Genomic DNA, 144,179 nt, shown 5'->3' on the forward strand with positions numbered 1-144,179 from the left:
CAAAGTGGATGACCTTTGCTGAATTTTCAATTCTCCCCATGGTCAGCGCACCATCCGGATTACAGGGGTATTAATGTTTGGGCTGAAACAGGTGTTTTAAAGGTGATGGAAATATCTTTGTGGGCTAACGCTCCGGAGCTCACCTAAAGTGCGGCCATCTTCTCCAAGCGCCGGCTCCGCCCCCCTTGATTTTTTATTTTTATAACCATATGGTATTTGTTGATATGTATATTTATTTAACAAAGTTTTAAATATTATCCATTTATCCTCTGTATTTTTATTAAAGAATACATTGTCCCAAGTTATATTATTTAACCCCTTAACGACCAACGACTTATGGGGTACGCCCTGCAAAAAAATGCAGTTAATGACCAAGAACGTACCCCATACGTTGTTGGTCTTTGAAAGCAGTGGAAGCGATCCTGAGAGCTTCCAGCTGCTTTCATGTTATTGCAGTGATGCCACAATATTGAGGCATCCTGCAATAACTGTTTTTAGCCATCCGATGCAGAGAGAGCCACTCTGTGGCCCTCTCTGCATCGGCTATCGATGGCCGTTATCGTTGGTGGGTGGGAGCTCATCCAGGGAGGCGGGTGGGCAGTCATTGGTGGAGGAGGGATCTTGTGCGGGTGCATGCGCGTGCACGGACGCGCGCGTGCACGAAAGCCGTGCACGCGCTTGCACGGACGCGCGCGTGCTTGAGAGATCTGTTTCAGCATCAATATGCTGTAGATCTGGAGGGTGGGAGAGAGGACTGGGGAGGGTGGGATTTTAACATCAAGGCATCTGGGAGAGGGTGGGGGGCAGCTACACTACAGAAATAAAGAACATATTTAATAAAATAAAAAAATTAAAATGCATTATTATTTTTCAAACTGGGTACTGGCAGACAGCTGCCAGTACCCAATATGCTGCACAATAAAGGCAGAGGGGGGGGGGGGGGGGGTTAATGAGCTGTTTGGGGGGGGATCAGGGAGGTTGGGGGCTAAGGGGGGTCCTACACAGCAGAAGAATTTTTTTTTTTTTTTTTAAACCTAAAACCCCCCAAAAAACTTTTATTTTAGTACTGGCAGACTTTCTGCCAGTACTTAAGATGGCGGGGACAATTGTCGGGTGGGGGAGGGAAGGGAGCTGTTTGGGAGGGATCAGGGGGTGGGATGTGTCTAGTGGGAGGCTGATCTCTACACTAAAGCTAAAATTAACCCTGCAAGCTCCCTACAAGCTACCTAATTAACTCCTTCACTGCTAGACATCATATACGTGTGATGCGCAGCGGCATTTAGCGACCTTCTAACTACCAAAAAGCAACGTCAAAGCCATATATGTCTGCTATTTCTGAACAAAGGGGATCCCAGAGAAGCATTTACAACAATTTGTGCCATAATTGCACAAGCTGTTTATAAATAATTTCAGTGAGAAACCTAAAATTGTGAAATATTTAAAGTTTTTTTTAATTTGATCGCATTTGGCGGTGAAATGGTGGCTTGAAATATACCAAAATGGGCCTAGATCAATACTTGGGGTTGTTTACTACACTACACTAAAGCTAAAATTAACCCTACAAGCTCCCTACATGCTCCCTAATTAACCCCTTCACTGCTGCGCATAATACACGTGTGGTGCGCAGTGGCATTTAGCGGCCTTCGAATTACCAAAAAGCAACGTAAAAGCCATATATGTCTGCTATTTCTGAACAATGGGGATCCCAGAGAAGCATTTAAAACCATTTGTGCAATAATTGCACAAGCTGTTTGTAAATAATTTCAGTGAGAAACCTAAAGTTTGTGAAAAAATTTGTGAAAAAGTGAAATTTTTTTTTTATTTGATCGCATTTGGCGGTGAAATGGTGGCATAAAATATACCAAAATGGGCCTAGATCAATACTTTGGGATGTCTTCTAAAAAAATATATATATATATACATGTCAAGGGATATTCAGGGATTCCTGAAAGATATCAGTGTCCCAATGTAACTAGCGCTAATTTTGAAAAAAAGTGGTTTGGAAATAGCAAAGTGCTACTTTTATTTAGTGCCCTATAACTTACAAAAAAAGCAAAGAACATGTAAACATTGGGTATTTCTAAACTCAGGACAAAATTTAGAAACTATTTAGCATGGGTGTTTTTTGGTGGTTGCAGATGTGCAACAGATTTTGGGGGTCAAAGTTTGAAAACATTTTTTTTTCCATTTTTTCCTCTTATTTTATAATTTTTTTAATAGTAAATTATAAGATATGATGAAAATAATGGTATCTTTAGAAAGTCCATTTAATGGCGAGAAAAACGGTATATAATATGTGTGGGTACAGTAAATGAGTAAGAGGAAAATTACAGCTAAACACAAACACCGCAGAAATGTAAAAATAGCCTTGGTCCCAAACGGTCAACAAATGGAAAAGTGCTCTGGTCACTAAGGGGTTAATGATTTCCTTAAATCGTTGAATTTTGCTTTCTTAAAATAAAAGTCTTAGTTAAACCTTTACGACAATGCTTATGAAAAGAGATTTCAAATGTGACCATGTTATGATCACTGTTACCCAAATGTTCTTTGACTTCTATGTTTGATATTATATCTGTATTGTTTAATAGCACTAAATCTAATATAGCGTTACTCCTAGTTAGCTCCTCTATTAATTGTGACAAGAAGTTATCCCTGAGAACATTTAAAAATCTATCCCCCTTAGCTGAATTACTAGTTTCATTGGCCCAGTTTATATCAGGGTAGTTAAAATATCCCATAATAACAGCACTGCTATTAGCAGCCTTGCCTATTTGGATTAGTAGGTGAGTTTCCTCCAGGTCACTAATGTTGGGGGGCTTGTAGCATGTTCCTAGTAATATTTTTTTAGGATTTTTCCCCCCACTCTTTATTTCAACCCACAGGGTCTCTACATTGTCACTTATCAAATATCTTCCCTTATTGTAGGTTTAAGATTAGGTTTAATAAACAAAATAAATAATGTATATGACTGCGCCTGGATAAAGTAACCATGCTCACTAAAAGGGAACTTCCTAACAAAAAGCCCAAGAAGACAGAGAATGAAAAGAACAAATTAGGAGCGCCAAGGGTTTAAGTTTACTAATCAAGATGGAACCAATGTCTGTGCTCAGGAAGATGATTCCCTTATTCACTCCAGTTACATCGATACCTGATATTATTATTATCGGTTATTTGTAGAGCTCCAACAGATTGCGCAGCGCTAATATCTCTCAGTGCTCTGGCCGTGTCCAGCAGCAGCTGCACAGGAAGTAAATGGGAGGGGAACCAAAGTAGTCTAGCTGTAGACTGGAGCTCCACTCTAGACAGGAAACATGTGACCTCCCCTGACTCTAGACAAGAAACGTGACCCCAAGGTGATGTTTCCTGTCTAGAGTCAGTGGAGGTCACATGAGCACATGAGAACAGAGCACTGAGAGATATTAGCGCTGCGCAATCTGTTGGAGCTCTACAAATAACCGATAATAATAATAATATCAGGTATTGATGTAACTGGAGTGAATAAGGGAATCATCTTCCTGAGCACAGACATTGGAGCCTTTTATCAGCATGAACTCATATGTTTTAGGTTGGGCAAGTTTAGGCTTACTGATCCTATGAGACCCACCCCTACAGGACGGCACCGTAGCACCACTTAGGACACTCTTAAGGATACAGACCCCATTCAGGACTTCACACCTTGTCTATTTGGATGTTTTGGATTATCCATCCCCTTTTTTCACTTTCACTTTTTTCGCCTCAGGAGCGGCGCTTATTTATAAGCACAGGCTTTATTGTTGCTACCCGGGTATTATCGTCATTTTTTGTACCATAATTATATCACATGTGAATATTTGTCACTTTAACTGTGTCACATACTGTATACTTTGCAGTTAGGTGTATACCCCTTGTAATTTTATTTTATTTTTATTATTATTACTTTTATTATTATTTTTAATTTTTTTTGTATGCATTTATATTCTGTCTATGTATGGTCAGATTGGCCATAATTGAACCTTTGTTTTCATTTTCTGGATATTAATTAAATCTTTGTTTTACTTTTCTGGTAATTGGTTGTAATTATGTAATCTCCTTTGTAATTAACCCCTTAATGACAACAACACTTTTCCATTTTCTGTCCGTGTGGGACAAAGGCTATTTTTACATTTTTGCGGTGTTTGTGTTTAGCTGTAATTTTCCTCTTACTCATTTACTGTACCCACACATATTATATACCGTTTTTCTCGCCATTAAATGGACTTTCTAAAGATACCATTATTTTCATCATATCTTATAATTTACTATAATTTTTTTTATAAAATATGAGGAAAAAATTGAAAAAAACACCTTTTCTAAATTTTAGCCCCAAAATATGTTACACATCTGCAACCACCAAAAAACACCCATGCTAAATACTTTCTAAATTTTGTCCTGAGTTTAGAAATACCCAATGTTTACATGTTCTTTGCTTTTTGTGCAAGTTATAGGGCAATAAGTACAAGTAGCACTTTGCTATTTCCAAACCACTTTTTTTCAAAAATAGCGCTAGTTAAATTGGGACACTGATATCTTTCAGGAATCCCTGAATATCCCTTGACATGTATATATTTTTTTTTAGAAGATATCCCAAAGTATTGATCTAGGCCCATTTTGGTATATTTCATGCCACCATTTCACCGCCAAATGCGATCAAATACAAAAAATCATTCACTTTTTTCAAATTTTTTCACAAACTTTCGATTTCTCACTGAAATTATTTACAAACAGCTTGTGCAATTATGGCATAAATGGTTGTAAATGCTTATCTGGGGTCCCTTTTGTTCAGAAATAGCAGACATATATGGCTTTGGCGTTGCTTTTTGGTAATTAGAAGGCCGCTAAATGCCACTGCGCACATACGTGTATTATGCCCAGCAGTGAGGGGGTTAATTAGGGAGCATGTAGGGAGCTTTTTGGGGTAAGTTTAGCTTTATTGTAGTGTAGTAAACAACCCAAAATATTGATCTAGGCCAATTTTGCTATATTTCATGCCACCATTTCACCGCCAAATACGTTCAAATAAAAAAAAACTTTACATTTTTCACAATTTTAGGTTTCTTACTGAAATCATTTACAAACAGCTTGTGCAATTATGGCACAACTGGTTGTAAATGCTTCTCTGGGATCCCCTTTGTTCAGAAATAGCAGACATATATGGCTTTGGCATTGCTTTTTGGTAATTAGAAGGCTGCTAAATGCCACTGCGCACCACACGTGTATTATGCCCAGCAGTGCAGGGGTTAATTAGGGAGCTTGTAGGGAACGTGTAGGGTAAATTTTAGCTTTAGTGTAGTGTAGTAGATAACCCAAAGTATTGATCTAGGCCCATTTTGGTATATTTCATGCCACCATATCACCGCCAAATGCGATCAAATAAAAATAAATTGTTTCCTTTTTCACAAACTTTAGGTTTCTCACTGAAATTATTTACAAACAGTTTGTGCAATTATGGTACAAATGGTTGCAAATGCTTCTCTGGGATGCCCTTTGTTCAGAAATAGCAGACATATATGGCTTTGGTGTTGCTTTTTGATAATTAGAAGGCCGCTAAATGCCGCTGCGCACATACGTGTATTATGCCCAGCAGTGAGGGGGTTAATTAGGGAGCATGTAGGGAGCTTTTTGGGGTAAGTTTAGCTTTATTGTAGTGTAGTAAACAACCCAAAATATTGATCTAGGCCAATTTTGCTATATTTCATGCCACCATTTCACCGCCAAATACGTTCAAATAAAAAAAAACTTTACATTTTTCACAATTTTAGGTTTCTTACTGAAATCATTTACAAACAGCTTGTGCAATTATGGCACAACTGGTTGTAAATGCTTCTCTGGGATCCCCTTTGTTCAGAAATAGCAGACATATATGGCTTTGGCATTGCTTTTTGGTAATTAGAAGGCTGCTAAATGCCACTGCGCACCACACGTGTATTATGCCCAGCAGTGCAGGGGTTAATTAGGGAGCTTGTAGGGAACGTGTAGGGTAAATTTTAGCTTTAGTGTAGTGTAGTAGATAACCCAAAGTATTGATCTAGGCCCATTTTGGTATATTTCATGCCACCATATCACCGCCAAATGCGATCAAATAAAAATAAATTGTTTCCTTTTTCACAAACTTTAGGTTTCTCACTGAAATTATTTACAAACAGTTTGTGCAATTATGGTACAAATGGTTGCAAATGCTTCTCTGGGATGCCCTTTGTTCAGAAATAGCAGACATATATGGCTTTGGTGTTGCTTTTTGATAATTAGAAGGCCGCTAAATGCCGCTGCGCATCACACGTGTATTATGGCTAGCAGTAAAGGGGCTTAATTAGGGAGCTTGTAGGGAGTTTGCAGGGTTAATTTTAGCTTTAGTGTAGAGATCAGCCTCCCACCTGAAACATCAGACCCCCTGATTCCTCCCAAACAGCTCTCTTCCCTCCCCCACCCCACAATTGTTCCCGCCATCTTAAGTACTGGCAGAAAGTTTGCCAGTACTAAAATAAGAGGTATATTTGTTTTGTGTGTTTTTAGCATATTTACATATGCTGCTGTGTAGAATCCCCCCTTAGCCCCCAATCTCACGGATCCCCCATCAAACAGTTCTCTAACCCTCCCCCTCTAGCCTAATGGGCGCCATCTTGGGTACTGGCAGCTGTCTGCCACTACCCAGTTTAGTAAAAAAAAATTATGCTTTAATTTTTTGCCCTTTTCTGTAGTGTAGCTACCCTCCCACACCCCCCCCTCCCAGAACCCTTCGATTGCTTCATAAATTAAAATTCTCCCCCTTTTCTCCCAATTTATTATTTAATGTTGCTGTAGTGTAGCAGTTCCCACCCGCTCCCGCCCCGTGCACGCGCCCGCCCGCCACCCCCCGTGCACGTGCACGCGTCGGTGCGCGCCCCCGGGCACTCCCGCCTCCGATCCCGCCCCCTCCACATGATCACAGGCCCATTGCAGGCCGCCCACCCGCCTCCCTGCTTCGCTCCCACCCACCAACGACGCTCCGGTGCAGAGAGGGCCACAGAGTGGCTCTCTCTGCATCAGAGGCTTGTAAAGGGATATTGCAGGATGCCTCCATATTGAGGCATCACTGCAATACCCTCAGAGCTGCTGGAAGCGATCGCAATCGCTTCCAGCACTCTGTTAGACAACTGACGTACCAGGTACGTCTATTGTCATTAACTGCTTGTTAATGCATGACGTACCTGGTACGTCAGTTGTCATTAAGGGGTTAAGGTTCCATCTTTATTAGTAACCTTAAGCCCTTGGCGCTCCTAATTTGTTCTTTTCATTCTAGGTTTAATATAGATTCCTCCACCCCTTTTATTATTCCTGTCCCTCCTAAATAAAGTATACCCCTCTAAGTTAACTGCCCAGTCATGTGAATCATCCCACCAAGTTTCAGTTATACTGATAACATCATAGTCCTCTTCTGCAACTAAGAGCTCCAGCTCCCCCATTTTACCTGTCATGCTTCTTGCATTTGCTATCATACATTTACTTTTAAAGGGCTTTCTGCTGCTACTTGGTGTACTTTCCTCTATACTTTCTAATGTGACATTTCTCAAGTTATCCCTTCCTTGAGATATTAAGGGAGTGACATATTCACAGACTGATCTCTCTGTTCTATTGTGTTCTAACTGACCCTCCCCCCCTTTTGCCTAGTTTAAAAGATTCTCTAAACGTGCTACCATCCTTTTCCCTAACACACCTGCACCCATGTCATTCAGGTGCAATCCATCCTTATTGTACAAACTGTACTCAAGTGAAAAGTCAGCCCTGTGCTCTAAAAAGTCAAACCCCTCATTTTTACACCATGTTTTTAACCATGAATTAACTGACCTTGGCCCCTATTTATCAACCAGTCAACTTACTTGCATTCGCCGGCACCAATACGCTCCCTAAGATCTCCTAACATCGCTGCCGCGGACCTGAATACGTTCTCCAAAGTTACCAAAAAAGCTGTCAAAAAGTACAGGGCGATGAGCAGCGGACTGTTGTTAACTAACACTCATCAATCTTGCTGCTCTTCGGCTTTTTCCCAGCTTTATTGGTATACTGTCACTAAACTCCTACACTATACTAAACTGTTTAACCCCTATACCGCCGCTCCCGGACCCCGCCGCAACTAAATAAAGTTATTAACCCCTAAACCGCCGCTCCCGGAGCCCACCGCCACCTACATTATACTTATTAACCCCTAATCTGCTGCCCCCTACACCGCCACCACCTACATTATGTTATTAACCCCTAATCTGCCCCCCCCTACACCGCCGCCACCTACATAACACTTATTAACACCTAATCTGCCGTCCCCAACGTCGCCGCCACTATTTTAAATGTTTTAACCCCTAAACCTAAGTCAAACCCTAACACTCCCTAACTTAAATCTAATTTTAATAAATATAAATAAAATTACTATCATTAACTAAATTATTCCTATTTAAAACTAAATACCTATAAAATAAACCCTAAGATAGCTACAATATAACTAATAGTTACATTGTATCTAGCTTAGGGTTTATTTTTTTTTACAGGCAAGCTTATATTTATTTTAACTGGGTAGAATAGTTAGTAAATAGTTATTAACTATTTAATAACTACCTAGCTAAAATAAATACACAAGTACCTGTAAAATGAAACCTAACCTAAGTTACAATTACACCTAACACTACACTACAATTAAATACAATTAAATAAATGACATACAATTAACTAAATTATATACAATTATCTAAAGTACAAAAAAACAGCACTAAATTACAGAAAATAATAAACAAATTACAGAAATTTAAACTAATTACACCTAATCTAATAAAAAATACAAACAACCCCCCCAACAGTAAAACCCACCACCCATACAACCAACCCCCCCAAAAAAATACTAACTAAAAAAACCTAAGCTCCCCATTGCCCTGAAAAGGGCATTTGGATGGACATTGCACTTAAAAGGGCAGTTAGCTCTTTTGCAGGCCCAAAGCCCTAACCTAAAAAATAAACCCACCCAATACACCCTTAAAAAAACCTAACACTAACCCTCTGAAGATCGACTTACCGGGAGACGTCTTCATCGAAGCCGGGCAGAAGTGGTCCTCCAGACGGGCAGAAGTCTTCATCCAGATGGCATCTTCTATCTTCATCCATCCGGCGCGGAGCGGGTCCATTTTCAAAACATCCGACGCGGAGCATCCTCTTCGGCCAACGACTACCCGACGAATGAAGGTTCCTTTAAGTGATGTCATCCAGGATGGCGTCCCTTAGATTCCGAATGGCTGATAGAATCAGCCAATCGGAATTAAGGTAGAAAACATCCTATTGGCTGATGCAATCAGCCAATAGGATTGAACTTCAATCCTATTGGCTGATTGGAACAGCCAATAGGATTGAGCTTGCATTCTATTGGCTGTTCCAATAAGCCAATAGGATTGAAGTTCAATCCTATTGGCTGATTGCATCAGCCAATAGGATTTTTTCTACCTTAATTCCGATTGGCTGATAGAATTCTATCAGCCAATCGGAATCTAAGGGACGCCATCTTGGATGAAGTCACTTAAAGGGTTTTTTATTTTGGGGGCCTTTTTTTTATTTTGATAGGGCTATTAGATTAGGTGTAATTAGTTTAAATTTCTGTAATTTGTTTATTATTTTCTGTAATTTAGTGTTTGTTTTTTTGTACTTTAGATAATTGTATATAATTTAGTTAATTGTATGTAATTTATTTAATTGTATTTAATTGTAGTGTAGTGTTCGGTGTAATTGTAACTTAGGTTAGGTTTTATTTTACAGGTACTTTTGTATTTATTTTAGCTAGGTAGTTATTAAATAGTTAATAACTATTTACTAACTATTCTACCTAGTTAAAATAAATACAAACTTGCCTATCAAATAAAAATAAACCCTAAGCTAGATACAATGTAACTATTAGTTATATTGTAGCTATCTTAGGGTTTATTTTATAGGTATTTAGTTTTAAATAGGAATAATGTAGTTAATGATAGTAATTTTATTTATATTTATTTAAATTAGATTTAAGTTAGGGGGTGTTAGGGTTCGACTTAGGTTTAGGGGTTAATACATTTAATATAGTGGCGGCAACGTTGAGGACGGCAGATTAGGGATTAATAACATAATGTAGGTGGCGGCGGTGTGGGGAGGCAGATTAGGGGTTAATAACATAATGTAGGTGGTGGCGGTGGCGGTGTTGGGGGTGGCAGATTAGGGGTTAATAACATAATGTAGGTGGTGGCGGTGTGGGGGGCAGATTAGGGGTTAATAACATAATGTAGTTGGTGGCGGTGTAGGGGGGCAGATTAGGGGTTAATAACGTAATGTAGGTGGCGGCGAAATTGGGGACGGCAGATTAGGGGTTAATAACATAATGCAGGTGGCGGTGTTAGGGGTGGCAGATTAGGGGTTAATAACATAATGTAGGTGGCAGCGGTGTCAGGGGCAGCAGATTAGGGGTGTTTAGACTCAGGGGTTATGTTAGGGTGTTAGGTGTAAACATAACTTTATTCTTCCATAGGAATCAATGGGATATCGGGCAGCAGCGAACATGAGCTTTCGCTGCTTTCAGACTCCCATTGATTCCTATGGCATTCGCCGCCTCCAGGGCGGCGGATTAAAAACCAGGTACGCTGGGCCGGAATAGTGCCGAGCGTACCTGGTAGAAATTTGTTAACTTACAAAAGTAGTCAGATAGTGCCGAATTTGCATTCAGAACATCTGTAGTGACGTAAGCATCGATCTGTGTCGGACTTTGACCGGCGGATCGTATGTTACATCACAAAATTCTACTTTTGCCGGTCTGTAGGCTTTGATAAATAAGGGGAATCAGGCTCTCCACAATTACGCTGCGGAATTCCAGCCTTCCTAATAATAGAGTCTCCTACCACCAACATCTGCCTCAGGCCCTGACTTTTATGCCCCTCTTCCATGACTGAAGGACTGTTAAAGGGCAACTAAACCCAAAATCTTTCTTTCATGATTCAGATAGAGAATACAAATTTAAACAACATTACAATTTACTTCTATTATTTATTTTGCTTAATTTTTTAGATATCCTTATTTGAAGAAAAAGCAATGCACATGGGTGAGCCAATCACATGAGGCTTCTATGTGCAGCAACCAATCAGCAGCTACTGAGCATATCTAGATATGCTTTTCAGCAACGAATATCAAGAGAATAAAACAAATTAGATAATAGAAGTAAATTAGAAAGATGTTTAAAATTGCATTCTCTTTCTAAATCATGAAAGAAAAAATGTGGGTTTCAAGTCCCTTTAACTATAGTATGCCCCTCTACCCTGTCTGAAGGACTGCCCACCATAGTATGCTCCTCTTCCACGACTGTTCACTATACTAGGCAAAACAGCCCTCTCTGACACTGCCACCCCTGAACTGATATCCCCAACATCTTCACTTAATCTGGCAAATCTGTTGGGGTGTCCCAGCTCAGAACTGACCTGTCTCTTCCGCTTTCCTTTACTTCGCCCTCTAACTGTGACCCAGCTACATCCTGGAGTCTCCTCATCTGAATCCTCCAATCCACTCCCCATTAACAACCAGCTCAGTCCCATCCATTTCCCTTTCAAGTGTCTGAATTTCATGTAGTGTTGCAATTCGTTCCTCCAAAACTCCAATATGAGTTTCTAAAGAGACAATATGCTCACACTTGCCACAAACATATAATCCCTGAAGTGGCTGCTCCAGTGATGCAAACATGTGGCAAGCTGTACACTGAATGAGATTCTCACACATACTTACTAAAAAGTTTAACTTAAGGTATTTTTATATTTTTTGGGGTGGGTTTTTTCAGATTAGGGATTTGGGCAAAGTGTAAAAGAGGTCAGTGCCCTTAAAAGGGCAATGCCCATACAAATGCCCCTTTAGGGGCAATGGGTAGCTTAGGTTTTTTTAGAGTTAGGTTTTTTTTTAATTTTGGGGGGTTGGTTGGGTGGTGGGTTTTACTGTTGGGGGGACTTTGTATTTTTTACAGGTAAAAGAGCAATTCCCTACAAACGCCCTTTTAAGGGCTATTGGTAGTTTATTGTAGGTTAGGGGGTGTTTTTATTTTGGGGGGCTTTTTTATTTTTTATAGGGTTATTAGATTAGGTGTAATTGTTGTTATTTTTGATAATTTCATTTATTATTTTTGTAATCTTAGTGTTTTTTATTTTTCATAATTTAGTGTTTATATTATTATTTTTTGTAATTTTAGATTTTTTTTTTTTTAGTAGCGTTAGGTTTTTTAAATATGTAATTTAGATTTTTTAATTGGAAGTTTTTATATTTTATTATAATAGTAAAGTTAGGTTAATTTATAGTTTTTAACCGTTTTTATTTATTTTAAAATAGTTAAATTGCAATTTTAATTTAAAGTTAGGGGTGTGTTAGGTTTAGGGGTTATTGTTTTGCGATGTGGGGGGCCGGCGGTTTAGGGGTTAATAGGTTTATTTAGTGTTGGCGATGTGGGGGAGTGGCGGTTTAGGGGTTAATATATTTAAATAGTGTTGGCGATGTGGTTGGGCGGCAGATTAGGGGTTAATAACTTTATTTATTAGTCGTGAATCGCGATGTGGGTGGGCAGCAGATTAGGGGTTAATAGGTTTAATATAGTGTTTGCGATGCGGGAGGGCGGCGGTTTAGGGGTTAAAGGGACACTCAGGTTAAATTAAAATTTCATGATTCAGATACAGCATGTAATTTTAAACAACTTTCCAATTTACTTCCATTAAAAAAAATGTGCACAGTCTTTTATATTTACAATTTTGAGTCACCAGATCCTACTGAGCATGTGAAAGAATTCACAGACTATACGTATATGCATTTGTGATTGGCTGATTGCTATCACATGGTACAAGGGGAGTGGAAATATACATAACTTTGAAATTTGTTAGAAAAAAATCTACTACTCATTTGAAGTTCAGACTAAGTGCTATTGCATTGTCTTGTTATCTTGCATTTGTTGATTATGCAAATCTAATGTGTTGACTGGCCTTTAATAGGTAGTTTATGGGTGTTAGTCTACTTTGTAAAAGTTTAGTTATGATTTTCGTGAAATATCTTTGTTTTGCAAAATCCATAACTACTGCTCTCAAATGGCGGTATGAATCGTGTCAGTATAGGCTGTAACACAAGCATTTTAGCCGGAACGCACAACCTGTAATACGGGCGCTATGAAAATCCCACACTCAAAAGTCATTTTTTTGAGTGCAGAATGGACGTTGCATTATAGGCTAAAATGCTTGCGGTATAGCTATTCCGCCGCAACTCGTAATATGCATTACTGGCCATTCCAGCGTATTGGCCATTTTTTTCAGAGTTAAAAGCCGTACCGCAAAACTCGTAATCTAGCCAAATGTTCCTCAAAAGGAAGAGAGAGAAACACATCATAGCATAATACTGTATAAATCTTCACTAACCAGACGGAAGGCAGACCCAGAATACTTTCATTAGTTAGAGCTTCAACAGCACAAGATAATTAGCTCTATAATAATACACCCTGCTGTATACAGACAATGACAAATGCTTATATCAAATGTACAATTTATTAAAAACAAAAGACAAAGTTCTTGTAGATCACTAAGGGTATAAAGGCAGCCCTGGATGAATGGATAAGAAGAAGGGGCTTTTGACCCCAGGGCAGACCAGAGAAGATAGGGGTGGAGGTTTCTTTAGGTAGGGGGAGGTGCTGTAAGAGAAGTATATAGGGGGAGACAGGAAGTGTAGGTGTCCTCTTCCTCTCCGGACCAGTTGGTGAGAAGAAGCTCCCACCCTCCCTCCCTGTTTTTTCGAATGGCTGGGAAGAAGGTTTGGTGGTGTGCTTTTTGTTTGAGAAGTTGCAGAAGCAATGTGGGTACCTCGTGTGGGTTCAGGAGAAGTTAGCAATATGTTTACTTAATAGAGTTTTAAGAGTTATTGAGCTCCTATGGGGCAAGCACTAATGTGGGTTACATTGTAGCCAATGTTTTCATGTGGTTTGTAAGTTATTTTATTGTTTACGATCCTGTTAAATTCCTGCAAAAAACACAGTCATACCTCAAATCATCCCTGATATCCTGGGAAACCAAAATTAAAAAAAAGTCTAAAAAACTTCCGTAATGATTAAAAGCAGTCTTTATTGAAATGTTAAAAAGATGCATAAGAAACATAAAAAGCTGACTTGTCTTACGCGTTTCGACAGAAGCCCTAATCATAGACCTCCTCACCTGTGCCCTAGGTAACTAAACCCCTAGTGGCTGCCTCAATCTGCTGATTGAAGATCCTAACCATTGGTATCATTCTAGAGGCAAAATTCAACAAGCCTTTCCTGACTCCAAAATGGACTGAATCGCAGCAACAACCTTCTGAGCAGGCAACTTATTCTCCTTAGTCAAGGGGTCAATTCTGATACCTAGAAATACCAAACAGGTGCAAGGACCTTCTGTCTTTTCACTAGCTAAAGGCACCCCTAGACATGCAGCCAGCTTTTGTAAAGCCGTTAGGTGGGTGCCAAAATGGGATGGTGGAACTGGGTCAGGTAAGAATATTTTTGTGTTCTTTATTCATTTTTAGTGTTGCTGATGCACTGCCATCAGCTTTTTTTTATTTCTACTAGACCGCATGGCACATGACACTGGCTGCTGGCATGTCTTGTTTCCTACTCAACTGCAAAGTGCCTGCCTTAGTCTGCCTCCTCTTACAGTCCTGCATTGTTAGTTTTCTAATCTGTAGAAAATACTGTATTTGGATAGAATGGTTTTAATTTTCAGTGGGGTTTTTAGTGCATAGTTTAATTTTATTTTTTTTAAAAATGCACTTATAACAACTGGTCAGACTAGCCTCTGTTTAGAGGAAATGTTTTTTATAATCTTTTAAAAGATGTAAATGTATTTATGATTGAGGATCATGTAATATGTATTTTCATATCAGTAGTATGTATAGAAACAATATGTGTATGTATTTACAGACATCCCAACTCTGCATTGAAAAAGCTGCTCCATGACACCCACAAATTAAATACAATATCCAGGAAAGAGCGGTGCCAGAGAAAAAAAATTTGTGCCTGCACTTTTCATTTCTACCTGTAGGAGTTGGCACACAGTGAGGTACTATAGTGAGGTGGTACAGTGGGGTACTATTGTGAGGTTGTCACATACAGTGAGGTATTATAGTGAGGTTGGCACAGAGTGAGGTACTATAATAATGTGGTACAGTGAGGTACTTTAGTGAGGTTGGCACACAGTGAGGTACTATATTGAGGTGGTACAGTGAGGTACTATAGTGAGGTTGGCACATACAGTGAGGTATTATAGTGAGGTAGTACAGTGAGGTACTACAGTGAGGTTGGCACACAGTGAGGTAGTATAGTGAGGGGCGCGGGCACCTCCCTGAAAATAGTTTTTGCAGGTTGGGATGTCTGTGTATATATGTAGGAGCTGATAAAAAGCCAAATAATCAACACAGTTTTTAGGTTTAGAATTAGTTTATATATTTATAAGAGTTTTTTCCACAACCGTAATCAATTAAAATTATTTGAATCAATGATTTAACACATTAAAGGCTTTCGTAAAAAGTTACTGTATGTTAGTGGTGTTTGAGACAATTTTGTGAGACCAACTAAAACTTCATAGGTGAAATAAATTATGCTTAAAACCATCTATGTGTCAGTAGCTTTGTAGAAGCGAGAATACATTAAATCAAATTGTATTAAGCAGGTAAAAGATCTGTACTCTTGAAAAAATTAACATGTTCAGGTCTTTAATCCTGTGCAAACTATTTAGTATGCTTCTTGTAAGGTATTATGCTTTTACTGATATTAAATTAAAATTGTATTCTGTGTTTGTGTGTTTATCTATGTTTATAAATATCTATTTATACCTGTATCGGGACAGTGAGAGGGCAGGACAGAGGTGGGGGGGGGGGGGCAAAAATAAAATCCTGCACCAGGGCCCTCTTTAGGTCCACTACTTTAGGTCTTTAGGTCCACTACTGCATATCACCTTTAGAAGTGGATACATTTCTGGCGAGCAGGCGCTTGCGTAAACTGGCCATTATCTACATGTAGCCAGGCCTTCTAGATATCCTCTTACTTGCAGGGGTTAATTCCTTTCTCTGCCTATTATTTTTTAATCTCACAACACGCTGCTTATTCCTAACAGTACTCTTTCTTAATCCAGGCCCCTTTTTTCTACCACCATACTGCTCTTTATTAAACCCCTGGTGATTACTTACCAGTGAGTGTGCTATAGCCACATTCTTCCTCAATTGAGCCCCACATCTTTTTCTGTTCAGCTGCCGCCACTCCGACTCCCCTCACAGGCCCCAGCTGCTCCCTGGATCACCAGCGATTCCTCCTGCCCTGATTGAGGATTCAACCCCTCCCCAGAGGTTATTCACTGACCGTGAGTGAGCGGGGGGGGGGGGGGGGGGGCGGTCCCTGTCGAGCTGTATGACTCCTCTAACAGGAGTGGGGAAATAGTCCTCAGAGGAACCCGCAACCCCAGATGACTGTAGAGGTGGATTAATGGGCAAGGGAACTTGAGGAGGACAGAGAGATCTAAAGGAGCAGGGATATGGATAACTGAGTAATAGCTCAAAAGAGTAGAAAAATAAAAGAAAAAGAAGGGACTGAGGAGTGAGAGGACAAAATGGGGGCAGTAGAAGAAGCTGCAGAAAAAGAAATGGGATGAGCAGGGATAAAAGAGGAAGAACTTGCTGCAGATGCAGCCAGGAGAGAGCAAAAGGAATGAGCAGAGAGAGGAGGAGGAACATCACCTATTGTTTTAACAGGTATCTTCTTCTTCCTCACAGGAGCCTCTTGCTCATCTGTGAAGCACTTTGGAACCTTGGTCGCAAGTCTAGACCTCTCCATTGTTACAACCTGCAAGACAAAAACAGGTTAGTGTCCTTACTTCTGCAGTCACTAATAAAGCCTCTGACACTTCTCCCCCTAGCTGCCACACCGGTTATTCCACCCTACACCACACCTTGCTGCTCCGGCCAAAAGTTAACCCTTAAGTTGCTGCATGTGTGCTTAGTCAGCCCTCCACTTTCTTTTTGTCTGTCACTGTGAGCAAGTGTGTGTGGTCTAAAGGGTTACTTGTGGCTCTTTTATGCATTTGTATTATGACCCTGGGGGGTCTCCCAGACATGGACTCCTTGCTCAGTGTGCTTAGAGGAATGTGGCTGCACCTCACTGACGAGGCCCACAGAAAGCCGAAACGATTGTCTGGGCTTGTCATGTTCCTTGTTCAGAGGAGAATTGTGTGGTATTTTTTGGGGCGGGATCAGACTGATATAACTCAGGAAAGTTTTCTTCTGTGAAAAGCACAACTGGGCTAAAAGAGGCTGCTCCCAGGTGGTAACTCGCAATAGAACAAGCTACTGAGCTGTTATTCATTCATGGTAGAGCGCTGCTTATCTTTGTATGGCTCTGGGTTAGTGTCCGGAAAGATGGACACAATTATTTTTTGTGTTACCCACATTAATTGGGTAGAAATGAATTATATGTGTCACTGCCTTCAAGGGGTTTGAATCTGTTATAGCCATCAAGGGGATAAAAATAACTATTTGAAGACACCAGAATGGTTACATTTGTGGTCTTGGTGTAGGGGGAATTAAAAAAAACTGTTCTCATTCAGCCAGATTATGAGTTTTGAGCACTATAGTGAAATTAATGACCGCAACATTTTTGGCGGTTTTTTCACCTCCCTATAGGGCAGCTATTACAGGTTTTAAAAAAAGCAGGCTTGTGCGGGCGATATGGTGGAGTTGAGCTCCATACCGCACTGAAATCCAGCGCTGCTTTGACGTGCTCGTGCACGATTTCCCCATAGACATCAATGGGGAGAGCCAGCAAAAAAAGCCTAACACCTGCAATTGCGGAAACAAAAGCTCCGTAACGCAGTCGCATTGATGTCTATCGGGAAAGAAAAAGTTACGTTTATACCTAATACCCTAACATAAACCCCACGTCTAAACACCCCTAATCTGCTGCCCCTAACATCGCCCCCACTTACATTACAGTTATTAACCCCTAATCTGCTGCCCCTAACATCACCGCCACCTACCTAAATTTATTAACCCCTAATCTGCCGTCCCCAATGTCGCCGCCACTATACTAGTTATTAAGCCCTAAACCTAACCCTAATGTAACCCTAAGCATAACCCTAACCGTAACATAACCCTAAGCCTAACACCCCCTAACTTAAATATAATTAATATAAATCTAAATAAACCTTACAATTATTAACTAAATAATTCCTATTTAAAACTAAAAACTAAGTTAGCTACAAAACTAAAAACTAAGGCCTAGATTTGGAGTTTGGCGGTAGCCGTGAAAACCAGCGTTAGAGGCTCCTAACGCTGGTTTTAGGCTACCGCCGGTATTTGGAGTCAGTCAAAAAAGGGTCTAACGCTCACTTTTCAGCCGCGACGTCAATTGTGTATCCTATCTTTTCAATGGGATCTTCCTAACTCCGGTATTCAGAGTAGTGGCTGAAGTGAGCGTTAGAAATCTAACGACAAAACTCCAGCCGCAGAAAAAAGTCAGTAGTTAAGAGCTTTCTGGGCTAACGCCGGTTCATAAAGCTCTTAACTACTGTGCCCTAAAGTACACTAACACCCATAAACTACCTATGTACCCCTAAACCGAGGCCCCCCCCACATCGCCGACACTCGATTAATTTTTTTTAACCCCTAATCTGCCGACCGCCACCTACGTTATCCTTATGTACCCCTAATCTGCTGCCCCTAACACCGCCGACCCCTATATTATATTTATTAATCCCTAATCTGCCCCCCACAACGTTGCCGCCAGCTACCTACACTTATTAACCCCTAATCTGCCGTCCGCACGCCGCCGCCAGCTACATTATAGCTATGTACCCCTAATCTGCTGCCCTAACATCGCCGACCCCTATATTATATTTATTAACCCCTAACCTGCCCCCCACAACGTCGCCGCCACCTACCTACAATAATTAACCCCTAATCTGCTGACCGCAAAGAGCCGCCACCTACATTATAGCTATGTACCCCTAATCTGCTGCCCCTAACACCGCCGACCCCTATATTATATTTATTAACCCCTAATCTGCCCTCCCTAACATCGCTGACACCTAACTTCAATTATTAACCCCTAATCTGCAGACCGAATCTCGCCGCTATTCTAATAAATGTATTAACCCCTAAAGCTAAGTCTAACCCTAACACTAACACCCCCCTAACTTAAATATAATTTAAATCTAATGAAATTAATTAACTCTTATTAAATAAATTATTCCTATTTAAAACTAAATACTTACCTGTAAAATAAACCCTAATATAGCTACAATATAAATCATAATTATATTATAGCTATTTTAGGATTTATATTTATTTTACAGGTAACTTTGTATTTATTTTAACCAGGTACAATAGCTATTAAAAAGAACTATTTAATAGCTAAAATAGTTCAAATAATTTCAAAATTACCTGTAAAATAAATCCTAACCTAAGTTACAATTAAACCTAACACTACACTATCAATAAATTAATTAAATACAATACCTACAATTACCTACAATTAAACCTAACACTACACTATCAATAAATTAATTAAATACAATACCTACAAATAACTACAATGAAATAAACTAACTAAAGTACAAAAAATGAAAAAGAACTAAGTTACAAAAAATAAAAAAATATTTACAAGCATAAGAAAAATATTACAACAATTTTAAACTAATTACACCTACTCTAAGCCCCCTAATAAAATAACAAAGCCCCCCAAAATAAAAAAATGCCCTACCCTATTCTAAATTACAAAAGTTCAAAGCTCTTTTACCTTACCAGCCCTGAACAGGGCCCTTTGCGGGGCATGCCCCAAAGAATTCAGCTCTTTTGCCTGTAAAAAAAAACATACACTACCCCCCCAACATTACAACCCACCACCCACATACCCCTAATCTAACCCAAACCCCCCTTAAATAAACCTAACACTAAGCCCCTGAAGATCTTCCTACCTTATCTTCACCTCACCGGGTATCACCAATCGGTCCTGGCTCCAAAATCTTCATCTAAGCCCAAGCGGGGGCTAGACATCCATCATCAGACGGCTGAAGAAGTCCAGAAGAGGGTCCAAAGTCTTCATCCTATCTGGGAAGAAGAGTAGATCCGGACCGGCAACCATCATCTTCCAAGCGGCATCTTCTATCTTCATCCAATGAGGACCGGCTCCATCTTGAAGACCTCCATCGCGGATCCATCCTTCTTCTCCGACGACTAGACGAATGACGGTTCCTTTAAATGACGTCATCCAAGATGGCGTCCCTCAAATTCCGATTGGCTGATAGGATTCTATCAGCCAATCGGAATTAAGTTAGGAATATTCTGATTGGCTGATGGAATCAGCCAATCAGAATCAAGTTCAATCCGATTGGCTAATTCAATCAGCCAATCAGATTGAGCTCGCATTCTATTGGCTGTTCCGATCAGCCAATAGAATGCGAGCTCAATCTGATTGGCTGATCGGATCAGCCAATCGGATTGAACTTGATTCTGATTGGCTGATTCCATCAGCCAATCAGAATATTCCTACCTTAATTCCGATTGGCTGATAGCATCTTATCAGCCAATCGGAATTCGAGGGACGCCATCTTAGATGACGTCATTTAAAGGAACCGTCATTCGTCGTCTAGTCGTCGGAGAAGAAGGATGGATCCGTGATGGAGGTCTTCAAGATGGAGCCGGTCCTCATCTGATGAAGATAGAAGATGCCGCTTGGAAGATGATGGTTGCCGGTCCGGATCTACTCTTCTTCCCGGATAGGATGAAGACTTTGGACCCTCTTCTGGACTTCTTCAGCCGTCGGATGATGGATGTCTAGCCCCCGCTTGGGCTTGGATGAAGATTTTGGAGCCAGGACGGATCGGTGATACCTGGTGAGGTGAAGATAAGGTAGGAAGATCTTCAGGGGCTTAGTGTTAGGTTTATTTAAGGGGTGTTTGGGTTAGATTAGGGGTATGTGGGTGGTGGGTTGTAATGTTGGGGGGGGGTATTGTATGTGTTTTTTTACAGGCAAAAGAGCTGAATTTCTTGGGGCATGCCCCGCAAAGGGCCCTGTTCAGGGCTGGTAAGGTAAAAGAGCTTTGAACTTTTGTAATTTAGAATAGGGTAGGGCATTTTTTTTTATTTTGGGGGGCTTTGTTATTTTATTAGGGGGCTTAGAGTAGGTGTAATTAGTTTAAAATTGTTGTAATATTTTTCTAATGTTTGTAGATATTTATTTATTTTTTGTAACTTAGTTCTTTTTTATTTTTTGTACTTTAGTTAGTTTATTTAATTGTATTTATTTGTAGATATTGTATTTAATTCATTTATTGATAGTGTAGTGTTAGGTTTAATTGTAACTTAGGTTAGGATTTATTTTACAGGTAAATTTGTAATTATTTAACTATTTTAGCTATTAAATAGTTCTCAACTATTTAATAGCTATTGTACCTGGTTAAAATAAATACAAAGTTACCTGTAAAATAAATATAAATCCTAAAATAGCTATAATATAATTATAATTTATATTGTAGCTATATTCGGATTTATTTTACAGGTAAGTATTTAGCTTTAAATAGGAATAATTTATTTAATAAGAGTTAATTAATTTCGTTAGATTAAAATTATATTTAACTTAGGGGGGTGTTAGTGTTAGGGTTAGACTTAGCTTTAGGGGTTAATACATTTATTAGAATAGCGGTGAGCTTCAGTCTGTAGATTAGGGGTTAATGTTTGAAGTTAGGTGTCAGCGATGTTAGGGAGGGCAGATTAGGGGTTAATACTATTTATGATAGGGTTAGTGAGGCGGATTAGGGGTTAATAACTTTATTATAATAGCGGTGCGGTCCGGTCGGCAGATTAGGGGTTAATAAGTGTAGGCAGGTGGAGGCGACGTTGTGGGCGGCAGATTAGGGGTTAATAAATATAATATAGGGGTCGGCGGTGTTAGGGACAGCAGATTAGGGGTACATAGGGATAATGTAAGTAGCGGCGGTTTACGGAGCGGAAGATTAGGGGTTAATAATAATATGCAGGGGTCAGCGATAGCGGGGGCGGCAGAATAGGGGTTAATAAGTGTAAGGTTAGGGGTGTTTAGACTCAGGGATCATGTTAGGGTGTTAGGTGCAGACGTAGGAAGTGTTTCCCCATAGCAAACAATGGGGCTGCGTTAGGAGCTGAACGCGGCTTTTTTGCAGGTGTTAGGTTTTTTTTCAGCTCAAACAGCCCCATTGTTTCCTATGGGGGAATCGTGCACAAGCACGTTTTTGAAGCTGGCCGCTTCCGTAAGCAACTCTGGTATCGAGAGTTGCAGTGGCATTAAATATGCTCTACGCTCCTTTTTTGGAGCCTAACGCAGCCATTCTGTGGACTCTCAATACCAGAGTTATTTTAAAGGTGCGGCCAGAAAAAAGCCAGCGTTAGCTACGCGGGTCGTTACCGACAAAACTCTAAATCTAGCCGTAAGCTAGCTACAAAATAACTAATAGTTATATTGTAGCTATCTTAGGTTTTATTTTTATTTCACAGGTAACTTTGTATTTATTTTAACAAGGTAGACTAGTTAGTAAATAGTTATTAACTATTTACTAGCTACCTAGTTAAAATAAATACAAAGTTACCTGTAAAATAAAACCTAACATTACAACAAAATGAAATAAATTAATAAAATACAATTTACTGGGGGGGCGGAGCCAGCTATCAAGAGAGCAGGACGTGCTCTGCTGCAGCTCCTGACTTTATTTACTTTATAACTACTTTTATCCTTATAAATCACCACAAAACGCATAATGATGGTATCCCTGGAAGGACTAATAACAACCTTTGAGCTAAAGAATGTTTAGGAGACTGGAATCCTAAAAGGAGATCTTTACCAAGAGGCAATAGAGCAGCATTATCCCTCATGGACTTGAGTCTCAGTAGCGTGGATCATATGGGGCTATAGAATTGTCAGTAAGCTCCCATACTGCAAAATATAATAATAGCGAGAGGATCTATGTTCGCTGCTACTCTGTTTGCTCCTACAACACTAAAATATTCAGGCTGGTGAATGTAGCGTCGCCCCTAACTTCAATAACTCTTGCAGCACCTCTCATTCTTTATGAAAAATGGCGACTCACGGCGCCATATTGGAAGCAATCGGCTCACTGCTGCGGGAACACCGTCTCGCCTTTTTGGGGCACATACAAGAGGCATTTACACCCTCAAGACCCGTCACTACCGGAATATGTGGTGGAGGTGACAGGGTGGTAGGATCCCCACCGCTGCTGCCTGCCGCCCCTGCAGTTATTAGTCTGCCGACAAAAGGAAATACAACCACGAGGGAGTATCAGTTTGTCTCAGACTCAGTTTTTTTTAAGAGGCCGTCTTCTCCTGAACTGCAGGCTCAGGTTCCCAATAGGCATACCGACCTCTGTACTGATCAGCCGTCTACCCCATGTGTCAACGGCTGGTTGCCGGATAAGAAGTCCGCCCTGTCGGTTCATGCTGCTGGAGAGCTGCAGACACTCCTGGAACAAGCACACAGAGGACGGTCAAAGAACATACAGCTGGCCCTCTCCTTCATCGAATCCCGGCCTCCCAAAGTAACTCTTACTGGGCTACAGATATTCTGCTCTTCATTCGCCCTCTTGTCATACTGTATCCATTATCAGAACCGGCTACATTTTCAGTGGGACCCTGGAGGCTTACAGCCGTAGCTTCACTAGGAGACTAGTTCTGGAGCAGGTTACATTTAATTTGCCCACGAGGTTGCCCTACTAACTAACCCCCTGCATAGTTTTGACTCCCAAGGCCACTACATTTGGAGTTGCTCCCATGGTTTTGTCGCTGGACACTGAGCAACAGGGTTTCCTATAGCTAATGAGAGACAGCTCCTCCATTTACTCTGGGTATCTTACTGCTGACACTCAAACTGTAAAGATGTATTCTCACCGCAAACCTACTTAGTTTGTGCCCAATCTATAGCTTAAATTTGCTTATGTATTGCATCTCTGTCAGCTAGAACTTGAGGCTCTAACTCCCATACATCTGTGTACATATTAGGTTATATTGCACTAATATATATAGAATTGAAATTATTGTTATATTTGTACAGATACTCCTGTCATGCCTGTATTTTTACTACTCAATGTTAGACTGGTTATCTGACTAGTGCATCGCTAATCATTATTAGACATAATATACATATTGGTGTGTACTTGGAGCCATATTTAATAGTGTACTGAAGGTGTACCTCTCCCTCTTTTATAATTATGCCCTTAGGAGCTTTCACACTTAGGTTCACAGGTTATTGAGTTTGTGCTTGGTTTTACACTCATAGTATAAGGGGATGGAAGATGCCTAGTTTAATGTATATGATGCAATTTAGGATATCCTTATCTAGATAACGTTAGACTGCAGCCATGGTCTCACTTAAAATCTACCAACCTTTCCTAATTTATAGTTTAGTGAGCATACACTTGAGGTGCAACACTTTTTATTATACCACTAAAAGACTGACACTAAAAATTCCGAAGAGTGCATACCTAACACCTTACTGCTACATCTTGTCTTGGGTTCTTACTGGGTATAGGGCCCATGCCCAGGAGACGGGACTTAAGGCAATTGATTTACAGAAATGCAGCTCTTTTTAGTCCAGCAGATTGGACGCGCTTGCACCCAGGACTCTGGTTCAGTCAGTCTTAAAAATAAAAATATATGTGGCACTCTCTAACCCCTACCTATAGTATTATCTGTATACTATTCTACTACCCTATACATTTATTATAGACCTGTATCCATAGATATATATTTATAAAAGGGTAAGACACATATAGGACTATTTTATATCTTGTTACATTGCATAGCATCACCATGTCAGTCTCCATAGGTTTTAATCTTCTACCCTACTTCTACTATTAAGAACTTTGAGGAGCTCACTCTACATGTGGAATCCTAGCAGTTAAGTGTTGTTTACATAGTAGCCATTGATCTCATAGTTGCCAACATATAACGTATACCCTTGAGGGATTTATAGAGTTATTGTTTTTGTATATGCTGAATGAATGTTCTCTGTTATCACTGTTATACCACTTTAAAGTATTATGCTTGCAGCCATTTATTACCCTATCACAACACAACATCGACAACTCTATGATTTAGGCTTCACACTAATCTCTACCCACATATGCCTGCTGCTTTATAATTACAAGCTCCCCTCTGTTTCAGATATGTTTTAACCACTATATTTGCAAATTGCTAAGCAGTCACGGCAATTAAGTGACACCTACATATTGTCCATATTTATGCTTAATAAGTTGGCATTTGACACATCTCTGTATTTCTGGCTTCTTGCATGTTGGACTTGGCTGGCACCTGCTGAGGTCCTTGATTCACATAGTTAAGCCCAACTTGTTTCGTCAGGCTTTAGTTATATTCCCCTGCTACAAGTAGTCTCCTTTGCCTTATTTTGACACATAAAGTTAGCTTTACCTTACAGCTTGGGATATTTGTCTAGTGTAGGCTGGTCCTGCACACTTGTGGTTCATGCCGCCTGCCATGTTTACACATAACCTCCTCCCCCCGCACCCCATAATGTACCTCCTAGTTCAGGAGTGCTAACTATGCGGCTTATCTACCCTATGCCGCACCTCTATTAATCCTAATACTACCCACAAATAGAGTTAAAGTTTTTGCTTCTATCAATCCTAATACTACCTACAAATAGAGTTAAAGTTTGTGCTTCTATCAATCCTAATTCTACCTACAAATAGAGTTAAAGTTTGTGCTCCTATCAATCCTAATACTACCTACAAATAGAGTTAAAGTTTTTGGACGCAAACTTATTGTTCCTTACTACACTATATTCTCCTAAATGCAACATACCCACATATTATATTATAATATCTATCTATAATACTTATAACTCTACCTATAACCAATATAAAAAATGAAAAATGAGGCTGGTTTGAGGCCCAAAAGTGGTCTCTCTTATTTTATATTAGCCTTCGGAAGTTGTTTTATCTTGCTTATGCTTGAGGTCCTGGAGAGGCCTCTGGAGTTCATTAGAAGGTTTACGTTTAAATTGGCAAATCACATCTGTAATCTAGCGTTGGTCACTAATGCTTGTTCTCCCTCCTAGATTGTTTGTATACACTCAACATTGTAATGTATTTGGCATGCTTTGTAATGACAACCTGTGCATACTGTATTCTCTTCTTTTATTGTGATTTGCGCTTTGAAACCTCAATAAAAAAATATTTAAAAAAAAAAAAAAAAAAATACAATTTACTAACTAAGTGGATCGTCGGGGGTTAGTCTTAGGTTTTTTTAAGGTTTTTTTTGTGTGTTTTTTTTTTAGGTTAGGGTTTTGGGCAATTCGTAAAAGAGCTAAATGCCCTTTTAAGGGCAATGCCCATCCAAATGCCCTTTTTAGGGCAATGTTTAGCTTAAGTTTATTTAGATTTTTATTTGGGGGGGTTGGTTGGGTGGGTGGTGGGTTGTTTGTATTTTTTTATTGCAATGAAAAAGAGCCAATTTCGGGGGGGGCGTGTCCGGGCTATGGTCCAAGATGGCCGCTAAATTAGGAGCTCTCTAAACCAGGATTGCAATCCACCTGTAATCTGGACTTCAAAAAGCCATCCAGCAGGAATTTGCATCTTAAAACATAGGGGACACTTTACTGACTGGAACTCTATAAAAAATTTTGTTTGTAAAGCAAGAGGACTTCCTAAACTGGACCGCTGAGACTCACTGGTGGCCTCTACGGAGAGAGAGCTCAGCACCCCCCCCCCCCCCCGGGAAACCGGGTTAACAGAGAATATAGACATTCTCTGTCCAACTTCAATATTGAACATGGGGGATTTTTATGTGTCCCTACAAAAGCTGATGCTCGCCTTTGAAAGCACAATGTGTGACAGATTAGACCGGCTTTTGGTCTGCATGGAGTCCACCCCCCTCGTGGGAAACGGCATCCTTTCGGGAAGACAGATCTATTGCAGAGCTGGATGATGTGGGTATGGACATACAGTGGAGTATATCTGAACCGCTTAAGAGGGGAGATAAGGACGGCACGCAAGCAAGCAAGTGCGAGAAATCTCTGCCCTCTAATGTGTCCCAGGAGGGAGCGGCCGGCCCTCTGGGGAATGACGAGGAGAGTGGAGCACATGAGCTGGGCCATAAGGCTGGATAGTCCCCTGCCCCTATAAAAGGGATAACAAGCTATTTGGTGTCCCCCACAACCTTGCCAAATTTGTTGGGTATGATAGAGGCAAGCGGAGTCTACTTTGCTAGAAATGGATCCATGCCGCAGTGCCATGGATCTGGGGAGCGCCGGGTTACTTACGGCATACAGGCCATCGTACAGCTCAGTCTCCTGATCGGTCTGACTCATCTGGAGCGAACACAGTGCAGAATTCGTGAAGAAAATGTGCGCTCTGCTGGGATTACCTTTCCGAGGGGTCTGGTTCTCTGCAGATCCTTCAGGGACGGTGTTGGTTAGCGAAGGAGGCTTGCCATTCTAGTTGGCGGGCTAAGTGACAGACACACATCTAAGCATACTGTCGCCATTAAATAAGTACTCACTCCCAGCTCATGGCTTGGTCTGTTTTCCTTTTTTGAGCGCCTATTTGTATGTATACCTCTGTTGGCACGCATGTCTTATCATTTTTTGTTTTTGCAGCTAAGCTTTGTTCTCTTGGGTATGCTCATAAAATACATCCAAACTATAAGATATGCCCCTGCCTATGACAAGGACTAGACTCAGTCACAGTTATTAATTTAATTTGGTGCTATGTTATTAGATAGGGTCTCAGTTAACGGCTCAGATAGGTGCTATAACTCTAAAAATGTCTAATGATCTCTGTTATGGATACACCTTAATAATGTGCATATTTATCTGCAGGCTCTAATAATTGAGTGTATATGGCAGCAATAATCTTTATTAGTTCGTTTTTTAGGGGACAAGAATGTTTTATCCTAAGCTGGTCAGGTGCATTTGGCTTGGCATATCTATGTAGGGCAATCCATATCAATTATATAGGTCTGCTCCCTTTATGTATATTCTTGGCACACTTGATACCATTATATAGTGCCTTAAATATCCCAGAGTTAAAAGGATGGAGTCTTAGACCTACAGCTATATCCCCACCTCCAATATCAAGTGATCCCCTTTTATAGAGAGAATGTTAGTTATAAAATAGGTTGTTTTCTTACCCTTATACCCGATGCTACCTATGTATACTAATATGACGTTTGTACTGTGGATACCTAAAGACCTAGCTCTTTCTTCCAGATTTCCTACAAAAAGGATAGGTCTCATAATTTATTATTATAGAGAAATTTTTCCCACGTTATAATGTTAAACTTATGCATAAAATTTTAGGAAGGTTTTGAGATAAGGCGTATAGAACTTATATTATTACATTTTTTGTTAAACTGTTTTATGTCTTGATGTGAATATTATGGACACTTAAAGGCCTACCTCTTCTTATCTGGAACCTTTGTATGGAAGTTAGGCAGTATTATTATTATCATCTGCTAACTTATCTTCTGCTGTCCAAACTAAATTGTATGTATTACAAGTTTTGTTGAATACATCAAGGACAAGTACAAGCCTGCATATGTTACGAATTGGTCATTGAAATTAGGCTTATACTGGGCTGGTTGTTTTAATCTGTGTTATTTGTCCTTTTGAAAATGCACTTAGGTAAAATGAGGTAATATACACGGCTAGAAAATGTACCTTTGGGTAAGGATATACTTAGATTATACAGATGCAAAGACATGTTTGTTTAATACACCATGTAAATTCTGATGTATGTCAAATGGGCATGTTGCCGTGATGTTTCTCTTTGAAATTGTATTTTTGTTTGCTATAGTACCTCAATAAAAAACTATTTAAAAAAAAAAAAAAAAAAAGAGCCGATTTCTTTGGGGCAATTCCCCCGCAAAAGGGCCTTTTATGGGCCATTGGCAGTTTAGTTTAGGCTAGGGGTTTTTTTATTTTGGGGGGGGGGCTTTTTTATTTTGATAGGGCTATTAGATTAGGAGTAATTCTTTTTTATTTTTGATAATTTCGTTTTTTATTTTTTGTAATTTAGTGTTTATTTTTTTGTAATTTAGTGTTTATTTTTTTGTAAGTTAGTAAATTGTATTTTATTAATTTAATTTATTTTATTTTATTGTAATGTTAGGTTTTAGTGTAAGGCAGGTTAGCTTTTATTTTACAGGTAACTTTGTATTTATTTTAACTAGGTAGCTAGTAAATAGTTAATAACTATTTACTAACTAGTCTACCTTGTTAAAATAAATACAAACTTACCAAGCTGTGAAATAAAAATAAAACATAAGATAGCTACAATATAACTATTAGTTATTTTGTAGCTAGCTTAGTTTTTTGTTACAGGTACTGTATTTAGTTTTAAATAGGAATTATTTAGTTAATAATTGTAAGGTTTATTTAGATTTAATTATCTTTAAGTTAGGGGGTGTTAGACTTAGGTTTACGTTAGGGTTAGACTTAGGGTTACGTTAGGGTTACGTAGGGTTAGTATTAGGGGTTAATATATTTATGTAGAGTTAGTGATGTGGGAGGTCAGAGGTTTAGGCGTTAATTTATTTTAGTATATTTCATTGTGGGGGGCTTGCGGTTTAGTGGTTAATATGTTTATTAAAGCGGCAGTGTGGACGGACGGCAGATTAGGGGTTAATAATATTTAAATAGAGTTTGCGATGCAGGAGGGCAGGGGTTAATAGGTTTATTATAGTGGTGACGATGTCGGGGAGTAGCGGAATAGGGGTTAATAAATTTTAATTGTGGATGCGAGGTCTGGAGCGGCAGATTAGGGGTTAATAAATGTATTCGTGTATGCAATGCGGGAGGGCCTCGGTTTTGGGGTTAATAGGTAGTTTATGGGTGTTAGTGTACTTTTTAACACTTTAGTTATGAGTTTTATGCTACAGATTTGTAACGTAAAACCCATAACTACTTACTTTAGATGGCGGTACGGATCTTGGCAGTATAGGGTGTACAGCTCACTTTTTGGCCTCCCAGGTAAACTCGTAATACCGGCACTATGGGAGTCCTATTGAAAAATGACTTTTTTTAAAAAGTGCGGTACTGACGTTGCGTGACGGCCAAAGGGTGCACCTATACCTACAAGACTTGTAATAGCAGTGTTAGGGTATAAGCAGCGTTATGAAGCATAACGCTGATTTTTCACTCATAACGCAAAACTCGTAATCTAGGTGATAGTTACAATTTAACTATTACTGGCATAAGCTATCTATCAAATGTTCTGGTTCTTGCATCAATGAGGTTTAAAATCACTGATTATTGTGTTAATTACATCAAGGAGCATATTTATGAAAGGCCTGTCGGACATGATCCAACATTGCGGATCATGTCCAACAGACCTCGCTGAATGCAGAGAGCAATTCGCTCTCTGCATTCAGCATTGCACCAGCAGTTCTTGTGAACTGCTGGTGCAACGCCACCCCCTGCAGATTCGCGGCCAATCGGCCGTAAGCAGGGGGGTGTCAATAAGCCTGATCGTATTCGATCGGGTTGAATTGCGGCGATGTCTGTCCGCTTCCTCAGAGCAAACGGACAAGTTATGGAGCAGCGGTCTTTAGACCACTACTTCATAACTGGTGTTTCTGGTGAGCCGAAAGGCTCGCCAGAAACACAGGCCTTCAAGCTCCATACGGGTTACAGGTGTACATGATCTCACTTATACATTGTGCATATGTCTGGTATGAAGAGATATTCAGGTGCCTCTGATCTGAGCTCTAATTTGAGCATATAGCTGACATCATGGGTCCACAGAGACTATATATCAGATTTCAGGTGTCACTGGACACACAACTGGCATAAAGCGACCTACAAATAACAGCATATTGCTGCAATAAAGGAATCTACCTAGACCATTCTTCTTTTCAAAGGTCTAATTTTGTCATATTGCTGGCATGAGAGGGCTGTGGGCCCATGTATCTGACCTGATATCTCATTTTGGCATATATATTTTGTATAAATAGAGCTACAGAGGCATGAAAAGTGATGTAAGGGCATTTGTCTTATCTAAGATAAGTTTCCATGTGTTGTTTATTTGATCTATAGGCTTTGTAGGGGTTATGCAGTTGATCTACATCTGCTACACTGGTTTTGCATGCGTTATTCAGTTGATCTATACCTGCAATGCAGGGTTTGTATATATTATTCAGCTAATCACTATGTTCAGGGCCGGCTCTTGCATATAGGCAGACTAAGCAGCTGCCTTAGCGCGTTTCTGTAGGGGGGCGTAAATTTACAATATGAGGAAAAAACATTTTTTTTTTTTTTATTCACTTGCTGCTTATGGCATGAGCATCCTCGCACAGTAATTATGCAGCACCAATTGCCTCTGTAGCGGCGAGCGCTCCTGTCCTTTACCAACTTCCCTCTGCTCTGCTGCCCTCCCGTATCGGGAATCTGCTAACCCGATTGGAGGATATGGGTCACATGCTCAGAGGGATACGTTGGCGGCACTGACACAGTTGATGGACGAGAATGCCTGGAGCTCAAACCACCGCCCACAGAACTTGTCCCACTTTTTGAAATTGAGGCTGAGCCACGCACCCCACAAGTGAAGGACCGAACGCCTTCCCATGGTCCCACCCAGATGGCCAGAGAGACCGGTGCCGCGGTACTACTGGACACTCTGAGAGAGGTAGGTGGTTGGCGTTTTGGTGCATCATTTATTATTAAAGATTTATTTATAAGAATTCCTGGGTGGCTCTTGTGTCCTGGGCCTGGCTGTATTATTTCAGAGTAGACACTGGCCTCTATTTATCAAGGTCTGACGGACCTGATCCGACAGTGCGGATCAGGTCCGACGGACCTCGCTGAATACGGGGAGCAATATGCTCGCCGTATTTAGCATTGCACCAGCAGCTCACAAGAGCTGCTGGAGCAATGCCGCCCCCTGCAGACTCGCAGCCAATCGGCTGCTAGCAGGGGGTGTCAATCAACCCGATCGTACTCGATCGGGTTGATTTCCGGCGATGTCTGTCCGCCTGCTCAGAGCAGGCGGACAGGTTATGGAGCAGCATTCGGAGCTTGATAAATATGCCCCACAGTCTGAAGTATTGAACAGATCATGTCTGACTCTGACTGTGCAAGTGTGCAACAGTGCCTAGCTCTATAGGACTCAGACTAATCATCATTTATTCATAAGAATTCCTGGATGACTCTTGGCTGTATTATTTTTTTTAATTTTTTTATTTTTATTTTAATATTGAAAGAACACAACAATAATACAAACAATTCGAATAGGATACTCACATGTATCCAGTTACATTATATATCCAAAAGGGGGAAGGAAAGATGGGTCAGTTATACCCATCGAGTCAGCCTAGGAATCCATTATCTTATATAGTGATATACTAAAATATTCATACATCAAGAGAGTCCAAAAAGAAAAAAATAATATAATCTCCTCCCTCCAGACCTTTAAATATGAATTGAACAGATCATGTCTGACTCTGACTGTGCAAGTGTGCAACAGTGCCTAGCTCTATAGGACTCAGACTAATCATCATTTATTCATAAGAATTCCTGGATGACTCTTGGCTGTATTATTATTTAATTCTAAACCCACAAAGCTAATGCTATATAACAGTGTCACAGACCAGTGAGACCACAGTTTCCTTTTTTATATATATTTTTTTCATATAAATCTAATGGCACCACGTGTAGTGCTGTGTGCTAGTGCTGTTGAAAGAAAAGAAAATGGTGCCATTAGATTTATATGAAAAAATATATATAATAAAGGAAACTGTGGGCTCACTGGTCTGTGACACTGACTGTTATATAGCATTAGCTTTGTTGGTTTACAATTAAATAATAATACAGCCAAGAGTCATCCAGGAATTCTTATTAATAAATGATGATTAGTCTGAGTCCTATAGAGCTATGCACGCCAGTGGTATAGAGATTAAGAGGCTACACCTATAGGAACATCTGTAACAACTGTAGTACATTGTTAGACATTGTTTATGGCAGAATATGTTTGTGTGTGTATGTGTGTGTGTGTTTGTATATGTGTGTGCGTGTTTGTATGTGTGTGTGTGTGTTTCTGTGTATGTGTGTGTGTGTGTATTTGTGTGTGTATGTTTCTGTGTATGTGTGTGTGTGTGTTTGTATATGTGTGTGTGTGTGTGTTTGTATACGTGTGTGCGTGTTTGATTATATGTCTGTGTGTGTCTGTGTCATTGTGTATGTATGCATGTTTGTGTGTGTATATATATATATGTGTGTGTATGTATATGTGTATAAATGTGTATGTGGTTGTGTGTGTGCAAATATGTGTGCATAAATATGTGTAAATATGTATTGTGTGGGTGTAAATGTGTATGTGTGTATAAATAAAGGTTTAAATATGTGTGCATGTATGTATAAATGTGTGTGTGTATGAGTGTGTCTGTATGTGTGTAAATGTGTGTGTGTATGAGTGTGTCTGTATGTGTGTAAATGTGTGTGTGTATGAGTGTGTCTGTATGTGTATAAATGTGTGTGTGTATGAGTGTGTCTGTATGTGTGTAAATGTGTATGTGTGAAACTATGTATGTGTATGAGTATGTATGTACTGTATGTGTGTAGGTAAATTTTGTTATCTGGTATGTTGTGCAGAGCCACCACTTTAGGACATTGCCATGCAGAAATTAACCATTATAGCTATTACACATTACTAGAACATTAATGAAATATATATCATTTTTAAATTGTGTGTGTGTGTGTGGGGGGGGGGGGGTTTGCAGTGCTGGGGACTATAACTTCTAAAGTGTTATTCCTGGATTCCATGTTTTAAGAATATTATTTAAATATACCTGTTTGGGAATCGTAACACTCGTGGTAAACCCTTTTTTTATGGTGGTATAGATTAGGGTAATGTGTAGCACATAGTGTTAAAATAAATTAGCCTACAAATTGCCAGAGGTAACTAGTGTGATGCATTGATATTTATGCTCCTCAGCGTCGCAGACTTAAATAAACCTAGGTTTGTACATTGTGTAAGGCAGGACCACATTGTGTAAAATGTAGGTTAAGAAATCTGTGAGGCTGAACATATACATGTTATTTTAATTACTGTCATACTCAGTAGCAGTAAAAACTGCAGAGAATACCTGAGACTTACTCATGATTATAGATATATGTACAGCAACTAGTAGCCCCCACCTGCAAACAGCTTGCAGCCTAGTAACCATGTAGAATAGGTACTGGCAACCTTTCTGCTGTGCCAAAATACTGCTGTAAAGGGACCAGCCATGACAGTCTCATTGTTTAAAATTTTAAAAATCAAATTTGACCTTTCATAAAAAAACACAAAGAAAAAACCCATAACCCAACTATTAAACTGATTAGACCCCTGGTCCTGCAACCCATTTGCCAGCCCTATACTCACATCAAAACAGTCCTTTGGCCCTGCAGCCTTTTGACCAGCTTTATACACTAGCTAGATATTTTATCACAACGCAGCGGCTCTGCCTACTACATACCCACAACAGATCTCAGGCTCCTGAAGTTTCTCTTTTAGCTTCATATCCATTTTCCCCATATGAGGGTGCGCTGTCTTTTAAGCACCAGGTGTGAATCCTGTATATGGGGTGTAAAAAGGAGGAGAGAACTGGGCAAGGGTGCAGACATTACCTGACAGCCAGGCAGAAATAGAAGGGTATCACGGTTGGCAAATGCTACGTACGTCTATAGTGCGTTAAATGTGTATATATAAAGTGCTATGTGTTTGTGTGGCAAATGCTACGTACGTCTGTGTAGTGTTAAATGTGTGTGTTTAAGACATATGGAACCTCTTTATAGTACTGTGTATCTCTACATAATAGGCGGAGCTAAATTATGCTAATTATGTGGGGTTGGCAAAGTTGGCGGAACTTTAGGGCAGGGGGTGTGGTAACAATTTTCATGCAGGTAATTGATAGCTGCAAAGGGTTCCTTGATTTTTTTTTACAAATGTTGGCAACTATGCAGTTAGCTGAACACATCTAGTTAGCCAATCAGAAGGGACAAATGTGTACAGGCACCAATCAGCAGCTAGCTCCCACTAGTGTAGGATATGTGCGCATTCGTTTTCAACAAGGGATACTAAGAGAAGGAAGCACAATTGAAAATAGAAGTGAATTTAAAAGTGTTTTAAAATAACCTGCTCTATCTGAATCCTGCAAGTTTAATTCTGACTTTCCTATCCCTTTATTATACTCAAGCAGATACAATGGCATCTATTTAACAAAGTCTGGTGGACCTGATCTGACAGTGCGGATCAGGTCCGCCAGACCTCGCTGAATACGGAGGGCAATACGCTCTCCGTATTCAGCATTGCACCAGCAGCTCACAAGAGCTGCTGGTGCAACGCTGGCCCCCTGCAGACTCGCGGCCAATGGGCCGCCAGCAGGGGGGGTTTCAATCAACCCGATTGTACTCGATCGGGTTGATTTCCGGTGATTCCTGTCCGCCTGCTCAGAGCAGGCGGACAGGTTATGGAGCAGCGGTCTTTGTGACCACTACTTCATAACTGCTGTTTCTGGCGAGTCTTCAGATTCGCCAGAAACACCGTCCGCCAAGCTCCTTTTCGGAGCTTGATAGATAGGCCCCACTGTATCATGGAAACAAATTAAAAAGTAGAAAAATCTGTAGTACACTGCCCCTTTAATACAGGACCATTTAATAATAAATAAATGCAACTTTAACTTAGAAATGAGCCTGCATGCTCAGACAGTTTATTAAAGGAAGCAGCACCTTCCAGAAACAGATAACGGTCACACTTATAATGTAATCAGCACTAGTTCTAGCCTTGTATATCCTTGGTGGGAGATTTACCAGCACATATTCTCTCTGACCTTACTCTGACTGGACAAAGTCTTTCAAAATGTTCTTCGCTAAGCTCTCTTGGGGCGTTTTGTGCTAGCGATATTGTATAATTGAAGTGATCTCTTCGCCTTCCCCAGCAAGTTACATTGCCCTCGTTGGCTTCATGTATAATTTAGTAGGTGTTTTCAGAGTTCGGGTAGTTCAGGCTTTCCAGTTATTTTCTGCATGGTTAACAAAACAGTAACAACATCAAGATAGAAGGAGCAGATGTTGCCAAGTGGGCTGTGAACTAAAAAAAATAAATCATAATATTCACTTGAGATCTTGAATGCACGGACTGCGAAACCACAATCTTCCACCTGGATGTGGAAAAGCCCTGCCACTGGCTCTCATAGATACGGAGGAATTTACACATTTCAGGAACCAGATATATAACATTATCCCTTTATTTATTGGGCTGTATACATTTAAATTGTATAAAGTGAAATTGCCTCTGAACACAGGTACCGAATGTATAATCAGCAAGTGATGGATTTCTTTACTCAACTCTTCAAAAAACAAAGATACATATAATGCATAAAAAAACTAAAGTTGAATTTCTATGAAAGGATCCAGCCACACCAAGCTAACTTTCAGGCACAGCTAGTGGCAGCCAGAAGGTGGCACCCATGGGTGTCCTAAATTTAAGGTGCCAGTGGCTTCCAGGCCCTGATTATATATATATCAGAGTCATTAGAATAGGCACTCCATATAATGTAACAACCTCCAGGGTGCACTTGAAAAACATCCAATATCCATAAGTAGAAAAAAGGCACTCGCTGAAAAAAAGGTAAAACTTAGCCTTTAATAAATAACTTTAAAAACGCATAACGTTTCGGAGGTATTGCACCCCCTTTTTCAAATGCATGATACAGACATTTTGAATAAAACAAAAAGCAGTATGCTCTATACATTACCCCTTCACCTTAAATAACCCTAGGTGGCTCCTAACAACGCTGAGCCGCACCCGCAGCCCGTGCACAGTGTAACCGGAAATTGCGTAATCAGCGTAAGACACGCAAGGATGTCTGTAACCATGGCGACATGGACTGTTGTGTTACGTTTACATGGGCCAATAAGAGAAGCCTCTCTACCTGTCAAAGAGATAATCGTATTCAGATAACTACGTCAAATATTAGTACTACATTATATGGAGGATATAAGATGTTTTAACACATAAGGAATCATCAATTTATGTACATATATGAATAGATATAATAGGGTATCAGAGCATTGGTCAATTAGGAGTCAGGAGCAGCTATACTGTTCACTTATACACCACTATCGTAGATAAGCCAATCCCTATATAGTACATTTTAATAGATACATTGTTATTCATGATTCCTGGAGTATGGCAGGAATCATGAATAACAATGTATCTATTAAAATGTACTATATAGGGATTGGCTTATCTACGATAGTGGTGTATAAGTGAACAGTATGGCTGCTCCTGACTCCTAATTAACCAATGCTCTGATACCCTATATCTATTCATATATGTACATAAATTGATGATTCCTTATGTGTTAAAACATCTTATATCCTCCATATACAGGATGATTATTTTATCTAGCTGCTATTGATTTAAAATAATCAGCTGCTATTATTGTTTTTAAACATTCACATGTGGCTCCTTCAACAATGTTTATCATGCAGGCAATGGACTTATACAATGTAGTACTAATATTTGACGTAGTTATCTGAATACGATTATCTCTTTGACAGGTAGAGAGGCTTCTCTTATTGGCCCATCTAAACGTAACACAACAGTCCATGTCGCCATGGTTACAGACGTCTTTGCGTGTCTTACGCTGATGACGCAATTTCCGGTTACACTGTGCACAGGCCGCGGGTGCGGCTCAGCGTTGTTAGGAGCCACTTAGGGTTATTTAACCCCTTAATGACCGGATCCTTTTTCAATTTTCTTACCCTTAATGACAATGGCTATTTTTACATTTCTGCAGTGTTTGTGTTTAGCTGTAATTTCCCTCTTACTCATTTACTGTACCCACACATATTATATACCGTTTTTCTCGTCATTAAATGGACTTTCTAAAAATACCATTATTTTTATCATGTCTTATAATTTACTAAAAAAATAATAATAAAATAAGAGGAAAAAATGGAAAAAAACACACTTTTTCTAACTTTGACCCCCAAAATCTGTTACACATCTACAATCACCAAAAAACACCCATGCTAAATAGTTTCTAAATTTTGTCCTGAGTTTAGAAATACCCAATGTTTACATGTTCTTTGCTTTTTTTGCAAGTTATAGGGGCAATAAATACAAGTAGCACTTGCTATTTCCAAACCACTTTTTTTCAAAATTAGCGCTAGTTACATTGGAACCCTGATATCTGTCAGGAATACCTGAATATCCCTTGACATGTATATATTTTTTTTTAGAAGACAACCCAAAGTATTGATCTAGGCCCATTTTGGTATATTTCATGCCACCATTTCACCGCCAAATGCGATCGAAAAAAAAAAAGTTCACTTTTTCACAAAATTTGTCACAAACTTTAGGTTTCCCACTGAAATTATTTACAAACAGCTTCTGCAATTATGGCACAAATGGTTGTAAATGTTTCTCTGGGATCCCCTTTTTTCAGAAATAGCAGACTTATATGGCTTTGGGGTTGCTTTTTGGTAATTAGAAGGCCGCTAAATGCCGCTGCGCACCACACGTGTTTTATGCCCAGGAGTGAAGGGGTTAATTAGGGAGCTTGTAGGGAGCTTGTAGGGTTAATTTTAGCTTTAGTGTAGTGTAGTAGACAACCCCAAGTATTGATCTAGGCCCATTTTGGTATATTTTATGCCACCATTTCACCGCCAAATGCGAGCAAATAAAAAAAAAAACAACATTTTTCACAATTTTAGGTTTCTCACTGAAATTATTTACAAACAGCTTGTGCAATTATGGCAGAAATTGTTGTAAAAGCTTCTCTGGGATCCCCTTTGTTCAGAAATAGCAGACTTATATGGCTTTGGCGTTGATTTTTGGTAATTAGAAGGCCGCTAAATGCTGCTGCGCACCACACGTTAATTATGCCCAGCAGTGAAGGGGTTAAATTAGGTAGCTTGTAGGGAGCTTGCAGGGTTAATTTTAGAGATCAGCCTCCCACCTGACACATCCCACCCCCTGATCCCTCCCAAACAGCTCTCTTCCCTCCCCCACCCCACAATTGTTCCCGCCATCTTAAGTACTGGCAGAAAGTCTGCCAGTACTAAATAAAAGAGGTTTTTTTAAAAAAAAAAAAAAAAAAAAAATAAAGTATTTTAGCTGTGATGGACCCCTGCCTTAGCCCCAACCTCCCTGATCCCCCCTCCAGCTCTCTAACCCTCTCCCCTACCTAATTACCGCCATCTTGGGTACTGGCAGCTGTCTGCCAGTACCCAGTTTGGCCCCCAAAACCCCCCCAAAAGTATTTTTATTTTATTTTTTACTTAAAAAACTATTTCTGTAGTGTAGCAGCCCCCCACAATACCCCCACCCCCACCCCCTCCCAGATCCTTTTATATTTTTTTAAAAAAAAAATTCCCTTTTTTTCCCCTTTCTGCCCTCATTCATTGATGTCAGTGTGGCTAATGGGTGCACGTGCACGCGTGCGCACGTGCACGCGTGCCCCGTGCACACGCACATGCACGCTCACGTGCACACTCGTGCATCGTGCACGCGCAGCATCGTGCACGCGCACGCGCATCGTGCACGCGCACGCGCATCGTGCACCCGGCGGACACTGGCACTATCGCTACCGGTGCAGAGAGGGCCACAGAGTGGCTCTATCTGCATCGGAGGCTTGTAAAGTGGTATTGCAGGATGCCTCCATATCGAGGCATCACTGCAATACCCTCAGAGCTGCTGGAAGTGATTGTGATCACTTCCAGCACTCTGTTTGACAACTGACGTACCAGGTACGTCCATTGTCATTAACTGCTTGTTAATGCATGACGTACCTGGTACGTCAGTTGTCATTAAGGGGTTAAGGTGAAGGGGTAATGTATAGAGCATACTGCTTTTTGTTTTATTCAAAATGTCTGTATCATGCATTTGAAAAAGGGGGTGCAATACCTCCGAAACGTTATGCGTTTTTAAAGTTATTTATTAAAGGCTAAGTTTTACCTTTTTTTCAGCGAGTGCCTTTTTTTCTACTTATGGATATTGGATGTTTTTTCAAGTGCACCCTGGAGGTTGTTACATTATATGGAGTGCCTATTCTAATGACTCTGATATATATATAATCAGGGCCTGGAAGCCACTGGCACCTTAAATTTAGGACACCCATGGGTGCCACCTTCTGGCTGCCACTAGCTGTGCCTTAAAGTTAGCTTGGTGTAGCTGGATCCTTTCATAGAAATTCAACATTAGTTTTTTTATGCATTATATGTATCTTTGTTTTTTTAAATGTTGAGTAAAGAAATCCATCACTTGCTGTTCATGATTATACATTCGGTACCTGTGTTCAGAGGCAATTTCCCTTTATACAATTTAAATGTATACAGCCCAATAAATAAAGGGATAATGTTATATATCTGGTTCCTGAAATGTGTAAATTCCTCCGTATCTACGAGAGCCAGTGGCAGGGCTTTTCCACATCCAGGTGGAAGATTGTGGTTTCGCAGTCCGTGCATTCAAGATCTCAAGTGAATATTATGATTTATTTTTTTTAGTTCACAGCCCACTTGGCAACATCTGCTCCTTCTATCTTGATGTTGTTACTGTTTTGTTAACCATGCAGAAAATAACTGGAAAGCCTGAACTACCCGAACTCTGAAAACACCTACTAAATTATACATGAAGCCAACGAGGGCAATGTCACTTGCTGGGGAAGGCGAAGAGATCACTTCAATTATACAATATCGCTAGCACAAACCGCCCCAAGAGAGCTCAGTGAAGAACATTTTGAAAGACTTTGTCCAGTCAGAGTAAGGTCAGAGAGAATATGTGCTGGTAAATCTCCCACCAAGGATATACAAGGCTAGAACTAGTGCTGATTACATTATAAGTGTGACCGTTATCTGTTTCTGGAAGGTGCTGCTTCCTTTAATAAACTGTCTGAGCATGCAGGCTCATTTCTAAGTTAAAGTTGCATTTATTTATTATTAAATGGTCCTGTATTAAAGGGGCAGTGTACTACAGATTTTTCTACTTTTTAATTTGTTTCCATGATACAGTGGGGCCTATCTATCAAGCTCCGAAAGGAGCTTGGCGGCCCGAGTTTCTGGCGAATCTGAAGACTCGCCAGAAACAGCAGTTATGAAGCAGCGGTCACAAAGACCGCTGCTCCATAACCTGTCCGCCTGCTCTGAGCAGGCGGACAGGAATCGCCGGAAATCAACCCGATCGAGTACGATTAGGTTGATTGAAACCCCCCCTGCTGGCGGCCCATTGGCCGCGAGTCTGCAGGGGGCCAGCGTTGTACCAGCAGCACTTGTGAGCTGCTGGTGCAATGCTGAATACGGAGAGCGTATTGCCGTCCGTATTCAGCGAGGTCTGGCGGACCTGATCCGCACTGTCGGATCAGGTCCACCAGACTTTGTTAAATAGAGGCCATTGTATCTGCTTGAGTATAATAAAGGGATAGGAAAGTCAAAATGAAACGTGCAGGATTCAGATAGAGCAGGTTATTTTAAAACACTTTTAAATTCACTTCTATTTTCAATTGTGCTTCCTTCTCTTAGTATCCCTTGTTGAAAACGAATGCGCACATATCCTACACTAGTGGGAGCTAGCTGTTGATTGGTGCCTGCACACATTTGTCCCTTCTGATTGGCTAACTAGATGTGTTCAGCTAACTGCATAGTTGCAAACATTTGTAAAAAAAAACCAAGGAACCCTTTTCAGCTATCAATTACCTGCATGAAAATTGTTACCACACCCCCTGCCCTAAAGTTCCGCCAACTTTGCCAACCCCACATAATTAGCATAATTTAGCTCCGCCTATTATGTAGAGATACACAGTACTATAAAGAGGTTCCATATGTCTTAAACACACACATTTAACACTATACAGACGTACGTAGCATTTGCCACACAAACACATAGCACTTTATATATACACATTTAATGCACTATAGACGTACGTAGCATTTGCCAACCGTGATACCCTTCTATTTCTGCCTGGCTGTCAGGCAATGTCTGCACCCTTGCCCAGTTCTCTCCTCCTTTTTACACCCCATATATACAGGATTCACACCTGGTGCTTAAAAGACAGCGCACCCTCATATGGGGAAAATGGATATGAAGCTAAAAGAGAAACTTCAGGGCCAGGGGATCTGTTGTGGGTATGTAGTAGGCAGAGCCGCTGCGTTGTGATAAAATATCTAGCTAGTGTATAAAGCTGGTCAAAAGGCTGCAGGGCCAGAGGACTGTTTTGATGTGAGTATAGGGCTGGCAAATGGGTTGCAGGACCAGGGGTCTAATCAGTTTAATAGTTGGGTTATGGGTTTTTTCTTTGTGTTTTTTTATGAACGGTCAAATCTGATTTTTAAACTTTTAAACAATGAGACTGTCATGGCTGGTCACTTTACAGCAGTATTTTGGCACAGCAGAAAGGTTGCCAGTACCTGTTCTACATGGTTACTAGGCTGCAAGCTGTTTGCAGGTGGGGGCTACTAGTTGCTGTACATATATCTATAATCATGAGTAAGTCTCAGGTATTCTCTGCAGTTTTTACGGCTACTGAGTATGACAGTAATTAAAATAACATGTATATGTTCAGCCTCACAGATTACTTAACCTACATTTTACACAATGTGGTCCTGCCTTACACAATGTACAAACCTAGGTTTATTTAAGTCTGCGACGCTGAGGAGCATAAATATCAATGCATCACACTAGTTACCTCTGGCAATTTGTAGGCTAATTTATTTTAACACTATGTGCTACACATTACCCTAATCTATACCACCATAAAAAAAGGGCTTACCACGAGTGTTACGATTCCCAAACAGGTATATTTAAATAATATTCTTAAAACATGGAATCCAGGAATAACACTTTATAAGTTATAGTCCAAAGCACTGCACATGCCATGACGGTTATTTAAACGTATGGTGTACAGCTCTAATGAGTGGTGTTGTGCAGAGTAAGCGTCACCAGGGCCAGTGCTAGGATTTTTGGCTACACAGGCAAACACAAATTTTGCCGCCCCCCCCTCCACACAATTTAAAAAAAATATATATTTCATTAATGTTCTAGTAATGTGTAATAGCTATAATGGTTAATTTCTGCATGACAATGTCCTAAAGTGGTGGCTCTGCACAACATACCAGGTAACAAAATGTACCTACACACACACATACAGTACATACATACTCTACATACTCATACACATACATAGTTTCACACATACACATTTACACACATACAGACACACTCATACACACACACATTTATACATACATGCACACATATTTAAACCTTTATTTATACACACATACACATTTACACCCACACAATACATATTTACACACACATATACATACACACATATACTGTATATATATATATATACACACAAACATGCATACATACACAATGACACAGACATATAATCAAACACGCACACACATATACAAACACACACACACATACACAGAAACACACACACACAAATACACACACGCACACACATATACAAACACACACACACATACACAGAAACACACACACACAAATACACAGACACACACAAATACACACACACACAAATACACACACAAACATATTCTGCCATAAACAATGTCCAACAATGTACTACAGTTGTTACAGATGTTCCTATAGGTGTAGCCTCTTAATCTCTATACCACTGGCGCGCATAGCTCTATAGAGACTCAGACTAATCATAATTTATTCATAAGAATTCCTGGATAGCTCTTGGCTGTATTATTATTTAATTCTAAACCCACAAAACTAATGCTATATAACAGTCAGTGTCACAGACCAGTGAGACCACAGTTTCCTTTTTTATATATATTTTTTCATATAAATCTAATGGCACCATTTTTTTTCTTTCAACAGCACTAACACACAGCACTACACGTGGTGCCATTAGATTTATATGAAATAAAAATATATAAAAAAGGAAACTGTGGTCTCACTGGTCTGTGACACTGACTGTTATATAGCATTAGCTTTGTGGGCTTAGAATTAAATAATAATACAGCCAGGAGCCATCCAGGAATTCTTATGAATAAATGATGATTAGTCTGAGTCCTATAGAGCTAGGCACTGTTGCACACTTGCACAGTCAGAGTCAGACATGATCTCTTCAATACTTCAGACTGTGGGGCATATTTATCAAGCTCCGAATGCTGCTCCATAACCTGTTTGCCTGCTCTAAGCAGGCGGACAGACATCGCCGGAAATCAACCCGATTGAGTACGATCGGGTTGATTGACACCCCCTGTTGGCAGCCGATTGGCCGCGAGTCTGCAGGGGGTGACATTGCACCCGCAGCTCTTGTGAGCTGCTGGTGCAATGCTGAATACAGCAAGCATATTGCTCGCCATATTCAGCGAGGTCTGTCGGACCTGATCCGCACTGTCGGATCAGGTCCGACAGACCTTGATAAATAGAGGCCAGTGTCTACTCTGAAATAATACAGCCAGGCCCAGGACACAGGAGCCACCCAGGAATTCTTATAAATAAATCTTTAATAATAAATGATGCACCAAAACGCCAACCACCTACGTCTCTCATAGTGTCCAGTAGTACCGCGGCACCGGCCTCTCTGGCCATCTGGGTGGGACCATGGGAAGGTGTTCGGTCCTTCACTTGTGGGGTGCGTGGCTCAGCCTTAATTTCAAAAAGTGGGACAAGTTCTGTGGGTGGTGGTTTGAGCTCCAGGCATTCTCGTCCAACAACTGTGTCAGTGCCGCCAACGTATCCCTCTGAGCATGTGACCCATATCCTCCAATCGGGTTAGCAGATTCCCTGTACGGGAGGGGAGGGCAGCAGAGCAGAGGGAAGTTGGTAAAGGACAGGAGTGCTTGCCGCTACAGAGGCAAAAAAAAAATGATTTTTCCTCATATTGTAAATTTACGCCCCCCTACAGAAGCAATCTAAGGCGGCTGCCAAGAATGCCTATATGCAAGAGCCGGCCCTGAGCATCACATTCTGAAAACCATTCGCCCTCAATGCCGCTGTCTTGCCCTGATCATAAACAGCAATTTACTCTTCTTAGCTGTCTGGTCCTCCCTGCACTGCGCAGCATGGCTCTCCGGCCCTGGCCCCTCAGCAACAGCTGATATATAGAGGTGGTAGGCAGCCTGTAGCTCCAGGCCATGCAGAGCCACAGGAGACTCACTGCTCCTGAGGGCCCTAGCTACAACCTAACTAGATGACGAGATGCAACGACCACCGGCATAATACTACATCTCCCATCGGCCACCGTATCTAAACTACCAATCTCGAGCAAAGTTAGTTTAAAAAAACTTAAAATCCCCACCAACCACTGCAAACTAAAACCCAAACAGAGCACACTACAATTCCCTGTGCAGCGCGCAACAACTTGTGCAAGAACCTTGGTTGAACTACAGCTTGTGACAACCACCACATTGTGTTGCCACTGACTCTGAAGCCCAGGACATTTAAATGGCCGGGACTGGGTGTCATAACCACTGCATTCACCTACTTCTCTAATCTATCCTTTGTTCATTCTGCCTTTCAACTACTGACAGGAATACCTCCCACTTTATTCCCTATAAAGTGACAAACCTCCTACTTTGCAGTGCTTGGTTATTTCTCACTCAAGCTCATTCGTAACCTCAGAACTCCTGTGATTACCCAAACAGCACTCCTGAACTACTAACCCTCCGCCCACTCACGGAACTAGCGGTGACGTCACACGCATAGACTCACGCATCTAGAGACCGGAGCGCTCCTCTCCAACCGGCACAAACAAACAGACAGAGTTACTAACTCCTGCAGATTAACGTTACTTTCTCATTCTGTGTCATAACATTGCATCCACTCGGTAAGTTCCGCTGAACCACCAATTAATTCAGTAGCACCATTTTTTCATAATTGTCGTCTCATTCATACAAATCACATACCCTGAATTAGTCCAATAGGTTAGAACTCTTGGTCAGAAAGTTTCCTACCTTTAAGTGCATATGCTATTCTGATTCTGTGTAACGTTACTACATTTTATATCTGCTAATTTTGTATTTACCATTAACGGTACAGTGGTACAGTACTGGGTAGAGCTGACTGCTCACATGTCCCATCTGCTGACTACCTGAACCTTATATTAATGAGAAGTGTATTTATGAGACTGTACTCCCTGCTGCCATCCTTCATTCATTACAGGATCATTCCTACACCTCCCAACACCTCATTTAAAGCTGCAGTTGCGGTCCAATACTCACATTCCCTTTTATTTGCAGGGATTACTGAGTTGTAGATACTGCCTGACAGTAATAACCAAGTCTTGGTTATGGACCCAGCAGCCCTAGTAGCACATGTAGAAGCCCTTACTCAAACAGTAGAGAATATCTCTAAGGGGTTCACTGCCTTACAAGCTGAGAATACCTCCCTAAAACAATATATAAATGACAAGTTAGAAGCCATTAGATCAGCTCACACTTCACATGAGCCACAACCCAATCCCCCTCAGCCATTCAGTGGACAAAGATCAGAATTCAGGGAATTTAGGAATTCTTGTTACTTGTATTACCAATTAAAACCTAAAACCTATGTTAATGAGCACCTTAAGGTACTCACTACTATCTCCTACCTCCGTGGAGAACCCCGTATATGGGCCAATTTATTTTTTGAGACTAACGATCCCATACTGTACTCTCTAGAACAATTTTTCAAGGCTATGGGTCAGCTTTACGATGACCTCTACAAACAGCTATCGGCTGAAACTGCTATGAGATCCCTCCGCCAGCACAAAAGACCGGTGGAGGACTACATCGCAGAGTTCAAAAAATGGTCCCCTGACACTCAGTGGAATGATCTCTCCTTACGGAATCAATTCCGTTTGGGGCTCTCTGAAACCCTCAAAGATGAGCTAGCCAGGCAGCCACTTCCTGACACCTTGGATAAATTGATTGATATCAGTATAACTTTGGACAGGCGTATAAGAGAGAGACGCTCAGAAAAAGCACATACTGACACAAACATCAAAACTGCAGCACCTTCACCCACTACCCACTCACAGAGACCTACACCTAGGGCTGCTGAAACCCACATGGAACTGGGATTCATCAGAGGACCCCTAACCCCCCAAGAAAAACAGAGGAGGAAAAATCTAGATCTTTGTATGTACTGTGGCGGCATAGATCACTCTGTTAAAGACTGCCTCCAGCTACAACGCAGGAAGGGTAAGCAGTTAACCACTGACCACTGTCTATCAGCTAATCAGATACAAACTAACCATTGCTCCCTTCCTATTCTGTTACAGTGGGAACACCACCGAATCCACTCCAAGGCAATCCTTGACTCCGGTGCCAGCCATAACTACATTGATCACCAGTTCACTGTTGTTAATAAAATACCACTTGTCACAAAAAGCACTCCAAGTGTCCTGCGTTTTGTTGATGGGAAAGAAATTACATCAGGTCCTATCTTGTACCATACTATCCCTTTAAGGGTTACTACCCAGGGATTACATACAGAATATGTCACATTCGATGTAATTCCTTACCCCTTATATCCTGTTATTCTAGGTATCACTTGGTTTCAACAGCACGATCCAACAATAATCTGGTCATCTTCCCAGGTTATCTTTAACTCCTCTTATTGTAAAGATACCTGCCTACATCAGGAGCAATTATTGTTGGATACTGCTCCTACATTCCCGGATGCTTACTCCTCATTCACTGATGTATTTGATAAAAAGGAATCAACTAATCTGCCCCCACATAGGGTTTATGACTGCCCCATTGATTTGTTACCAGGGGTTGATATACCTTACGGTCACATTTTTCCGTTATCTGAACCAGAATTGGAACATCTCAAGACATACCTAAAAGAAAATCTACAGAAGGGTTTCATACGCCCCTCTACCTCTCCAGCCGGAGCAGGAATATTCTTTGTCAAAAATAAAGACCAAAGTCTACGACCTATCATAGATTATAGAGAGCTGAACAAGCGCACAATTAAGAACCGCTACCCCTTGCCTCTCATTCCCCAGCTAATTGACTGGTTACGGGGCGCCACTATTTTCACCAAATTAGATCTACGAGGCGCCTATAATCTGGTACGCATCAAGGAAGGTCATGAATGGCTAACTGCTTTCCGTACCAGATACGGCTTGTTTGAATACACTGTTATGCCTTTTGGGCTATGCAACGCACCCGCCACTTTTCAGTACTTCATCAACGATATCTTCAAAGACTATTTGGATATCTTCATGGTTATCTATCTCGATGACATCCTCATTTATTCCTCAAACCTCCAAGAACACATCAAACATGTTACCTTGGTTTTAACAAGATTAAGGGATAACTCCCTATATGTTAAACTGGAGAAGTGTACTTTCCATTCCCAGGAAATAAGATTTTTGGGTTACAGGATAACCCCAAACGGAATCCAAATGGAAAACGGATTGGCCAGTGCCTAAAACTAAAAGAGAGATCCAGAGATTTATGGGTTTCGCTAACTTCTATAGAAAGTTCATCAAGAACTTCGCTGAATTGACTAGACCCCTAACAAATCTCACAAAGACCACTAGTACTTTCAACTGGAACAATGAACTGCAAGTAGTTTTTGACTTCTTGAAGCATGCATTTACCACAGCTCCGATACTTCGGTTCCCCGAACCTAGTTTACAATATGTGTTAGAAGTGGACGCCTCCAACTATGCTCTGGGAGCAATTCTCTCCCAAAGGACCTCTCCCTCCGATCCTCTGCATCCAGTAGCCTATTATTGACGCTTACTTAATACTGCAGAGGTTAACTACCCCATTGGTGACAAGGAACTACTGGCCATCAAAAGCTCCTTGGAACAATGGAGACATCTCCTGGAAGGAACTTGTTTCCCGATTCTAATCTATACTGACCATAAGAATCTGGAGTATCTGAAAGCTAACCGCACCCTTAGTTCCCGTCAAGTTCGCTGGAACTTATTCCTCTCAAGATTTAACTACCTTATCACCTATAGACCTGCAAATAAAAACAAAAAAGCTGATGCCCTCTCCAGGCAACTAGTTGATCCTTTAACATCCCTGACGGAGTCTTCACTCGTCCCCGCAGATAGGTTTCTAGCTCTAACAGCTGAACAAACAACACGTTTTACAACTGAACAGTCTGCGGATTCTCTAAAACCACTGGATAAGTTAACCCAGCATGATGATGGGCTGTATTACTACCAAGAACGAGTCTATGTACCACCTTCACTCAGATCAACCGTTCTCCATACACTACACGATTCCCGGTTATCTGGACATCTGGGAATCAATAAGACCCAGGACCTGGTACAAAGATTTTTTTGGTGGCCTACGCTAGTCTCAGACACTGCAGATTATGTTCAAACCTGCAAGATTTGTGTAACAACCAAGACTGGGAAAACCTCTCCAGTTGGTTATCTCATTCCTCTACCTACCCCTGAATGTTCGTGGACTGACATAGCTATTGACTTCATTGTCGAGCTCCCAGAATCACACAAATATAACACTATACTTGTGGTCGTTGACTTATTCAGCAAAATGGCTCATTTCGTTCCTTTTCATAAGCTTCCAACCACATCGGAAACTGTTACATTAATGTTCAACCATGTATTCAAGCTCCACGGACTTCCACAGTCCATCACCTCAGATAGGGGAACCCAGTTCACCAGCAAATTTTGGAAACAACTATGTGACACGTTGAACATCCATAGACGCCTCAGCACTTCTTTCCATCCTCAAACCAATGGACAGACCGAGAGAACCAACCAATGGTTGGAACAGTACTTGAGATGCTTCATCTCAGCCCGTCAGGACGATTGGGCTCAACTCCTTCCTTATGCGGAATTTGCCTTTAACAATACTGTTCATTCATCGACCAAGTACACTCCCTTTTATGTTAACTATGGTTATCATCCCAACTTTGAATGGGAGACCTCTAACTCTAGTTCGTGTCCAATTGTAAACGAACTGCTCAACACCATTTCAGACACTTTCTCCTTAGTGAAAAGCAACATCGATCTAGCTAAATCCCGTTACAAGTACCATTACGATAAAAGACGACTATCCTCTCCTGCTTATGCTGTAGGAGACTACGCCTGGTTGTCCACCCGTAACCTTCATCTCTCTGTGCCATCCAAGAAATTGTCCTCTAACTATGTTGGACCATTCCCTGTAGTCAAAGTGGTCAATCCCAATGCTGTCACTCTCGCTCTACCCCCGACCATGAAATCTCATCCTACTTTTCACGTTTCTCTTTTGAAACCATATCGGCTACTTCGGAACCATTCTCCTTTGGAACCTGTCATTGCCTTAGTCCCAGATACTTCATTGCAATATGAAGTACACAAGATTTTGGATTCCAGAGTATCTCACAGACAACTGCAGTATCTCATCCATTGGAAAGGCTATCCAGATTCTGAGGACTCCTGGGAACCGGCTGCCAACCTGTCGGCCCCCAGACTCGTCCGTCAGTTTCATAATCGGTTCCCCGATCGTCCGGCTCCCGATCACCGGAGTTGATCTTTGAGGAGGGGGTCCTGTCATAACCACTGCATTCACCTACTTCTCTAATCTATCCTTTGTTCATTCTGTCTTTCAACTACTGACAGGAATACCTCCCACTTTATTCCCTATAAAGTGACAAACCTCCTACTTTGCAGTGCTTGGTTATTTCTCACTCAAGCTCATTCGTAACCTCAGAACTCCTGTGATTACCCAAACAGCACTCCTGAACTACTAACCCTCTGCCCACTCACGGAACTAGCGGTGACGTCACACGCATAGACTCACGCATCTAGAGACCGGAGCGCTCCTCTCCAACCGGCACAAACAAACAGACAGAGTTACTAACTCCTGCAGATTAACGTTACTTTCTCATTCTGTGTCATAACATTGCATCCACTCGGTAAGTTCCGCTGAACCACCAATTAATTCAGTAGCACCATTTTTTCATAATTGTCGTCTCATTCATACAAATCACATACCCTGAATTAGTCCAATAGGTTAGAACTCTTGGTCAGAAAGTTTCCTACCTTTAAGTGCATATGCTATTCTGATTCTGTGTAACGTTACTACATTTTATATCTGCTAATTTTGTATTTACCATTAACGGTACAGTGGTACAGTACTGGGTAGAGCTGACTGCTCACATGTCCCATCTGCTGACTACCTGAACCTTATATTAATGAGAAGTGTATTTATGAGACTGTACTCCCTGCTGCCATCCTTCATTCATTACAGGATCATTCCTTCACCTCCCAACACCTCATTTAAAGCTGCAGTTGCGGTCCAATACTCACATTCCCTTTTATTTGCAGGGATTACTGAGTTGTAGATACTGCCTGACACTGGGTCCCAAATTCCAGGACTGTCTCGGCAAAAACGGGACAGTTGGCAACTGCCAGTAGTGCAATGATGTTCCTTCAGAAAAGAATAACAAGAAAATGAAGCAAATTGGATAACAGAAGTAAATTGGAAAGTGTTGCTTATAGTTACAGACTTCTATTTGTGGGGGCTACAAAAACAATAATGTTCTTTAACAGATAATAGCATCAATAATAAAATATTTATATTATATTAGTAATAAATAATAATGTGCTTATAGTTACCTACTAGTTTCCATCCACCTAAATCAACTGTAATGACAGAGTAGGCACATGGCAGCTGCTAAAAAAATGATTGAGCAGGAAGCAGCTAGCCCTGACTTCAGAGACCCTTTATCAGAACAGGAACTAGCTGTTACCATTTTTCCAAAGTAGTCTAGCTGCAGACTGGAGCTCCACTCTAGACAGGAAACATGTGTGACCTCCACTGACTCTAGACAGGAAACACGTGACCTCCACTCAAAGCTCTTTTTTTAAAAATCAACTTTAATGTAACAAACAACCTATAGACAATCATTCTGAAAATGAAACATTTTGCAGCTTTCTTGTTCAAGGGACATTAAACCCAATTTTTTTCTTTCATGATTCAGATAGAGATTACCATTTTAAACAACTTTCTAATTTACTTCTATTATCTAATTTGCTTCATTCTCTTGATATTCGTTCCTGAAAAGCATATCTAGATAGGCTCAGTAGCTTCTGATTGGTGGCTGCACATATTTGCCTCATGTGATTGGGTCACCCATTTGCATTGCTATTTCTTTAACAAATGATATCTAAAGAATGAAACAAATTACATAATAGAAGTAAATTGGAATGTTGTTTAAAATTGTATTCTCTGTCTGAATCATGAAAGAAATGTTTTGGGTTTAATGTCCCTTTAATGTTCATTCACAGTGGTTTATGCTGATTCTTATTCAGTCAGCTTCTTATTCTGCAACTGATTACAATTTGCAAAATATAGATATCTAGCATTATTTTTATTTTAAATAAAATAATACACTTTCCAAAAACCTAAACAAACTTACATTTTATATAAAAAAAATCCTCTTATATTGCAATAATCAGATGGCAAACATGGCATAATTTTGATTGTTTCTAATAAGTAACTTATATTATAAAAGGGTTAAAAATGTGTGGAATATACAAGGCGTGAGCCTCTTCATGGGACATACATGCTATCAGCCTTGTCCAATGCTCTTTATGGCAAACAAATTGGTGCCAACCTTGCCACTTTATATATTTTACCTTTTCTAAATAAGTCATTGCTATTTTAAAAATTATAAAATCTTTTGAGACACTCATTTATGTGTGTAAATATACACAAGGCGTGAACCCATCATAGGATAGACTGTTATCAGCCTGGCCAGCGCCCTTTATTGCAAACAAATTGGTGCCAACCTTGCCACTTCATATATTTTCCCTTTTCTGAATAAGTAATTGGTATTTTAAAAGGGTTAAAATTATTTGGGTCACTCATTTCTGTGTAGATATATACAGGGCTTTAACCCCATTTATAGAATAGACATATTTTCAGCCTGACCCAATGCTTTTTAAGGCAAACAATCTGGTGCCATCCTTGCCACTTCATACATTTTATTTTTTCTGAATAAGTAACGGGTATTTTAAAAGGGTTAACATCCTTTGGGCCACAAATTTTTGTGTGGATACATACACGGCGTGAAGCCCTTCATAGGATAAGCATGTTTTTAGCCTGGCCCAATTTTTATAGCAAACAAGCTTGTGCCAAACTTGCCATCTCATATATTTTATTTTTTCTGAATAAGTAACTGGTCATTTGAAAAGGTTAGAATACTTTGGGCTGTGATGAGAGTGGGAAGTGACGTCACTGGATGGGGGCGGGGCTTAGGCTGATGACGATGTCGAAGTTTACCCCACCTGAGCCTTTTGATTTTTCTCAGCCTGCAGCTTGGCCCACATGGCGTCAGCGGTTTCAGCGCTACAGGATTGCTTCCAAGCTGGACAAGGAGAGTGGTGAAGTACAAGTTAATTCTCTTTTATACTCTATGGGGAAAGATGTGGAGCCAGTGTTCAATGCCTTTACTTTCCAAGAAGGGAAAGAATTTGACTTTGAAATAGTTATGAATAAACTTTGTGCCCACTTTGTGCCCAAAAGAAATGTGATTCATGAGAGAGCTTGTTTTCGCAAACGTGTTCAGCGTGTGGGAGAATCTGTGGAGTCATTTGTGCACAGCCTGTATGAACTAGCTGAATTCTGTGAGTTTGGTGTTGCTAAAGAGGAGCAAATCAGAGACAGAATAGTCATAGGAATTGCAGATGCTGATTTAACATTAGATGGGGCTATTAGGATGGCCCACCAGAGTGAACTGGTGAAAAAGCAAAGTGCTGATCTGAGATCTGAGAGTATTGTGGATGAAGTGCAGCAGTTCAGAAGAGCTGCTAGTGAAAGGCACAGTGCGAGCGGTAAACCTAGGGCAACAGATAGGCACAGAAGTGGATGGACGCAGCATGCCCGATGCACACGGTGCAACCGTGCCCATGATCAGAGTGTCATATGCCTGTAGAAAATGTAACAGAATGGGCCATTTTGAAGTGGTGTGTAAAACTGAATATATTAAGGAGATGCAGGTGGATATCGACCAGGAGGGTCAAGAAGTGTTCTTTGTAGGGTCTGTTGTTGAACGGACGGGTTCAGAAGATGATTGGAGGGTTACTCTTACTGTAATGGCAGCCAAAGTTGCCTTTAAGATTGACACAGGAGCAGACATCACTGTAATGTCTCTTGCAGCATTCATAAAACTGCCTCGACAGCCCCAGCTGGCGAAAGTCACAACAAAAGTCCATAGTCCTGGTGGCCGCATTGATTGTGTGGGGAAATTTCTTGCCAGCTGCGAGTACAAGCAAAGAAAATTCACCATGTGGGTGCATGTGATTAGAGGTCAGTGTGTTAACAACTTATTGAGCAGAAAAGCAGCCTGTGGTTTGGGCCTAGTAGCCATAGTGAATGAGATCTCAGAAGATATGTTTGGTGAATTGGGCCTACTGAATTGCAACCCAGTCCGTATATCACTTAAAGGTGACGCAGTCCCAAACAGCATTACCACTCCCTGTAGAATTCCATTCCCGCTCATGCCTCAAATGGAGAAGGAGCTTCTGCATATGAAGAATATGGGGGTTATTGAAGAGGTTGCTGAAGCAACTGACTGGTGTGCCCCCATTGTGCCTGCTGCGAAGAAAAACGGGAAGGTATGCATCTGCTGAATGAGGCGGTGAAGAGAGAGAGATATGTGCTGCCGACACTTGAAGACATAGCTTCAAAATTGGCTGGGGCGAAGTTCTTCTCTACATTGGATGCTTCTAGCGGCTTCTGGCAGATACCTCTAGATCCAAAGTGCTGCAAACTGACTACCTTCGTTACACCGGTAGGTTGGTTTTGCTTCTGCAGACTCCCCTTCGGTATATCCTCTGCTCCTGAAATCTTTCAAAGAGAAATGAGTTCTCTCCTAAGAGACCACATGGGCACGGCAGTTGTCATGAATGACATCTTGGTGTATGGGTCTACATTGGAGGAAAATGATTAGCGATTGAGCTGTATGCTGCAGACTGTTAGAGAGTCCGGGCTGAAGCTAAATAAAGAGAAATGCCATTTTAGGAAAGCTGAGTTATGTTACTTTGGGCATATCATCAATGGGGATGGCATTGAGCCAGACCCCGAGAAAATTTGTGCTATTGAACAGATGAAAAGTCCTTCTGATGTACATGAGCTGAGACAAATATTGGACCTTGTAAATTATGTGGGCAGGTTCCTTCCAGATTTATCCACAATACTACACCCTATCACAGAGTTGCTAAAGAAAGATGTTGCCTGGGTCTGGGGACCTTCTCAGGAAGAGTCTTGTATGCAGGTCAAGTCCCTGCTGGAGTCTGCCACAGTGTTGGGGTTCTACGACCCTTCCAAAAAGACTGTGGTTAGTGCTGATGCGAGCAGTTATGGGTTAGGGGCCACCCTCCTGCAGTTGAATGAAAACAAACTACAGCCCATCGCCTATTGTTCCCGTACACTGACGGCTGCTGAGTCAAAATACGCCCAAATTGAGAAAGAGTGCCTGGCTGAAGTTTGGGCCTGTGAGCGCTTTCAGCGTTGCCTAGTGGGTTTAGAGAAATTTAGTCTGGAGATTGATCATAAACTGCTAGTCCCTCTAATCAACTCCTAAGATATTGACAAAACACCCCTAAGATGCCAGAGACTTCTAATGAGGCTGCTCAGGTTCAACGTTCATGCAGTGCAACTGCCGGGGAAACAACTGGTTGTGGCAGATACACTTCTCAGGCTCCCGCTGGCTGCTGCTGAAGAGTCTTCAACGGAATCAGATGTGAAAGTGTATGTAGATCAAGTTCTGGCCTCCAAATCCATTTCTTCAGGGAAGCTAGAACAAATAAAGAAAGAGACATATTTAGATACAGACCTTCAAGAAGTTATAAAGTACATATAAGAAGGTTGGCCCGAGAGTCGGGCAGCCTGGATGTCTTTAAGTTCTTACCAGTCAGAAAAGTCGCAGCTCACGGAGCTGGATAGGTTAGTGCTGTTCTAGGACCGCATTGTTATTCCTGTTAGCATGCGGCAGGAGATGTTTTTTTTTTTTTAATTTAATAAGTTTTTATTTGTTTACAACAATACAAATTCCATAAATACAGATTTTTCATGACATCATACATAGTTTACATGAAATTAACAAAGATACTAGCACCCTATACACTTATCTTTATCCCTAGGCCTAATATTGCCTAAGGAGTTTTCTCTGATACCAAGGGAAGTGTAATAAAAAAAAAGGATTTATTTTTTTATATTATTGCTGTTCCCCTTCTAAAACTCCACCCCCCCCTTCCTCCATCTCCAAAGAAGTGTTTCTTATTTTAATAATCCGATTAATTTGTTTTGTGTATTCTTCTCCCATAGATTCAATAAAAGTTCCCCATAAATTAATGAATCTATCCATTTTATTTAAACTGAACCTCTTATGGTCATATGCTTCCAGTATTGCTTCTCTCATCAGTGCCTTCTTAAGCTGGCTAACATTTGGGGATTTGTTGTTGATCCAAGTTATAAAGATCAGTGATCTTGTTTTCAGGATCACTATTTGTACAAATCTGCTGTTCCCTCCCCAAAGTGGAGATTTGGTAAGGAATATTACATTTACCGCTGATATTGAGATCTTTATTTTAAGTTAACCAAAATCCTATTCTTTTTTTTGAACAATAATTTATATTGGTTTTCATACATTATTAACATAACAACATTTGACAGATTCTATTTGTGATACATTCCTGAGTTTACACAATAGCATGAATCTCCCCCCATACACAGGAGATATATTTAAGTCGAGAGCTATTAAGGCTCCCCCTGCTCATCCCAGCATAATCTGGATGAGGAACTCTCAGTCCATTGGTCTCGAGGGGTTTTCCCCCTCTGTGATTTCTTGTGTATCGTCCATAATATTTAGGGAGTATTGCTCCTTCCTGGAGTGGGTTTTACATATCTGTCTGGAGTGCTTGGTAAACCTTTCAGAACCACATAGCATTAATAGTGTTGGAGATAACAAAAAACAAACTTATAAAGCTATACAAATAATTCAACAATTCAACAAGTTCTATCTGGGCTGGGTTGGCCTATGTGACCTATTCTATATGCATTTTAAAGGGTAAGATTTAGCAGAAATCCTGATACATGTTTGGTCCTAACTTGGGTATATTTGGTGTAGGGTAGTCCCCTATTGGACCCTATATTATGTCACTTACAACAGCTTGTGAGTATTTACGTTTTATACTGAGATCACTAACTAATTAAGTCGGTCGAGTTCACTATTTCTTCCCAATATAGTTTCATATCTAAAAATATATCTAATTGGTTTCTTCTGTAGTAGCCATACTGTTCTAGTGGGATTATATCACTGGTTTTTGATATCCATTGCTGGATTGTGGGTGTCAGGGGTGACTTCCAATTTAAAGCTATTAATGACTTTGCACTATTCAGACATATTTGTATTAAGTTTTGGCGAATTTTGCATCTACAACTCGAAGGGTGGTTTAATAATGCCGTTAATGGTGATAGTATGAAGTCCGTGCCTCCTAGTTTCTGTAGTTTCTGCTCAACCATTCTCCAAAAAGGTTTAATTTTAAGGCAATGCCACCAAACATGTGCCATAGTCCCTGTATCCCCACACCCCCTCCAGCATAGTGCCGTGGATGAAGGGTAAATACCAACGCATCAGGATTTTAACGTTCATTTCAATTATTTTGGTGGAGGTGGATGACCTGCGGGTGTTGTTGAAGATTTATTTCCATGCTTCCTCATCTATCTGCAGATCTAAATCTTGTTGCCAGTGTGTTGTGTATGCTGGGAGGTGAGTTTGCCTAGCTGTCTCTAATGTTCTTTGTGCCATAGAAAGAGTACCCCTGATGGGAGTAGCCAAAAGGCACAAACTTTCAAAGGTAGTAGGTGATCTGGTTAGATCCTGCTTATTACGGTTACTATGTATATAGTCTGAAAGTTGTGAATATTTAACATAAAAACCCCCTGTAGGATATGTGTCATTTCCTGTCTAGGTTTAAGTGCTCTCTTGTCTAGGAGGTTAATAATTGGTATTGAATCCGGAAGTTCCCATGTAACTCTAATATTTTGCAAAGGTTCATAGCCTCCTGTTAGTTCCATATTGGCCGAGATTGGTGTAAGTGGGGATTGGGATGAGAATAGTTTTGGTTATTTTTGGATTAGGTAATTAGGTAATCCCATACCTCTAATATGTGTTTATAGAGTAAGGAGGTATGACAAATTGTAGGTCTGAGACACTTGGCAATCCAGCAAATGGTGCCTGGCCTTGGGGCCCTGAGAATCTGGGAGTCCAAGGAAACCCAGGCTTTTACATCTTTTTTCATATGCCAATCTAGTATGTGTTGCAAGGCTATTGAGTGGTAGTAAGACTCCAGCTTCGGGACACCCAATCCACCCTCACTCACTGTTCTATGTAGGATAGCTGCGTTGATACGTGGTTTTGTCGTTCCCCAGATAAATGAGTGAATGTGTTTTTGTAGCTGTGGGAGATATTGTTTAGGTAGGGTGACTGGGATTGCTTGTAAAATATAAAGGATCTTTGGGAGAATTGATATTTTTATCGCCTGTATTCTACCCCACCACGATAAAGGCTTATCCCTCCAATTTTGGAGGGTGTGTGTTATTGCGATTTTTAACGGCTTGTAATTTGCTTCAAATAATTGTGAAATTTTGGGGGTTAAATATACTCCTAGATATTTCAGCTGTGAAGGTTGTATTTTATATGGGCATATGGTTTTGAGGGCTAATGTTTCTTTCCGGGTCATGGCTACGCATAAGATCTCTGATTTTTGCTGATTGATCAGGAAGTTTGACACAGCACGAATTCATCTATAAGTGCAGGGAGAGATCTGTCTGACGAGGACAATGTCAACAGGACATTGTCCGCAAACATCGAAAGTTTATAGTGGTTTGGGCCTATGTTTACACCTACTATGTCTGTGTTGGAACGTATCCTGGAGGCAAGGACCTCCATAACTAGTACGAATAAAATTGGTGAGAGTGGGCACCCTTGTCTCATTCCATTGTTTATTGGAAATCCCTGGGACAGAACCCCGTTGACTTTTACTTTGGCGGAAGGTGAGGTGTATAGTTGGAAAATTCTATTGATCATGACCCTCCCAAATCCAAACCTCTGCAGAGTGATTCTGAGAAAAGGCCATGCTACCCTATCAAAAGCTTTTTCCGCATCAGTGGAGACCAGGGCCATTGGAACGTTATGTGTGGTTACATACTCTATTATGCAAGCAGTTCTGATTGTGTTGTCCCTGGCCTCCCTGTGCGGAACAAAACCTGCTTGGTCTAGTTGTATAATAGATGGTAAAATTGAATTGATTATTTTCGCCATTATCTTGGCATAGATCTTTATATCACCATTAAGCAGCGAGATTGGCCTATAGCTCTCAGGATGTGTCACGGGCTTCCCTTCTTTATGCAACACAGTGATATGTGCTTCTAATAGTAATGGAGATAGGTGGCCTTCTTCATCTAGAGAATTAAACATTCTCATTAAGTGTGGGGTTAGTGGTGTTTGAAACTTTTTATAATACAAGTTTGAGAGTCCATCTGGACCTGGGCTTTTCTGAGTGGGTAGACTCTTTATGACTGCAATTATCTCTTGCTCTAAAATCGGCCCTTCCATGGATTTAGCTATTGCCTCTGGGATAACTGGGAGGTTGGCCCCATCTATGTATTCTTTTATCTGTGTCTGTAGCTGTGTGTTATCTTTTGGTGCCAGATTATATAGGGTTTTATAGTAATATCTAAATATATTTGCTATTTCTTTACAGTCAAAGATCTCCTTTTTTGTTTTATCCTGCATTTTGTGGACATAATGTCCAAATGTTTTCTTTTTTAGGGCTCTGGCTAGTAGCGGTCCTGCTCTATTTCCTTCGGTAAAGTATAGTTTCTTTAAATAATATGCCCTTTTGTGTACTTCTCTATTTAATAAGTTATTTAGGTCTCTTCTCACTGCTATGAGGCTACCAAGATTGTCTTGGGAGTCAGGATTATCTAAGTGTAGTTTCTCAGCTTCCCTTAGGCTTTTGATCAGTTGGGTGTATTCCTGATTATATAGTTTGTTGAGGATCGATTTTTGTTTAATGAATTCCCCTCTGATGACAGCTTTATGTGCTTCCCATACTATGGTGGTGTAATAGTAGCAATTTTGAACAAGCCTTTAATTTTGTGTTGTAACTCAGAAATAGCATTTTCCTCAAAAATAGGTTTGTAACATAAAAGAAGCTTGATGAATTAGTTGTTAATGCTTCATATAATGTTTTAATATTTGCCCAATAAGTGTCAGTTTATTGATTTCATAAACTGTATAATACTATCAGGGCAATTGTAAACGCAAACAGTTCAAATTAAGCAGTAACGTAAATTATTGTATTCCTTGATTAGGCAGGTATAGTTCATCAAGTTATGTGAAAATAACGAATAATAATGGATTAAATAGTTCTGACCTGATAACCCAGGAGTTAGATACTTGTGTCCGTTTGCTATGAACAGCAGCGTGGTACTCACAGGGAGAGCAGTTGTTGGCTGCAGCTGATGACGTCACCGCTACTCGATGTGCTGTGTCTGAAGCGGCTTGCAAATCCTGTTACCTTGTAACAGCTTCAGGATGAGATGTCGAGTTAGTTTGATTTCCTTGCAATAGATGAAATCTTCCAGTAATGGATTAAAGTAGTAGAGCTGCTAAATGTAGGGATGAAAATAAGAGATGTTATCAGTAACTTTTAGGAACTCTTTAAATAGAAATTAGAGAGGCTGTTGGAGAGTGAGGAAAACTCTCAGAGACACGCTTGAACTGTGAATCCTTTCTCAATTAACCAGCAATGAGTGCTGGGGGAAGTGCTTGATATAGGAAGCACTTAAAGGGACAGACCATTAGTAAGCAGTAACCCTGACAGAGCCCCCCACAAAAAGAACCACAGTGAGGTTCAAGGCCTGGGACGATCAGGGTTACGTCTATGGAAAAGAGAGATCAGACGTGGAGCAGATATGTTCGAGGCAGGCTCCCAGGAATCATCTTCATGTCCAAATCCTTTCCAATGAACCAAATAGAAAAGATTCCCATGACGGAGTCTAGAATCCAGAATGCTATGAACCTCATACTGCATATCAAGGGTAGCAGAAGGTATTGGGTCTGCTGATGTAACATTTGATATGGGTAGGTTACAAGGTTTGACAAGAGACACATGGAAAGTCGGATGTATCTTGAAAGTTGATGGCAGTTGGAGTGTAACTGTTGTTGGACCATTTACCCTGATGATAGGGTAAGGACCCAAAAAGAGTTTACCTAGTTTCCTACAAGGATAGGGTATCTTGAGGTTCTTAGTGGAGAGCCATACTTGTTGTCCTACGGAATATTGAGGACTAGGTCTGTGGCGAAGATCGTAGTACCTACGTTGTGATGCTTGTGCCCGAAGAATATGTTCACGAATCGAAGAAAAGTTGGCAGAAATGTCGTTAACTAGATCATTCACCTGAGGACATGGGGTATCAATCTTCGGAAGTAGAGTGAAATTTGGATGTAAACCATAATTTACAAAAAATGGTGATGTGCCAGTTGTGGAACTCTTATTATTATTATAGGCGAATTCTGCTAGGGGCAAGTAGGAGGCCCATGAATCTTGTTGGTGAGAGCAGAAGCATCGTAGGTATTGCTCGAGCCACTGGTTCACCCTCTCCGTCTGCCCATTCGTTTGAGGATGGTAGGCAGTGGTGAGTTTTTGTTCTATATGCAGAGCAGCACACAAATTTCTCCAGAACTTAGAAGTGAATTGGGTTCCACGATCACTAAGGATGGTTTTAGGAATTCCATGCAATCTTACAATGTTTTGAATGAACAATTCACTTGTGATCTTGGAAGTGGGTAGGGAGGCAATCGGTGTGAAATGTGCCATCTTTGAGAATAAATCGGTGACAACCATTATAGCGGTGTAATTGTTAGAGACAGGTAAGTCCACGATAAAGTCCAGAGATACCGCCTCCCAGGGTACTTGTGGTACAGGTAAAGGCTGTAAAAGACCTGCAGGAAGTTGTTTAGAAGGTTTGGAGGTTGCACATATAACACATTTAGATATATATTCTTTGAGATCGAGGTTAAGAGTAGGCCACCAAAAAGAACGCTTTAGTAAATCCAAAGTTTTATCCCTTCCCATGTGTCCAGCAAGGGGGGACTCATGAACTGTTTTCAAGATTGAAGATCTAAGATTTGGAGGTATGTATAGCTTCCCGTCCTTGCAGAGTAAGCCGTCGTCAGAATTGTAGGTAAGATCTGTATGAGGTACTGATGGGTCAATAGCAATAGCATCTTTTAACACTGTAGTTAGACTTGTTATAACACCAATGATAGAGTCCTTAGGGACAACAGTAGTAGGAATGCATGGTATTATAGGTTTAGGACCTTGTCTAGAGAGGGCGTCAGCCTTGCCATTTTTAGTACCAGGCCTGTAGGTAATGATGTAATGGAAACGAGAAAAGTAAAGACTCCAGCGTAATTGTCTGGAGGATAGGGTTCGATTGGACTGAAGATATTGCAGATTTTTGTGGTCAGTATATATGACAGTTGGTTGTGTTGCGCCCTCAAGCAAGTGTCTCCAGTGATCGAAGGAACACTTTATTGCAAGTAATTCTTTCTCGCCAACTGGATAATTTAACTCTGCTGGTTGCATCAATCTAGAGAAAAATGCGACCGGGTGTAAGGGATCTTTGAATGATTTCCGTTGAGAGAGGATTGCCCCTATTGCGAACTCAGAAGCGTCAACTTCCAGGATGAATTGCTTTTCTAAATCCGGGTATTGGAGAATGGGTGCTGTAGTGAATTTATTTTTTAAAAGATCAAATACCTGTTGAGTATGGCTTGTCCACCTGAAAGGATGATTCAATTTGGTAAGCTCAGTAAGAGGTTTGGTAATAGCAGCAAATCCAGGAATGAATTTCCTATAATAATTTGAGAAGCCAAGGAAACGTTGAACATCTTTCTTACATTGAGGAGTTGGCCAGTTATGAATAGCCTGAACCTTGTCATCTTGCATCTTGATTCCATCAGGAGAGATGTTATAACCCAGGAAAGAGATATTATTTGATTCAAATATACATTTTTCTAGTTTAGCGTATAGGTTATTTTTTCGTAACCTAGTGAGAACCTCTCTAACATGTATTCTATGTTGATCTAGATTTTGTGAGTAAACTAGAATATCGTCCAAATAGACAACAACATATACATCCAAAATATCTCTGAAAAGATCATTGATTAAGCATTGGAATGTTGCTGGGGCATTGCACAGACCGAATGGCATCACTGTATATTCGAATAGCCCATATCTAGTCCGAAAAGCAGTGAGCCATTCGTCGCCAGCTCTCATTCGTATAAGATTATAGGCACCTCGAAGATCCAATTTTGTGAAAATTGAGGCCCCCCGTAATCTTTCAATTAATTCAGGGATCAAAGGTAGGGGATACCTGTTTTTTCTGGTACGCCTGTTCAATTCCCTGTAATCGATAATTGGTCTTAACGTGCCATCTTTATTGGTGACAAAAAATATGCCTGCACCTGCAGGAGAGGTACTAGGTCTTATGAAACCTTTTCTGAGGTTCTCATCTATATAATTTTTAAGGTGTTCTAATTCTGGTTTTGAAAGGGGGTAGATATGTCCGTAGGGGATTGAAACTCCTGGGAGTAAATCAATGGGACAATCATAATCCCTATGAGGGGGCAAACATTCAGCTTCTTTTTTATTAAAAACATCTGAGAAGTCTGCATATTGTTTAGGTAAAATATTATCCTCAACCTGTAGCATAATTATATCTGATGATGTCTTACTATTTTGAGTGAGATGAGGGAAAGATAAACTGAGGTCATTCCAGTTTATAGTTGGTTTGTGTTTACAAAACCAATTTATACCAAGGATTACATTAAACATTGGTGAAGATATGACATCAAAAGTGAGTGTTTCTGTGATGTGTGTGCAAGATGTTACCTGTAATGGTGTAGTCTGGTGTGTGACAGGACCTGAACTTTATCACTTAAAAGATCTTGTTCCATAATTGCTGTTGAGTAAATATGTTTGATATAGGATAATTCTGTGTACACAAACACTAAATCCTTGCTTCCTTATGGCTGGTTAATTCTGTAATAGTAGCAATTTTGAACAAGCCTTTAATTTTGTGTTGTAACTCAGAAATAGCATTTTCCTCAAAAATAGGTTTGTAGCATAAAAGAAGCTTGATGAATTAGTTGTTAATGCTTCATATAATGTTTTAATATTTGCCCAATAAGTGTCAGTTTATTGATTTCATAAACTGTATAATACTATCAGGGCAATTGTAAACGCAAACAGTTCAAATTAAGCAGTAATGTAAATTATTGTATTCCTTGATTAGGCAGGTATAGTTCATCAAGTTATGTGAAAATAACGAATAATAATGGATTAAATAGTTCTGACCTGATAACCCAGGAGTTAGATACTTGTGTCCGTTTGCTATGAACAGCAGCGTGGTACTCACAGGGAGAGCGGTTGTTGGCTGCAGCTGATGACGTCACCGCTACTCGCTGTGCTGTGTCTGAAGCGGCTTGCAAATCCTGTTACCTTGTAACAGCTTCAGGATGAGATGTCGAGTTAGTTTGATTTCCTTGCAATAGGTGAAATATTCCAGTAATGGATTAAAGTAGTAGAGCTGCTAAATGTAGGGATGAAAATAAGAGATGTTATCAGTAACTTTTAGGAACTCTTTAAATAGAAATTAGAGAGGCTGTTGGAGAGTGAGGAAAACTCTCAGAGAAACGCTTGAACTGTGAATCCTTTCTCAATTAACCAGCAATGAGTGCTGGGGGAAGTGCTTGATATAGGAAGCACTTAAAGGGACAGACCATTAGTAAGCAGTAACCCTGACAGGTGGGTGTTGAATCTGAATTTTGATTATGCCTAAAATATTCAGTTAGGGTTTTGGTTATCTTAGCAGGGATGTGTGTCTGTAGGAGCAAGGTATTATCTAATCTCCAACAAAAGTCTCTTATTGGGCGGTTTGGCCAATCTAGTGTTAATGCGACCGCTGAGTGGTCTGACCAGGGGGTTGGTATTATGTCCGAATTTTTCGCAAGAGTTAAGCTTAGTTGGTCTACACACATGTAGTCTAGCCTTGAGTGGGACCTGTTTGGGGCTGAAAAAAAGGAAAATGTCTTTTGTGTCGGATGCTGAATTCTCCAAACATCTATTAATGAGGAGGATCTTAAACTGCTAGTTATAGTTCTTATTGTGCAATCTGATACATAGCTTTTTGCTTGGGAGCTATCAAGTTTGGGGTTTAGGGCCACGTTAAAATCTCCCGCTAGAATTGTGGTTCTCTTTGACACTTCAAGAAGTTTGCTCGTAAGTTTTTAAAAAAATTTAGCTTGACCCCTGTTAGGTGCATATACATTTGCTAGCGTTATCGGTCTATTGTATAGTTCACCTACTAGTATTAGATATCTTCCTTCTGTGTCCAAGTGGGAGATAATATTTTGTAGTGGAATGTTTTTATGGAGCAATATGCCTACTCCATTTTTCTTTTTATGTGGGTGGGAGCTGTAGTGGCCTATTGGATATTGCTTCGAGGAAAACTTTGGCAGGCTATCAGCCTTTAAGTGTGTTTCCTGGACAAATATTATTTCGCTTTTCTGTTTAGCAAACCAGTTAAGGGCTACCGATCGCTTTAGTGGGGAGTTTAGGCCCTTGGTATTTTGTGTTAGGAGATTAATATGTCTTGTGTCTGTTATTGCAGTCATCTATGGGGTTGAGTTTGTTTCCTATGTATACCCTTAAAACTAGTGGTTTTACAGTGGGGCCCAACCAGCTGAACCTGCAATATCTTATTTAGTTCCAGATAGACTTGAATATTTTCAGTAATTCTAACAACTAACAATCTCATCAACATAACCAATTTAACAATTAACAAATAAACATTAAATAAAGTACAAGGATTGCATAAATACATATACAATACATATGATGAAAGGGGATACTGCCCTGTTCGCTTACAACTACGAACATAGGAGTATCAGCACTTCCTATTATAGAGCTAGGTTAGGTGCATTCTTAACTTTCGATATTTCTAAACTGTAGAAAACATGAACATTAAGTAACCATACATTGAGGAGAGGTGTGGAGAGGCCCGACAGGGTGTATGCCTTGTTTGCAGCCTATTTTGTATTAAGTAACCAAGAGAAGTTCATACTCACGCTACCATTATCCCAAGAAGCAAGAAAACAACAAAGGGTGGGTTCCCAGTATGTGTAGTAAATGTTCAATGGGCACCACCTTCCAGGGCAATGTCAGTTGATACATTGTGCAAACAGATCTTGCGATTCCTGCAAGTTCATGTCAAGGTAGAGTCTTCATCAGTTGCTCTGGAAGCTGGTTGTTGTCTTTTCCTATTGGTTCTGGTCCATGGGTTTCTTTGAGGCTTTGGAACAGTGAGGTGTTTGGATATTTCCTTTGAAGTAGGGCTGTCCAACCTAGGCAATATGGGCTCCGGGATGTTCAGGTGTTTACAAAATTCTCTTAAGTCCTCTGGGGCTCTGTATATGGCTATAGATGAGCCTTGTACCACCTTTATGCAAAACGGGAAGCCCCATCTATACGGTATTTTCAGTTCTTGTAAATGTAGAGTTAGGTATCTGGCTTCCCTTCTTCTATTTAATGTTATAATGCTTAAGTCAGCGTATAATTGGATGTTGTCTCCGTTGTAGGAAATTTGTCTCATCTTCCTTGAAGCCTCCATTACCTTTTCTTTATCATTGAATGATTGAAATTTGAGTATAATGTCTCTGGGAGGTTTTCCTTCAGGTGGTTTCGGTCTGAGGGCCCGGTGTGCTCTTTCTATAGGCAAATTAGGAGTATCTGGAGTCTGTAGTATTGATTGGAATAAGCTTTGTAGATATTGTGGGATCTGCTGTGGTGTGATTTTTTCATGAACCCCGCACACTCTGATGTTACTGCGGCGTCCTCTGTTGTCGAGGTCTTCCAACTGCAATTGCATCTGCTGTATTATTGTATCCTGTGCCTCCAGGGTTCGGTTTTGTAGGTCTGCATCTTTTTGTACCAGTTCCAAATCATCTTCTAGGTGTATTACTCTTTCGCCCAGTTCAGAAATGTCTTTCTTAACCTCCTTGAGGCCATCTTTAATCATTTTTCCTACTTGGGCTATGAGTGAAGCAAAGTCAGCCTTTGTCGGTAGGTTTTCTAAGTCAGCCTTCGTGAGTGGCTCTTTGGTGCATGCTCCAGCTTCAGATGATTCCGTATCTGACTGGGTATTATCCGGATCTTGTGCAAGGTTGGTTGCAGTGTCTGTGGTGTCAAGCACTTTAAAAAAATTATTCAGCTTGCCCGATGGGGTTGCTTGAGTCTTGCCAGTTTTATCTGGTTTAGGGGGTCTCTTTGACGCCATTTTGTTGTGGATATGGAGTGTGATGCACTGTTACAGTGTGGCAGTTATTCTGTCGTATAGCGCCTGTGATTTTCCACAGCCCTCCTGTGTTCCGCGGAACAGTAAGTCCTGTGGGGTCCACTTACTACTGCAGTTTTAGTAGGTTTAGCTAATAATTTGTTTGCTGCAGCTGATTGTAGGGGTGCCCATAAGCGGGTGGCTTTCGTTGAAAGTGGTAGTCGCTTGTCTCCCCTGATCTTGCTACTGTCTGCTCTTTAAATTTCTGCTGCAGTTGCTACTTCTTTTTGTGTAGTCTTTCAGGCTGCCATTTATATTCTCATTTTAGTCTGCTCCATTAGACATTGAGCGTCTTTGGGTGTCAAACCTCTTAGTGTGCTTATGACAGGCCTTATGAAATCGCTATTGACACTTACTTTATATCACAGCCCATGAGCTTGGACCTATTTCGCTCACCTTTACCCTTAAATGTGTTTAACGCCACCGTAGCAGCTCAGTGTGCTATATAGTTGATCTGGGGCGGATCGCTGACAGAGGGGATATGGGTGTGTTACATATTACTTGCCTCCGTTGCCGCTGCCGGTCTCTCCGTCTCCGTGTATTAGAGTGTGCATCACAGCTTGGGGCCTAATGATCCCCACTCACATGATAACCTTGCTCCTGTGTCTCTCATACACACGCTGATTAGAATCTGTCCTATCGTGCACCGTGGTGCACAGCGTTATATACGGTTTTGAGGTGTGTGTTTTCTTGCACCTATGGCTTGAAACATGCTTAGGAAGTGTCTGTTAGCCCGGAGCTTCCTTACTGTGCAGCCATGTCTGACGGTGGCTGGCTCCGCCCCCAAAATCCTATTCTTAACCATAGCTGTGACTGTTTGGGGCATTCATATATCATATGAAGTAGATCCGAATTATATTTGGAGCATTTTATACATTTATTCTCTATTTCCTTGTTCCATTTCTGAACTCTTTTGGGGGTTAAATAATCTTGGTGCATAAGCCTAAAATGTGATTCTCTCATAGCCATTGATCTATCCAGTTTATAAATATTCCCCAGGCTAGTTTGTATAGTTTTATCTTCCCTACAAATAGGTAGGTTGCCTTCCCATTTACTGTATAGTTCCTCTAACTGTCTTTGCTCAAGTGTAGATAGGAGTATATCATAAATGGCTGATAATGACCTCAACTTAATTTTAGGGTGATCTAAAAGTGGATGTTTTTGAAAAAATAAATTTGGGTCCTCTTGAATGACTGATTTTAAATAGTGTTTTGCTTGTATAAAATAAAAACTATCTTTGCTTGGAATTTGGTATGATTCTTGGATTTCCTCAAATTTGAGAATTTGTTTAGTTCTCCAATTACAAAGATGTCCTAAGTTAATTAGGTTATGCTCTTTCCATCGCTGAAATGCTTTATAATTTAAACCTGGTGGGAACTGAGTATTCCCCACTAGCGGTAGCCATTTAGAGTTCATTTTTTTTTTATTGATAACAGTCTCATAGAGGCTCCCCAAGCCTTAAGAATATCTTTCAGCATGGGATGTTGGTACATTTCTTTCCCTTGTTCTTTATTAGATGCATATTGGACACATTCTAATGCAAGAGGTCTACACAATCTTTCATCCAAAGAACATTTTGTATATGTATTACAGTGGAAAATCCAATCTAACGGAAATCGCATTAAGGTAGCATAGTTGTAAAATAATAAATTGGGTAGTGCTAAACCCCCTCTGGTGTAGGGAAGGTATAGTTTATTTAACTTAATCCTGGGTTTTCTTCCCTGCCAGATATATTGCCGTAAAGCTTTCATGAAATTTTTAAGGTCTTGATGTTTAATTAATAAAGGAAACATACGTAAAGTGTATAATATCTTTGGAAGAATAAACATCTTATAGGCTGCCACTCTGCCCGAAAGAGAGAGTGGGAAGTTGGACCAGCTTTTTAAGTTATCAATACATTTATTTAAGGTGTTTACTATATTATCTTTATACCAACTTTCTGGAGAAGAAGATAGGTATATACCTAGATATTTTAATGTACCTGTTTCTGCAAATGGACGTGCTGCTTTAATTTTAGACTTCTTTAGCCACAATCGACTTGATTTAGAAAAGTTGATTTTATACCCTGAGACCTTCCCATATAGCTCTAACTGGGTGACCGCCTCATTGATCTAAGTATTTGGCGTAGATACGCATAATAGGAGATCATCTGTGAAAATGGACATCTGGAAGATTTCCTCTTCCATCCTGCAGACCAACAAATTGCTCCTAAGTTTCAGAGCTAACGGTTCCAATACTAAATCAAAAAGCAATGGTGACAGGGGACACCCTTGCCTTGTCCCTCTGAATAATGGAAAAGGTAATGAGATATTCTTGTTTATCAGAAGAGTGGCTTTAGCATCTGAGTATATGTTAGAGATTAGATCTAAGAAATTGCCCCTAAGACCAAAATTTATCAAAGTCTGTTGCAGAAAGTCCCATTCAACCCTGTCGAAGGCCTTCTCTGCGTCTAACGACAAGAGAAAGGCCTCCGGCAGCGCAGCGGTATTTCCCCTAATCATCTCTTTATTGTGATGACAGATGACATGTTGAATTTTTCTAATGTTGATTTCAGACGTTCTCCCTTTGACAAAGCCCACCTGATCCAGATGGATTAAGTTAGGGAGGATATTTTTTAATCTGTCTGCTATTATCTTCATTAGAATCTTATAGTCCAAGTTCAGTAATGAAATTGGCCTATAAGAAGTAACTTCCTCTGGGCCTTTCCCTTCCTTAGGAATTAATATTATATTTGCACTTTTGAATTGTTCTGTGATTTTAGTATTATGACAATAGTATTGATCGTACAGAGTTTTTAGGGAAGATATAATCTTCTCCTTCAGCATATCATAAAATTCTATTGGTAGGCCATCTGGGCCAGGAGCTTTCCCCTTAGTCATAGATTTAATAACTTTAATTATCTCTTGATTTGAGATAGGTTAATTTAAGAAGTCTAAATCTTCTTTTGATATGTTCACCAATTTCATGTCTTTAAAGAATTCTGTTATGTCAGTTCTCAGGGGTTTCTGAGAGGTATATAGGCTCCTGTAATATTGCTGAAATAGCTCCAGAATTTCCTCAGTCTTGTTGGTAATTCTATCTCCGTTTTTTAGCACTTTAATTGGTTTCTTTTTATTGCATTTGTTTAATAGTCTCGACAAGTAGTTACCCACTTTATTGCCAAATCTCCTAAATTGAGTTGTGTTTCTATAAAGATCTTCTTGTGCTAAATTCAGTAAAAAAAGTTCCCTTTCTTTTTTGCAAGCAAAGGACTTATCTCTGTTATTACTATTTGGATTGTTCCTAAAGGCAGAGTAAGCTGAGGATAAATTGTGAGATGACTCTTTATCACTCTACTGTTGCTCTTTTTTTTTTTTTTTTTTTTTATTGAGGTTCTTTTCAAAACAAACAATCATTAAATGTCAAAGCATACATACAAGAGAAAATAAATTATTACAGGGTAAGCTGCCAAAACAAGTTAGAGAGTTAAACAATATGATGAAATGACAAATGACACTGCAATACATGCAATAATTGCTGCTCAACCTGCATACCCACCAAATGATTTGAGTGGCCACTCTTGGGCCGCAAAATTGTAGCAAGCATAATATAAGGCGGGTAAATCATAAAGCGGGAGGGTCTCTCATGGACCCCCAAATGAAGAACCTCTTGCATTTTACATTATAATACTATAGTTGAAGATAACATCTTAACAAGGTAGTAGAACTTTAAAAGGTTGTAAATAGAGCTCTGCCTGACATATATTTGGAATATAATAATAGTATACTAAACTGAAGGTAAAGCAATTTAAAGCTGAGAGATTGTAGCTACGTATATCGTGAAAATTAAAAGAATAAGAGGGAGTTATATGTAAGGTTGCCACATTAAAAAAAAAAAAAAACATTCCTCCTTGTGAATTCAAATGTGAGTTACATACCAATCAGCCACATTCTGAAGGGTGAGAGACCATGCCCAGAACCTGTTCCAGATTAAATATCCACCTACACTGGGATTTTATATATGGTTAGCAAAGACTAAAGTAATTAAAAAAAAGATAGATATCCCGCCACCCCGGCCGCTGGCAACAAGACACCACCTTGACATGCTTTGCTAAACATTATAGGTGCAAGTGGAGACCAAGGGCTATAATATATTTTAGGGCATAACTGAAAAGGAGGCTGAATACACTTTCTAGAAATAAGCTATAAAGGAGTATATAAATAGAACAGCTCATAAGAAGTGTACATGGCACTGTGTATATTATTAAAAGCTAAAAAGGTCATAAGTAGTGCGGGGGGGCTGCAAATAATGGATAAGAGATACCCCAAGTAATTATATAGACATTACAAATAGACAGATTACTCCAGTGAACTGGTTCCCACTATGTCACTAAGTTTGACACCACCCTATAGGCGAGAGGTACTGTTATAAGATCCCAAAGTTTTCATTAAATAGATCATAAGTAGTTCAAGCAGCCTGCAACTATTAGACACATAGCTCTTAGTGGTGATATGCATGTTACAAGTATACACATTGCCCAAATGAAGCTCAAATATTAATGTACATAAACTACAGAGCACAATAGCGCACCACCTAAATGATAGGCTCCTACTGTATCTCTGAACTTGGCATCTCTGTAAGTACAATGAGAGTGATTGTGGCATCTCTTAACAAGGAAATGTGTGGAAAAATAGCCCTAAAGGCTGCAACTGTGGAAATATGTAAAACAGTAAAATGCTATATTAAGACATCATATAGAGCAAAGACTATTATATGTAAATAAATGGGAAGTGGTAAACATTGACCAGAACATAGGGTGTTACTAAAAACAATTAATATGCCATATATAGTGAAGCTTTGAAGAGTTTATCTTAGGGTCCCAAGATGGTTTGCATGATATTCTGGTATACACGTTATTATAACTAAGGAGACAGTGCCGCACTAACTCATTTGCCACCTTCAAATTAAAATATTATCTAGGATATTAACTATATCAGTCACTGGACATAACCTCGACAACCAAGAGATGCCTTGTTCAGTAGGTCTAGTGATTTTCTTCATCGACCACAGTCGTGCACACATAAGTAAACAGAAAAAGGGCTCCAAAGAAAAAAGTAACGTCAGCGCTCAAACTCAGGTTTATCAATACTATACAGGTGCAGATAATAGATCACCATTACACTTATTATAATAGTCACAAGGAACAAACCAGTGTGTTCCGTCAGAGTCCCCGCCAAAGTGCAGCAAAACTACCTGAGAACAGACACTTGGTAGGAAGAGTGTTTATAAATTTGCGCTGCTCTCAGCTGTACAGGGGCAATGGTCTGGGCATCGCCTGCTATTAAAGTCTCTCTAAAAGCATGCATTGTGAGTGACTACCGTAGAATATGCACCTGCCTCCGGTTCCTCTGAAAAGATTGCAGCCCAAGTCAGACCGCCAGGGTCCCATTGCAAGTATGGTGGTGCTATGTGAAGAAAGATGTTAGGCAGTATAGCAACTCGAGGACCATGCATTGCTTCCGGCTGATTGCGCAAAATGATCCAGGTTAGGTCTCCCGTATAGGCATACTCTGATATCTGTTCCAGGGCCTTCAGCTGCGAAACAAAGGCTGGTAGACTCACGATGTACCAGGAACACAACCGACTGGCTGGGTAATGTAGCAAGTCACGCTATCATCTTGCTGTATAACTCCATCTTCCGCTACGCTGGAAACCTCCGGAGTGCTTTGTAAGTTCCCCAACAGTCCGTTAGGAGTAGGTTGCGGGCACCAGTGCTCTAGACTGCCGTTAAAGTTGTCAGCGGTCTCCCGCTCGGCTAATATAGGCTCCCACTCAGAAACTGTACTGGATAGGTTACTGTCCCCAGACCTAAACGCTTCGTGTAGGATGGATTCAAATGCAGCATGATGTTTTGCTAGCAAGCAAGTCAGCTCCCGCAGAATTTCCATAGCACAGTCCATAATCTTTTCCTGAGAATCTATAGTCAGGCAGATTAGAGATTAGGTGCTTGAAATTCAGCACGGCGTGCTGCCTAACGACAAGGCCCGAACGGACCTCGCCGGGGGGTAGATAGAAGGCCTCAGCCCTAAAATGTACTCCGGGTGCTCAAAGACATAGCCATCTAAGACTTAATAGGCTCATCTAAAGCAGGATCTGTAGCGTTGCAGAAATCAGGCGATGTGGTAGATAGATGAGCCGTCTGGGGTATTATTTTAAGCTTAAATGATGGGAAGGCTAGAGCAGATTGGTAATGTGCGACCTGTCATGGCCGCCTCCCGGAAGTTCCCCCCTGTTGCTCTTTTTTAACGTTTTTAACATAAATGTTGATATCTGCCTTTAAAGTAACTTTCGCTGCGTCCCAGAAAGTTATACTGTTATTCTGATGCTCTTTATTATTTGAACAGTATTCTTCCCAGCTATTTTCTAGATAAGCTTCAAATTTAACTGAATGTTGCAGGTATTTGGGGAAAAAAAAGTGTTATAATTAGTTTTGATATGTTCGTCTAGTATTAGGAGAACCGGAGCATGGTCCGACACTGAGAAGTCCAAATTCCTAGAGTCCTTAACTCTCTGGGTCCAATCTGGATAGTGTACCATGGGTTTTGGAGAGGCATGTATACTCCAAGGAATTTGGATTAAACAGTCTCCAGATATCAACCAGTTCAAATTTGGAACAAAGAGTAGAGAATATTTTTGATTCATATTTGATTTGTGCTTGTCTTATTTTACTGAGTTTGTTGTTAACAGACAACTTTCTTCTGTCTAAGAAACCATTAGGAGTGGTGTTAAAGTCTCCCACTAATATGGTATCAATTTCTATTTGTTTTGCTAGTATTTTATTTACCTTTCTCCAGAATTAACAATCCTGGTTATTAGGCCCATAAATGTTCTCTAGCAGGAGATCTTTCCCATTTATTGTCATAGTAAAAAATTGAAATCTACCATCCTTATATTTTACTGTTTGTTTTAGTGTAAAATCTAACGCCTAGATTTAGAGTTCTGCGTTAGCCGGCTCCTAACGCTGCTTTTTACCACCCGCTGGTATTTAGAGTCAGTCAGGAAAGGGTCTAACGCTCACTTTTCAGCCGCGACTTTTCCATACCGCAGATCCCCTTACGCCAATTGCGTATCCTATCTTTTCAATGGGATCTGCCTAACGCTGGTATTTAGAGTCTTGGCTGAAGTGAGCGGTAGACCCTCTACCGACAAGACTCCAGCCACAGAAAAATGTCAGGAGTTAAGATCTTTCTGGGCTAACGCCGGTTTATAAAGCTCTTAACTACTGTGCTCTAAAGTACACTAACACCCATAAACTACCTATGTACCCCTAAACCGAGGTCCCCCCACATTGCCGCCACTATAATAAAAATTTTTAACCCCTAATCTGCCGACTGGACACCGCCGCCACCTACATTATCCCTATAAACCCCTAATCTGCTGCCCCTAACACCGCCGACCACTATATTATATTTATTAACCCCTAATCTGCCCCTCCAACATCGCCGCTACCTACCTACACTTATTAACCCCTAATCTGCCGACCGGACCTCGCCGCTACTCTAATAAATGTATTAACCCCTAAACCGCCTCATTCCCGCCTCGCAAACCCTATAATAAATTTTATTAACCCCTAATCTGCCCTCCCTAACATCTGCGACACCTAACTTCAAGTATTAACCCCTAATCTGCCGACCGGACCTCGCCGCTACTCTAATAAATGTATAAACCCCTAAAGCTAAGTCTAACCCTAACCCTAACACCCCCCTAAATTAAATATAATTTTAATCTAACGAAATAAATTATTTCTTATTAAATAAATTAATCCTATTTAAAGCTAAATACTTACCTGTAAAATAAACCCTAATATAGCTACAATATAAATAATAATTATATTGTAGCTATTTTAGGATTAATATTTATTTTACAGGCAACTTTGTATTTATTTTAACTAGGTACAATAGCTATTAAATAGTTATTTACTATTTAATAGCTACCTAGTTAAAATAATTACAAAATTACCTGTAAAATAAATCCTAACCTAAGTTACAATTAAACCTAACACTACACTATCAATAAATAAATTAAATCAATTAACTACAAGTACCTACAATTAAATCAACTAAACTAAATTACAAAAAAACCCAAACACTAAATTGTTTCCTATGGGAGAATCGTGCACGAGCACGTTTTTCAAGCTGGCCGCTACCGTAAGCAACGCTGGTATTGAGAGTTGAAGTGGCGGTAAATTATGCTCTACGCTCACTTTTTGGAGCCTAACGCAGCCCTTCAGACAACTCTAAATACCAGCGTTATTTAAAAGGTGCGGGGGGAAAAAAACACGCGTAGCTAATGCACCCCTTTGGCTGCAAAACTCTAAATCTAGCCGTAAGTGTTTATTAAATAAGATAGCTTACCCCTCTTGCAGCTCTGGTGTATGATACTGAAACAACTTCGCCCTCCCATTTTGCTTTTAATTTAAGATGTTCAATTTTGGAAAGATGAGTCTCCTGCAGGCACACTATGTCTGGGTTCTTTTTGCTTAGATAATTTAATATGGCTTTCCTTTTTATTGGGGAGTGTATTCCCCCTACATTCCAGGAAATGATTCTAACCATTGATCATGTTAACATCCTGGATAATTTCTACCCCTGGGTTTGGCAGTTGGGATGGGAGGGGTCGAGGGAGGGAAAAAAAAGAAAATAATTACATATCCCTTATTAAAATTTCCATGCTTGGCCATCCTGGCCAGTGATAAACTCCCCTTTATTTTCCTTACATGCATATTATTAAGAAAAAACTTCCTTCAAAACCATTTCTTACAAAAACATAGAGCAAAAAGAAAAAAAGAGCTCCTACTATCCTATGAAACTACGATTTTTACCTCTTAATAGTGAGGGAGAAAAGAGAGAAGAAAAAAGAACAAAACAAAAAACAAACCCTTATTCCATACATTCCATGTATAGAGCATCTTAATAACATCATGAATATAATGATATCCATCCTAGTACCTAATTATGTTATGGCGCATAAATAGTTCTCATCAGCCATATTGTAATGCATAGTTAACAGTGAACACACATAAGTGATAGTTTCTCAGTTTTTAGGTCATTAAGTCCTATATCCTTATGCATTATGCGCTATAATACCAAAGAAAAAAAAAAAAAAAAGGAAAAAGCGCATTCCATATTTAAAACGTCTTAGTGTCATCATTAATATAATACTATCCATCATAATACCTCGTTATGTTATAGTGCGTGATTATTACGCATCAGCAGTGTTATGATAAATAATTGATACACATAATTGATGTTTTCTCAAAGCTTAGGTCATAAGATCTTATATCCTTATGTTCTTATATGCTTTAATACCTATATATAAAAAAAACATATTCCATACATTCCATGTATAGAGCATCTTAATAACATCATAAATATAATGATATCCATCTTAGTACCTAATTATGTTATTGTACATAAATAGTACTCATCAGCCATATTGTAAAACATAGTTAACACACATAAGTGATAATTTCTCAGTTTTTAGGTCATTAAATCCTGTATCCTTAGGCATTATGCGCTATAATACGAAAAAAAAAGAAAAAAAAAGGGGAAAAAGCGCATTCCATATATATAACGTCTTAATGTCATCATTAATGTAATGCTATCCATCATGATACCTCGTTATGTTATAGTGCGTGATTATTACGCATCAGCAGTGTTATGATACATAATTGATACACATAATTGATGTTTTCTCAAAGCTTAGGTCATTAGATCTTATATCCTTTATGTTCTTATATGCTATAATACCTATATATATATATATATATATATATATATATAAAAACATCTTTATAACTCTATAGCAGCCTAACCTACTTCTTATCAATTTCTGTGAATCTATGTAATACTTATATCTTAATTAAAACACCCAAGTGACTTCTATACCTCAGTAGGTCCCTCCTAATAATAAAAAAAAGGGGAGGGGGGGAGAAGTGATACTTTTTAACACCCCTTGCAAAACAATATTGATTCCTAACTCCAATTCTGTGATTTTTATAGCTACCTTAACTCGCTTGTGTCAAAAAATGTTAATTCCATTATCAACTAACTCTTATAATATCTGTTTATTATACAGATAAATTGTGATAAACTGTGCCTAAGTTCTAAAGTGCATTAATAGATTCTAAACTGATACACTAATATCTTCTATTGCCCCATGCAAAAACAATATAATTCCAAACTGACGCCTAGATTACGAGTTTGGCATTAGCCTTAAAAAGCAGCGTTGAGAGGTCCCAACGCTGCTTCTTAACGCCCGCTGGTATTACGAGTCTGACAGGTACAGGTGTACCGCTCACTTTTCTTCCGCGACTCGAGGCTACCGCAAATCCCCTTATGTCAATTGCGTATCCTATCTTTTTAATGGGAGTTGCCTAACGCTGGTATTACGAGTCTTGGAAGAAGTGAGCGGTAGATCCTCTCCTGTCCAGACTCCTACCGTATATAAAAGTCAGTAGTTAAGAGTTTTATGGGCTAACGTCGGAATATAAAGCACTAAAGTGCTACAAAGTACACTAACACCCATAAACTACCTATAAACCCTTAAACCGAGCCCCCCCCCCACATCGCAAACACTATAATAAAATGTTTTAACCCCTAATCTGCCGACCGGACATCGCTGCCACCTACATTATACCTATGAACCCCTAATCTGCTGCCCCTAACATCGCCGACACCTACATTATATTTATTAACCCCTAATCTGCCGCCCCCAACGTCGCCGCAATCTAACTACACTTATTAACCCCTAATCTGCCGACAGGACATCGCCCCACTTTAATAAATGTATTTACCCCTAAACCGCCGCATTCACGCCTCGCAAACACTAGTTACATTTTATTAACCCCTAATCTGCCTGCCCTAACATCGCCGACACTATAATAAACATATTAACCCCTAAACCGCCGCACTCCCGCCTCGCAAACATTAGTTAAATATTATTAACCCCTAATGGGCCGTCCCTAACATCGCCGCCACCTACCTACATTTATTAACCCCTAATCTGCCACCCCCAATGTCGCTGCTACTATATTAAATTTATTAACCCCTAAACCTAAGTCTAAACCTAACCCTAACCCCCCTAACTTAAATATAATTTAATTTAAAATAAATACATTTAACAATGTCGCTGCAACCTACCTACACTTATTAACTCCTAATCTGCCGCCCCCAACGTCGCCGACACTATAATAAACATATTAACCCCTAAACTGCCGCACTCCCGCCTCGCAAACATTAGTTAAATATTATTAACCCCTAATGGGCCGTCCCTAACATCGCCGCCACCTACCTACATTTATTAACCCCTAATCTGCCACCCCCAATGTCGCTGCTACTATATTAAATTTATTAACCCCTAAACCTAAGTCTAAACCTAACCCTAACCCCCCTAACTTAAATATAATTTAATTTAAAATAAATACATTTAACAAAATTAAATAAATTATTCCTATTTAAAACTATATACTTACAGATAAAATAAACGCTAAGCTAGCTACAATATAACTAATAGTTACATTGTAGCTAGCTTAGGGTTTATTTTTATTTTACAGGCAAGTTTGTATTTATTTTAACTAGGTACAATAGTTATTAAATAGTTATTAACTATTTAATAACTACCTAGCTAAAATAAGTACAAAATTACCTGTAAAATAAATCCTAACCTAAGTTACAATTACACCTAACACTACACTATCATTAAATTAATTACCTAAACTACCTACAATTAATTACAATTAAATTCAATAAACTAAATTACGGAAACCCCCCCCACTAAATTACGAAAAAAAATAAACACTAAATTACAGAAAATAAAAAATATTACAAGAAGTTCAAACTAATTACACCTAATCTAAGCCCCCCCAAATAATAAAATGCCCTACCCTATACTAAATTACAAATAGCCCTTAAAAGGGCCTTTTGCGGGGCATTGCCTCAAAGTAATCAGCACTTATACCTGTAAAAAAAAGAATACAATACCCCCCAACATTACAACCCACCACCCACACACCCCTACTCTAAAACCCACCCAATCCCCCCTTAAAAAAACCTAGCACTACCCCATTGAAGATCACCCTACCTTGAGCCGTCTTCACCCAGCCGGGCACCATTGGTCATCCGATCCGTCAAGAAGTCTTCATCCGATGGGCCAGAAGAGGACATCCAGACCGGCAGAAGTCTTCATCCTATCCGGGCAGAAGAGGACATCCGGATTGGGAGAAGGCTTCATCCAAGCGGCATCTTCTATCTTCATCCATCCGACGAGGTAGGCTCCATCTTGAAGACCTCCGGCGCGGAACATCCTTCTAGGCCGACGACTAACGACAAATGAATATTCCTTTAAATGACGTCATCCAAGATGGCGTTTCTTTAAATTCCGATTGGCTGATAGGATTCTATCAGCCAATCGGAATTAAGGTAGGAAAAATCTGATTGGTTGATTTGGTTAGATTAGGTTTTTATGTTCTGTAATTTAGTGTTTATTTTTTTTCGTAATTTAGTTTATTGAATTTAATTGTAATTAATTGTAGGTAGTTTAGGTAATTAGTTTAATGATAGTGTAGTGTTAGGTGTAATTGTAACTTAGGTTAGGATTTAATTTACAGGTAATTGTGTACTTATTTTAGCTAGGTAGCAATTAAATAGTTAATAACTATTTAATAACTATTGTACCTAGTTAAAATAAATACAAAGTTGCCTGTAAAATAAATATAAACGCTAAGCTAGCTCCAATGTAACTATTAGTTATATTGTAGCTATCTTATGGTTTATTTTACAGGCAAGTATTTAGTTTTAAATAGGAATAATTTATTTAATTGTAGTTTTTTTATTTAGATTTATTTAAATTATATTTAAATTAGGGGGGTGTTAGGGTTAGGGTTAGACTTTTAGGGGTTAATAACTTTATTATAGCAACGTTGGCGGCGGAAGATTAGGGGTTAATTAATTTAATATCGTTGCAGCGACGTTGGGGGGGCAGATTAGGGGTTAATAACTATTATGTAGGTGTCAGCGATATGTGGGGGGCAGCAGATTAGGGGTTTATAAGTATAATGTAGGTGGCGGCGGTGTCCGGAGTGGCATATTAGGGGTTAATAGTATAATGCAGGTGGCGACGATGTCGGGGGCCGGCAGATTAGGGGTTAATAAGTGTAAGATTAGGGTTTTTTAGACTCGGGGTTCATGTTAGGGTGTTAGGTGCAGACATATTTTTTATTTTCCCATAGGAAACAATGGGGCTGTGTTAGGAGCTGAACGCTGCTTTTTTGCAGGTGTTAGGTTTTTTTCCAGCCAGCTCAACCCCATTGTTTCCTATGGGGAAATTGTGCACGAGCACGTTTAGCCAGCTTACCGCTACCGTAAGCAACGCTGGTATTGAGGTGAGATGTGGAGCTAAATTCTGCTCAATGCTCACCGTTTTTCAGCTAACGCCAGGTTTAAAAAAAAACTGTAATACCAGCGTTGTCTTAAGGTAGCGGTGGGAAAAAAAAGGAGCGTTAGAGCCGCAAGCCTTACCAACAGAAACTCGTAATCTAGCCGTTAGATTCTGTGGTGTCTGTGGTACAACAATAATCTCTTTCACATCATAATATCCATCCTATCATCTCTAAAATTAAGCTAATCTTTAATATCTAATACATTTCGGTATCTATTAGTTGTTATAGTGTCTGTTCAGCATACAATTAAATCGTGGTGGTGCTGAGCTAATACTCTAAAGCAAAAGTATGTCCCAAATTATTATGATGAAAAAAAAAAAAATTCTCTTTCCTTCCTTCCCTCTCTTCAATCCCTCAGGGAGAGACAAAAATAGGTCTAGGGAGCCTCTTGTTCATTTAAGTTACACTTCTTTCTCTTTCTCCAGGAAATTGCGAGCCTGTTCGGGTGACTCAAAAACAAAAAAATCATCTCCTGATTTAATTTTCAATTTAGCAGGATATAGCAAAGAAACAAATCTGCCCTCTTTCACCAAATCTGTACAGCTCCCCGAAAAGAGACTCCTTTTTGATGACGTTTCAAAGGAAAAGGCCTGGAAGAGCAGAATTTTAGATTCCTTGAAGTACAATTGCTGATTCTTCCTGTATGATCTTAGTATCTGCATCTTGACTCGATAATTCAGATACTTAATAATCACTGGACGCGGCCTGTTATCTTTTTTTTTTTGTTTAATAATTTTTATTGAGGTAAAGAATAAAACAGTACAGAATAGTCCCTTATATAAGCCCTCAACCTGTAAGGGCAAATAATAGTAATATTTATACAATACTGTACAAAAATCAAGCATTACCACAATATTATACAGCATAAATTAAAACTTGCAATTCAATCCCTAGAGGAAGAAATAAAGACAAAGGCCCCAATTTATCAAAGGTCTTGCGGACCTGATCCGACACTGCGGATCAGGTCCGCAAGACCTCGCTAAATGCGGAGAGCAATACGCTCTCCGCATTTAACATTGCACCAGCAGCTCACAAGAGCTGCTGGTGCAACGCCGCCCCATGCTGACTCGCGGCCGCCAGCAGGGAGGTGTCAATCAACTCGATCGTATTCGATCGGGTTGATTTCCGGCGATTCCTGTCAGCCTGCTCAGAGCAGACAGACAGGGTTATGAAGCAGCGGTCTTTAGACCGCTGCTTCATAAGTTGTGTTTCTGGCGAGTCTGAAGACTCGCCAGAAACACGGCCCTTCAAGCTCCCTATGGAGCTTGATAAATGGGCCTGTAAGAGTCAAAGAAAATTCTAGTATTGAAGTGCTACCTATGTGGCTTGTAAAAACTAAAAATTAACCTCAGATTTTCAAATTAACATATAGGGCCACTTTTGAGCCCTTGTATCTATAATTTCCTACATATATGTAAGGTTGTCATGCATGTAACAAATAGGGCCTTATAATATAAGTCAAAAAAGCAGAATAAACCTTAAACATCACACTTTGGTCAGCAATATAGGGCAACTTTTGGACCCTTGGACTGGACAATGAATAAGAGAACATAAATATAAAATTCTTATACACAGCATTACAAACGATATAAATATATAATTAAACTATTAACTTAGGGAGCAAGAACTATTGGCCAACCACAGTGTACCCATGTACTGATGTGTAGGGATCCGTGATACTTTAACTGAACTATATATACAATATATACGTCCACACATATATATATATATATATATATATATATATACATGTACACATCCATATTCATGGGGCCACATGCTAAGAGAGGGCGTAATAATATAAGCAATACTTAACATCTAGTGCATAACCTAAGTCAGCGTAAGATTAGTGAGCAATATTTTTTAGGGAGGATATAATAACAGATATAAATCTCGCCCTGTCTCGGCCGCTGACAGAGCAAAACTGGGGGATCAAGTAAAAGTTCAAATGCTAGCGCAATAATTACATATATTTTGAAGTATTTACTTTGTAAGACTCTATTCCCCTACTTTTCAAAAATAGAACAAATACGGTTAATATATTAGGCACCCACAAATATATGTCAAAATGGAAATAAATAATGATGTAACTTAGCATTTAGAGACAATGATACTTAGGGTGGCATAATCTTCTCATACAGGGAGTGCAGAATTATTAGGCAAGTTGTATTTTTGAGGATTCATTTTATTATTGAACAACAACCATGTTCTCAATGAACCCAAAAAACTCATTAATATCAAAGCTGAATAGTTTTGGAAGTAGTTTTTAGTTTTTTTTTAGTTATAGCTATTTTAGGGGGATATCTGTGTGTGCAGGTGACTATTACTGTGCATAATTATTAGGCAACTTAACAAAAAACAAATATATACCCATTTCAATTATTTATTTTTACCAGTGAAACCAATATAACATCTCAACATTCACAAATATACATTTCTGACATTCAAAAACAAAACATAAACAAATCAGTGACCAATATAGCCACCTTTCTTTGCAAGGACACTCAAAAGCCTGCCATCCATGGATTCTGTCAGTGTTTTGATCTGTTCACCATCAACATTGCATGCAGCAGCAACCACAGCCTCCCAGACACTGTTCAGAGAGGTGTACTGTTTTCCCTCCTTATAAATCTCACATTTGATGATGGACCACAGGTTCTCAATGGGGTTCAGATCAGGTGAACAAGGAGGCCATGTCATTAGATTTTCTTCTTTTATACCCTTTCTTGCCAGCCATGATGTGGAGTACTTGGACGCGTGTGATGGAGCATTGTCCTGCATGAAAATCATGTTTTTCTTGAAGGATGCAGACTTCTTCCTGTACCACTGCTTGAAGAAGGTGTCTTCCAGAAACTGGCAGTAGGACTGGGAGTTGAGCTTGACTCCATCCTCAACCCGAAAAGGCCCCACAAGCTCATCTTTGATGATACCAGCCCAAACCAGTACTCCACCTCGCTGGTGTCTGAGTCGGACTGGAGCTCTCTGCCCTTTACCAATCCAGCCACGGGCCCATCCATCTGGCCCATCAAGACTCACTCTCATTTCATCAGTCCATAAAACCTTAGAAAAATCAGTCTTGAGATATTTCTTGGCCCAGTCTTGACGTTTCAGCTTGTGTGTCTTGTTCAGTGGTGGTCGTCTTTCAGCCTTCCTTACCTTGGCCATGTCTCTGAGTATTGCACACCTTGTGCTTTTGGGCACTCCAGTGATGTTGCAGCTCTGAAATATGGCCAAACTGGTGGCAAGTGGCATCTTGGCAGCTGCACGCTTGACTTTTCTCAGTTCATGGGCAGTTATTTTGCGCCTTGGTTTTTCCACACGCTTCTTGCGACCCTGTTGACTATTTTGAATGAAACGCTTGATTGTTCGATGATCACGCTTCAGAAGCTTTGCAATTTTAAGTGCTGCATCCCTCTGCAAGATATCTCACTATTTTTGACTTTTCTGAGCCTATCAAGTCCTTCTTTTGACCCATTTTGCCAAAGGAAAGGAAGTTGCCTAATAATTATGCACACCTGATATAGGGTGTTGATGTCATTAGATCACACCCCTTCTCATTACAGAGATGCACATCACCTAATATGCTTAATTGGTAGTAGGCTTTCGAGCCTATACAGCTTGGAGTAAGACAACATGCATAAAGAGGATGATGTGGTCAAAATACTAATTTGCCTAATAATTCTGCACTCCCTGTATAGCTAGATCTATAGCCATAAGGCAGCAATGGGTATCATATTTAAACAGGGTATTTAGCTACAAGAAATGTGATTGGCATAATAAATGATCTGAAAAATTCTCCTAGCTAGCATATCAAGGGAGAACAGTATATGGTAAAAATATAGGGCTAACATACCGATATAAATATTAACATCTGCACTATCCAGCTAACAGCATGTGTACATAAAGCAGTAACTCTCTATCTCACTCGTTACCCAACAGTAAATAAACACCAAACGACAGATTGTCCCCAAGCATGTTAGTACATTCTCATATCAAGCACTGCAAGCAAATATGTAAGATCAATGACGTATAATAGGGTAAAATGAGCAATGTCCTATCTGGGCTCTAAACTTGTGTAGTATGAAAACACTAAGATAAGAAGCAGCATATAAACAAGTCTCTCAAATTTTCAAACAAAACATCATCATAATAAGAGACTCTATAAACAGTGCAAAACACTAACAGTGTTTACATGAGCAACAACAAAATAGTCTCAAGCCTCGGAGAGGCAGGGGAGAGGTCTCTGAAACAGGTTCAAACCGTCTCTTCTGTCAAGCAATTCACCTCAAACCTGAGCGTCTCGTAGCCTAGAGAAAGTAAAAATTTCTTAACAAATCCCGGATCTCTCATATTCTACGGCGGCATCCCACTGCTGGAGTTCGCATGGCCGAGTGACAAATACAGCTGAAGCAGATAGGGGAACTGTCTGCGAACAGCAGACTCCATCCGTAAGTACATGCCCTACATGAAACACATAGAGGGACCTCTCAGATATCCACTCACCCCCATTTATCTGCCTAGATAATGATACAGTGGAAGCTTGAGTCCATAGCAAGGGAGACAGGCCATCTTGATGCTCCACTATATGCTGGGTAAATGTGGTTACTTTGCGCAAACTTACAAGCGGTCTCTTTCCCATGCGTTCATGGTAAACAGTTAGGCACTGTGGTGCTGCTGCGGTATAGGGAGTTGAAGATTGAGATGTGACAGTTTCAGCCTACGGTAGCGCTTCCATAGCTTGTCGATCATGGGGCTGCTGTATAAACCGCTCAGAGGCATTCTCATAGCCAAGTGAGGTAAATGTCAGTCTCCAATCTCTGGCAAACTGTTGAGTGAAATGAGTGATCAGTCTTGAAACGGATTGTTCCCAGTTCACCACGGCTTCCATTTTGCGCTGCAATGTCGTTCCTGTTCTTCTGACGATAGCTCAGTAACTTTAGTTATGCTTTATCTCTCAATGAAGTCCCTGTTCCGGGAAAGACATGAAGTGGCCATCAATATCCAATATTATAATGTTCCCTAATTTGTCATACTTCAGTACAAATGACTGGATGTGCTGAGTATTCAGGATACTGGGGGGGTAGATGTAGCTCTAAGCCGTGATCAGGCCTCCACTGCGCACCACATCTATGTCAGGCTGCTGGGCTGAAAACTGATATAAAAATAATGTAGATCAGCTCCACAGGTATTCGCTATCACCAAGTCCTCGAAAGAATACTAGATTAGTAGTATAAGGTGAAGTAAACAGTGCTTTTATCTTCTCCTTCAAGCAGCCAGAATCATGAAGCAGCCATCTTGGCCGATGGTCGTACACGCCCCCCCGGCCTGTTATCTTTTGAGATGGATGAATCTTTCTCTCTTCCTAGTCTGTGGGCTCTTTTCACAATGAATAATTATCTTTTCCCTTCCATATTTAGTATTTGTGGCAAGGTTTCTTCAGCACGTTGTATTAAGTTTTCCGGTTTTACAGCTTCTGGTAGGCCGATCACCCTTAAATTATTACGCCTGCTCCTATTTTCTATCTCCTCCATTCTGTTGGCAAGCAATACATTTGATTTTATTACAGACTCCAGCTTGGGTTCCCAAACTGCCTGAGTGTCTTCACAGTCTGAAAATCTTTGTTCTAAGGCTGTTAACCTTGTGCTCTGAATTTTAAGCTCCTCAATTACTGTGGTCAGCCTTAGGTTAATTTCCTCAATTTTGGGTAAAATGAAGGCGCAAACTTGGGAGGCTATAAGATTTGCTTCACTTCTCTCCTCCAACTTTCCCCCTGCTGTCCCTTCTTCAGCTGGATTTCCAACCAAACTAGTATTTTTAGCGTTTTTCTTGTCGCTTGATTTAATTTTTGGTGACATTTTCTGAGGCCTTAGGTATTTATCCATTAGGTTTTTTAGCCCTTTCCTTTTATTATAAGGCCTTCCTGTACTCTTATATTGCAGCTTTAATGTAACCACATACAGTGAAGGGAGACAAATTGTAGGAAGAAATAACTCTTTAACAGCCTAATTACCTTAATTATTTCTTTTGATGGTTTAGACTGCTCTTTGTAGTTGTATGTTTTGGAAGATGGTTAGTTGAAATGGCAAGCTTCTTATGGGTTCTGTCTCTGAGTTACTTAAAAGTCTCTGAAAGACAAGTGCCATGTACTAAAAAAAAGAGGGGGATAGTATGTGCTTTGCTTAGCTTACTTTTATAGTCCTCCCCTCAAAACTGCAGCCGTTTACTTTTGAGTTCAAGTAAGTTGGAAAAAAAAGAATAAGAAAAAAAGAGTATAGAAAAATAGCAGAAGAGGGCTACTCAGCCTTTATGCTTGCTGTTAAATGTCCCAACTTCAGCTGGTAGGTTTTACTTGCTCCCTCCAGCTCCCTCCTCCTATCTCTTCCTTCTTACAGGCTGAGGCACTAATTACAGTTAGGCATAGTTAAATATTTGCTTACTTGTGCCTTCTTGTCAGCCTTCCTGGGGGTCCTGGTTGAAAACTCCTGGTCACAGGAGTTTCTTCCGCCTCTCTTTTCCACAGAGACTACGAAGCATGTATGTGGCGCGGCCACTGCACTTTAGCCACCCACACCACTGTCTGCCTCTTTACTGCTGTCCTGCAGACTGACAGCCATCTGTGGTGGTTCTCCTGGCATTCTCCATGCTGGCGTTGGGTGAGGTTCTCTGAGACCGCGCATTGTGTCTGTGCTGCTTCTCATCCGTCCTCCACCACTGCTACGAGACGTGCGTATCTGCACTGATGTCACATTACGCCACGGACGGCTCTCCCCCCCAAGCATAGCAAATGTTCCATGCGGCAGGAGATGTTAAGCAAGATTCATGATGGCCACTTAGGCATTACAAAGTGCAGAGAAAGGGCAGTTACGGCAGCATGGTGGCCAGGGATCAGTTCCGACATTGCAAGCCATGTGTCAAAATGTGCCTTTTGCTGGGAACGCCGGCCTACTCAGAGAAGGGAGCCCTTGATTTCTACTCCGCTGCCTGTAGGCCCGTGCCAGAAAATAGCTGCTGATTTGTGCAAACTGCATGGGAAAAAGTACCTAGTCTTGATCGACTACTATTCCAGGTATTTGGAAATTGCACCTTTGAATGAAATGAAGTCAAGCCGTTATCACTCGTCTCAAGAGCTTGTTCGCCCGGTGGGGCATACCAATGGAGTTGGTGAGTGATAACGGAATGCAGTTCGCTTCCACAGAGTTTGGTTCTTTCAGCAGAGAATATGATTTTGTACATTCCACGTCAAGTCCACATTACCCGCAGGCCAATGGAATGGCTGAAAGGACAGTTCAAACAACAAAGTTCATTTTTAAGCAATCTGAGTCGTACCTGGCACTCTTGTCCTATAGGACGACTCCTATTCAAGCCACGGGGTTTAGCCCGGCACAGCTGATGCTAGGACACCAGATTCACACCACCTTACCCTCTGTGGGTGTCTTCCGGCCAACTTGCTCTATTCCTCGGGACATAGTCGTTCGGAGTGATGAAGATGCAAAAAGGTTCTATCGATTCTTCTACGACAGGAGACATTCTGGGAGGCCCTTGCAGGAGCTGAATGTGGGGTAAAGTGTCAGAATTAAACTGGATGATGAGAAGAAATGGAAGATGCCTGCTACGGTAATTGGACGCTCTCCAGAACCAAGGTCTTATGTAGTCCTTACTGATGGAGGGACAGTCACATCTCAAAATCGAAAACATCTTCAGCCTGTACCTGAGAGTTTGGAACTGAATGCCTCAGTACCACCGCCGGTGGGATCCCCTGTTTTAAGAGGGGTGCCTTCCCCTCAGCAAGATCACAGCGGGGATATGTCTTTGCCTTCAGCAGACTCTCAATCACCTTCTTCTGTATCAGAGGACAGTTCATGTAGAGTTACATCAAGTGGAAGAGTGGTGAAACTTCTGGCCCGATATCGGGATTAACATTAGAGCAGTGACCGGAAGTATGGGCAGAATAATCCCATGGTCACTGTGGACTAGGGTAGTCTACCCCGATGTTCAAGTCAGGATGTAATTCATGTTGTTTATACAGATATTCTCTTTAACTTGTTATTTGTTATATATTATTCAAAACTGTTGTTGTATGCTTCTTGTATACTTTGGGGCCTAGCTATCAAGCTCTGAAAGGAGCTTGATGGCCCGTGTTTCTGACGAGTCTTCAGACTGATGAGGCGGACAGGAATCGCCACAATTCAAACCGATCGAGTACGATCGGGTTGATTGACACCCCCCTGCTGGCGGCCCATTGGCCGCAAGTCTGCAGGGGGCAGCGTTGCACCAGCAGCTCTTGTGAGCTGCTGGTGCAATGCTGAATGTGGAGAGAGTATTGCTCTCCGCATTCAGCGATGTCTGTCGGACCTGATCCGCAGGTCAGACAGACACTTGTTAAATTGGCCTCTTTGTTATTTGTTGTATTCAAATGAAAAATAAATGTATGCCTTGTCCTTTGAAAAGGGGGAAGATGTGATGAGAGTGGGAAGTGACATCACCGTATGGGGGCGGGGCTTAGGCCCGTTTGTCTGTGTCGCAGTTACTAAGTGAGATCAATGCTACCAGATGTACATTTCCATGCTCTACAATAAAATAGTGGTGTACCATCTTTGCTGTGTCCTGCATCTCATGACATGGGCCACTCATTTATGTGTGGAATATACAAGGCATGAACCCTTCATAGGACAGACATGTTGTCAGCCTGGCCCAACGCTCTTTATGGCAAACAAATTGGCGACAACCTTGCCACTTCATATATTTTACCTTTTCTAAATAAGTGGTATTTTAAAAGGGTTAAAATCCTGTGGGCCACTCATTTATGTGTGGATATATACAGGGCATGAGCCCCTTTATAGCACAGACATGTTCTCAGCCTGGCCCAAAGCTTTTTATGACAAACTGGTGCCGACCTTGTCAAATCACATATTTTACCTTTTCTAAATAAGTTACTGCTATTTAAAGTGTTTCTTTGCCATATAAATCTTTGGGACAGTCTGAAAACACTTGGATTGTACAAAGGGGCTCACACCCTATATAACCACACAGAAATCAGTGGCCCAAAGGATTTTAACCATTTTAAAATACTATTTACTTACTTAGAAAAGGTAAAATATATAAAGTGGCAAGGTTGGCACCTGTTTATTTACCATAAATAGCGTTGGGCCAGGCTGAGAACGTCTCTCCTATGATGGAGCTTACGTTCTGTATATATCCACACAGAGATGAGAGGCCCAAGTATTTTTACCCTTTTAAAATACCAGTTACTTATTCAGAAATGGTAAATGTATGAGATGACCACATTGGCACAAGTTTGTTTGCTACAAAAAGCTTTGGGCCAGGCTAAAAACATGTTTATTCTATGAAGGGGCTCACTCCTTGTATATATCCACACAGTAATGAAGGCCCAAAGGATTTTAACCCTTTTAAAATATCTGATTCCTTTTTAAAAAAAGATCAAATATATGAGGTGACAAGGTTGTCACCAATTTGTTTGCTTCAAAAAGCGTTGGGCCAGGGTGAGAACAAGTTTATTCTATGGAGAGGTTCATACCCTGTATATATCCACAAAGAAGTGAGCGGTCCAAAGGATTTTAACCATTTTAAAATACTAGTTATTTATCCAGAAATTTAAAAATATATGAGATGGCAACGTTGGGACCAGTTTGTTTGCTACAAAAAGCGTTGGGCCAGGCTGAGAACATATTTATCCTATGAAGGGGCTCACTCCCGGTATATAGCCACACAGTAAAGAGTGGCGCAAAGGATTTTAAGCCATTTGAAATACCAGTTATTTATTTAGAAAAGGTCAAATATATGAAGTGACAAGGTTGGCAATAGTTTTTGTTGCAATAGAAACCATTGGGCCAGGCTGAAAACATGTTTATCCTATGTAGGGCTTCACGCCGTGTATGTATCCATGCAGAAATGAATGGCCCAAAGGCTTTTAAACCTTTTAAAATACCAGTTACTTATTCAGAAAAGGTAAAATATATGAAGTGTATATCAATGAGATAGGTATAGAACTGCCTTATTCATCAAATTATGGTTCCATCTATAACCCATAAACTCATATTCCTTAGGGGAGTGCAGGGGGTGCCCTAGTGGAAGAAAGCAGAAAGGGAGCCACAGAAATCAAACAACGTTTACTGTCAAATATTAAAATACAAATTTTGGAGCATCTGGATTAAACACACTACAATTGTCTATTTCAAAATAAGACAATAATCATTGAGGCTCTAAGGCCTAGATTTGGAGTTTTGCGTTAGAAGGGGTGCGTTAGCTACGCATGCTTTTTTCTGGCCGCACCTTTTAAATACCGCTGGTATTGAGAGTTCACAGAATGGCTGCGTTAGGCTCCAAAAAAGGAGCGTAGAGCATACTTACCGCAACTTCAACTCTCGATACCAGCGGTGCTTACGGACGCGGCCAGCTTCAAAAACGTGCTCGTGCACGATTCCCCCATAGGAAACAATGGGGCTGTTTGAGCTGAAAAAAAAACCTAACACCTGCAAAAAAGCCGCGTTCAGCTCCTAACGCAGCCCCATTGTTTGCTATGGGGAAACACTTCCTACGTCTGCACCTAACACTCTAACATGTACCCCTAACCTTACACTTATTAACCCCTAATCTGCCACCCCCGCTATCGCTGACACCTGCATATTTTTTTAACCCCTAATCTGCCGCTCCGTAAACCGCCGCTACTTAAATTATCCCTATGTACCCCTAATCTGCTGCCCCTAACACCGCCGACCCCTATATTATATTTATTAACCCCTAATCTGCCCCCCACAATGTCGCCTCCACGTGCCTACACTTATTAACCCCTAATCTGCTGAGCGGACCGCACCGCTATTATAATAAAGTTATTAACCCCTAATCCACCTCACTCCCGCCTCAATAACCCTATAATAAATAGTATTAACCCCTAATCTGCCCTCCCTAACATCGCCGACACCTAACTTCAAACATTAACCCCTAATCTGCCGACTGGAGCTCACCGCTATTCTAATAAATGTATTAACCCCTAAAGCTAAGTCTAACCCTAACACTAACACCCCCCTAAATTAAATATAATTTAAATCTAACGAAATAAATTAACTCTTATTAAATAAATTATTCCTATTTAAAGCTAAATACTTACCTGTAAAATAAATCCTAATATAGCTACAATATAAATTATAATTATATTATAGCTATTTTAGGATTTATATTTATTTTACAGGTAACTTTGTATTTATTTTAACCAGGTACAATAGCTATTAAATAGTTAAGAACTATTTAATAGCTAAAATAGTTAAAATAATTACAAAATTACCTGTAAAATAAATCCTAACCTAAGTTACAATTAAACCTAACAATACACTATCAATAAATTAATTAAATAAAATACCTACAATTATCTACAATTAAACCTAACACTACACTATCAATAAATAAATTAAATACAATTCCTACAAATAAATACAATTAAATAAACTAACTAAAGTACAAAAAATAAAAAAGAACTAAGTTACAAAAAATAAAAAAATATTTACAAACATTAGAAATAAATTACAACAATTTTAAACTAATTACACCTACTCTAAGCCCCCTAATAAAATAACAAAGACCCCCAAAATAAAAAAATGCCCTACCCTATTCTAAATTACAAAAGTTCAAAGCTCTTTTACCTTACCAGCCCTTAAAAGGGCCCTTTGCTGGGCATGCCCCAAAGAATTCAGCTCTTTTGCCTGTAAAAAAACCCATACAATACCCCCCGCCAACATTACAACCCACCACCCACATACCCCTAATCTAACACAAACCCCCCTTAAATAAACCTAACACTAAGCCCCTGAAGATCTTCCTACCTTGTGTTCACCTCGCTGGGTTCACCGATCGGTCCAGAAGAGGGTCCGAAGTCTTGATCCAAGCCCAAGCGGGGGGTTGAAGAGTGACGTCCATCCTCGGGCTGAAGTCTGGATCCAAGCGGCGGCTGAAGAAATCCATCATCGGGATGAAGTCGGAAGTCCATCATCGGGATGAAGTCTTCTATCAAGCCGCATCTTCAATCTTCTTTCTTCCGGAGCGGAGCCATCTTCTTCTCAGAGGACGCGGATCCAACCTCTTCAACGACGCCTACTAGCCGAATGACGGTTCCTTTAAGGGACGTTATTTAAGATGGCGTCCCTTGAATTCCGATTGGCTGATAGGATTCTATCAGCCAATCGGAATTAAGGTAGGAAAATTCTGATTGGCTGATGGAATCAGCCAATCAGAATCAAGTTCAATCCGATTGGCTGATCCAATCAGCCAATCAGATTGAGCTCGCATTCTATTGGCTGTTCCAATCAGCCAATAGAATGCAAGCTCAATCTGATTGGCTGATTGGATCAGCCAATCGGATTGAACTTGATTCTGATTGGCTGATTCCATCAGCCAATCAGAATTTTCCTACCTTAATTCCGATTGGCTGATAGAATCCTATCAGCCAATCGGAATTCGAGGGACGCCATCTTGGATGACGTCCCTTAAAGGAACCGTCATTCGGCTAGTAGGCGTCGCTTGAAGAGGTTGGATCCGCGTCCGCTGAGAAGAAGATGGCTCCGCTCCGGAAGAAAGAAGATTGAAGATGCGGCTTGATACAAGACTTCATCCCGATGATGGACTTCCAACTTCATCCCGATGATAGATTTCTTCAGCCGCCGCTTGGATCCAGACTTCAGCCCGAGGATGGACGTCACTCTTCAGCCCCCCGCTTGGGCATGGATCAAGACTTCGGACTCTCTTCTGGACCGATCGGTGAACCCGGCGAGGTGAACACAAGGTAGGAAGATCTTCAGGGGCTTAGTGTTAGGTTTATTTAAGGGGGGTTTGGGTTAGATTAGGGGTATGTGGGTGGTGGGTTGTAATGTTGGGGGGGGGTATTGTATGTTTTTTTTTACAGGCAAAAGAGCTGAATTCTTTGGGGCATGCCCCGCAAAGGGCCCTTTTAAGGGCTGGTAAGGTAAAAGAGCTTTGAACTTTTGTAATTTAGAATAGGGTAGGGCATGTTTTTATTTTGGGGGTCTTTGTTATTTTATTAGGGGGCTTAGAGTAGGTGTAATTAGTTTAAAATTGTTGTAATTTATTTCTAATGTTTGTAAATATTTTTTTATTTTTTGTAACTTAGTTCTTTTTTATTTTTTGTACTTTAGTTAGTTTATTTAAAAGGTCAGTAAACCTTAAAAAAAATGTTATATAATTCTGCACATAGTGCAGAATTATATAACATTACATTAGCCAAACGTTTTAAATCATAATATTGCCTTTTTATTTTTAAAAAATATTGCCGTTTTACAGACCCGCTCTCTGGGCTCTGCTGAGCGGGTCTGTTGTTTTTACTGAGCGCATCGGGCCAGCTGTATAGTCACAGCCCAGCCCGACCGCGCCATTAGACACAATGCAGCTCGCTCCTGCTCTGTCTGACAGCGGGAGCGAGCTGCATTGTAAAACGGCGATATTTTTTAAAAATAAAAAGGCAATATTATGATTTAAAACGTTTGGCTAATGTAATGTTATATAATTCTGCACTATGTGCAGAATTATATAACATTTTTTTTAAGGTTTACTGTCCCTTTAATTGTATTTATTTGTAGGAATTGTATTTAATTTATTTATTGATAGTGTAGTGTTAGGTTTAATTGTAGATAATTGTAGGTATTTTATTTAATTAATTTATTGATAGTGTAGTGTAGTGTAGGGTTTAATTGTAACTTAGGTTAGGATTTATTTTACAGGTAATTTTGTAATTATTTTAACTAGGTAACTATTAAATAGTTCTTAACTATTTAATAGCTATTGTACCTGGTTAAAATAATTACAAAGTTGCCTGTAAAATAAATATTAATCCTAAAATAGCTACAATATAATTATAATTTATATTGTAGCTATATTAGGGTTTATTTTACAGGTAAGTATTTAGCTTTAAATAGGAATAAGTTATTTAATAAGAGTTAATTTATTTCATTAGAATACAATTATATTTAACTTAGGGGGGTGTTAGGGTTAGGGTTAGAATTAGCTTTAGGGGTTAAAAAATTTATTAGAGTAGCGGCGAGCTCCGATCAGCAGATTAGGGGTTAATACTTGAAGTTAGGTGTCGGCGATGTTAGGGAGGGCAGATTAGGGGTTAATACTATTTATTATAGGGTTATTGAGGCGGGAGTGAGGCGGATTAGGGGTTAATAACTTTATTATAGTAGGGGCGTGGTCCGGTCGGCAGATTATGGGTTAATAAGTGTAGGCAGGTGGAGGCGACGTTGTGGGGGGCAGATTAGGGGTTAATAAATATTATGTAGGTGTCGGCGGTGTTAGGGGCAGCAGATTAGGGGTACATAAGTATAATGTAGCTTGCGGCGGCGTGCGGACGGCAGATTAGGGGTTAATAAGTGTAGGTAGCTGGCGGCGACGTTGTGGGGGGCAGATTAGAGGTTAATAAATATAATATAGGGGTCGGCGGTGTTAGGGGCAGCAGTTTAGGGGTACATAAGGATAACGTAGGTGGCGGTCAGCAGATTAGGGGTTAAAAAAATTTAATAGAGTGGCGGCGATGTGGGGGGACCTCGGTTTAGGGGTACATAGGTAGTTTATGGGTGTTAGTGTACTGTAGAGCACAGTAGTTAAGAGCTTTATAAACCGGCGTTAGCCCAGAAAGCTCTTAACTACTGTTTTTTTTCTGCGGCTGGAGTTTTGTCGTTAGAGTTCTATAGCTCACTTCAGCCACGACTCTAAATACCGGAGTTAGAAAGATTCCATTGAAAAGATAGGATACGCAATTGACGTAAGGAGATCTGCGGTATGCAAAAGTCGCGGCTGGAAAGTGAGCGTTAGACCCTTTCCTGACTGACTCCAAATACCAGCGGTAGCCTAAAACCAGCGTTAGGAGCCTCTAACACTGGTTTTCACGGCTACCGCCAAACTCTAAATCTAGGCCTAAGTTTGCAAAATTAAAGGGATACTACTAAATCCAATTTTTTTCTTTCATGATTCAGATAGAGCATGCGATTTTAAGCAACTTTCTCATTTGCTCCTATTAACACAATTTATTTGTTTTCTTGTTGTCTTTATTGGAAATAGCAGTAATGTAAGGTTAGGAGCCGGCCAATTTTTGCTTCAGCACCTGGTTAGCGCTTGCTGATTGGTTTGCTACATTTAGCCACCAATCAGCAAGCGCTACCCAGGTGCTGAACCAAAAATGGGATGGCTCTTAAGCTTACAGTCTAGCTTTTTAAAATCAAGATAGCATGTGAACGAGGAAAAATTGATAATAGAAAGTTGCTTCAAATTGCATGCTGTACCTGAATCATGAAAGACAAAATTTCGGTTTAGTATCCCTTTAAGCAGATTCCAACACTGTCAGAGGCCCATTGTAAGATGTCCACCGAGTTAGAAAAAGATCCCTAATAAACTACTGACTGATTTGGTGCTACCCACATAGGTGGGTGAAGGTTGGGGCTTATCAGACTATCTCTTGGTAGGCAGCTGCTTACAATTATTGTGAAAAAGGTACAGCTTGCAGTGACTAAGGTACGGAATTACCTGTATATCAATCACAGAGAGCACACAAAGAATAACCATGTCCAGATTACTCACAGACAGGCAAACAAATAACGCACGTTTCACCTGGGCTTTCTTAGAGCGTCAACAATTTGACAGTAAAAGTTAAGTTTTATTTATTTTTTTGCTCCCTTTCTGCGGATCTACCTATGTGTTTAAGTGTGTGCCAAATAGGGGTTTCCTTTTTTCTTTTTTTGGGGGATTACAAAATATATGAAGTGACAAGGTTGTCACCAATTTATTTGCCATAAAGAGCGTTGGGCCAGGCTGTTAAAATGTCTGTTGTATGATGGGCTTCACGCCTTGTATATATCCACATATAAATGAGTGGCCCACAGGATTTTAACCCATTTAAAATATCAGTTACTCAAAATTATGCCATGTTTGCCATCTGTTTATTGCAATATAAGATGATTTTTTTTTATAAAATGTAATTTTGTTTAGGTTTTTGGAAAGTGTATTATTTTAATAAAAATAAAAATAATGCTAGATATCTTTATTTTGCAAATTGCAATCAGTTGCAGAATAAGAAGCTGACTAAATAAGAAGACAACTTCAGCCTTTTACATAAGGGCTGATGCTGAACTTTGGTCGTTACAACCCCCCTTAAAGGAAACTTATCTACTTAACACTACTTGAACTAGAAATGAAGACACGGACAACAAAGAGCTGGGTTTTAAGACCATATGAAATGGTCACATTTATTTAACCTAAATAAATAACTTGACTTCAACAGAAGTCGTAACTGAACTTTTGACCCGTGGCGGCATTCGAGGCCTAATACTAATATATATAACAACTCCATATGACCAGAGGTCGCGGCCAAGATGTTCTGGAATTGGGAAAAATCCACCAAGGGGGGCCGCAAATTGTGGCTCCACCCCATTCCTTCTAGGAGGCGCAGACGCCCTAAGGGATCTTCAGCCAGCAGACCTGCGGGGTGGGGGCCCCCAGGTCATGACCTGAGGACATCTCCCCTGCCCATTAGCCCGACTATCACCCCTACGGACTCTGCCCTCAGGTGTTTAAAGAGGCCACGACCTCCCGTCTCTAGGAGATCAAATTTTTTGCCTTTTGCTTCAGCCTATAAGGCACTTTTTCCTTGAAAAAGCTTGCAGAGCGAAACGATCGTCGGAACTGGAACTTTTTAACTCTCTTGTGCGTCTGTACACTTGCTCACACACCGCTAGGAGGAGCTACTCCCATCTGGGGTCAGGTTGTACGGTGCAGCGGTTAAGTTTCTGCTGCCTGTAACCGCTTGCATCCTGCAGTAGAGTTTGCTTTTGTGAGCTATAACCAGCATTTACTGCTCTATTAGCCTCTGTGTAAGGTGTTGTGTTTAGCATTTGTGACGCTTTTACTGTATTTTAATAAATCCTTTTATATTATACTATATTGCCGTGAGAGTACTGTTTACCCACCAGTATAAAGTGGGGGTGCGCATTTCCCTGAGCTTGGTCATAAGCTCTGCTTCATGTGAGTAGGCATTTGGCCAAGAGTTTGATACATATCCTGGATATCGTTACAGAATCACACTATGTTGCTATTTCTCTCTCCTTTCTTTGAGAAACTCTAAGGATACAAAGAATCAGAAGAGTCCCAGCAAGAACGCGTATATCCTTATATGAACTTTTTATTTAATTTTTTATGTTGTATTTATGATTCTCTTTGAGTCATCACATTTAGTCCAATGTTATAAATGTATATCTTGCAGCGCCAAGATGTCAACCATACAAGCTGTGCTCTTGTTGCGGAATCTCCCAACCAGATCCCAAAATGTCAATAAATTAAAAGTGCTTAGTGAGTACAGCGCTACAAAGTCCTAGAGAGAAGGATTTGTGGCTAAAGATGGTGTCCACGATTGGTATAACTATAAGTGACGGGTTGATAGTATTGCAAATAGCCTATAGGTCTAAGTGCATAAATATTATAATATATACGAAAAATAATAACTTATAATGGATCAGATGCTCCTATATGTTATGCTAAAACCATTTATTTTGCTAATAACATTTTACTAATAACATTTGATTTAACATATATAGTTAAAAATCCTTGACAATGTGTGTGTGCATAAAATACATAAAAGTCCTTTAAAACACAGTTCTAAGACAGGATATTAAAAACAAATCTATGGTACCAATATGTGCACATAAAAAAAGGGGGGTTCCAGAATACAGTCTTAAAACTGAAGAATGGTCATGAGATCCTATGGTATACCGACTTTATAAAGTGTCCCAATGAAAAATATAAAAATATAAAAAATGTGTGAAAAAATGTGAAAAAATTAAAAATTCAAAATTAAAAAATATCAAAATATCAAAAATATATCAAAAATATATAAAAATATATAAAAGTATAAAATTTGTGATATCACAACTGTGAAAAAATATGTGAAGTGTTTCCAAAAAAATATGCCTTGGTGAAAGTCAAATATATCCTTAAAAATAGTGATATATATAATATGGTGTAACAGATAATCCCAAAAGGTGTAACAAATGTTCCCAAAAGGTACTGATAACTCCAAATGCAAATGGTATTGAGAAGTCTATTGAGACTTAAATGTATCCAAAGTATATATCCAAACAGGTGTAGTTATATTGTGTAGGTCCTCTTCTTGAGGTGTGTATTAAAACTTCAGTGTAACATCTTGAACCTAAAAAATAATGAGAAAAGCAGACATAGTGCAATAAAGCTACTAAAAGATAATAGTAGAGAAAATAAACTCACCAATATGATCCTGAGCTTTTGTTTTGGGGACTAGGCGAAGATGACTGCCTATTTTTATTGACTCCCGTAGGATCTGTTGCTGGCTCATTGATTTGTTGGAGCTTTCCACTAAGTTAGTGGAAAGCTCCAACAAATCAATGAGCCAGCAACAGATCCTACGGGAGTCAATAAAAATAGGCAGTCATCTTCGCCTAGTCCCCAAAACAAAAGCTCAGGATCATATTGGTGAGTTTATTTTCTCTACTATTATCTTTTAGTAGCTTTATTGCACTATGTCTGCTTTTCTCATTATTTTTTAGGTTCAAGATGTTACACTGAAGTTTTAATACACACCTCAAGAAGAGGACCTACACAATATAACTACACCTGTTTGGATATATACTTTGGATACATTTAAGTCTCAATAGACTTCTCAATACCATTTGCATTTGGAGTTATCAGTACCTTTTGGGAACATTTGTTACACCTTTTGGGATTATCTGTTACACCATATTATATATATCACTATTTTTAAGGATATATTTGACTTTCACCAAGGCATATTTTTTTGGAAACACTTCACATATTTTTTCACAGTTGTGATATCACAAATTTTATACTTTTATATATTTTTATATATTTTTGATATATTTTTGATATTTTGATATTTTTTAATTTTGAATTTTTAATTTTTTCACATTTTTTCACACATTTTTTATATTTTTATATTTTTCATTGGGACACTTTATAAAGTCGGTATACCATAGGATCTCATGACCATTCTTCAGTTTTAAGACTGTATTCTGGAACCCCCCTTTTTTTTATGTGCACATATTGGTACCATAGATTTGTTTTTAATATCCTGTCTTAGAACTGTGTTTTAAAGGACTTTTATGTATTTTATGCACACACACATTGTCAAGGATTTTTAACTATATATGTTAAATCAAATGTTATTAGTAAAATGTTATTAGCAAAATAAATGGTTTTAGCATAACATATAGGAGCATCTGATCCATTATAAGTTATTATTTTTCGTATATATTATAATATTTATGCACTTAGACCTATAGGCTATTTGCAATACTATCAACCCGTCACTTATAGTTATACCAATCGTGGACACCATCTTTAGCCACAAATCCTTCTCTCTAGGACTTTGTAGCGCTGTACTCACTAAGCACTTTTAATTCATCACATTTAGTCATCACACCTTTCATTCCTCTAAGGGCTGATGTTGAACTTTGGTCGTTACAACCCCCCTTAAAGGAAACTTAACTACTTAACACTACTTGAACTAGAAATGAAGACACGGACAACAGAGAGCTGGGTTTTAAGACCATATGAAATGGTCACATTTATTTAACCTAAATAAATAACTTGACTTCAACGGAAGTCGTAACTGAACTTTTGACCCGTGGCGGCATTCAAGGCCTAATACTAATATATATAACAACTCCATATGACCAGAGGTCGTGGCCAAGATGTTCTGGAATTGGAAAAAATCCACCAAGGGGGGGCGCAAAACGTGGCTCCACCCCATTCCTTCTAGGAGGCGCAGACGCCCTAAGGGATCTTCAGCCAGCAGACCCGCGGGGCGGGGGCCCCCAGGTCATGACCTGAGGACATCTCCTCTGCCCATTAGCCCGACTGTTACCCCTACGTACTCTGCCCTCAGGTGTTTAAAGAGGCCACGACCTCCCGCCACAAGAGACAGGATTTCTCTTAAAAACAGAATCTTGCCACCACAAATCAAATATGGGTAACCAAGGATCTTTTGAGGTCCGCCATGAAGATTAGTAACCCCTCGTCAGACAGATGGACCCCGTCAGGGCGATACAGCTGCTTTTTATCCGCCGAAATCTGGTCATGGGGGACCACAAAACCCCCTGCAGCTACCACCGCTCTACCCAGCTCCCTGTTGACCTTCTTTCTCACCCTATACGCTGTTTTGGGGGTGGGAAAATATCGCCAACACAACCTAGGGATGATGTTTGACAAAGCCAACTTCACCCCCGGGAATGTCGAGCAAATCCACCGGACATCGGACCTCATGATATTTATGAGGTCCAAAGCCGGTGCGCAACCAAGGTCATTGTCCTCCATGTGCAAAATTATGATGTGAGGCTGGCCCCATCTGTGCCTGGCATCTTGAAGGAGGGGAGGCAAACCATTCCATTGTAAGCCTCTGCGCCCCAACCATCTGACAGAAGCCTTTGACACTGCTATCCCCAGTTGCTGCCCGTCGGGATGGGAGTGTGCCCGCAGGGCCGCCCAATGAACATAGCAGTGCCCCACGATCCAAATGCGGGTAGGGGCCCCCGCTAAACCTAAAATGGATAACAGTAATTTAGAAGTGCAACGCCCCAAATCAGCTGGGCTACACTTAACTTGCGCTCTGCCCCATCCCCACCAGTATCACATAAGCCTCGGTAGGAGGTCGCACGTATCTTCGGTAGCAATTTGACCTCCATCTGCCTAATCTCTGGATACTCTGCGCCTCCCATCCCAACGTGGCCGCGCTTGTCGCTGCCCCTATGCGAAAAGAACGAGGGGTAATCCTACATTCCTCCAAGCCAGCCGCAATCACCGCTCTTTTCAATACCGCAGCAAACTGGTACCTGGACAGGTTAGACCCATCCGCGTGCACCAGGAACTGTGGCTTATCCTGCGTACGAAGCGCTATGTAGGCCTTGGTTGCCCACACCGGGCATGCCTCCGACCCCGAGGGGGCGAGGGTCACCCACGCCCCTTTCCTGTCCTGGTCCGTCTTAGACTGAGGGATGAACAGTATCATGTTATCCCTGGCCCATTTAACGTGGGTCATCTGGATCCCAGACCTCACTGCCTGCTTAGAGGCCGATACTAACTCCCCAGGTCTGAGTGCTGCGAAGAAAGCGACCGTAAAGGCGCATTCAAACAAAGCTTTCTCATAGGCGTTACTGCACACCGAGTCCAATGCCCCTATAAGCCCAAGTAGCCGGTGTGCTGTTACCGGCTCTCTCGCGTCACGCAACCGCCCTTCCAGCCTGCCCCATCCTTTCACTACCTGCCGTACCAAGAAGTTTCTTGTCACGTTGGGATACTCCAACAGGTTGCAGAAAAAGGATACGGCAGCTATTTTCATGGAGATAGCCCCTTTGGTTGTCCCTCGTCGCTGCCACCAGGCCAGCCAACCGAGAAACAACTCCCTAGGGACTTCTTGCAAGCTAACGCTATGCGCCGAGCAATATTCTATCCACTCACCCCAATGCTGTGCGTAAGCTCTCCAAGTGCTCGGGGCCAACAAAGCCTGCACTAATTGCCGGATGGAATCCCAATCCCCGCCACCTGCCAAATAGAAGGAGGACAGGGTAAGCCTTGTGTCTCAGCATTTGGCGCCAGCCTGCGGAACTGCTCCCACTGAAACCTCGACAGAGCATCCGCCAAGGTGTTATTCACCCCTGGGATATGCCGCGCCTCAAACTGAATGTTATGCTGCAAGCACCGAAGCACCAGGTGACGTATATAGCGTACGACCACCGGTGACGACGCAGATAGCCTGTTAATGGCAAAGACGACGCTAGCGTTATCCGTCCAGAACACAATGAACCTGTCTTTTAGAACCCGTCCCCACAATTTGATCGCTACCACGATTGGAAAGAGTTCCAACAGTATCAGGTTCCTCGTCATCCCTGCCTGTGCCCATGCCTCCGGCCATGGTTCTGCGCTCCACCGACCTTCGAGGTAAGCCCCGTAGCCATATGCCCCAGCTGCGTCAGTGAAGAGGTGAGCTGCCTGGCTTGATGCCCTCAGCGCCCTCCACAGCAAGGTCCTGTTAAAGTCTGTGAGGAAACTCTCCCAAACTCGGAGGTCCTCCCTCATCTCATCGGACACCTTTATGACTCGGGCCCGTAGAGGAGCGGCAAACTTGGCCTCAATCCTCCTGTTGAACGCGCGACCCATGGGTATCACCTTGCATGCAAAGTTGAGGAGACCTAACACTGATTGTAGCTCCTTTAAGTGCATGGATGGTGCCGCCATCGCCTTGCGTACTGCTGCAAGCATGGCGCCCACCTTGTCCTCAGGGAGACGACATAGCCTTTCAGCAGTGTCAATCTCAATCCCCAAGAAAATGAGCCTCGTCCAAGGCCCTTGGGTCTTGTCTTCCGCCAGCGGAACTCCGAATTCCGCCATCAATCTGCGCATTACTGCCATAAGCTGGGCACATTCCTGCGTGTCAGCCCTGCCAACCATCAGGAAGTCGTCAAGGTAGTGCGCGACCGCCCCCACGTATGCTGCCATCGCGATTGCCCAGTGGAGGAACGTACTGAACGCCTCAAAGTATGCACATGACACTGAACAGCCCATGGGCAAACATTTGTCGACGTAGTAATACCCTTCAAACTTGCACTCCATCAACCTGAAAGACGTGGGATGTATCGGCAGCAAGCGAAAGGCAGACTCAATGTCCAATTTGGCCATCAGGGCGGCCGGTCCTGCCGCTCTGACGAGCTCCAGGGCTTGGTCGAACGACTGGTAAGACACCGAGCTGATCGCCAGGTCAATAGCATCGTTCATGGAACCGCCCTTTGGGTAGGATAGGTGCTGGATGAGGCGAAATTTACCAGGGTCCTTTTTGGGAACCACCCCCAACGGTGATATGACCAATCCCCGTATTGGTGGCGCCTCAAATGGTCCAGCAAACCTTCCCAGAGAGAGCTCCTTATCGAGCTTCTTACGGACCTCATTCGGCATCTCATACGCCGACTTCAGGTTCCTATGAGACGCCGAGCCCACAACTGTTCCCTTGTATAAATTGTGGGCCTAGGGCCCAGGACTGAGGATACAGGCCTGTTTTTGTGGGGTGTTGGTGGGATCACATCCTCAAGCTCTTCCTCCTGTCTTCCAGGTGCTGTGCTGCGTGTGGTCACCCCTGCAGCCTCCCTGAATCGCTGTGGCAACGCCAAAGTCCTCTTGGATCTGGACATGACTGCAAAGTTGATCACAGGAAACTTTCACCTTGAAAATCCCAGGCAGAAGAGGCAGGAATATTCCAGAACCTTCCTTATAACCTGGTAAGCTTGGGACCTCCCCTAACTTTGCAACATTGTTGCTACTTACACTACACTGGGATTTTCACTACCCTGTCATGCTCAGGCCCTTAACTCCATTACAGGAGACTTTGCTACCTTTCATTCCTCTTTTGCAGCTTTCTTGTTCTTAATGTTCATTCACAGTGGTTACCTTATAAATGACAATCAGCATAAACCACTGTGAATGAACATTAAGAACAAGAAAGCTGCAAAATCTTTCGTTTTCAGAATGATTGTCTATAGGTTGTTTGTTACATTAAAGTTGATTTAAAAAAAAAAAAGCAAAGAAAAAAAAAAGATTTTTTTGAAAATAGCGAACCATATCCCTTCCTATGACGTTACATCAACTGTTTCACAAACAAATTGGTGCCAACCTTGCCACTTTATATATTTTACCTTTTCTAAATAAGTCATTGCTATTTTAAAAATGATAAAATCCTTTGAGACACTCATTTATGTGTGTAAATATACACAAGGCGTGAACCCATCATAGGATAGACATGTTATCAGCCTGGCCACCCAGCGCCCTTTATTGCAAACAAATTGGTGCCAACCTTGCCACTTCATATATTTTCCCTTTTCTGAATAATAATTGGTATTTTAAAAGCAGAAAAAAATTCCAGAGTAGTTCCAGCAAGAACACAAGAGTGTTATATAAATAAAAAGCGAATTTTATTAGGACAGATTAAAAATGATTACAAAAGTAGGCAGACTCCAGCAAACAGATGGGAGTATCAAAGATAGGTCTGACCGGTTTCAGCCACACTGGCTGTAGTCATAGACATGTTACACCTATGCAGGTGCAAACTATTTAAAACCCTTAACTCCTCCCTGGGGAGGTGATAAAAGAAACAGACTCCCAGCGTTTAACCCTTTATGAAGAAATGTATACATATAACATGTGAATAAATAGGTGGCAAAAAACAAACAAACTGACATATAATAAGCATCCCCCTTAGGTAGATGCTGAGTTTAAATATTGTCAAGTCATATAATAGCCTGAAATAGTGAAAACAGTACTAAATAAATAAATGAATGGCCCTATAAAATAAAGATCTTCATGTTTGAATGGTAAAATATACCTAAATACAAATGAGCTAATCAACATCACATAATATTATCCAAACTTGAACAAATCAGATGGGAGCCAAATTACAGCTGGATAACCATTGACGTGGTGGCATTGTATTCTAGCATTCACCACGAATTTGGGCTCCAGGCTGTTGAATTCTTTTTGGATATGTGCACAGACTTAGATTCTGAACACAAATACTTTGTGTTGAGAGCTATTAAGTTTCTGTTACAACATAATTTTTTCAAATTTTCAGATACTTTCTACCTCCAGAGACGTGGAACCGCTATGGGGGCAAAATTTGCCCCCTCCTACGCTAACCTCTTCATGGGGTGGTGGGAGCGGTTCCACGTCTATGGAGGTGGAAATACTTTTTCTGGGTCCATCATGAAATATCTGAGGTTCATAGATGATCTTTTGATCATCTGGTCCTCAGGCGAGACACAAGTACAAGAATTGGTTGACCAACTCAATTGTAACGAAGTGGGTCTAAAATTCACCTACCAGTGGCACAATAGGACTATGAACTATCTGGATGTAACACTGACGGGTGACCCTGATACCCACAGGATTACATCATCGCTCTATCGCAAGCCTATTTCCGGGAACACTTTATTGCATGTGAATAGCAGTCACCCTAAACATGTGTTTAGAGGTATTGCTAAAAGTCAGTTCATGCGCATCAAACGCAACTGTTCCCGGGGAGAGGACTGTTATAGAGAAAGTAAGGACTTGAACAAGCGCCTACTTGAAAGAAATTACCCAGCAAAGGTAATTGGGAGAGCACGACAGGAGGTTGACCAGATGGATCGGTCTAGGTTGTTCCATAGGACCACTAGTCCTGATGGAAAAAAGTCCAGAGCGCGTAATGTAACCACTCTTATTACTGCATACTCTAACCAATACCACCAAGTATGCAACATAATTAAGAAGAATATCCCTATCTTGCGAGGGGATAAATCCCTGCGTAAAGTAATAAAAGATGGCTGTAATTTTGTATATAGGAGGAACTTGACACTAGGGAACTTGCTGTCTCCAAGTTTACTTAGGGAAGAACCAAGGAGGAGCTCCTGGCTACACTTCAAAGGCACGTTCCACTGTGGAAAGAGGTCTTGTGGTTCATGCGACCATATCAAAGTTGCTACCCACTTCACTTCAGCTACAGGGGCTGAAACTTTTGAGACCAAGGGCTGCGTGAAGTGTGGCAGTAAATTTGTGGTGTATCTCGTTGAGTGCACCTTGTGCCATCGACAGTACGTGGGAAGAACGACTAGAGAGGTGGGGACACGTATTAAAGAGCACTTAGCTCATATTTCTCATGACAGAGCAGTCTCAGCTCTGTCCAAACACTTTTTGGAAGTTCATCACGGTTATGTTGGATCCTTTAGGTGGCAGGCAATCGAGCAAATTGTCAGACCCCCTAGGGGAGGCGACAAATTTCGCATATTGTGTCGACAAGAGATCTATTGGATTCACAAACTCGGTTGCCTGCTACCTAGGGGATTCAACTCAGAATTTGACATTATCAACTATTGGCAACACTGATTGAAAGCATATGTTAGATTCATACTCACGCATGGAGTGCCCTATATATATGCTCTCATTTCTGATCATTCACCTGTTTACTCACATATGTAATTTCATATCAGTATTAATATTTAGCCCTTGGATTAGGGCTTTAAATATCGCTTTGAAACTTATGTCTGTCCCTACCCAAATGTGATATCTAAGTCCTGGTCGTATCTGTTCACTCTACAGGGGTTATTTGTATAATATCATTTATGACAAACCTTCTTAATACCCCCATGTGAACCATATATTTCCACTAGAATGATCCCCTGTTCTTTAGAGGTGTACACGCCGGACACAATTTTGATTAGGTGTATATTTAAACACACTATAATTCTTTAAGTTGTTTATATGATATCTATCCTCACAGCATCTAATTTCAATGTGAATGTTTTTTTTGTTTTTTTTTATCCCTAATATTATGTGATGTTCATTAGCTCATTTGTATTTAGGTATATTTTACCATTCAAACATGAAGATCTTTATTTTATAGGGCCATTCATTTATTTATTTAGTACTGTTTTCACTATTTCAGGCTATTATATGAATTGACAATATTTAAATTCAGCATCTACCTAAGGGGGATGCTTATTATTATATGTCAGTTTGTTTGTTTTTTGCCACCTATTTATTCATATGTTATATGTATACATTTCTTCATAAAGGGTTAAACGCTGGGAGTCAGTTTCTTTTATCACCTCCCCAGGGAGGAGTTAAGGGTTTTAAATAGTTTGCACCTGCATTGGTGTAACATGTCTATGACTACAGCCAGTGTGGCTGAAACCGGTCAGACCTATTTTTGATACTCCCATCTGTTTGCTGGAGTCTGCCTATTTTTGTAATCATTTTTAATCTGTCCTAATAAAATTCGCTTTTTATTTATATAGCACTCTTGTGTTCTTGCTGGAACTACTCTGGAATTTTTTTCTGCTACTTTATATGAAGTACTGGGACTCCATTCCTATTAAACAGTTCACAGTGAGACCGGACGGCCCTGCTGGGTGACGTCACTACCGGAGGAGGAGCTGAGTGGCGTGCTACTACAGTGCTACTACAGTGGAGACCAGCTCAGCAGAGTTGGAGCCGGATACACAGCGACAGAGACCGCAACTGAGGCATTCAAGTGTACCACTGAACGGAGCATGAAGACAAGGTAGTGAGTAACGGACAACCATTATCTGTTACGGCTTGGGGCCAATTGTTTTGTATTATTGTGCACAAGGTTGTATCACTGAATGTGAGCCCTGTCACAGATATATACAGGGCTTTAACCCCATTTATAGAATAGACATATTTTCAGCCTGACCCAATGCTTTTTAAGGCAAACAATCTGGTGCCATCCTTGCCACTTCATACATTTTACCTTTTCTGAATAAGTAACTGGTATTTTAAAAGGGTTAAAATCCTTTGGGCCACTAATTTTTGCGTGGATACATACACGGCGTGAAGCCCTTCATAGGATAAGCATGTTTTTAGCCTGGCCCAATGATTTTTATAGCAAACAAACTTGTGTCAGTTATTTATTTAGAAAATGTCGGGCAACCGGAAGGGGAGGAGCTACACAGTGGCAGCGTGCAGCAGCACTCTGTTTGGGATAGAGTGCGAATCGGGCCCCAGAAGTGCTCCGAGGATATCACTCTGTGCCTGGTGCCGGCGTCAGTAGCGGGAAGCTTGATACCTGAGGGAAGGGAAGCATCACGGCCGTCAATAATAGGCGTTTTGGACCCGTCGCCTGGGTCACCTCTTGGAGGAGTTCCGGAAGTGGAGATAAGTAGGAGCCTGCACAGGTCAAACACCATCAGAAGACCGGAGTGGCAGAGACAGGCCGTGGAAGTAAGGTACTATAAACTAGAAAGAAGCAAAGACAGGGTGAGTGGGGGGGAACGAAGATAGGGCAGTAAAGAATTTACCTTAGGGCCAAGAAGTATGTATTGGCAGTCTGCAATGGAGTGCTAGTGGTTTGTTGAAGGAATATAATTGGAGGAACATATCTTTGGTGGGCTAGCTGTGCAGACACGCAAGGTCCAGTGTGGAAACGTTTTAAAGAAATATTAGCCCCAACACAGAAATCATCCTGTTTTGCAATAAGGGTCCCCCCCCTCATGAAGAATAATACAGCCAAAGACAAACCGCTCTGAATAAACAGCTGGCCTAGTTTTTATAGGCTTATATGGCTAAGGACGGTTGTTCAATCTGAAAAGAGTGCTTTAATCTGTATATCCCTCAGATTAATAGAGCTCTAGGACATAACATTTCTAAGCTAGGTACCGCAAGGTGGGTGAAGTCCTGGCTGCCTTTGAAAAGGGGAAGAAATAGCTCTTTTACTTATTTGTTTGAGTACTCAGAGGGATTACAGTAGTATATCTTACAGGGAAACAAGGTGCTCAAGAGAAGGAAAACTAGTGGAAAACTAGTGGAAGACTGGAACTTTCTGACTAGCCAATATAAACTGATGAGCCTGCTCGGTTGGATTCCTTTGAGATTATAATTGGAACTATTATTAAAAGGGTCCTCTTTTTGCAGAAACATTGGTAGAGCAAGTAAGTCTGCAACGGTATCTTTGTTGGGACAATAATTATTTTTCTGCAAGTCAATTTATTGAAACGGTGGTTTTGTAGTTGCATACGTCGATACAGCAAGTCCACCTTCAATGCTGTATCAGAAACGTTGAGAGCAAGTTTCTGGGTGTACTGAATTTGGATTTGTAGAGGACATTATCAAAGGTTTTATTGTTTGCAAAACATTGTAAATGGAAAACAAGTTTTGTAAAAAATGTTGTTACCTGTTGGGATAGTAACTAATAATTTCCTTGCAGTTTGGTATTGTGCATACAACAGGAATATTTTCTAAAGTTCAGTAGTGAGAATATAACTTGTTCTAAAACTACTAAGAAATGTGGCTGTGTTAGCTGATTTTACAATGGTGTATGCATATATGTACAAGATCAATGGGGAATTTTGAAACATACTATATATTTTGTAAGGTATTTGTTGCCCCAGGTATGGCAAGAAGCAATATTTTTGGAAAATTAAAACTGCAGTAGAAGGGGATAGTAATAAGAGGTTTTATTTGCTTGCAGAAATATTGGAAGTTTAAAAATAAGTGTTGTAAAATCTGTATCTGTTGAGATAGTAGCTAATATGTTTGCAGTCTGATACTGTTTATACATCAGGAATATTTTTCAAAGGCTAATAGGGGGAATGTAGCTTGGTTACAATACATATTTAGATATAGTGCCCCCTCCTTGCTGTTATAAGGATCTGAGTGCCTTTACGGGGTCCTACCTTTCTTGGAACAAAGATTGCTCTGGTTACACATAGATAATACTGTGGTTAATGTTCTCCCATACCAGCTTTAAAAATATGAACAACAAGCTGATTTAATTATATGATACGCCTATAGAATAGAATAAAAGGTCTGAGTTACATAGGACTAGTCTACAAGTGCTACCAAGGGTGGGAATAATAATTGTGTATAAGGACAAGAACATAGGGGAGTTAAGGTATAAATACAACTGTTTCTTATACCAATCGAGTATTGCCATATACAATTGCACTGCACAAGAAGCACTAGATTTGCAAGCACATACATTTAGTTTTTTTTTTTCCCTTACAATTTAGTTAATCACTCTTTATTTTTTTTACACACGTGGCCGGCAAGTAGGCCGGTAATTTATTTTTAGTTCACTACACCTATTCATGGAGAGGTTTGTCACAGTCAAAAATAAATCACCGGCAATGCCACCCAAAGGAAAGGACAAGAAAAATTTGAAAAGGAACAGTTTAGACACAGCTAACGGAAGTATAGTAGAAACAACTAGTACAAATATGTACCCAATGGAGTCACAGGAATTGGTAAAACAACTATCAGATATTATGTTGCCACAATTTGATCAGGTCACGAAAGATATTTTGGAAGAAAAGTAGCAGAAATGAAGTATTATGCATTGATTATTATTTTATATAATTTACTGTCACAGGCTTTACTGTTTAAGTATATTTAAATTTTTTGTTTTGTCTGCTTGTACCCGAAATTGTCTAAATAAAGATTTTTTTTTAAAAAAGAACCTGGCCACCAGGAGGAGGCAAAGACACCCCAGCCGAAGGCTTAAATACCTCCCCCACTCACCTCATCCCCCAGTCATTCTGCCAAGGGAACAAGGAACAGTAGGAGAAATATCAGGGTATAAATGGTGCCAGAAGAACAAAAATAAATTTAGGTCCGACCACTGGAGAAACGGTCCTCCCACAGATGGAAATGAAATTATCAGGTAAGCATAATTTAAATTTTCCATCTTAATAGGAGACAACTGGTTTCCACAGCACCAATAAATGAGGAAAATAGTTTAACAAACGTAGCTTTTATTTATCCATTTCAGCTTATACAAAGCACTGGCACACAGCAGCATAAAGCGACGTTTCGGGCTGTTAACCCTTACTCATGCTCATACAGAACACCTGTTAGTTGCTCCTTAAGTACCATATGATATTAACCCTTAACACACCTAGTTACAAAACTACACCTAAACAACCACAGTATATCGCCACCTAGGGGTCAATCACTTATATTTATAAAAATACCAACTTTGGGCGCGATCCGATATAGATTGCAGTTTGCGGCGCAAGCAAGGGAACCCACGTCGCCCGCAGTTTCAGCTCGTAACTCGAGCCATCCAATATGCGGCGCCGTCACTTGCTAAAGTGGCGCAAGTCTCACAAACCAGCGATGTCCAGAAATCTGCGTAAGTACAGATTTTCGGAGTCGCCAGTGACTTGCGCCACGTTAGAAACTGCCGGCGCCTATAAAACCTGACTAAAGTCTAAATCACCCGCACTGTCTAACACGCCTCCCTAACATAGCCCGACACGTCTAACACGCCTCCCTAACATAGCCCGACACGTCTAACCCTCTATCCGCTATCCCCCCTCACTATCCTAACAATAAAAAAGCTATTAACCCCTAAACCGCCGCTCCCGTACCCCGCCGCAACCTAATAAAGTTATTAACCCCTAAACCGTCGCTCCCGTACCCCGCCGCCAGATATATTATATCTATAACCCCCTAAAGTGAGCCCCTAACACCGCCGCCATCTCTATTAAAATGATTAACCCCTAATTTAATCTACCTACCCCGCCGCCAGCTATATTATCTATATTAACCCTAAGTATATTATAGTTAATATAGGTATTACATTATATATATTAACTATATTAACCCTAATTATATTAGGGTTAATATAGTTAATATAGTTACTATAGTATTTATATTAACTATATTAACTCTATCTAACCCTAACACCCCTAACTAAATTTATATTAAATTAATCTAATTCATTTATAAACTAAAATATTCCTATTTAAATCTAAATACTTACCTATAAAATAAACCCTAAGATAGCTACAATATAATTAATAATTACATTGTAGCTATGTTAGGGTTAATATTTATTTTACAGGTAAATTGTTAATTATTTTAACTAGGTATAATAGCTATTAAATAGTTATTAACTATTTAATATCTACCTAGTTAAAATAATTGCCCAATTAACTGTAAAATAAATCCTAACCTAAGTTACAAATACACCTACACTATCAATAAATTAAATAAACTACAAACATCTATCTAAAAATACAATTAAATTAAGTAAACTAAATTACAAAAAATAAAAAAAAGATTACAAGATTTTTAAGCTAATTACACCTATTCTAAGCCCCCTAATAAAATAATAAACCCCCAAAATAAAAAAAATTCCCTGCCCTATTCTAAATTAAAAAAAGTTCAAAGCTCTTTACCTTACCAGCCCTTAAAAGGGCCTTTTGTGGGGCATGCCCCAAAGAATTCAGCTCTTTTGCATACAAATACAATACCCCCCCCCCATTACAACCCACCACCCACATACCCCTATTCTAAAACCACCCAAACCCCCCTTAAAAAAGCCTAACACTACCCCCCTGAAGATCTCCCTACCTTGTCTTCACCACACCGGGCCGAACTCCTGATCCGATCCGGGCGATGTCTTCCTCCAAGCGGCAAAGAAGAATTCTTCCTCCGGCGATGTCTTCCTCCAAGCGGCAAAGAAGAATTCTTCCTCCGGCGACGTCTTCCTCCAAGCGGCAGCAAAGTCTTCATTCTTCCGGTGGCATCTTCAATCTTCTTTCTTCGCTCCGCCGCCGCGGAGCATCCATCCCGGCCGACAACTGAACGACGAATGAGGTACCTTTAAATGACGTCATCCAAGATGGCGTCCGCCGAATTCCGATTGGCTGATAGGATTCTATTAGCCAATCGGAATTAAGTTAGAAAAATCTGATTGGCTGATTTAATCAGCCAATCAGATTCAAGTTCAATCCGATTGGCTGATCCAATCAGCCAATCAGATTGAGCTCGCATTCTATTGGCTGATCGGAACATAGATAGACATTGCGCATGCGTTAGGTGTTAGGTTTATTTTAGAAGATTGCGGTTGACAGGTAGATAGACATTGTGCATGCGTTAGGTGTTAGGTTTATTTTAGAAGATCGCGGTTGACAGGGAGATAGACATTGCGCATACGTTAGGTGTTAGGTTTATTTTAGCAGCCAGTTTAGGGAGTTACGGGGTTCCAATAGTCAGCGTAAGGCTTCTTACGGCTGCTTTTTGTGGCGAGGTGAAAATGGAGTAAGTTTTCTCCATTTTCGCCACGTAAGTCCTTACGCTGCATATTGGATACCAAACTGCGCTGGTTTGGTATACCTGCCTATAGCCCAAAAAACTACGGGCAACGGCAGAAATATACGCGCGTAACTTCTAGGTTACGCCGTATATGTGATACCAAACCAGCGTAAATATTGGCGTCGCCGGCTTTTGCGGGCGACGATTTTTATCGGATCGACCCCTATATAGTTAAAAAAAACTGCTGTTAGTTGTTATATCTTATATGAATTTATGTTCTATACAATTTCATCATATGATAATGTTATTCATACTGAAGGTTACTTGTTCACAGATAATGGATTATTATTTTTATTTTGAATTAAATTTTTATTTGAATTTAAATTTTATCTACAAGAAAACTGCCATATCTATTTCCCTGTTGATCCCTTTGGGAACTAAAGCGTCTAACTTATGTATCCAAAAGGATTCTTTCCTCTTTAACTGTAATTCCCTGTTTCCACCCCTTCTATGAAGTTCAACGCTATCAATAACTTGCCACCTCAGTTGTGAAATATTGTGACCAGCTTCAATAAAGTGACAGACTACTGGGGCCTTCATGTCCCCACATCTTATATTTGATCTATGTTGACTGAGGCGATCACGTATTTTCCTAACCGTCTCACCCAAATAGATTTTTGAGCACAGACACTTTATTAAATAAATTACATGTGTAGACTCACATGTGTAAAATTTGTTAATTTTAAACCTCTTGCCTGTTTGGGGATGTACAAACTCTCTACCCTTTATGACTGAATGACAGCTGGCGCATGGGTAAGTACCATACGATTTAGATGATATATATGTCTGTAGGGAAATTTTTAAGGACTCATGATGGAAACTATCATATTTGAGCAGGGAATTTCTATCAATACTCTTCCTATACATGTCAATTTTTAAATTGCCAGTCAAGACATCCTTGTGTACTTCAGTATCCAGGAATACAATGTTGGTTTCACTAAAATTGAGTGTAAATTTTAATCCCTGCACTGCACCATTCAACTGATTGACAAATGCCAAGAGGGAACCAATGTCACCCCACCACACGCCAAACACGTCATCTATAAAGCGCCACCAGGCTGCTCCATATTGTAAGAATAAAGCATTTTCATAGACAAATTTGTCTTCAAAACAACTCATGAACATGTTGGCGTATGATGAGGCGACATTGGACCCCATGGCTGTCCCTTTAAGTTGCAGGTACCATGTTTTACCAAATAAAAAATAATTACAATACAACACCACTCTAAGCAAGTCTTCAATGAATTTCAATTGTTTAGTACTATATGCCTTAGTTTTAGCCGTAGTGGTGATAACCGCTCCAATACCACTTTCATGCTTAATGGATGTGTATAAACTACTTACATCAAGTGAAAAAAAGTATATACTTTGTGTCATTTAGCGGCAAATCTTTCAATTTCCTAATAAAATCACTAGTATCTTAAAGGGATAATAATCTATCTTCTGTGTAATCTAGACTTGTAAGTCATGTCAGCAGACCACGACTTTAACCACAGAGCCCTACGGGCTAGAACAGAAAAACCTGATGTCTTGGCATTCAGGTGAATTATCTGCATATTTGCATCACAGATGAATGAATTAGCTACCCTTAAGGCCTTAATTCGATCCTGTATCTCCTCCAGGGGAGTTTCCACCTCAACCATAGCTGACAGAGTGTCACACCAGTAGGTAGCAGCTCCAGTCACCGCAGTGACTGCCGCTGCTGGTTGAAAAACAAACCCCATGAGTTGAAACATCTTTCTCAACATAGACTCCAATTTTTTATCCATGGGCTCCTTAAACGAAGAGCTATTTTCGAGCAGGATAGTAGTATGCTTAGCAAGCGTGGAGATAGCACTATCCACCTTAGGAATGGCCCCCCACAGCCCAAGCTGCGAGTCCGGAACGGGGAACAGTTTTTTTAAAAGAAGTAGAGGGGGAAAAGGACGAACCAAGTTTTTCCCATTCATTCTTAATAATATTAGCCATCTTAACGGGGACCGGAAAGGTCTGAGGCACCACCCTGTCCTCGTAAACCCTATCTAGCTTAGGGATCGAAGGTTCCTCCGGCAGTTTCAGTTCAGGAACCTCTAACGTAGCAAGCACCTCTTTCAGCAGAAAGCACAAAAGCTCTATCTTAAACTTAAAGTCTGGAGTCGTCTTCATCAGCGGATAACCTGTCAGAGGCATCCAACGGAGTAGATGACCCCTGGGACGGATAGCTATGTTTCACCTTTTGCTTGCGCTTAGCAGGGCGTGGTAAGGCATTGAAGGCCGCAGAAACCCTCATTTGTAACTGATCATCGAAATCTGGCAGCCAAAGGGCCCCTCCCACGGGAGGATTAATATTGCCCTGGGGAGCTGCATGTGCAATCAGAGATGAATGTAGGGAACACACCTTGTGGGACGGAGAACCCTCAGAGGTGGACGGCTCAGTTGTACTAAATATCTTATTCCTTTTAGATATTGCAATTTTATCAAAGCATGTGGAACAGAGTTGAGCAGGTGGATCAACGGAACCTCCTCACAATAGACAAAATGATTAGGTTTTGTTAAAGAGGGAGTATCCTCTAACATATCAGAGTCCTCCATAGCTTGTGCCTTTATTACAGACTAGATACAAATTAAATGGCACCTTTATACCCCAATGGCCGGGGCATTCATCACCTCCTATGGCCCGGACCACAGAGAAACTGCTCCGTCTCCTACCACCGTCGGTCAGGAAAGAGGAAGTTAAAGAGGCCACACCCGGTCACATGGAGTGCCATGCAGGACCGCCCCTGCACTAGAGAGAAAATGTGCCAAAAGGCCCGCGACGATCTCTTGATAAAGAAATCTGACTGTTCACACATTGACAGAGCCTCATCTCACACATGTCGCAGCATTAAACACAATAAAGAATATTATGCATAACCCCCCCACCCCGCTCAATAATCCCATTTCCGAGGATATTAAAGAGACAGTCTAGTCCAAAATAAACTTTCATGATTCAGATAGAGAATGTAATTTTAAACAATTTTCCATGTTACTTTTATCACCAATTTTGCTTTGTTCTCTTGGTATTCTTAGTTGAAAGCTAAACCTAGGAGGTTCATATGCTAATTTCTAAGCCCTTGAAGGCCGCCTCTTCTCTCAGGGCATTTTGACAGTTTTTCACCACTAGAGGGTGTTAGTTCATGTGTGTCATATAGATAACACTGTGCTCACGCACAAGGAGTTCAGATGAGCCAGTTCTGATTAAAATGGATGTCTGCAAACTGCCCCGTTATTTCAGTTCTTTTGACAAAGGGTTAGATACAAGATAATCACAGAGGTAAAAAGTGTATTTATATAACTGTGGTTATGCAAAACTAGGGAATGGGTAATAAAGGGATTATCTATCTTTTTAAACAATACAAATTTTGGTGTAGACTGTCCCTTTAACCCTTGATTCTATACAGATAAAAGGAGACACAGTGTGACCCTGTCTTCTTGCTTTATCGTACGTATATAAATAAAACAATCTTACCAGAATCTATGCCGTGGAACAGGAACATGGCCTTTCAAGTGTGACAGGGTAGTAACATGGCTCCTGACATGGACCTGAGAGCAGAAAGCAGGCAGTGAAACTCGTCAACGCCGATTGCTAATGGAGTTGTTAATCTGAGTCGGGATGGTTTTGCAGAAAGACTCTCCCTGCATCTGTGGATTTTAACTTTCACCCATGCTCTCACTTAGAGGCTGACAGGATTACTTAAAACTCCAGTCCCATCTCGAAGGGTACTACCCTCCATAAGAGACTACTCCAAATCTTCTGAAACTTCTCTGCCAACCTCCTGTGGCGAAAGGCAAAGAATAACTGGGAGGTGAGGGGAGTGGGGGAGGTATTTAAGCCCTTTGGCTGGGGTGTCTTTGCCTCCTCCTGGTGGCCAGGTTCTTAATTCTCACAAGTAATGAATGAAGCTGTGCACTCTCCTCCCATTAAGATGGAAATCAAGATTTCCTTTTTTTATCACTTTTTGTATACACACATGCCTATTTATATAATCTATGTCTGTATACCAAAGCCCAATATTTAGAATGAACAATTGAAAATTAACATTTTATTACTTCTCTCTCCTACCTCCAACTGGGATAGTAAATTCTTCTGCTGGCTATCGGCTAGATTACGAGTTTTGCGTTAGAGGCTATGCGGTGCTAACAAGCAGTTTTCACTCACCGCCCACTTTCCTACAGCGCTGGTATTACGAGTTTTTACAAACCCATTGTTAAAAGACAAGAAGTGAGCGTTGAGCAAAATTTTGGTCATTATCGCACTCTATACCAGTGCTGCTTAAGTCAGAGGTGAGCTGGTCGTACGTGCTCGTGCACGATTTCCCCATAGGAATCAACAGGGAGAGCCGGCTGAGAAAAAGTCTAACACCTGCAAAAAATCAGCGTAAAACTCAGTAACGCAGCCCCATTGATTCCTATGGGAAAATAACATTTATGTCTACACCTAACACCCTAACATGAACCCAGAGTCTGAACACCCCAATCTTACACTTATTAACCCCTAATCTGCCGCCCCTAACGTCACCGCCACTATACTAAATGTATTAATCCCTAAACCTAAGTCTAACCCTAACACCCCCTAACTTAAATATAATTAAAATAAATCTAAATAAAATTCCTATCATTAACTACATTATTCCTATTTAAAACTAAATACTTACCTGTAAAATAAACCCTAAGATAGCTACAATATAACTAATAGTTCCATTGTATCTAGCTTAGGGTTTATTTTTATTTTACAGGCAAGTTTGTATTTATTTTAACTAGGTAGAATAGTTACTAAATAGTTATTAACTATTTAATAACTACCTAGCTAAAATAAATACAAATGTACCTGTAAAATAAAACCTAACCTAAGTTACAATAACACCTAACACTACACTACAATTAAATAAACTAAATTAAATACAATTACTTAAATTAAATTAGCTAAAGTACAAGAAAACACACTAAATTACAGAAAATAATAAACAAATTACAGATATTTAAACTAATTACACCTAATCTAATATCCCTATCAAAATAAAAAAAGCCCCCCCAAAATAAAAAAAACCCTAGCCTAAACTAAACTACCAATAGCCCTTAAAAGGGCCTTTTGCGGGGCATTGCCCCAAAGTAATCAGCTCTTTTACCTGTAATAAAAAATACAAACATTAAAAAACAACACCCACACAACCAACCCCCAAATAAAAGCCTAACTAAAAAAACATAAGCTCCCCATTGCCCTGAAAAGGGCATTTGGATGGGCATTGCCCTTAAAAGGGCAGTTAGCTCTTTTGCGACCCAAAGTCCCTAACCTAAAAATAAAACCCACCCAATACACCCTTAAAAAAACCTAACACTAACCCCCTGAAGATCGACTTACTGTTCTGAAGATCCAACATCCATCCTCAAGGAAGCAGCAGAAGTCTTTATCCAACCGGGTCGAAGTCCTTAATGAAGCCGGGAGAAGTCTTCATCCAAGCAGGGCGAAGAGGTCCTCCAGACGGGCAGAAGTCTTCATCCAGACGGCATCTTCTATCTTCATCCATCCTACGCGGAGCGGCTCCATCTTCAAGACATCCGACGTGGAGCATCATCTTCATCCAACGGACTAACGACGAATGAAGGTACCTTTAAGTGATGTCATGCAAGAATTCTATCAGCCAATCGGAATTAAGGTAGAAAAAATCCTATTGGCTGATGCAATCAGCCAATAGGATTGAGCTTGCATTCTATTGGCTAATCAGCCAATAGAATGCGAGCTCAATTGGCTAATTTAATTTAATTGTATTTAATTTAGTAACTGTATATAATTATAGTGTAGTGTTAGGTGTTATTGTAACTTAGGTTAAGTTTTATTTTACAGGTACGTTTGTATTTATTTTAGCTAGGTAGTTAGTAAATAGTTAATAACTATTTAATAACTATTGTACCTAGTTAAAATAAATACAAACTTGCCTGTAAAATAAAAATAAACCCTAAGCTAGCTACATTGTAATAGTTATATTGTAGCTAGCTTAGGGTTTATTTTACAGGTAAGTATTTAGTTTTAAATAGGAATAATGTAGTTAATGATAGGAATTTTATTTAGATTTATTTAAATTATATTTAAGATAGGGGGTGTTAGGGTTAGACTTAGGTTTAGGGGTTAGTAAATTTAGTATAGGGGCAGCGACATTGGGGGCGGCAGATTAGGGGTAAATAAATGTAGGTAGGTGGCTGCGATGTTAGGGACGGCCCATTAGGGGTTAATAATATTTAACTAATGTTTGCGAGGCGGGAGTGCGGCGGTTAGGGGTTAATATGTTTATTATAGTGTCGGCGACGTTGGGGGCGGCAGATTAGGGGTTAATAAGTGTAGGTAGGTTGCAGCGACATTAGGGGCGGCAGATTAGGGGTTAATAAATATAATGTAGGTGTCGGTGATGTTGGGGGCGGCGGATTAGGGGTTCATAAGTATAATGTAGGTGGCAGCGGAGTCCGGAACGGCAGATTAGGGGTTAATAATTTTATTATAGTGTTTGAGATGCGGGAGGGCCTCGGTTAAGGGGTTAATAGGTAGTTTATGGGTGTTAGTGTACTTTTTAGCACTTTAGTTATGAGTTTTATGCTACGGCGTTGTACCATAAAACTCTTAACTACTGACTTTTAAATGCGTTAGGACTCTTGACAGCGTAGGGTGTACCGCTCACTTTTTTGCCTCCCAGGACAGACTCGTAATACCGGCGCTATGGAAGTCCCATAGAAAAAAGATTTCGCGAATGTGACGGATACCCCGGCTACCCCAACTGGGTAGCTCCGCCAAACGGGTCCTGCTTCCTCCCTGCCGACTGCAGCTATGTAGCTGGCAAGTGACCCCAGCCTGTAGCCACCCCTGATGCCTGACAGCATCAGTACCCAGGGTCCCACCCTGTGGCAGACTCCAGCTACTGCCTGATGATCCTTTCTCTGCCTGGAACAGGCTGCTATGTAGCCCAGGAAAGTGATTTCTATGTAGCCCAGGAAAGTGATTTTAGCTGGAGCTCACCCAAATAACTAGAAAGACTAGCCTTCTGGTGAACAAGAACTGATTTTATTGTAAAACATACACTCCTTTTATACACAGAGCTCATCTTGATAACACAAAGGACAATCCCACTATTTTCCCACCATTCCCGCCCCTCCAGACTGACTGGCGCCTCCATAGGAGGGAGCCACAGTCCCACATAATCTCAATACCTAGGTGAGGCGGTTTTGTGGTGATCCCAGTGGAGCGGCGGCACTTCCAGGGTGTCATTTTAAAGCTCTCAGTCCCCAGATTTCACAGTCCAATCAGCATGATTCGTTACTGGGGACCGGAGTTACAGTCCGTTGAAGTTATGGGGTTAGGGGTGTCCAAAACCCCCGGTTCCCAAAGGAGCTCCCCTCCGGCAATTTCCTCACCCCTTGTACTTGGCTACTAATCCCCAAAAGCTTTGAGGCACTTGGTTGCTGGAGCAACCTGGGTTAAAGTTAGCGGGTGTTCTGCTGTCCTGTGGCCGACCGGGAGTTCCAGGAGCCTGGCCAGCCTGAGAGGGGTTAGGTGGGTGTCCGTTGTGAGGCGGCCGACCGGGAGTTCCAGGAGCCCGTCCAGCCTAGGAGGGTTTTCCTGGTCATAAACCAACTCTTCTCTGAACACAAAAACAAGCCAAAACAAAGCAAACAAACAGCTTCCAGAGATGGTGGTTGCTCTGAGGAGCCCAAAACCATTGAGAAACAACAGGGGTGAGGTTGTAGGGGGGTGGGAGGTAGCCTTAGCCGTCTGGTATCTGTGACAGCGAAGTTTACGTAAGTCGTATTGCGGAAAGGCCATAGAAATGTGCGGTGACCCTAAACCTTCAAGACTCGTAATAGCAGCGGGCGTAAAAAAGCAGCGTTAGGACCTCTTAACGCTACTTTTTTACCTTAACGCACAACTCGTAATCTAGCCGTATGTTTGCACGGCTTTTTCTATAGCCTTTATTTATGTAGAGAAACGTTCAGTATAGGTAGGGATACGACAGGCAAAATCAGCTATATCAAATGCAGATTTAAAAGTAAATGAGCTATTTGTAAACAATTTAATACACTCCAGCAGGTAAAATTGATAATTGGGAACAAAGGGGAGAACATTTAAGCATAAACTGTTCCTTTAAGGGCAGTAATGAACAGCCTGTACCACTTCAAAAGTTGCACATGATGCCCTGAATCCTTAAAAATCTACACTGTATTTTAATTTATATTCTACCCACACAAAATAGTTTAAATCAACTATATGTGCAAGTGTGAGCTTAATAGAAGAGAATGTGGATAGCTGTGAGGTTTTCCAGGGCCACAATCATGTAGCACTTGAGCTGCTAACTTCAGTTTTATAATTTTAAAAGATTCAACCTTAGAACCATCAAACAGCTTTGAAGGAACTTATACTTATTCTCCAGGCAAGGCAACCTTGTGCAACCGCTAACCCTACTAGACCATTCAAAATATTACATATCAATAAAACAAAAATGGGATAAGAATACCCCTCAAAGGTGCGCTATATAAAAAAAACACTGCAAACAATATAATTAGGACAACAGTATTAGGAATGTGGATCCGAATCCAATGATACGGCAGTACTCCCATCCAAAGTGAATCATAAAACAAGTTTTGAAAGACAAAAGATGAGGCGCCCCATAGTGTAGTATCGTGGGTCGTTAAAACATACAGATGGATAGACCAATGCAAACTCACAAGAGCGTTGTCACACACAGTGCTATCACAGACAGGTCGAGGCCTCAGAGCCGCCAGACAGACTCACTCCCCAACTCTCACAGTCGGTCACGAGGTAAAGCGTCCACCAGTCGGAGTGACCCTCGCCAACAGCATCAGTGGTGATGTCAAAAGTGGTCCGCCAATCAGTCAGAGGTGTGTTACGTCCAAATAATTAACAATATAGGACTCAACACAGAGCAGGGATAAAGACTAAAATCTTTAATAAAACAGTTTAAAAGACAGAAAAGCGTTTCTCGGCTCCTACGCTGTTTAATCCCTGCTCTGTGTTGAGTCCTATATTGGTAAATCCTCGGACATTACACACCTCTGACTGATTGGCGGACCACTTTTGACATCACCACTGATGCGGTTGGCAGGGTCACTCCGATTGGTGGATGCTTTATCTTGTGACCGACTGTGAGAATTGGGGAGTGAGTTTGCCGGGCGGCTCTTAGGCTTCGGCCTGTCTGTGATAACACTGTGTGTGCCAATGCTTTTGTGAATTTGCATTTGTCTATCCATCTGTATTTTTTAATGACCCACGATACTACACTATGGGGCGCCTCCTTTTTTGTCTTTCAGGACTTGTTTTACAAAATATTGCATAACTGCATACAAATTTCTATTGATGCAGCGATTCAAATTTTAAATGTGTTCGAAACAGACAGTTAAAGAGACACCGAACCCACATTTTTTATTTCAGGATTCAGATAGAGCATGAAATTTTAAGCAACTTTCTAATAATTTACTCCTATTATCAAATTTTCTTCATTCTCTTGGTATCTTTATTTGAAATGCAAGAATGTAAGTTTAGATGCCGGCCCATTTTTGGTGAACAACCTTGGTTGTCCTTGCTGATTGGTGGATAAATTCATGCACCAATGAAAAAGTGCTGTCCAGAGTTCTGAATAAAAAAAAAGCTTAGATGCCTTCTTTTTCAAATAAAGATATCAACTTTTTCAAATAAAGATATCAAGAGAACGAAGAAAAATTAATAATAGGAGTAAATTAGACAGTTGCTTATAATTGCATGCTCTAGCTGAATCACAAAAGAAAAAAAATGGGCTCAGTGTCCCTTTAAGTATAATGAATTTGTTTAATTGATGAAAACATTTAAAATCTGAAATGTCCTTCAGTCAATTTATATTGTATATGCGTATATATATATATGTATATATATATATATATATATATATATATATATATATCCTCCATGTGTATCTGCACTCACAATGTCATATAGTCAGCAACCAGGGTGCCAGATCAGTAATATTCACAGCGATCTTCAACAAAGGACTGCAATCACTGGGTTTCCAAAAAAACACTTATTTATTAGGTAACGTTTCGGGATTCGCAGACCCCTTCCTCAGACCAGACTAGTTTGGTCTGAGGAAGGGGTCTGCGAATCCCGAAACGTTACCTAATAAATAAGTATTTTTTTTTGGAAACCCAGTGAGTGCAGTCCTTTGTTGAAGATCGCTGTATATATATATATATATATATATATATATATATATATATACACGTATACATTTATAAGATAAATAGACATTCTTCCGAAAGCTTGTCATCTTATAAATGTATAGTTAGTCCAATAAAAAAGTATCATTGCTCAATGCAATACTCTTGTTATTTTGATATACATATATGCAGCAAAGGATTATGGGTAAAATATGCAAATGAGGTTCATAATGACTCACTTTTTTCTCTCTTTCTATATATATATACACTAAAGGACATGCCCACTCAGTGACTTCACTTCCGGTCCGGCGAGACCACACAGAAACAGCAAGGAGAAACACAGCCGTGCATCGTTTGTGCCTCAAGAAGGACCCTCTTGTTTTTACAGCAAGCCTCAGCCAGAGCCATAAGCATTGGACACACTTGGCTTAAAACGGACATTATTAACAACAAAGTTCTACAGCAGGATTTCCTAATCGGTTTCTCTCTGTGGGACACCCAGGTTTGAGACACCCTGTTTGCTGCAATATTGTAAAGGAAACCACTCGGTTCCTTATACCCATTTTGTGCTTCCAAGAAAATAAATGTGTCATTCTTTTACACACTGTTGTGATTGAAGAGTAATTTCTATACAAGGAAAAATCAATTTCCCACTTGCACTGGGAGTCACGCTTATTACTTTCATACCATACTCCAAGAAGTGGAAGCAGAAACAGAGACAAATCTTTACCACGGATAGGGATATATATCCCCTCTGTGATCATTACATACCTTTACATGTTTGAGGTTTGAAAAGGTGAGCAAGTTTTTTGCATTTACTACTCACCACTGTATATAAACATACTACACTATTAGTTTGTTTTTTGTTTTTCTTCTCTCCCTTTCTATGAGTGATATATATATATAAATAAAATCCACAGGAATTAGTGCACTCCCACAAACAGTAGATTTCAATTTGGTCAGGGTTCAATAGACCAGCAGTCGCCAATCAGTGGCCCGTGGACCACTGGTGGTCCACGAGAAGATGTTGGTGGCCTTGACACCATCAAGCTGGAATTAATCCCCTCTGATGGTTTCACACCCGGCGTGCCGCAACTCACTACAGTGCCTGGCTGGACATCAGTGAAAACCAACGGAGGAGGAGTTAAATTACAATCTCCCAAATCACGTTGTGTAGTACTGCACAACTTGCGTAGCTAGATTGTATTTTTAACTCCTCCCGCCCGGCATGCTGCTCATAGGAAGATGCTTCAATTCTAAAGCCAGCAGAGGTTTTTTAGTCTTGGCTTGAAATAGTGGAATTAAAGTATTTAAAAAAAAACATCTCTCTTATATTTCATTTATTTTCTTCCCTTTACCTGTCTCTTTGTAGTTGTTTTCCTAATTCCTTCACATGGACTTACATCACTGTTTGTCTTCCTCCCCTCCATCTTTTTTTTTTTATTAAATATTATTTTTTATTCTAATAATTTTCCATGCACAAAGCTATTTAATAGTTTTCCCACATACAAAACCACCTGAATTCCAGTAATTGCCATCCAGTTGATTAGCCATACCCCACCAGTATTATAGTAATTGCCAGTAACATCAGTCGTGGTTAGCTCACATCCATATTGAGAGCTTTCTGATATAAACTGAAATTATGACTCCAATGTCTGTCCATGATGATAAGTAGTTTTAAATAATTCCTAACTGGGGAGGTAACTTGGAAGACTTGTGGTCCTTTTAAACATAATTCTTTTTTCCCCTTTCTGCCTTTCTGTTTCCAGCTCAAAAGTTGGCACTCTTAACATTAAAAGTGCTGGGGATCTTGTGTATATCTTGAAATTAATCGTCATATGTACATACCCCCCAACTGTCCCGATTTTCGCAGGACAGTCCCAATTTTAGGGGTCTGTCCCCCTGTCCTGGGTTGCTAGCCATCTGCCCCGGTTTTTTTTTTTTTTATTCTATTGGGCCCATACTCAGAAGCAGCTGGCTTTGCTCTCACAGGGTTAGATACCTGTTAGATTCCCTGTGGAAAAGGAATGGTGTGTTTGTTAAGCAGTAGTAAGAAGGCCTCTGGTAGTGATGATGTCTAACCCCTGGGGATAATACTAGCATGCCTTCAGTTTTATACAATGAGCAGTGCTAATACCAGGGTAATGAACAGTGGCAGCCGCAGACTGCCAGCTAATGTGCTTGCCAACCCCAGGACCCCATACAATGAATTACAGATACCCATATATGATGTAGTGTGTGTGTCTATCTGTATCCATAACTGTGTGTATCTGTATGTATAAGTTTATGCTATGTAGTGTGTGTGTGTGTCTGCATGTATAAATGTAAACTATGTAGTGTGTGTATGTGTATCTGCATGTATAAGTGTGTATCTGCATGTATAAGTGTATGCTATGTAGTGTGTGTGTCTGCATGTAAAAGTGTATACTATATAGTGTCTGTGTATCTGCATGTATAAGTGTATGCTATGTAATGTGTGTGTGTGTGTGTGTGTGTATCTGCATGTATAAGTGTATACTATGTAGTGTCTGTGTATCTGCCTGTATAAGTGTATGCTATGTAGTGTGTGTGTATCTGCATGTATAAGTGTATGCTATGTAGTGTGTGTGTATCTGCATGTATAAGTGTATGCTATGTAGTGTGTGTGTATCTGCATGTGTAAGTGTATGCTATGTAGTGTGTATGTATCTGCATGTATAAGTGTATGCTATGTAGTGTGTGTGTACCTGCATGTATAAGTGTATGCTATGTAGTGTGTGTGTATGTGCATATGTAAGTGTATGCTATGTAGTGTGTGTGTATGTGCATATGTGTGTGCTATGTAGTGTGCTACTGTGCATTTTTGCTGACTTTAAAGGCCATAATCTAGAATATTAATGGGGAATGCAGAGAGCAGTTTTAAATAATTTATTATTAAATGTCCAATTAAGATAAAAAATATTTAGCAATGCCTTTGCAAAGGCTAATTAAATACATAGCTCACATAGATATACCAGTGGTTTGAGCTTGTGTTTGATTTGCTGCCTAAGTGTATTAAAATATATGATTTTATTTAGAATTTTATTTATATTACTTTGGTCTTATGATTTTTAAGCCCCACCCAGCACATTTGAAAAAAAAATTTTTGGAGGGGGGGGGGGGGGGCTGGTGCTGGGGATGGGTGTCCCTCTTTTGAATTTTGAAATGTTGGGAGGTATGTATGTACTAAGTGTGTTACCTATATATCTGATTTTGGCTTGTCTGGGTTTTTTCTCAAACACACACACACACACACACATATACAGTATGTATGTATGTATATATATATATATATATATATATATATATATGTATAAATGTGTACATACAGTATATATATATATATATATATATATATATATATATATATATATTTCTCTTGTAAGGTGTATCCAGTCCACGGATCATCCATTACATGTGGGATATTCTCCTTCCCAACAGGAAGCTGCAAGAGGATCACCCACAGCAGAGCTGTCTATATAGCTCCTCCCCTAACTGCCACCTACCAGTCATTCTCTTGCAGCTCTCGACAAGATAGGAAGTAGCTAGAGAGATGTGGTGAATTTATGTAGTTTATCTTCAATCAAAAGTTTATTATTTTCAAATGGTACCGGAGTTGTACTGTTTTAGCCTCAGGCAGAAAGTTGAAGAAGAGTCTGCCTGTAGTTTTTGATGATCTTAGCAGGATGTAACTAAGATCCATTGCTGTTCTCACACATAACTGAAGAGATGAGGTAACTTCAGCTGGGGGAATGGCGTGCAGGGTCTCCTGCTATGAGGTATGTGCAGTTTAAATTTTTCTAGAGAAATGAATATGCTAGAAAATGCTGTTAATACCGGATTTATTTAAGGTAAGCCTGATTACAGTGATTTAATAACGACTAGTATCATGCTTGCTGTAAAAGGTAATATTCTTATTACTTTCTCACATTACTGAAAATAAGATAACGTTTGCTGGAAGTGTTTAAACGTTTTTTTTATACATATTGGTGATAAAACTTTATTGGGGCCCAGCTTTTTCCACATGGCTGGCTAGATTTTGCCTAGGGATAGTTTTTTATGGCCCTCTCACTGTGAGTACAGGTTGGGAAGGGCCTAATTTCAGGCCTAAATCGTGCAGTAGTTTTTGCAGCTTGAGACTTCCAGCTTCCCTGAAGGAGTCCCCTGAACACTTAGGACCTCTACAAAGGGTTTTTGTGCCTTCAAAAGTCGTTGTATGGGCAGGTAGGGCCACAGCAGAGCTGTGGCAGTTTGTTGTGACTGTTAAAAAACGTTTATATCGTTTTTTTGATCCGGTTTTGAAACTAAGGTGTTAATCATCCATTTGCAAGTGGGTGCAATGCTCTGTTAGTCTATTATACACACTGTAAAAATTTCGTAAGATTTACTGCTTTTTATCACTGTTTTTCAATTTCTGACAAAATTTGTTTCTCTTAAAGGCACAGTACCATTTTTATTTTTTGCTTGTTTACATTTATCAAAGTGTTTTCCAAGCTTGCTGGTCTCATTGCTAGTCTGTTTAAACATGTCTGACATAGAGGAAACTCCTTGTTCATTATGTTTAGAAGCCATTGTGGAACCCCCTCTTAGAATGTGTACCAAATGTACTGATTTTACTTTAAGTTATAAAGATCATATTCTGTCTTTAAAAGATTTATCACCAGAGGAAATTGACAAGGGGGAAGTTATGCCGACTAACTCGCCCCACGTGTCAGAACCTTTGACTCCCGCTCAAGGGACTCCCGCTCAAGTGGCGCCAAGTACATCTAGCCCGCCCATGGCGTTTACTTTACAAGACATGGCGGCAGTTATGGATCATACCCTTACAGCGGTATTGTCCAAACTACCAGGGTTACAAGGAAAGCGAGACAGCACTGGGACTAGAAAAAATACAGAGCTCTCTGACACTTTAGTAGCTATGTCTGATATCCCCTCACAATATGCAGAAGCTGAGGCAGGAGAGCTTCTTTCTGTGGGTGATTTTTCTGACTCAGGGAAGATGCTTCAACCTGATTCTGATATGTCTACATTTAAATTTAAGCTTGAACACCTCCGCGTGTTGCTCAGGGAGGTTTTAGCTACTCTGGATGACTGTGACACCATTATAGTGCCAGAGAAATTGTGTAGATTGGATAAATACTATGCAGTGTCTGTTTACACTGATGTTTTTCCAATACCTAAAAGGTTTTCAGAAATTATTACTAAGGAATGGGATAGACCAGGTGTACCGTTCTCTCCCCCTCCTATTTTTAAGAAAATGTTTCCAATAGATGCCGCTACACGGGACTTATGGCAAACGGTCCCTAAGGTGGAGGGAGCAGTTTCTACCCTAGCTAAGCATACAACTATTCCCGTCGAGGACAGTTGTGCTTTCCTAGATCCAATGGATAAAAAGTTAGATCGTTACCTTAAGAAAATGTTTATTCAACAAGGTTTTATTCTCCAGCCTCTTGCATGCATTGCCCCAGTCACTGCTGCTGCGGCCTTCTGGTTTAAGTCTCTGGAAGAGGCCTTACAGGTAGAAACTCCATTGGATGATATACTTGACAAGCTTAAAGCGCTTAAGCTAGCCAATTCATTTGTTTCTGATGCCGTTGTTCATTTAACCAAACTAACGGCTAAGAACTATGGCTTAAATCCTGGTCAGCTGACGTTACTTCAAAGTCTAAGCTTCTCAACATTCCCTTCAAGGGGCAGACCCTATTCGGGCCTGGACTGAAGGAGATCATTTCTGATATTACTGGAGGAAAAGGTCATGCCCTTCCTCAGGATAGGTCTAATAAATTAAGGACCAAACAAACTAATCTTCGTGCCTTTCGAAACTTTAAGATGAGCACGGCATCAACTCCCTCTGATGCAAAACAAGAGGGAAATTTTGCCCAGTCCAAGCCGGTCTGGAGACCTAACCAGGCCTGGAACAAAGGTAAACAGGCCAAGAAGCCTGCTGCTGCCTCTAAGACAGCATGAAAGATCCGGTAATGGATCTAGTAGGGGGCAGACTTTCTCTCTTCGCCCAGGCTTGGGCAAGAGATGTCCAGGATCCCTGGGCGTTGGAAATTGTGTCCCAGGGATATCTTCTGGACTTCAAAGCTTCTTCCCCAAAAGGAAGATTTCACCTCTCACAATTATCTGGAGACCAGATGAAGAGAGAGGCATTCTTACATTGTGTTCAAGACCTCCTAGTTATGGCAGTGATCCACCCAGTTCCAAAGGAGGAACAGGGGCAAGGCTTCTATTCAAATCTCTTTGTGGTTCCCAAGAAAGAGGGAACCTTCAGACCAATCTTAGATCTCAAGATCCTAAACAATTTTCTCAGGGTCCCATCTTTCAATATGGAGACTATTCGAACCATCCTATCTATGATCCAGGAGGGTCAATACATGACTACAGTGGACTTAAAGGATGCTTATCTTCACATTCCGATACACAAAGATCATCATCGGTTTCTCAGGTTCGCCTTCCTAGACAGGCATTACCAGTTTGTGGCTCTTCCCTTTGGGTTAGCTACGGCACCAAGAATCTTTACAAAGGTTCTGGGGTCACTTCTGGCGGTTCTAAGGCCGCGGGGCATAGCAGTAGCCCCTTACTTAGACGACATTCTGATACAGGCGTCGAATTTCCAAATTGCCAAGTCCCATACGGACATTGTTCTGGCATTCCTGAGGTCTCATGGGTGGAAAGTGAATGAAAAGAAGAGTTCTCTATCCTCTCTCACAAGAGTTTCCTTCATGGGAACTCTGATAGATTCTGTAGAAATGAAGATTTACATGACAGAGGCCAGGTTGTCAAAACTTCTAAATTCCTGCCGTGTTCTTTATTCTACTTCTCGCCCTTCAGTGGCTCAGTGTATGGAAGTAATCGGCTTAATGGTAGCAGCAATGGACATAGTGCCGTTTACCCGCCTACATCTCAGACCGCTGCAACTCTGCATGCTCAGTCAGTGGAATGGGGATTACATGGATTTGTCCCCTCTACTAAATCTGGATCAAGAGACCAGGGAATTCTCTTCTCTGGTGGCTATCTCGGGTCCATCTGTCCAAAGGTATGACCTTCCGCAGGCCAGATTGGACAATAGTAACAACAGATGTCAGCCTTGAATCTTGCTTGTTTGTAGGTGACCAAATACTTATTTTCCACCATAATTTGCAAATAAATTCTTTCCAAATCAGACAATGTGATTGTCTGGATTTGTTTCCACATTTTGTCTCTCATAGTTGAGGTATACCTATGATGAAAATTACAGGCCTCTCTCATCTTCTTAAGTGGGAGAACTTGCACAATTGGTGGCTGACTAAATACTTTTTTCCCCACTGTATATTAATATCACTCACTTGTCACTTAAATTTATTTTGCACTATTTCTTTAAGGCACTTTCTTTTTGTAAGAATTTTTAAACAATTTCACGCTTGTTATCACCATTCTCCACCCCTATTAGTGACAATTAAGATTTTACTCACATATTATTGGCCAATACCTGTATTTAACTTAACCACAGGTGAACACCTGTAGATCTCTGATGAAGCGCATGTGAGCATGCGGGAAACACCGTCAGATCTAATCCTTGCACACTGTGACTGTGTCTCTCACTTACCTGCTCTAATAAACCAACATTGGCAACAGCCCTGGAGTTCCTTGTTTTCTTCCCATATTCTATATATATATATGTGTATGTGTGTATATACAGTATATATACATGTGTGTGTGTGTGTGTGTACAGTATATATATATATATATATATATATATAAACAGACATCCCAACCTGCAAAAACTCATTTCAGGGAGGTGGCTTCACCAGCTACTGCACCCCCCCCCCCCAAAAAAAAAGAAAAAAAAGGACATGAAATAGTGTGACAGTGTTATTCCATAAGTGACAGGTCTATAATAATTGCATAATATGTATTACTGCTGCATTATGCTAATATATATATTGTTTATTATATCCGGCATATATGACTCTACTCTTGACCCCACAACTGTATTATAGCACATTACTAACTAGTCAAGTCACCTATTTAGTCATTTTATCAATAACGTTAAGATTTAAACAGGTGTTTTAAAGGTAATGCTTTCATTTAATTAAAATAAGGAAAGGTTTAATTAGCAATCTACATACATTTTTAGCCACATGGCAAATAAACCCAAAACATCCATTTGCAGCCAGAAGGCGAGTGTCAGCAATAACAGACCTTGTCATGCCGTGCCCCCTATGAAATAGCCAATGCCCGGCCACCATTGTGAATTTAATTACTTTGGAGCTGCTGCTTGTACGCTCAGCGCTTAAGGGGAGAAATGGAATAGTCACACAAATGTTTCACAAGAAACAACATATTTTTTTTATTGAAGTCTCATCCTGAGTCTAAATGATCTTCATTATAGAATAAAACCTTTGTCATTATTTACATGAGTATATGAAAATGAATTAATATATCTGTGTACATAACAATAAACAGTATAAAACGACATCTGACATGTGTCCCACTTACTTCAATCCTCGGTGTAGTATGACGTCACTAACTAGCTGTACCGGGTGGTTACCACAGCAACACAGGAAGTGGACCAGTGAATGAAGCAGCCAGCAGCCAATCACGAAAACGTACTAATTAGAACGGAAACTAAGCGATTGCACACGCACAGACAGTGAGAGTACTGCCTAGTAACAGAGAGTGTGCATAACGATTTGTTTTGTGTTATCAGATAATATCACACAAAAAATCGTTATGCACGCTCTGTTAGCTCAAGAAATAAATATTACCATCTTGGGTTAGCTGCCTTCCGGGAGAGTTCAATTGATTTGCGGGCGTCAGGGAGCAGGTATTTGAATGCGGGAGACTCCCGGAGCTTCCGGGAGACTTGGGATGACTGTATCAATATGTATGGAATCAAAAAAGATAGTGTTTGGTTCCAGGGGGAAGTTTAATATATGTTGCACTGCAGTTCAGCAGGAAATAGTTCGTTGATGAGTAAGGCAGTCACAGAGACATTAACTGTAACAAGAGCTGAAGTTTATGCATTCTGTTATAAGATGTTCTTTTAATACATTTGTATAAAGCTGTTCAACATATATTAAACTTCCCCCTGGAACCAAACACTATCTTTTTTGGTTCCATACATATTGATACATGTGCAAACAAGTAGATTGTCACAGTGCAGTGCACCAAGTGAACCAAATCCTGAGACAAGCAGCACTACCAAATACGCGCTAGTAAGAGAGAATAATCAGCAGCTATTTAAAAAAATGTATAAGTGAAACAAAAGCAAAAACTCCCATCTACACATATAAATTAAAAACATAAAAACAAGGAAAAGACAGCGCTAAAAATAAAAAACATAAAAAACAGTACATATAATCCAATATTGGATAATACAATTAGTTCATAGAAAATCCAAATATAAAAGGATATGAAGATAATCCCCTTACCAGAAATTGCCTTAATCTAATGATCATTAGATTGAGGTAATATTGGATTATATGTACTGTTTTTTATGTTTTAGTATAGAATTTTTAGCAAAGTTTTTTCCTTGTTTATATATATATATATATATAGTAAAGGTGGAGTTTTGCATCCCAAATTCCAGCGCACATTAGGAAGGTACAACACGGGGTGAGAAGAAGGGAATCCCACCATGTGGGGGACGACCATGGATAGGTTCCCAGTGGCGGTTGGGGCACTCAGGAACGATATTGAAACAGAGCGATCTATGTGAGGGGGGGGGCATGGATAGGCTCTCAGCGGTGGTTGCGGCGCCCGGGAATGATATTGGAACAGAGCTATCTGTTCAAACACCTGTCCCGGGCGATGCAACCGCCGCTGGGAACCTATCCATGCCCCCCCCCAACATTACCTTTCTGAAGTAATTTCCACAGTTAAATGTACGTTTCTGATGTAATTCCCAGGTTACCTTTCTGAAGTAATTCCCACGGTAAAGTGTACGATTAAATTTTTAAATAAAATATAACATTTTTTAAATAAAATATAACATGATTACATGGTTACTTAATTTGGGATGCTAAACTCCACCTTATATATATACATGCTCATACTCAATTAAATCTTTTTGGCAGGGTAATGTGAGGGAGATTGGTGAATATCATGGTTGCAAAGAGGGATAATTCATGCCAGTTGAAAAACAGACCATGCAACAGACTGGGGTTGGAGTGTGTGAAAATGAGCTGATCATAACACAGTAAGGGCCGGGGAGAAAGGACATATATAATAGGTGCTGTATTCCCATTTACATTCACGCTGCAATGCTGTGCTCATCAGGGCAGTTATTGCTAGTAACAACTAGCTGATCTATTGGTCTCACGGCTCCAGTGCTCCAGGGGGAAAAAGAGGCTGCGGCTCCTTGAGGCAGTCACAGATGGGGAGCGGAGCTCTGGATGCAGCCAAGGTGTAGGGGAAATGACTGGTCATGGGGGAACCATTTCTTATACAACACCGGCCTGGTACAGTACAGTAGTGCAGCCACGATCCGTGCTGTCACCACTCAGAGTGAGAGCTGACAGTCATGTTAGTCAGTGTGCGGCAGCCGGCCGGTATATTGTATGGGCCGCCCATAACCTAACCCTCCCATGATAATAAGGACAGAAGTTTCATAAAGATACATACAATTTTTTTGTGAATTATTCATTGAAATGAATATGATTATGTAGGGAGGGTAGGATTGTGCTACACCACTAGACAAGTACCTCTCCTCTTAATTACCCATAAACAATTATATCACAAGATAGAAACCTAATATGTCCTAGGACATAAAGAAAAATAAATCTGTGGTGCCTCTTTCAGCTAAATATACTCTCAGTACCAGAACAGTCGTGTTGTGGTCACTGGTTAATCCTGCTATGGCAATCTCTAAACGGTATAAGACAGCTGCAGATACACTGGTAAGTAGAGTTTGAGAAAGGCTTGTAGCCGAAACGCGTTACACTGCTTTAGACCCTTAGTTTAAAGAAAAGGTTGAAGAAAAGACCTGCTGACGAAGGACACAAGTAGAAGATTGAGAGGACATAAATCCTCAGAACGAACCAGCCATCATCAACTTACGGTGTAAGTAGTTAAAAGCACCTTAATTAAAAAAACGTTGCCATTCTCTGACAAGGATCCCTTGTCGCTTTGTCTATCCACAGGATCTTCTGGACCGTTTGTAGTAACTTGGAAGTAAACAGACTCAATGGGACTTTTTTTTAACATAACATTCATATCCCTGGTGATGTGAAAGTTTATATTGTGCACATATATTAATGTATTCAAATGTATTTGAATATTTTCATGATTTTTTATGATTTTTAGGTTTAATTACATTTTATGGAGTTATTTTCACTGAATAAATTTAGCGATATTGATTTGTATGATACTGCACTTAGAAGTTTTACTGCACGTAGAAATTTTATAGTAGTGGAACTTTGCAGTCTTCAATTGATGTATAGATAGCCATTAAGTGGATTAAACAGAATAACCTTAAAGCTGCATTGTTATTACATATACTAGCCAATAGCGGCAATTGGATATTGTTTATCTATAAAGTGTTACAGAGTAGCAACCTTTCACATTGGCAATACCTGTATTTAAATTGTATAAATTAGCCTGATACTGAGAGTATATTTAGGCATAAGCGACGCCTCAGATTTATTTCCTTTATATCAGTGACATTTTGCAGCCTGACATTGATGTGTAGTTAGCCACTAAGTCAATTTATCGATATAACCTTAAAGCTGTAATTTTATTATACATATTCGCCAATAGCGACAATTGGATACTGTTTCCTTATAAGTGCTACAGAGTACATCTGGTGAAATCCTTGTGCAATGCCGCCCCCTGCACATTCGCAGCCAATTGGCCGCTAGCAGGGGGGTTCAATCCTCCCGATCATATCTGATCAGGATGATTGCTGTCCGCCACCTCAGAGGTTGCGGATGAGTTAAGGAGCAGCGGTCTTACAACTGCTGCTTTTTAACTTATGTTTGCTGCTTTATAAATATACCCCTAAATGTTTTAGGATTCTAAAAAAATTGTTAAATGTGAATATCTTTTGAAATGTTTTACCAATTGTCTTAAAAATTTCAGAATATGTTTGAATAGATAGATTAATGTATTGTGTGAAGTTTGTGGGAAATTGGTTAACATCTAAATTCATTTTTGTACGTTAAGCCACATTAAGCTCCCCAAAAAACAAGCTTAATGTCACTCATTTGCCTTGTGGGACACCAAAATCCATGAAACTTCTAGTATTGGCTTGGCTAGTGGAAAGCAATCAGTTAACATTTGAGCACTTTTTTACACATTAAGCTACATTAAGCCAGTTTCACATTAAGGGGCCAATTTATTAATGTGCGGACAGACATGATCGGCTTTAGTGGATCATGTCCGCCGCACATCGATAAATGCCGACAGCATATGCTGTCAGCATTTATCATTGCACAAGTAATTTGTGTAAAATGCTTGTGCAATACCACCCCTGCATATTTGTGGCCAATCGGCCGCTAGCAGGGGGTGTCAATCAACCCGATCGTATTCAATCAGGCTGATTGCTGTTCGCAAATTCTGAGGTGGCAGATGAGTTAACGTGCAGTGGTCTTAAGACTGCTGCTTCTTAACTCCTGTTTCCCAAGCCTGAAGGCTTGCACAGAAACAGATACATTCTGATCAATACGGGGCTTGTTAAATCGGCTCTGAAATGTTTTAGGATGTCTTGTGGGGAACAAAAATCCATGAAACTTCTAGGATAGACTTGGATAGTGAAACTCTTGGGCTGTGCAAAATAATGCAGTAATTGATTAACATTTGGGCACTTTTTTAGACATTAAAGGGACAGTATACACTCATTTTCATATAATGTAATAGACACTACTATAAAGAATAAGATGCACAGATACTGATATAAAAATCCAGTATAGAACAGTTTAAAAATGTACTTAGAAGCTTTCAGTTTAGCTCTGTTGAAAAGGCAGGTGGAAAGCCCACTGCAAGTGGCAAATAAGACACTCCCCCCTCCCCCTTCTTTTGCATATGAAAAGACCCTTTACACAAACAGGAGTAAGCTGGAGAAGGTAGCTGACGGTATTCAAATAAGACTTTGGGGCTTGGTTAGGAGTCTGAAAATCAGAGCAATGTTATTTAAAAATAAGCAAAATTATAAATTTTTTTAAAAAAACAAACTTTATGGGCTTTATAAATAGATCATTTAGAAAACATTTATGCAAAGAAAAAATGAGTGTATAATGGCCCTTTAAGCTACATTAAAGTGAATATAAAGTTTGTGGAATGAGTGCCCGGTTTTTAAAAATCCTATTAAAAACAGGGGCACTTTCATTCATCAAACTTTACATTTAACTAGTGACGTGCAGTAATAGGAGGCAGGGGAGGCAGCGGCTCCCCTGTCCAATCAGAGAAAAACATTTTAAACCCCCCCCCGCCGGCACCACCCAATGCGATTACCATCAAATATATTATATGCCAACAAATTCAGCATCCATGTTGCGCAATAAGGAGGCAGTGAGGCGTTCCGCTGCCCCATCCATTGATAGCTCAACATGAATGCTGAATATTGTTCTTAGCTCACTAAGAGCTAGCGCCACCCAGTGGTGTCTGTAACATTAACAGTATTAACTTGAGTAACTGTTAAATTTAAAGACAATAAAATTGTGTTTTGTAACACCAAATCAGAAAGTGAACACTATGTGAAGTGACACCAGGTTGATTTGGTGTAAATTAAGCCTTTTAATATTGGTAGGATTCTGAACTGTTTAGCTAACAGTCAGATACAAACAGCACAGGAAATTAGTAAGTTAGCAAGGTACTTTGTAGTTCAGGAATAAATGCAAGTAGTAGTCATACAGTCATTAGACATAGAAATCTTATACTTTAGTTAACTAACCAGATCAGATATGCTTGTCTCCCTTCAGTTATGCTTGTCTCCCTTCAGTTGAAGCTGCAGCTGACATGCAGAGATGAGATCCTGTGTTGAGGGAGAGAGGCGCGGTGTTTGGAGTGTGATGTCACCACAATCACTTATCCAGAGCTCAGAAGGATTTCTGACAATATTAAAGCTGAAACAATTATGGAACAAGGTTTGAGAGTTACCTTTGATGAGATTGGATATTACACTCCTTAGTTAGGTAAATCAGTCTGTGAAAATGTGGAACAGGCTGCAGTCTGATTAGCTGAGTGCAGCTGGAAGTCTGTGAAAACTGCAGGCAACCGGTTCAGGGAGAGATGAAACAGAAAGGCTGAATCAGTCTGAAATATAAATAAACACTCTGAAAGGATTAGATTAGGTTTGCTCACACAGATAGAAATAGTTGAATAGTACTTTGAAATCCTTAGATTGTTTAAAGTATAGTTAAATTGGTAGTTAGCTCAGGAACAAGTATGTCTCTCAGGGAGTTTTACAAATTACTAAGCAAAGCTTGGGGGTGTGAGCAGGTGTGATAAAGGGAGTGTGTACCTGTGATTGGTTAGTACACCTTAAAGGAAAAGCAGCATAACTGAAATACTCTGACAGGACCCCCTCCTCAAGCAAGCTGATCCTCAGCTTGAGGTCGAGGACGGTCTGGGTTGCGACGATGGAAAAGGGATACCAATCTAGGTGCAGAAAGATTGCTAGATGGTTCCCAACTATCCTCCTCCTCTGTGAAGTTTTTCCATCTAATTAGATATTGGAGAACCCCACCGGACATTCGGGAATCCAAGATCCTTTCAACTTCAAAGACATCATTTTCAGATGGTACCAACGTTGTGGGCAATGGGGGAACAGAAGACCTAGTGGGATGGTAGGGTTTCAACAGAGAAACATGGAAAGTGGGGTGGATCTTCATGGTTGTTGGAAGCTGTAACGTGACAGCATTGACATTTACCACTTTAGTGATAAGGAAAGGACCACAATATTTCTGAGTGAACTTTTTACTTGGCAGATGAAACTTCAGATTCTTCGTCGACAACCATACTTGATCACCTATTTTATATTCTGGTGGTTTCCTATGTCTCAAGTCATAGTAAAATTTCTGGGAATTTTGCGCCTTTCCAATATTTTCTTTGATGATACGGAAGTTTTCTAATAGGGTGTTCTTTAGTTCATCCACCATAGGTGAGTCTGCTGGTGTTGAAGATAAAGAAGTGAAGCTGGGATGGTACCCATAATTTGCATAGAACGGGGTCATCTTTGTAGAGGTGCTTGTTAAGTTGTTATATGCAAATTCTGCATAAGGTAAGTATTTCGTCCAATCTTGTTGTTGACATGAACAGAAACAGCGGAGGTATTCATCGAGCCACTGATTCACTCTCTCAGTCTGTCCATTCGCTTGAGGGTGATATGATGTTGTATAATGGTGTTGAATATTTAAGGCTTTGCATAGGTCTTTCCAGAAACGGGACGTAAACTGAGACCCTCTATCAGAAATAATTACGGAAGGTACCCCATGTAATTTTAGGATATGATTCAAGAAGAGAGTAGCAGAGAGTGTGCCATTGTGGTGAATGTATCAATAACAACCATGATGGTATTCTGGTTATTGGAAGGTGGTAACTCTAGAATAAAATCTATACCAATCTGCTGCCATGGAGAATTCGAAACTGGGAGGGACATAAGCAGTCCATAAGGTGTTGACCAGTCATTTTTTGAGATCTGACATATTACACAACTTTTAATGTATTCCTTGATTGTATCCTTCATGTGAGGCCACCAGTAATTCCTGGAAATTAGTTCCAGAGTCCTATTTACCCCTGGATGTCCTGCTAAAGGAGTGTCATGATGTTCGTTTAGAATCTTTAAACGTAAGTCAGTTGGTAAGAATATTCGATCATTATAGTAGTAAACACCATCTTTTTGCTTGATGTTTTTGTTATGAACTTGTTCAACAGGAGCTGAGGAATTTCTTATTTCTGTTAAGAGATCTGAAGTGAAACCAATGAATTTTTCTGCTGGTATAATAGCAGTTGGAGTTGGAGAGTCATCAATCTTTAGAAGTTGTCTTGAGAGGGCATCAGCCTTTCCATTTTTGTTAGCAGGTCTGTAAATGATGTGAAAGTCAAATCTAGAAAAGTATAAACTCCATCGCACCTGACGTGAGGACAGTGTTTTGTTATTTTGGAGGTATTGTAAGTTCTTGTGATCCGTATAAATTAATATGGGATGCTGGGCTCCCTCCAAGAGATGTCTCCAAAATTGTAGTGCCCTCCTAATAGCTAGTAGTTCTTTATCACCGATGGTATAGTTCTTTTCAGCAGGAGACATAATCTTGGAGAAAAAGGATACAGGATGAAGTGGGGAGCTTTCTGAAGTACGTTGTGATAGAATGGCACCGATTGCGTAGTCTGGTGAGTCTACCTCCAAAACATATTGTAAATTTACATTTGGAAATCTTAATATTGGTGCTGAGATTAATCTATTTTTTAAATGTTGAAATATTTCAGTATGTTTCTGGGTTCAATGGAATGATACTGTGGAGCCGGTGAGTTGCGTGAGTGGTTTTACTATCCCAGAAAAATCTCTAATAAATTTGCGATAGTAATTAGTGAAGCCTAAGAATCTCTGTAGTTCTTTTTTATTGGTTGGTACTGGCCAGTCTCTAACGGAATCTACCTTTTCGGTTTGCATCTGAATTCCTGAGGAAGAAATTGTATAACCTAAAAATGAAATTGTTGATTTGTGGAATGAACATTTTTCCAATTTAGCATATAATTTATGTACTTTTAATCTGGCAAGCACCCAACGTACATGTTTGATGTGATCTGTCATATTGTTGGAGTAAATGAGAATGTCGTCTAGGTAAACGACTATGCATATATCCAGTAAGTCACGAAAAATGTCGTTAATGAAATGTTGGAAGGCTGCGGGCGCATTACAAAGGCCGAATGGCATCACTAAATATTCATACAGCCCATACCTGGTTCGGAAAGCAGTGAGCCATTCGTCACCTTCTCTAATGCGAATTAAATTGTAAGCGCCGCGCAGGTCAAGCTTTGTGAAAATCTTGGCATTGGTAAGTCTTTCAATTAGTTCCGGAATTAATGGTAACGGATATCGGTTTTTAACGGTTCGTTTATTTAGCTCTCTGTAATCAATTATTGGTCTCAAACTAGAATCCTTATTTGTCACAAAGAACATACCTGCTGCTGTTGGGGATGAAGATGGTCTAATGAAACCTTTTTTAAGGTTATCTTGTAGGTATTGTTTTAAATAATCAAGTTCGGCTTGACTTAATGGGTATAAATGGCCAACTGGTAGGGTGGAACCTGGTATTAGTTCTATAGGGCAATCGTATACCCTATGGGGAGGTAAAGATTCAGCTTCGGTTTTGCTAAAGACATCTGCAAACTCATTATAAACTTTTGGGATGTTAAATTCTTCAGTAGAAGTTAGCATGATAGATTGTTGAGGATAACAAGTATTCTTACAATATGCAGAGTGTAAAGATAACTTAAATGTAGACCAATCTATTGTGGGATTATGAAGTTGTAACCAATGAACCCCTAAAATAACTGGAAAATGAGGAGAAGGTATGACATCAAAGGTGATGTATTCTGTATGTCCTTCGGGTGTAAGTACAAGTAGTGGGACAGTGTGGTGTGTGACTGGACCTTCTGTTAGTGCTGAACCATCAATAACTTTGAGGGACACCGGTATCTTTTTCAAAACAGTTGGAATTTTATTTTTTGTTACTATAGTAGCATCAATGAAATTGCCAAAGGCGCCCGAATCAATGATGGCAGTTGTCTCCAATCTTCTAAGGTCCCACTGTAGTAAAAGAGAGAGGTTACAGTAAGCTGTTGAACTGTTACTATAGTGTGAATTATGTAACATGATTAACTTACTCTTCTTGTTCTTGCGAAGAACTGGGCATTCAGAAACGGTATGGTTAGGGCTGGCACAGTACATACACAGTTGTTTAGATCTTCTTCTCATCCTCTCCTCTGGGGTAAGCGGCCCTTTAATCACTCCAATTTCCATAGGAGTAATGGTTTCTGAACTGATAGTAGTAGTTGGAGAATAAGAAGATGCATGAGATTGTGGTGTTGTTTCTGTCTGTATTCTTTCTGCCTTTCTTTCTCTCAGTCTTCTGTCTATCTGTGTGGCTACCTTAATCATAGCTTCTAAAGTATTGGGCATTTCTATACGAGAGAGTTCATCCTTTATACTTTCGGATAACCCTAACCTGTACTGATTTCTTAAAGAAATCATACTCCAAGAGGAATCAGAAGCATGCAACTTGAATTCTGCGGTGTAATCTTCAATAGGCTTCTTCCCTTGCTTTAGTTGTCTCATTTTATGTTCAGCTGTTAGCTGTACATCTGTATCTGTATACAATTCATCCAATGCATTAAAAAAATCTGTTAATGAATTTAGGATAGGTGAATTGGTTTCAAATAATTGATCAGCCCATTTCCTAGGCTCTGCTCTTAAATATGATACAGTGGTAAGAACCTTCACTCTGTCAGTGGGATAAGTGAGAGGCTTTAGGTTGTACAATAGATAACATGCATTTTTAAACTGTCTGTAATTCCTTCTGTCACCAGAAAATGCTTCTGGCAAACTCACTTGTGGTTCAGGTGTAGGAAATCTTTGTTCTCTATTGTCCTTGAACATATCCTTTAACACTTTATTCTCCACTTGTAAGTCTCTAATAGCTTGCCCCATCTGGTCGATTTTCTGACTCAAATTATAAACAACCTGGGGTAATTCAGCTGGATCCATAACTTTAACCAGCTTACTTTTCTTTTTCAGACTTAGTAATATGTAACATTAACAGTATTAACTTGAGTAACTGTTACATTTAAAGACAATAAAATTGTGTTTTGTAACACCAAATCAGAAAGTGAACACTATGTGAAGTGACACCAGGTTGATTTGGTGTAAATTAAGCCTTTTAATATTGGTAGGATTCTGAACTGTTTAGCTAACAGTCAGATACAAACAGCACAGGAAATTAGTAAGTTAGCAAGGTACTTTGTAGTTCAGGAATAAATGCAAGTAGTAGTCATACAGTCATTAGACATAGAAATCGTATACTTTAGTTAACTAACCAGATCAGATATGCTTGTCTCCCTTCAGTTATGCTTGTCTCCCTTCAGTTGAAGCTGCAGCTGACATGCATAGATGAGATCCTGTGTTGAGGGAGAGAGGCGCGGTGTTTGGAGTGTGATGTCACCACAATCACTTATCCAGAGCTCAGAAGGATTTCTGACAATATTAAAGCTGAAACAATTATGGAACAAGGTTTGAGAGTTACCTTTGATGAGATTGGATATTACACTCCTTAGTTAGGTAAATCAGTCTGTGAAAATGTGGAACAGGCTGCAGTCTGATTAGCTGAGTGCAGCTGGAAGTCTGTGAAAACTGCAGGCAACCGGTTCAGGGAGAGATGAAACAGAAAGGCTGAATCAGTCTGAAATATAAATAAACACTCTGAAAGGATTAGATTAGGTTTGCTCACACAGATAGAAATAGTTGAATAGTACTTTGAAATCCTTAGGTTGTTTAAAGTATAGTTAAATTGGTAGTTAGCTCAGGAACAAGTATGTCTCTCAGGGAGTTTTACAAATTACTAAGCAAAGCTTGGGGGTGTGAGCAGGTGTGATAAAGGGAGTGTGTACCTGTGATTGGTTAGTACACCTTAAAGGAAAAGCAGCATAACTGAAATACTCTGACAGTGTCTCACCGGGCCCCATACAAGCTCCAATAGAGGCGGTTCTCAAAGCCGCCTCTATGATGGAGCTAAATCCACAGCCAATCAGCATTAGCGCTGCCGGGGAGGCGTGTCTGTTGGACTTAGCTGAGTCTGTGATGTCACGTTGGATTTACTTGCGTTGCCTCAGGCAGAAAGACATTGTAACAGTAAGCAGGAGGGAGCTGCTGCCTAATACTGTGTGTAGTAGTGTACTGTGTAGACGAGCCAGGAGCAGCAGAGCCATGTGTGCCACTGTCAGGGCACTGTCCAACTGTCCACTGAGAGTGAGTGTGTAGTGAGGAGGAGTAGGGCTGGGACACGTAGTGACAGTCAGCTGCCTGTGTGACTGATATATTATTTTATTTAGGTAGAATTTAATTATTATTTATTTAGTTAGTTAATGATGTAAGCATTACAGCAAGACGCAAGTAGTACTGGCATTATTCCTTTTTTATTTTGCACTTTGCAGCATGAGTTGAAATAATTGAATGTGGTACTGCCATACACTGGGACTGGTTACCGTTATACAAAATAATTGAGGGACCAATATTAATCCACTGACTCATAAGTTAACCAAGAACAGTCATGGTATATGATCTGCTAATGTTTGTCATCCATAATTATTATGGGTGACAAATGA

Source organism: Bombina bombina, chromosome 7 (assembly GCF_027579735.1).
Source record: "Bombina bombina isolate aBomBom1 chromosome 7, aBomBom1.pri, whole genome shotgun sequence".
Lineage (NCBI taxonomy): Eukaryota > Metazoa > Chordata > Amphibia > Anura > Bombinatoridae > Bombina > Bombina bombina.